The sequence below is a fragment of the Cervus elaphus genome, chromosome 5 (genome assembly GCF_910594005.1).
Source record: "Cervus elaphus chromosome 5, mCerEla1.1, whole genome shotgun sequence".
In the NCBI taxonomy this organism is placed as follows: Eukaryota; Metazoa; Chordata; class Mammalia; order Artiodactyla; family Cervidae; genus Cervus; species Cervus elaphus.
The window spans coordinates 113,370,342-113,498,957 of NC_057819.1; the positions used below are offsets into that span (position 1 = coordinate 113,370,342).

At 40.3% G+C, this 128,616-nt stretch overlaps 10 protein-coding genes and 1 pseudogene across 11 annotated transcripts; 1 reads left to right on the top strand and 10 right to left on the bottom strand.

The window, feature by feature from the left end:
• Positions 1–10,494: 10,494 nt before the first annotated feature.
• On the bottom strand, positions 10,495–20,808 carry LOC122695056 (keratin-associated protein 4-3-like). The gene is made up of 2 exons (XM_043904534.1): positions 20,140–20,808; positions 10,495–11,333 (listed from the first exon to the last, which is right to left on the bottom strand). Exons 1-2 carry the CDS (start codon positions 20,757–20,759, stop codon positions 10,970–10,972), a joined length of 984 nt encoding a protein of 327 aa, XP_043760469.1. The 5' UTR covers positions 20,760–20,808; the 3' UTR covers positions 10,495–10,969.
• Positions 20,809–25,359: 4,551 nt separating this feature from the next.
• LOC122695042 (keratin-associated protein 4-8-like) lies at positions 25,360–26,659 on the bottom strand. Its single transcript, XM_043904519.1, has one exon. It carries the CDS (start codon positions 26,603–26,605, stop codon positions 25,769–25,771), a length of 837 nt encoding a protein of 278 aa, XP_043760454.1. The 5' UTR covers positions 26,606–26,659; the 3' UTR covers positions 25,360–25,768.
• A 4,604-nt stretch (positions 26,660–31,263) lies between these two features.
• Positions 31,264–32,245, bottom strand: LOC122695050 (keratin-associated protein 4-7-like). Its single transcript, XM_043904527.1, has one exon. The coding sequence runs from the start codon at positions 32,198–32,200 to the stop codon at positions 31,598–31,600; it is 603 nt and encodes a 200-aa protein (XP_043760462.1). The 5' UTR covers positions 32,201–32,245; the 3' UTR covers positions 31,264–31,597.
• A 6,551-nt stretch (positions 32,246–38,796) lies between these two features.
• LOC122695048 (keratin-associated protein 4-7-like) lies at positions 38,797–39,869 on the bottom strand. The gene has a single exon (XM_043904526.1). The coding sequence runs from the start codon at positions 39,824–39,826 to the stop codon at positions 39,212–39,214; it is 615 nt and encodes a 204-aa protein (XP_043760461.1). The 5' UTR covers positions 39,827–39,869; the 3' UTR covers positions 38,797–39,211.
• Positions 39,870–44,078: 4,209 nt separating this feature from the next.
• LOC122695047 (keratin-associated protein 4-7-like) lies at positions 44,079–45,138 on the bottom strand. Its single transcript, XM_043904525.1, has one exon. The coding sequence runs from the start codon at positions 45,064–45,066 to the stop codon at positions 44,452–44,454; it is 615 nt and encodes a 204-aa protein (XP_043760460.1). The 5' UTR covers positions 45,067–45,138; the 3' UTR covers positions 44,079–44,451.
• Positions 45,139–49,827: 4,689 nt separating this feature from the next.
• Positions 49,828–50,855, bottom strand: LOC122695046 (keratin-associated protein 4-7-like). Its single transcript, XM_043904524.1, has one exon. It carries the CDS (start codon positions 50,821–50,823, stop codon positions 50,209–50,211), a length of 615 nt encoding a protein of 204 aa, XP_043760459.1. The 5' UTR covers positions 50,824–50,855; the 3' UTR covers positions 49,828–50,208.
• A 14,379-nt stretch (positions 50,856–65,234) lies between these two features.
• On the bottom strand, positions 65,235–66,419 carry LOC122695045 (keratin-associated protein 4-7-like). The gene has a single exon (XM_043904523.1). It carries the CDS (start codon positions 66,358–66,360, stop codon positions 65,701–65,703), a length of 660 nt encoding a protein of 219 aa, XP_043760458.1. The 5' UTR covers positions 66,361–66,419; the 3' UTR covers positions 65,235–65,700.
• A 7,849-nt stretch (positions 66,420–74,268) lies between these two features.
• On the bottom strand, positions 74,269–84,271 carry LOC122695044 (keratin-associated protein 4-7-like). 2 transcript variants are annotated; one of them, XM_043904522.1, is made up of 2 exons: positions 83,665–84,271; positions 74,269–74,628 (listed from the first exon to the last, which is right to left on the bottom strand). In XM_043904522.1, the coding sequence occupies exons 1-2, from the start codon at positions 84,204–84,206 to the stop codon at positions 74,556–74,558; spliced, it is 615 nt and encodes a 204-aa protein (XP_043760457.1). In that variant the 5' UTR covers positions 84,207–84,271; the 3' UTR covers positions 74,269–74,555. The 2 variants fall into 2 exon arrangements, with proteins under 2 accessions (XP_043760457.1, XP_043760456.1); XM_043904521.1 differs by lacking the exon at positions 83,665–84,271 and having other exon boundaries at positions 74,269–75,346.
• A 7,515-nt stretch (positions 84,272–91,786) lies between these two features.
• On the bottom strand, positions 91,787–94,971 carry LOC122695052 (annotated as a pseudogene).
• A 14,965-nt stretch (positions 94,972–109,936) lies between these two features.
• On the bottom strand, positions 109,937–110,753 carry LOC122695054 (keratin-associated protein 4-1-like). Its single transcript, XM_043904531.1, has one exon. It carries the CDS (start codon positions 110,704–110,706, stop codon positions 110,254–110,256), a length of 453 nt encoding a protein of 150 aa, XP_043760466.1. The 5' UTR covers positions 110,707–110,753; the 3' UTR covers positions 109,937–110,253.
• Positions 110,754–116,388: 5,635 nt separating this feature from the next.
• LOC122695043 (keratin-associated protein 9-3-like) lies at positions 116,389–117,707 on the top strand. Its single transcript, XM_043904520.1, has one exon. The coding sequence runs from the start codon at positions 116,425–116,427 to the stop codon at positions 117,226–117,228; it is 804 nt and encodes a 267-aa protein (XP_043760455.1). The 5' UTR covers positions 116,389–116,424; the 3' UTR covers positions 117,229–117,707.
• Positions 117,708–128,616: the final 10,909 nt, after the last annotated feature.

The following is a 128,616-nucleotide window of genomic DNA, read 5'->3' on the forward strand; positions in this document are numbered from 1 at the left end:
TTGCTTACAAATAACATTTTTATTTACGACTAACATTCTGTGGACATTTTTGGCCTCAATAGTCCTTTGAACTAATATATCACTGCTTTACGAAGAATTTCTTAACTAGGCCCTTACTGGAAGCTTATACCCATTTTCCCCTAAGAACAGTTTATAATAGTTCACTCTGGATGAATTGTTTTGTTTGCTGATGCTCTCAGCACTCATTTTTCTTCTCAGTATGTAAGAGCTTTAAGTTACTATATATATCGAGTACTAGGAGACACAGAAGAGGTGTGTTTGATCCCTGGTTCAGGAAAATCCCCTGGAGTGGGAAATGGCAACCCACTCCAGTATTCTTGCATGGAAAACTCCTTGGACAGCAGAGCCTGGTGGACTAAGTCAATGGGTTTTCAAAAAGTCAGACACGACTGAGCATGTGCATGCACACACACATGCACACACATATACATTCCAGGGACTATAGTAGGTATCTTTACCTATCTTATTAGTCATCATAGCAATCAAATGAGTTACATATTATTACCTCTGTAGAAAAAGAATTGAACCTCAGCATGTTTAACTAGTTTGCCCAAGGTTATACAGTTCTTAAATAATTGGAATAACACAGCTGTCAAGAGTCTGGGTTCATCCCAAGTATGTCTGACCCTTAAACTTATGTTTTAACAAACATGCTTACAAAATCCAATGGGATTTTTCTTTAATTTAAGATGAATAATTTCACTTTTTACTATTCTTAAGAGCTTTTAAAAATATTTTCACTTATTTTTAAATAAACTATTGAGATATCTTGCATGTCCTTCAACTTCAGTCTCATGAACAAAGTGGTCTGTGATGGTCCTGTTCCTGAAAGCACTGTGTCTATCAGGGACTAGTGGGGGTTACCATGACCTGGGGAGAAGCACATCCTAACATTTCAAAATAAAATTAGGGGTAGGGGATTAAGGGGCTTCCCTGGTAGCTCAGACAGTAAAGAATCTGCCTACAATAAAGGAGACCTGGGTTCGATTCCTGGGTTGGGAAGATCCCTGGAGAAGGAAATGGCAACCCACTCCCAGTATTCTTGCCTAGGAAATCCCATGGAGGGAGGAGCCTGGTGGGCTTACAGTCCATAGAATCGCAAAGAGTCAGACACGACTGAGCTACTAACACTTTCCCTTTCAGGGGATTAAGAGATATGAACTGTTTTATATAAAATAGATAAGCAACAAGGATATATCATACAACACAGAGGACCATAACCACTAGCTTGCAACAACCTGTAATGGAGTATTATCTATAAAAATATTGAATCTCCATGCCGATCACCCAAAACCAATATAATATTGCAAATCAACTAAACTTCAATAAAAGATAAACAAAATTTCAAAATAAAGACTGCATCTCATATGGCAAATCATAAATGTCTTAAAGCTTATTTTGCAGGGTTTTTCTTTTTTTTCAGGCACTATACACCCAGTCCATTAGGTAGTCAAGATCCCTTTTCAACTGTGAGACTTGGTACTTTTCATGTTCTTCAGAAAGAAGGACAGATCAAACCTGTGCTCCTGAAATTGGCTTGGGGTTGAAGATGCTCTGTGGATTGTGTTTAGACTCTCCACAGCTATGGAAGGAAAACCTGTCCTCACAAGTGCATGCTGAGGGAAACGAATATCTGGCTCTGCTTACACATTAGCATGTGCTTTTCCCGCTACACAAACTGCATGTTCTCCATAAAGTAAGACTGGGTCTGTGGTGCCAAAGATGAACCAAAGTTGGGCCCACTCCTCTTTGCTCCATGTGCTGGGGTGATGGTTGGTCTCCAGGGGGTTATCCTGACTCTCCACCTCTGTCTGGTCAGCAGCCTTTCCTTGCAGTCCATGTTGGGGCTGTTGTGCTGGAGTTTTGTGGGCAGGAACTTTCTCTTGTTGACTGGGTCCCCCAAAGCCTGCTCCCTAGCTCTTCTCGTCTGGGCCATGGAGCAATCATGTGCAGCACTGCTGGTCCTGGAGTGTCTCCTGGGGAGGTAGGGTGTGCCCGTGGCTCTCCCTGGTTATTATGGGGATGCCAGTAGTGGAACTCTCAAGCAGTGTTCAGCCACACGAACTCTCAAAGAGGCAGACATCCTGCCTGGGCCATCAGCAACAAATCATAAGAACTTAATTTTATCTATAAACCTAGAGATTATTATTAACCTAGTCTTCCAGAAAGTTTGAGATAAAATCAAGTCCAGCAAAACACTTGGGCACTCCCCTATTGTTATTTTATTTATGGAAAACTATCTGGTTAATCTTTTCATATCAATTGATATATTTACTAGTTTCTCATTGCGACCACAGTTGAATTAGTCAACTCTTGCTGCGTAACAAATAACCACGAACTCTTATAACATACAGTAGCAAGTATTTATTTCTTGGCCACTTGTCTGCAGTTCAGTTGAGTTTGGCTGATTTTTAAGACTGGTCTTGGCTTCTGGCCATGGGTTAGTTTTGGACTTCCTTCTGAATTCATGTTTCCAGAGTCAGCAAATAAAAATACACATCCCTCAGTTAAATTTGAATTTCATATAAGCAACAAATAATATTTTAGTGTAAGTATATAATATTTTAATGTATGTATGTGCAAGTATGCACAGGGCCTCCTTACATAAAAAATTATTTGTTGTTTATCTGAAATTCCAGTTTAATGAGGCATCCTGCATTTTACCTGGTAACCCTATTCCTGACAGCACAAGGAAGCAATTCCCATCATGCAAACACATTCCGAATCTTGGCTAGGGTTGTGTCTTCTAATACCCCATTGGCCAAAGCAAATCACATGGTGAAGTCCAAATCATGAATGGGAAACGGGGAGAGGACACTTCTCCCAGAGAGGTAGGAGAGGCAGACAATAAATATTAGTGAAGAGTGATCTAATCTGCCAGAGTGCAAATTAGCTACTTCATAACCTTTGTTATGAAGCTTGGATAAAGACTTTTAGAAAGTCCAATTGGAATTCATCCTCTGGATCTCCATTCATATGTGTAACTTTCGTTTTACTTACTCTTTTCATCCTGAGCAACCAAGAAATGTCATTGATTAAACAGGGGCTTCCTTGTTTCTCCAAAAGAAATTCATGTTATCTGTCTCCTAATAGTTTGTCTTTGATCAGGTGTTCAACATGGAAAAGCCTAGGAATGGCACTGACTTTATGAAAGCAGCTATTGATTTAATCAAATATTTCATTAGAAATCATATTTCATTGTGTACTCTACCAGTTATTTCAATGACTAGCAGACAAAATTTTCTGTTAGGAAAGTTAATTGAAGGACTTCAGCAACATGGATACCAAACTGATATGAAATCTCCCCTCTGACTATATATATGCATATATATGGATTTTGGATATAATGTTTTTGTTTTATTTATTTATTTGTTGACCATACTGTGTGGCTTGCAGGATCGAACCTAAGTCCATGGCAGTGAAAGCATTGAGTCCTAATCACTGGACTGCAAAAGAATTCCCATTCTCCACATCACTTTTATTTTTTGGCTGTGCCATGGCATGCAGGATCTTAGTTTCCCAACCAGGGATTGAACTTGTGTCCTGCAGTGGAAGCTCAGAGTCTTAAACTGCAGTGGAAGTTCAGAGTCTTAAACTGAACCACCAAGGAAGTCCCTGGATATGATTTTTAAAATAATAAATTTCTTGCATTGTTTTGGGAATGTAAACTGATACAGCCACTATGGAGAACAGTATGGATATTCCTTAGAAAACTAGAAATAAAACTACCATATGACCCAACAATCCCACCATTAGGCATATACTCTGAGGAAATTATAATTCAAAAAGACACATGTACTCCAATATTCACTGCAGCACTATTTACAAAAGCTAGGACATGGAATCAACCTAGATACCCATTGATAGGACATGGAATCAACCTAGATACCCACTGATAGAAGAATGGATAAAGAAGTTGTGGTACATATATACAATGGAATATTACTCAATCATAAAAAGAACACATTTGAGTCAGTTTTAATGAGGTGGATGAACCTATAGCTTATTACACAGAGTGAAGTGAGTCAAAGAGAAAAACAAATATCATGTATTAACACATATATATGGAAAGACGGTATTCATGAACGTATTTGCAGGGTAGCGGTGGAAATGCAGACACAGATAACAGACTTATGGACTCAGTGGGGGGAGGAAAGGGTGGGATGAATAGAGAGAACAGCACTGAAACATATACACTGCCATATATAAAAGAGATAGTTGATGAAAATTTGCTGTATGATGCAGGGAGCTCAAACCCAGTGCTCTGTGACTACCTAGAGGGGTGGGATAGGGTGGGAAGTGAGAGGGGGTTTCAAGAGGGAGGGGACATTTGTATGCCTATGGCTGACTTGTGCTGATATATGGCAGAAACCAACACAATAAATTGTAAAGAAATTTTGAAAATGTTAGTTGTTCAGTTGTAAAAAGTCTGTAAACTGTAAAGTTTACAGAAGTTAAGTAAGTAAAGTAAGTCCAACTTTTTTTTTTTAATTTTTATTTTTTATTAGTTGGAGGCTAATTACTTTACAACATTTCAGTGGGTTTTGTCATACATTGACATGAATCAGCCATAGAGTTACATGTATTCCCCATCCTGATCCCCCCTCCCACCTCCCTCTCCACCCGATTCCTCTGGGTCTTCCCAGTGAACCAGGCCCGAGCATACAACTTTTTACCTCCAATTAAAAATATAGAAATTAATAAAAATTAAAAAAGAAAGAAAACAAAAATTTCCAGAATGAAGCAGGAACTTAAGACCAAATTTTTAAATCTGTGAACTTATGCTGAAGCTTCTTCTGGATATGAACCAATGACTCTGGGCTAGGGTTTTAACTCCCTTACTGGGCCCAAAAGATTACAAAAGAGTCTGGAAGGATCTCTCATCTGAGATAGCCAGAACTGGAAATTCTTAGCAAGAGGAGCCCAGTGAATCTTCTTCTTTTGTGAATGTCGATGGAAGAAAAACAAAAGTTATATGTAGAACTGCTTACAATATAAATGAGTTTAAAATCCAATTTTAGTCTTTGCTATGGTGTAGGGATTTCAGGCTGAGAAAATCATCTGTCTTGGGCCAGAGAAATCCCTGGGACTCCCAGCAATAGGAAGGTCTAAACCATTATGAGGGTGAACCAGTGGAGGTCCATTTCCTCTTGTGATGTGTCATTATTTATCATTAGTTAATGCTCGAACTTGGAGAAGGCAATGGCACCCCACTCCAGTACTCTTGCCTGGAAAATCCCATGGACATGGACGGAGGAGCCTGGTAGGCTGCAGTCCATGGGGTCGCAAAGAGTCGGACATGACTGAGCGACTTCACTTTCACTTTTCACTTTCATGCATTGGAGAAGGAAATGGCAATGCGCTCTAGTGTTCTTGCCTGGAGAATCCCAGGGACAGGGGTAGCCTGGTGGGCTGCTGTCTATGGGGTCGCACAGAGTTGGACACGACTGAAGCGACTTAGCAGCAGCAGCAGCAATGCTCGAACTAACGCACAATTGCACTCATCTCACATGCTAGTAAAGTAATGCTCAAAATTCTCCAAGCCTGGCTTCAGCAATACATGAACCTCGAACTTCCAAATGTCCAAACTGGTTTTAGGAAAGGCAGAGGAACCAGAGATCAAATTGCCAACCTTCGCTGGATCATCGAAAAAGCAAAAGAGTCCCAGAAAAACATCTATTTCTGCTTTATTTATATATTTATAAATATATATATATATATATATATATATATATATACACCAGACCAGCTGACTTGCCTCTTGAGAAACCTGTATGCAGGTCAGGAAGCAACAGTTAGAACTGGACACGGAACAACAGACTGGTTCCAAATGGGAAAAGGAGTACGCCAAGGCTATGTATTGTCACCCTGCTGTTTAACTTATATGCAGAGTATATCATGAGAAACGCTGGTCTGGATGAAGCACAAGCTGGAATCAAGATTGCCAGGAGGAATATCAATAACCTCAGATATGCAGATGACACCACCCTTATGGCAGAGAGTGAAGAGGAACTGAAAAGCCTCTTGATGAAAGTGAAGGAGGAGAATGAAAAAGTTGGCTTAAAGCTCAACATTCAGAAAACTAAGATCATGGCATCTGGTCCCATCACTTCATTGCAAATAGATGGGGAAACAGTGGAAACAGTGTCAGGATTTATTTTTTGGGCTCCAAAATCACTGCAGGTGGTGATTGCAGCCATGAAAATAAAAGACACTTACTCCTTGGAAGGAAAGTTATGACCAACCTAGATAGCATATTTAAAAGCAAAGACATTACTTTGCCAACAAAGGTCCATCTGGTCAAGGCTATGGTTTTTCCAGTAGTCATGTATGGATGTGAGAGTTGGATGGTGAAGAAGGCTGAGCAATGAAGAACTGACGCTTTTGAACTGTGGTGTTGAAGACTCTTGAGAGTCCCTTGGACTGCAAGGAGATCCAACCAGTCCATCTTAAAGGAGATCAGTCCTGGGCATTCATTGGAAGGACTAATGTTGAAGCTGAAACTCCAGTACTTTGGCCACCTCATGCGAAGAACTGACTCATTGGAAAAGACCCTAAAGCTGGGAAGGATTGGAGGCAGGAGGAGAAGGGGACAACAGAGGATGAGATGGTTGGATGGCATCACCGACTTGATGGACATGGGTTTGGGTAGACTCCGGGAGTTGGTAATGGGCAGGGAGGCCTGGCGTGCTGCAATTCATGGAGTCGCCAAGAGTCAGACACGACTGAGCGACTGAACTGACTGACTGACTGACTGACTGACTGAATGTTCTTCAGAAATTGTTTTTGCCTTGGAACTTTCATGTTCCTTGAGTGTGGAAGCGCTCTATGACTTTATTTTTTATTTACTAATCAACTATTGGTCTTGGTTGCCCTGAATAGTGGGGGTTCTGCTCTTGTTAGTTTGATGTTATGATGACAAATAATACTTTCCTCCACTCCTTCAACCATGTGGTTACCTAACACGAGAAACCACAGAGTTCATCTGGATAATGATGAAAATGGTGACTCCCAAAGTCTTAGTGACTTTCGTTTGGTGAAATTGCTTTTTTTAGCTGGGGTAGGGGATGGAGGGCACTGGAGAGTAAATATTCCATCAATCCATAGTAAATATTAGCTTTAACTGCCATAACTCCTCCTAAATCAGAGAGATGTTCTGGGTTCTCTGTCTTTTGAAATCAAGCCAATAACACTGAACTCTTTAGCTTCAGAGTCTCTTTCCATGTCTTCTGCAAAGCTTCAATAGTCTTAGTCTCTTGATAAAAGATGTGAAAGAGATGGCACTCTCTGCCACTTGACATTTATTTTTTGACTGGTAGTTTGTAGTTCTGTTAGTTATTATTATTTTTATTGGACTATAATTGCTATACAGTGTTGTGTCCATTTCTGCTGTACAACAAAATGAGTCAGCTATATGTATACATATATCCTACCCCTCCGGAATCTCCCTTCCCACCACCTCAACCCTCTAGGTCATCACAGAACACTGAGCTGAGTTCTCTGTGCTATGCAGCAGCTTCCCACTAACTACCTATTTTACACATGGCAGTATATATATGCCAATGCTACTGTCTCTTTGCAGAGAAGGAATAGAGACACAGACATAGAGAATGGACTTGTGGACACAGTGGGGGAAAGAGAAGGTGGGACAGATTGTGAGAGTAGCATTGCCTCTTTTTTTTTCTTTTTTTCTTTTCATTTATTTTTATTAGTTGGAGGCTAATTACTTTACAATATTGTAGTGGTTTTTGCCATACGTTGACATGAATCAGCAGATGTAGCATTGCTTCTTGACATTTGTACTTTTGCTTTTTTAAGTAAAAAATCTCTTTTGGCTTTTTTCATCATATCAAGTCTCAAGTGTGTAGGGATCATACAGTCTCTTTTGTTACTGCTGCTGCTAAGTTGCTTCAGTCGTGTCTGACTCTGTGCAACCCCATAGACAGCAGCCCACCAGGCTCCCCCATCCCTGGGATTCTCAAGGCAAGAACACTGGAGTGGGTTGCCATTTCCTTCTCCAATGTGTGAAAGTGAAATCGCTCAGACGTGTCCGACTTGTAGCGACCCCATGGACTGCAGCCCACCAGGCTCCTCTGTCCATGGAATCCTCCAGGCTAGAGTACTTTTGTTACTAGGAGGTAACAAATTTTCACAACCCGTGAGAAGCTAATGTCAGGTGCACACATGGGACCATTCTGCAGTCTGGAAGTTCTCATTTTCCTTATTTCTCTTCACTTAAATATGAAGAGCTGCCATTACATGGAGCCCCACCTCTGCCAAAACTTCCTCATTGTAATTCAGAGGTGGGAATCCATATCACCTTTCAGGAATCAATGTTTTTACTTTATATTCAAATAAGTGGAAGACAGGAAGGAAGGGATCCTCAGGACTGTCATTGACATAGTAGAGCTTCCGAATTCTGCCTCAGTCCTGAACTGGCCAGCATGTCTTGCAATTCTTCCCATCAAGAGGTAAATTCTGTTTCCTTACTCTTTGTGTCTGGTTTGGCCTTATGACTTGCTTTGATCAATAGCACAGCAGTGGAAATAGTGTTATATGAGTTCTGGAATCTAAGCCTTAACAAGTCTTCAAGCATCTTCCTTTCCTTCCTGGAAGAGTCAACTAACAGACATGTAAATCTTGGAACTTTGAGTCCCAGTTAAATTTTGAGATCAGCACAGTGGTATGAGTGAGGACAGAGAAGATCGTCAGAATGCCCAGTTAATGCACAGGATTGTGAGACTTAATATACTAAAACAGTTGCTGTGTTTGGCTAATAAGCTTTGGCATGGATTGTAATGTAGCAATTGGCAACTGAGACAATCTTTATATATTCAGTTTATTGCTACATGTGATAATTACCCTTGTGGAGAAGGTGGTCCATGTGTTTCCTTCAGATGAGCTCCCCTTATTTTCCTCATCCTGGAAGTAGCCAGCCTAGAAAGTGTTTTAGTAGTTGAGAATGTTTGATGCTATAATGCTGCTTTACCTTTTAGTTCAATTTTTAAATATTTTTATAGACAAGTCATGGAACTTTATTTTGGAAAGTAATTTCTGACAGTATCCAAAAGTGAAAGTGAAAGTCATTTAGTCGTGTCCGACTCTTTGCAACTCCATGGACTGTGAATTCTCCAGGCCACCACACTGGAGTGGGGGGCTGTTCCCTTCTCCAGGGGATCTTCCCAACCCAGTGATCAAACCCAGGTCTCCCACGTTGCAGGCGAGTTCTTTACCAGCTGAGCCACAAGGGAACCCAAAAATACTGGAGTGGACACTATCCAAAGGTGTTGCTATTTCAATTTCTAAATCAGGGGTTAGGAAATCTTGCCATTACTTACTCATTGGGTAGGTTTCAATCTTCTTTGTAGAATTCAGTATTAATGTGCACCCCCGCCCCGAGTCAGTGTGTACCCCAACTGAGAACTACTCAAAACTACAAATTAGCTTCAATTAAAAGAATCTTTTTAAAAAGTGAACTCTGAAATTCCAACCTCCTAGGAGGAGACATTTAAGTTATGTTAAGTGAGTGAGGAGGAGGAGACATTTGAGTTGTTCAGTGAGGAGACATTTGTTAAGTGAGGAGATATTTGAATTATGAGGAAAACTTTGAGAGATATACTCAGAAACATAACACACCATCCAGATCCGGCATATTTTCTTAAAAATACAGTAATATATAACTCATTGAGTTGTATTCACTAAATATATATAACTTTTTAATACATCAATCAGACCTTAATAAAGTGTTTTTTTTAAAATACAATGAAACATGGTATCTCCTCAACTGAACTCAATGGGACATATAACCCATCTATGATTATAACTTGGAAACGTTGTATATTAAGTGAAAGGAATTGAGTACATTAAATTCTTTACAGGCAATTTTTTGGCATGTACTCCACGCTTAGAAATTTTATCCTTTTTTCCAAAAGGGAGCTAGTGGTATTAAAGGGTATAAAGTGTTTTAATTAACTCTGTCCTAATTCATTGGAAGGACTGATGCTAAAGCTGAAACTCCAATACTTTGGCCACCTCATTCGAGGAGTTGACTCATTGGAAAAGACCCTGATGCTGGGAGGGATTGGGGGCAGGAGGAGAAGGGGACGACAGAGGATGAGACGGCTGGATGGTATCACCGACTCGATGGACATGAGTTTGAGTAAACTCAGGGAGTTGGTGGTGGACAGGGAGGCCTGGCGTGCTGCGATTCATGGGGTCTCAAAGAGTCGGACACGACTGAGCGACTGAATTGACTGAACTGAACTGAATTTAGTATATTAAGTCACATGCACATGCACATATACATACATGCCAGTTTTGTTCTAAAATCTTAAATCATCTATATCTGATGTAGCATCTATTGTCAAAGTGAATTTAACATGGGTTATTCTTCCTGTATCTTCATATACAATATAAATTGCCTAGTTAGTAAGTAAAATGATCATGAAAACAATAGGAAAAAATGCCAGTGAGTTTCTATATGCAGAGAAGTTTATTAGAAAGCAGAGAAGTGACAAAACAAAAGAAATTCACACAAGGAGAAAATAAAGGGTAAATTGGGCTCCCCCACCCCCGATCTCAGGGTGTCAACTCAGTGCCAGTCAGCAGCTGCAGATAATGGCCACCTTGTAGACCACCTGCAGATCATGACCAAAATATCAGGAAGAATGAAAAATTTAGAGGACTGAGATAATTTCTGATCTGATGGATTGCAAATTAATTTTTATCTGTTGCTGATATAGAAAGGAAAATATAGCAAGGGAGAATTATAAACGAGCCAGAATATGCTCACAGAGTCAGCAGAACAGTGGTGGGCCCACTGGAATCATGAGATTCAACTAACTGAATGATGTCAGCTAGACTCCATGGGTCCTAAGGGTCAGCGTGAAAAAGGATCTACATATGTAGGACAGAGGTAAGTGGAGACAGTGGTCACAGGGCAGCGGGCTCAGCAGCAAGAAGAGGGACAGCACACGGGGCGGGGGTAGGTGGAGATGACACAGGTGGGCCGATAGCAAGTGGTGTGGCAGGAGACCCGGCCACACACTGGGCGCAGGCAGCAGCTCGGGCGGCAGCAGCTGGAGATGCGGGAGCAGGTGGGCTGGCAGCACACAGACTGGCAACAGCGGGGCCTGCAGCAGCTGGAGATGCAGCAGGAGGGGCGGCAGCAGCTGGAACCATAGCTGGACCCACAGCAAGAGGGGCGGCAGCAGCTAGAGATGTAGCAGGTGGGACGAGGACAGGTGGGCTGGCAGCAGACAGGCTGGCAGCACTGGGGCCTGCAGCAGCTGGAGATGCAGCAAGTAGGCCTGCAGCAGCTGGAACCACAGCTGGACCCACAGCAGGAGGGGCGGCAGCAGCTAGAGATGCGGCAGGTGGGCTGGCAGCAGACGGGGCTGCAGCAGCTGGACACACCACAGCTGGGGCGGTAGCAGGTGGTCCTGCAGCAGGTGGTCTGGCAGCAGCTGGGGCGGCAGCAGGTCTCCAGGCAGAGACTTCGGCCACAGCTCTGGTCAGAGCAGATGGAGCCACAACAGGAGCTGACCATGGTGTTAGAGGGTGGAGGTTCTGGGTGTGTTTCCAGGAAAGTGAGTTTCTTGAGTCTGAGAGTCTCCTTGGCCCACAGCCCCCTTTATATCCTGCTGAAAAGCTGCTATCATTACATCAGTATTTCCTTGTTATTGTTTACCCTCCTAGGAAAATTGATCATTTAATTACATAATTGTGTGTTTCTCATTCAGTAGTTCAAAATGGGGAAAATAACACTATTCCTTTTCCTGGTATGCTCCTGTGTGTACAACTGAAAGCCCTGTCCCAGTTCTTCCTTAGTAGGTTTCACCTTTGCTCCTGGTGTGTTCAATGTCTTACAAAACATTAGTTATATGATGCTAACTTTTTTTTTTTGAATGTGTTATTCTCTCCTATCACTGCTTTTTGAACATCAGAGAGAAAATATTTCTTATACGGCTCATGTATATTTTGTTGTCAAGGGTGAGGGGAAAATGGCTTGTCAGATGAAACACTGAAAAGGAATTAGACAGAAAGCTGTTTGGGGGAAGGATGTCCGACAAATACTATGGATGAATGTGATCCTATGTGGGCATCTTGGATGGTCAGGAAGATAGTTAGACCACAAGGAAGTTTCAAATTCTGTGTCTGATTTCACTCCACTGTCTCAAGCACTTAGCAATACTCATAGCTTTTAAATAGAAGAAACACATTTTTGCTGTATGTCTCCCAGGTTAGGCAACCAGATGGATGTTGTGATTTATCTTTTAGTTGTCAAACTTATACACAGCATATTTCATTATAAAAGCATTCATTATATATAAACATGTTTGGAATGATTAAGCCTTCAAAAATATGGATCCAAGACATTCTGTTGGGTAGTAAGAGAACTTGACAGATAACCCCTCATCTTTTTCCTGTAGATACTTGACTAAGACACATGCATAAGAAACAGTTTCAATCAGTTCAGTCACTCAGTCATGTCTGACTCTTTGTGACCCCATGGACTGCAGCATGCCAGGCCTCCCTGACTATCACCAACTCCTGAAGCTTACTCAAACTCATGTCCAAAAAAAAGAAAAAAGAAAAAATCATGTCCATTGAGTCGGTGATGCCATCCAACCATCTCATCCTCTGTTATCCCCTTCTCCTCCTGCCTTCAACCTTTCCCAGCATCATGGTCTTTTCAAATGAGTCAGTTCTTTGCATCAGGAGACCAAAGTATTGGAGTTTCAGCTTCAGCATCAGTCCTTTCAAAGAATATTTAGGACTGATTTCCTATAGGATGGACTGGTTGGATCTCCTTGCTGTCCAAGGGACTCTCAAGGGTCTTCCCCAACACCATAGTTCAAAAGCATCAATTCTTTGGCACTCAGCAGCTCCAGCAAGACCATAGGCCCTGGAGCAGTGGCTGTGTGGTGGTGAGGTGACTATGAGGAGATACCCCACATCCAATGGCAGAGAAGCCCCAGCAAGATGGTAGCTGACGCTGGAGTGGTGGCTGTGTGGTGTTGGAGCAACTTTAAGGAGATACCTCATGTAAAGGCAAGATGGTAGAAGGGGCAAAATCATATTTAGAATCAAAGTCCATATGTGCTAGAGATGCTTAGAGGGCTCAAACATACCTTGTGCACACCAGGACCTAAAGACCCCACAGAGACTGAGACAGAACTATGTTGGAGTACCCCCTGAGGAGTTATGCTTCAGCAGCAGACTGCTGAAGGGGCAGGGACTCTGGGTGCAGTAGACTTGGGTATGGCATAAGCCCCCTTGGAGGAAGTCGCCATTAACCCCACCAGGGGTTTACACAGGACTGGGGAAAGAGACTCTTGGAGGACACAAACAAAACCTTGGGTGCACCAAGACCCAGGAGAAACAAGCAGTGACCCTACAAGAGACTGACCCAGACTTGCCTGGGAATGTCCAGGAGTCTCCAGCAGAGGCGTGGGTTGGCAGTGGCCTGCTGCAGAGTTGGGGGCATTGAGTGTAACAGTGCATGCATGGGACCTTTTGAAGGAGGAAGCCATTATATTCATTACCTCCGTCATAGTTTGGCCCCTGGTAAATAGCAGAGAGGGAACACAGCTTTGCCCTTCAATAGAAAATTGATAAATATTTACTTGAAGAAAGTGGAGAAAATCACTAGACCATTCAGGTATGACCTAAATCAAATCCCTTATGACTATACAGTGGAAGTGAGAAATACATTTAAGGGACTAGACTTGATAGACAGAGTGCCTGATGAACTATGGATGGAGGTTCATGACATTGTACAGGAGACAGGAGTCAAGATCATCCCCAAGAAAAAGAAATGCAAAAAAGCAAAATGGCTGTCTGAGGAGGCCTTACAAATAGCTGTGAAAAGAAGGGAAGCAAAAAGCAAAGAAGAGGAAAGATATACCCAATTGAATGCAGAGTTCCAAAGAATAGCAAGGAGAGATAAGAAAGCCTTCCTCAGTGATCAGTGCAAAGAAATAGGGGAAAACAATAGAATGGGAAAGACTAGAGATCTCTTCAAGAAAATTAGAGATAGCAAGGGAATATTTCATGCAAAGATGGGCTCAATAAAGGACAGAAATGGTATGGACCTAACAGAAGCAGAAGATATTAAGAAGAGGTGGCAAGAATACACAGAAGAACTGTACAAAAAGGATCTTCATGACCCAGATAATCACCATGGTGTGATCACTCACCTAGAGCCAGACATCCTGGAACGTAAAGTCAAGTGGGCCTTTGGAAGCATCACTATGAACAAAGCTAGGGGAGGTGATGAAATTCCATTTGAGCTATTTCAAATCTTGAAAGATGATGCTGTGAAAGTGCTGCTCTCAATATGCCAGCAAATTTGGAAGAGTCAGCAGCGGCCATGGGACTGGAAAAGGTCTGTTTTCATTCCAATCCCAAAGAAAGGCAATGCCAAAGAATGCTCAAACTACCACACAATTGCACTCATCTCACACGCTAGTAAAGTAATGCTTGAAATTCTCCATGCCAGGTTTCAGCAATACATGAACTGTGAACTTCCAGGTGTTCAAGCTGGTTTTAGAAAAGGCAGAGGAACCAGAGATCAAATTGCCAACATCCGCTGGATCATCAGAAAAGCAAGAGAGTCCCATAAAAACATCTATTTTTGCCTTATTGACTATGCCAAAGCTTTTGACTGTGTGGATCACAATAAACTGTGGAAAATTCTGAAAGAGATGGGAATACCAGACCACCTGACCTGCCTCTTAAGAAACCTGTATGCAGGTCAGGAAGCAACAGTTAGAACTGGACATGGAACAACAGACTGGTTCCAAATAGGAAAAGGAGTACGCCAAGGCTGTGTATTGTCACCCTGCTTATTTAACTTATATGCAGAGTACATCATGAGAAACGCTGGGCTGGATGAAGCACAAGCTGGAATCAAGATTGCCAGGAGGAATATCAATAACCTCAGATATGCAGATGACACCACCCTTATGGCAGAGAGTGAAGAGGAACTAAAAAGCCTCTTGATGAAAGTGAAAGAGGAGAGTGAAAAAGTTGGCTTAAAGCCCAACATGCAGAAAACTAAGATCATGACATCCAGTCCCATCTCTTCATGGCAAATAGATGGGGAAACAATGGAATCAGTGTCAGGATTTTATTTTTGGGGGCTCCAAAATCACTGCAGATGGTGACTGCAGCCATGAAATTAAAAGATGCTTTCTCCTTGAAAGGAAAGTTATGACCAAACTAGACAGCATGTTAAAAAGCAAAGACATCACTTTGTCCACAAAGGTCTGTCCAGTTAAGGCTATGGTTTTTCTAGTAGTCATGTATGGATGTGAGATTTGGACTATAAAGAAGGCTGAGTGCTGAAGAATTGATGCTTTTGAACTGAGGTGTTGGAGAAGACTCTTGAGAGTCCCTTGGACTGCAAGGAGATCCAACCAGTCCATCCTAAAGGAGATTCCTCCTGGGTGTTCATTGGAGGGACTGATGTTGAAGCTGAATCTCCAATACTTTGACCATCTGATGAGAAGAACTGACTCATTTGAAAAGACTCTGATGATGGGAAAGACTGAGGGCAGGAGGAGATGAGGATGACAGAGGATGAGATGGTTGGATGGCATCACCGACTCGATGGACGTGGGTTTGGGTGGACTCCGGGAGTTGGTGATGGACAGGGAGGCCTGGCGTGCTGCAGTTCATGGGGTCGCAAAGAATTGGACTTGACTGAGCAACTGAACTGAACTATTGAGCATGGCCCCACCCACTCAGAACAAGAGCCAGTTTTCCCCTCAGTCAGTCTTTCCCATCAGGAAGCTTCTATAAGCCTCTTATCTTTCTCCATCATAAGGCAGACAGACTGAAAACCAAACACAGAAAACTAACCAATCTCATCACAGGGACCACAGCCTTGTCTAACTCATTGAAACTATGAGCCATGCTGTGTAGGGCCACCTAAGACAGACAGGTAATGGTAGAGAGTTCTGACAAAGCTTGGTCCACTGGAGAAGTGAATGGCAAATCACTTCAGTATTCTTACCTTGAGAACTCCATGAACAGTATGAAAACAGTTTGGCAATAGCTAAAAGAAGGGCTTCCCTGATAGCTCAGCTGGTAAAGAATCTGCCTGCAGTGTGGGAGACGTGGGTTTGATCCCTGGGTTGGGAAGTTCCCCTGGAGAAGGGAATGGCTACCCATTCCAGTATTCTAAACTGGAGAATTCCATGGACTGTATAGTCCATGGGATCACAAAGAGCTGGACACAACTGAATGACTTTCATTTTCAAAAGAATGGCAGTTATTTATTTTAAGTCTTTATTTTTTAATTGGAAGATAATTCCTTTACAAGGTTGTGTAGGTTCCTGCAGTACAACAATGTGATTGAGCCATAATTATATATATGTCCCCTCCCTTTGAGCTGCCATCCCACCCCAATCCCATCCCACCCCTCTAGGCTGTCATAGAGCACTGAACTGAGCTTCGTATGTTATTTTAAGTGAAGAACTGAGATCAACATATATAGTATGTGGATAAGTTCCATACATTGTCAATAAAAGGTAAGGAATGATGACATTTATCATTTGTACTCACTATTCATTATGCTAAGTTCACTAGGCATTATGCTGTATTCACTAAGCATTGTGCTGAATATCTTATATTTGTTTTGAATCTTTAATGCAGTATATAATATAGTGTGTATTCTTACTACTTCTTTAAGCAATAAGCCAAAGAAGCATAGAAAGGTTAAGAGGAAAAAGAGAAAGCTTGTGTGTAAGATTAAACAGAAGTTAAGCTGTATTAGGACACCTGAGAAGGGGTGAAAAATAAAGCTTGCAAGCCTTTGCTCAAGCTGCTTCATCTTCCTGGAATGTTTCGTCTTTCTCATTATCTCTGCAAAGTCCTATTCCTCTGTCAAAACCCTAGCTTTCCTCTGAATGCTTCCTCCCAATGATTAACTACCCTGTTCAAATACAATTTGTCCCTGCATTGTGCTCCGAATTTTGCACTTTCTGCGATGCAGACACCCTGAGGGCATGAACTATAAAATTTAATTTTGTTACTGGGACAGAGGACATTAGTAACAAATGTTTGTTGAGTGAATGAAGGCTTTTGGATAAATTAAGGGTATGTAATGGTCCTTTAAAAAATTTGTCTGTTTTGCCTGCTAATGAAAAGTGGGAGAAACATTCCAAACAAAGGGATCATGGTTACACTTGAGGAAAACCACATTTGTTTACATGGTAAGCAACGTGTCACCTGATAAAACACATTTGTGGAAATTCAAATTTGACCTATAGAATGGAACTTATTTACAGGTAACCATGGATAAAGATACTGTATTAACGCAGAAACAGATACGATAGGAAGGAGGTGAATACAAATGTTGACACTGGTTCTCTTCACTTCCAGACATCCCAATTTAGCTCTCTTTTGTGAGAAATAACCACCATCACTGGTCTAATGTCAATCAGCTAAAAATATTTGTTAAACATCTATTGTCTTTGTTTGAATTGCACCCAAAGTAGATATTGAAACAAAGATATGAGTGCAAGTAGTTCACCTGGGGATGCAATTCTTGGAAGTGCACATGAGGAAGTGGGAAAGGAAGACAGAAAAGAAAGAAAAAGCCAAAAGTCTGGGTTAATAATGCAGTTGCCACTGTGGGTAACTGAGGAATGAATCTGGGGCATACCTGAGGCTGGGAGCTATTAGCTGCCATGGTGATATGCCTAGAAAATCCCACAGAATTCACTGAATATTATTGTTAACAGTGAAGCTGGCTGTCTTAGAAAACTGATAGATGCCTTATGCACTTTTATATTTCTTCATAAAATGTAATGGCAAAAATGTGAATTCACAGATCTGAGCAATAAATATAAAAAGATATGTAAACAAAACTGTCAAATAATATACTTATCTGGTATTGGAGAAATGTATTAACATTGCCTGAAGACCAAAAAATAATATTTGAATAAACATCAGAAAAAAAATGTACAAGTAAAGGTGAGTTTGTGAATAAAGACATAAATGTCATACAAAAGGATTCAATAAGAATTTATCTCCATTTGTAAAAATTGGTTTTGAATGGGATTGGCAAAGACAAATGATGGGCAACTCACTTTTGATCACATTCTTTAGTGTTATTCAAATTTTTTTAAAAAAAGCATGTGTTTGTGTATAAGTGACATAAAATCCTTAGAGAAGAATATAAGTACTTCAGATAAAATTCACAGTTCTGTCTACAAATTCAGTTCCATAAGTTTTCTATGTTTATGTTTAAGCTTGTACTTATTATATACTATCGCTCAGTCGTGTCTGACTCTTTGTGACCCCATGGACTGTAGCCTACCTGGGTCCTCCATCCATGGGATTTTCCAGGCAAGAATATTGCAGTGGGTTGCCATTTCCTTCTCCAGGAGATCTTCCTGAACCAGGGATTAAACCCGGGTCTCCCACATTGTAGACAGACGATTTACCATCTGAGCCAACAGGGAAGTCTTATTATGTACTAAAAGATGATAACTACATTGCAGTCAGTCTTTCCAGATCTCAAATTAACTGTTGTGAATTACAAATTGCTTTTTGGGACTGTTTGAATTCCCTAGGAAGCAGACCCAGAGATGAAAATTAGCAAACAGGGTGTTTATTGAGATGTGATCTTGGAATTAGTACTGCTAGGAGGAAAGGGAAAGGAAGTGAGCAGAAAAGGACAGTTGGAGAAGTCAAGCTAGGATAGAGTTTCAGTGGACATCTAAGCATGGCACTGGAAAGCTCCCTTTTTACTCTTGGACATAAAATCAGTCACCAGCAATATCTAAGAACTGTCACCAAGTCTGTTTCATTGCTTTATATCAGCTGCCTGGCACTGAAGGTAGCCCCACTATAAGGCAGAATAAACTGAATACTCTGAATAGTAATAATGGTAATAAACCAAATCTACTGAAGCTCTGGCTACCAGAATAAAGCAGAACTCCACTGTATGTATAGGGGCTTCCATGGTGGTTCAGAAGATAAAGAAACTGCCAGCAATGCAGGAGACCTGGGTTTGATCCCTGGGGCAGAAAGATCCCCTGGAAAATGGAATGGCAACCCACTCCAGTATTCTTACCTACAGAATCCCTAGACAGAGGAGCCTCCTGGAATACAATCCACAGGGTCACAGAGAGTTGGATGCGGCTGAGTGACTAACATTTCAACTGTGTACGTGGATGAAGGACTCATTTTATGTGACCCGAAGCAGAAAATACATAAACTTAACTAAGCTATCTATGTGATGCTTTTATAAGTGAAAAAACCCTGAAAGGTGGTGTTGTTAAAAACCATGAATTTTGTTCAATCTTTCTAAATCTTTTCTCATGTTATTATCTTCATAGATGCTCTATCACTTCAATTTCACCCCCTTTCCCCATAAAGACTAGAAAATGATTAATTTTCTATTTTTCAGACATAACTAGGCAGTGATCAATGTCATTTGACCTCTCTTGAAGGTTGATTAATTTGTGTTGTTTGGCAGGTGCAGGCAAAATTCAATTACTTTGGATCAAAACGTAAATCCTTTAAAAAAACAAAGAAAGTAACAATCAGATTCAAATTTCAGTGCCAATAGGAGGACGTTTATTTAGGTTCATGGAAATAAAAAGATGTAAGAAAATCTTTACCAAAGATTACACCAAAAAATCTTCATTGGATTTCCATATCAGAGAGATAGAAATCGGTGGCCCCACAAGTGATAGAGACAAATTCCTTAAGCATAAAAAACAGATGTCCTAAAGAAATAGGAACGAGTGTTGGGAGAATGTAATCTAGGATATTCTGAGTGTTCTCATTTGGAAGGGAGGGAGTTTGGAGAGAAATTAGAACACGGGCTCAGTATGTCTGGTGTTTGCTTATGAAATTCAATGGACCAGTTCTCTTGAACCCTCCACATTTTAAAAAGAAGCTCTGCAACTGTGGGGAGGGAGGGAATGAGGAAGCAGTGTGTTCAAAGCAGAGATTCAGCAGCAAGAGGAGGGACAGCACACGGGGCGGGGGCAGGTGGAGATGACACAGGTGGGCCGATAGCAAGTGGTGTGGCAGGAGACCCGGCCGCACACTGGGCGCAGGCAGCAGCTCGGGCGGCAGCAGCTGGAGATGCGGGAGCAGGTGGGCTGGCAGCACACAGACTGGCAACAGCGGGGCCTGCAGCAGCTGGAGATGCAGCAGGTAGGCCTGCAGCAGCTGGAACCACAGCTGGACCCACAGCAGGAGGGGCGGCAGCAGCTAGAGATGCAGCAGGTGGGGCGAGAGCAGGTGGGCTGGCAGCAGACAGGCTGGCAGCACTGGGGCCTGCAGCAGCTGGAGATGCAGCAAGTAGGCCTGCAGCAGCTGGAACCACAGCTGGAAACACAGCAGGAGGGGCGGCAGCAGCTAGAGATGCAGCAGGTGGGGCGAGGGCAGGTGGGCTGGCAGCACACAGGCTGGAAGCACTGGGGCCTGCAGCAGCTGGAGATGCAGCAAGTAGGCCTGCAGCAGCTGGAACCACAGCTGGAAACACAGCAGGAGGGGCGGCAGCAGCTAGAGATGCAGCAGGTGGGGCGAGGGCAGGTGGGCTGGCAGCAGACTGGGCGGCAGCAGCTGGACACACCACAGCTGGGGCGGCAGCAGGTGGTCCTGCAGCAGGTGGGCTGGCAGCAGCTGGGGCGGCAGCAGGTCTCCAGGCAGAGACTTCGGCCACAGCTCTGGTCAGAGCAGACGGAGCCACAACAGGAGCTGACCATGGTGTCAGAGGGTAGAGGTTCTGGACTTTCCAGGAAAGTGAGTTTCTTGAGTCTGAGAGTCTTCTCGGCCCGCAGCCCCCTTATATACTGTTGAAGAGCTGCTACCATTATATCATTATTTCCTTGTTATTATTTATCCCCCAAAGGAAAATTGATCATTTAATTACGTAATTGTGTGTTTCTCATGCATCATTCCAAAATGGAGACAACAATACATTTCCTTTTCCTGGTAAGTGCCTGTGTGTCCAATTAGAAAGATGGTAATGATAACCCTACATGCAAAACAGAAAAAGAGACACAGATGTACAGAACATACTTTTGGGTTCTGTGGGAGAAGGCGAGGGTGGGGTGTTTCGAGAGAACAGCATCGAAACATGTATATTATCTAGGGTGAAACAAATCACCAGCCTTGGTTGGATGCATGAGACAAGTGCTCGGGCCTGGTGCACTGGGAAGACCCAGAGGGATCGGGTAGAGAGGGAGGTGAGAGGGGGGATTGGGATGGGGAATGCGTATAAATCCATGGCTGATTCATGTCAATGTATGACAAAACCCACTGCAATATTGTAAAGTAATTACCCTCCAACTAATAAAAACAAATGAAAAAAAAAAGGAAAGAAAGTCCTGTCCTAGTTCTTCCTTTTGGGTGTCACCTTTTTTACTGGTTGGTTCAATGTCTTATAAAGCTTTTATCATATGACTCTAGCATCTTTTTTTTATGTGATATTCTCTCCTATCACTGCTCTCTGAACTTCAGAGAGAAAAATTTCTTATATGGCTCATGTATATTTTGTTGTCAAGGGTGAGGGGAACAAGTGCTGGTCAGGTGAAACACTGGAAAGGAATTAGAAAGATGTTTGGGGGAGGATGTCCCACAAATAATATGGATGACTGTGATCCTAAGTGGGCATCTTGGATGGTCAGGAGGATAAGTAGACCACAAGGAAGTTTCAAATTCTGTGTCTGATTTCACTCCACTGTCTCAAGCACTTAGCAGTACTCACCGCTTTTAAATAGAAGAAACAGGTTTTTGCTGTATGTCTCCCAGGCTAGGCAACCAGAATGGAATGTTGTGATTTATCTTTTAGTTGTCAAACTTGTACACAAGATATTTCATTATAAAAGCATTTGTTATATATAAACGTGTTTGGAATGATTAAGCCTTCAAAAATATGGATCCAAGAATTCTGTTAGGTAGTAAGAAAACTTGACAGATAACTCCTCATCCTTTTCCTGTAGATACTTGAATGAGACACATGCATAAAAAACAGCGTGGCAATAGTTAAAAAAAGAAAGGGCTTCCCTGGTAAGTCAGCTGGTAAAGAATCTGCTTGCAATGTGGGATACCTTGGTTCGATCTCTGGGTTGGTAAGATCCCCTGGAGAAGGGAACGACTACCCACTCCAGTATTCTGACCTGGAGAATTCCATGGACTGTATAGTCTATGGGGTCACAAAGAGCTGGACATGACTGAACGACTTTCATTTTCAAAAGAATGGCAGTTATTTATTTTAAGTCTTTATTTTTTAATTGGAGGATAGTTCCTTTACAAGTTTGTGTAGCTTTCTGCAGTACAACAATGTGATTCAGCCCTAAGTATATATATGTCTCCTCCCTCTGATCCACCCTCCCATCCCAATCCCACCCCACCCCTCTAGGTTGTCATAGAGCACCAGACTGAGCTTCCTATGCTATTTTTAAATGAAGAACTAAAATCAACATATATCCATACATCTTCAATAAAGGTGAGGAATAATGATATTTATCATTTGTAGAGTATTTACTATGCATTATGCTAAATTTACCAGACACTGTGCTGAGTTCACTGAGAACTGTGCTGAATATCTTATATTTGTTTTGAATCTTTAACGCAGTATATAATATAGTGTGTATCCTTACTACTTCTTCAAGCAATAGGCCAAAGAAACATAGAAATGTTAAGAGAAAAAAAAATTTGTGTAAGATTAAACAAATGTTAAGCTGTTTAGGACAGCTAATGAAGAGGTGAAAAATAAAGCTTGCAAGCCTTTTCTGAAGCCATGTAATCTGCCTGGAATGTTTCATCTTTGTCGTTATCTTTGCAAACTCCTATTCCTCTCTCAAAACCCCAGGTTTATCCTTCTTGCTTCCTTGCAATGATTAACTACCCCGTTCAAATACAATTTGTCCCTGCGTTGTGCTCTGTTTTTTGCACTCTCTGCTGTACCAGTTACTTTCTGTCATATCCACTATTGTGATGGGGATACCCTGAAGGCGTGACCTATAAAATTTATTTTTGTTACTGGAACAGAGCACATCAGTGACAAATGTTCGTCGGGTGAATGAAGGCTTTTGGATGACTTAAGGGTATGTCATGTTCCTTTAAAAAATATGTCTTTTTTGCCTGGTGGAGAAAAGTGGGAGAAATATTCCAGTCAAAGGGATCATGGTTACACTTGAGGAAAACCACATTTGCTCATGTGGCAAGCAACATGTCACCTGATAAAACACGTTTGTGGAAGTTCAACTTTGATCCATAGAATCATACATACTTATAGGACACCATGGATACATATACTGTATTAACACAGAAACAGATATGATAGAAAGGAGGAGAACATAAGTGTTGACACTGATTCTCTTCTCTTGCAGACATCCCAATTTAGCTCTCTTTTGTGAGAAGTAACCACCACCACTGGTTTAATATCAATCAGCTAAAAATATTTGCTGAGCATCTATTGTCTTTGTTTCATTTGCACCCAAAATAGATATTGAAACATAAATGTGAGTGCAAGTAGTTCACTTGGCAGGGGGGTGGGGGGGTGGAGGGGTGAATTCTGGGACATACACATGAGGAAAAGAGAAAGTAAGGCAGGAATGAAAGAAAGACCCGTAAGTCTGGGTTAATAACACGGTTACCACTGTGAGTAACTGAGGAATGAATCCGGGGACATACCTGAGGCTGCGGGCTATTCACCACCATGATTATATGTCTAGAAAATCTGAAAGAATCACCTGAATATTATTTTTAACAGTGAAGTTGGCTGGCTTAGAACACTGATAGATTTCCTATGCACTTAGCAATATTTCTTCATTCGGTCTAATGGGAAACATGTATTCACAGTTCTCAACAATAAATATAAAATATATGTAAACAAATCTGTCAAATAATATACTTACCAGGTACTGGAGGAATGTATTAACATTACCTGAAGGCCAAAAAAATAATATTTGAATAAACATCAGAACAAAAAAATGTACAAGTAAAGCTGGGTTTCTAAATAAAGACGTAAATGTCATACAAATGCATTCAATAAGAATGTATCTCCATTATAAAACTTGGTTTTGAATGGGATTGGCAAAGACAAATGATGGGCAACTATTTTGATCATTCTTTTGTGTTATTCAAAATTTTTAAAAAAGCATGTGTGTGTATAGGTGACATAAAATCCTTAGAAAAAATAAAAGTACTTTAGATAAAATTCACAGTTCTAAGGATTCATTTCCATAAGTTTTCTCAGATTATGATTAAGCTTCTACTTACTAGACACTAAAAGATGAAAACTACATTTCAGTCAGTCTTTTCAGCTCTCAAATTAACTGTTGTGAATTATAAATTGTTTTTCGTGACTGTTTGAGTTCCCTAGGAGGCAGAGGTGAAAATTAGCAAACAGGATATTTATCGAGAAGTGCTCTTAGGACTAGGACTTCTAGGAGGAAAGAGGAGGGAAGTGAGCAGAAGTGGACAGTTGGAGAAATCAAGCTGGGATAGAGTTTCAGTGGACATCTAAGCATGACACTGAAAAGGTCCCGTTTTTTGTCTTGGACATAAAATCACAGTCACCAGCAATACCAAGGAACTGTCACAACGTCTGTTTCATTCATTTATATCACCTGCCTGGCAATGAAGGTAGCCCCACTATAAGTCAGAATAAACTGAATACTCTGAATAGTAATAATAATAATAAACCAAATCTACTGAAGCTCTGCCTACCAGAATAAAGCAGAATCCACTGTATGTGTTGGGGCTTCCATGGTGGCTCAGAAGATTAAGAATCTGCCCGCAGTGCAGGAGACCTGGGTTTCACCCCTGGGGCAGAAAGATCCCCTGGAGAATGGAATGGTAATCCACTCCAGTATTCTTGCCTGCAGAATTTCGTGGACAGAGGAGCCTGCTGGGCTACAATACATGGAGTCACATAGAGTTGGACACGGCTGAGTGACTAACATTTTCACTGTGTATGTGGACGAAGGTCTCTTTGTATGTGACCCAAAGTAGAAAATACATAGACTTTGCTAAACTATCCATCCACTGCTTTTATAGGTGAAAAAACCCTGAAAGGTGGTGTTCTTAAAATCATGAACTGTGTTCAATATTTTCAAAACTTTCTTCATGTTATATTCATAGAAGCTCTTATCACTTCAGTATCACCCTTTTGCCCCATAAAGACTAGAAAATGATTATTTATCTATTTTCTAGGCATAACTAATAGTGATCAGTGTTATTTGACCTCTCTTGAAGGTTGATTAATTTGTGTTGTTTGGCAGGTGCAGGCAAAATACAATTACTTTGGATCGAAATATAAATCCTTAAAAAAAAAGAAACAGAGTAACATTCAAATTCAATTTTCAGTGTCACTAGGAGGACGTTTATTTAGGTTCATGGAAATAACAAGACATAGAAAATCTTTACCAAAGAGTACAACAAAAAATCTTCATTGGATTTCCATATCAGAGAGATAAAAATCTGTGGCCCCACAAGTGATGGAGACAAATCTCTTAAGCATGAAAAACAGATGTCCTAAGAAATAGGGAGGCATATTGGGAGAATGTAATTTCCTGGGAGATTCTGAGTGATCTCATTTAGAAGGGGAGGAGTTTGGACAGAAGTTAGAACGTGGGCTCCGATGTCTGGTGTTTGCTTATGAAATTCAAGGGACCAGTCCTCTTGAACCCTCCCCATTTTAAAAAGAAGCTCTGCAACTGTGGGGAGGGAGGAAATGAGGAAGCAGTGTGTTCAAAGCAGAGATTCAGCAGCAAGAGGAGGGACAGCACACGGGGCGGGGGCAGGTGGAGATGACACAGGTGGGCTGATAGCAAGTGGTGTGGCAGGAGACCCGGCCGCACACTGGGCGCAGGCAGCAGCTCGGGCGGCAGCAGCTGGAGATGCGGGAGCAGGTGGGCTGGCAGCACACAGACTGGCAACAGCGGGGCCTGCAGCAGCTGGAGATGCAGCAGGTAGGCCTGCAGCAGCTGGAACCACAGCTGGACCCACAGCAGGAGGGGCGGCAGCAGCTAGAGATGTAGCAGGTGGGATGAGGGCAGGTGGGCTGGCAGCACACAGGCTGGCAACAGCGGGGCCTGCAGCAGCTGGAGATGCAGCAAGTAGGCCTGCAGCAGCTGGAACCACAGCTGGACCCACAGCAGGAGGGGCGGCAGCAGCTAGAGATGCAGCAGGTGGGACGAGGGCAGGTGGGCTGGCAGCACACAGGCTGGTAGCACTGGGGCCTGCAGCAGCTGGAGATGCAGCAAGTAGGCCTGCAGCAGCTGGAACCACAGCTGGACCCACAGCAGGAGGGGCGGCAGCAGCTAGAGATGTAGCAGGTGGGACGAGGGCAGGTGGGCTGGCAGCACACAGGCTGGCAGCACTGGGGCCTGCAGCAGCTGGAGATGCAGCAGGTGGGGCGAGGGCAGGTGGGCTGGCAGCAGACTGGGCGGCAGCAGCTGGACACACCACAGCTGGGGCGGCAGCAGGTGGTCCTGCAGCAGGTGGTCTGGCAGCAGCTGGGGCGGCAGCAGGTCTCCTGGCAGAGACTTCGGCCACAGCTCTGGTCAGAGCAGACGGAGCCACAACAGGAGCTGACCATGGTGTCAGAGGGTAGAGGTTCTGGGTGAGTTTCCAGGAAATTGTGTTTCTTGAGTCTGAGAGTCTTCTCGGTCTGCAGCCCCCTTTATATCCTGCTGAATAGTTGCTACTATTACATCATTATTTCCTTGTTATTGTTTAACCCCCCTTGGAAATTGATCATTTAATTACATAATTGTGTGTTTCTCATGCAGTATTCCAAAATGGAGTAAAGAATAACTTTCCTTTTCCTGGTAAGTGCCTGTCTGTTCAATTGGAAGCCCTGTCCCAGTTCTTCCTTTTGGGTGTCACTTTTTCTACTGATTGGTTCAATGACTTACAAAGCTTTTATCATATGACTCTATCATCTTTTTTTTTAAATGTGATATTCTCTCCTATCCCTGCTCTCTGAACTTCAGAGAGAAAAAGTATTTTTTACAGCTCATGTGTATTTTGTTGTCAAGGGTGAGGGGAACAAGTGCTGGTCAGGTGAAACACTGGAAAGGAATTAGAAAGAAAGATGTTTGGGGGAAGGATGTCCTACAAATAATATGGATGAATGTGATCCTAAATAGGCATCTTGGATGGTCAGGAAGATAGGTAGACCATAAGGAAGTTTCAAATTCTGTGTCTGATTTCACTCCAGTGTCTCAAGCACTTAGCAGTACTCACAGCTTTTAAATAGAAGAAATACATTTTTGCTGCATGTCTCCCAGGCTAGGCAACCAGAATGGATTGTTTTGATTTATCCTTTAGTTGTCAAACTTGTACACAGATATTTCATTACACAAGCATTCGTTATATATAAACGTGTTTGGAATGAATAAGCCTTCAAAAATATGGATCCAAGAATTCTGTTGGATCGTAAGAGAACTTGACTATAAGTCCTCCTCTTTTCCTGTATATGCTTGTATGAGACACATGCCTAAGAAACAGTTTGGCAATAGTTAAAAGAAGGGCTTCCCCGATAGCTCAGCTGGGAAAGAATCTGCCTGCAATGTGGGAGACCTGGGTTTGAGCCCTGGGTTGGGAAGATCCCCTGGAGAAGAGAAAGCCCCCCCATTCCTGTATTCTGACCTGGAGAATTCCATGGACTGTATAGTCCATGGGGTCACAAAGAGCTGGACTTAACTGAGCGACTTTCATTTTCAAAAGAATGACAGTTATTTTTTAAAAGTCTTTATTTTTTAAATGGAGGATAATTCCTTTACAAGGTTGAGTAGGTTTCTGCAGTACAACAATGTGATTCAGCCCTAAGTATATATATGTCCCTTCCTTCTGATCCGCCCTCCCACCCCAATCCCTTCCCACCCTCTAGGTTGTCGTAGAGTACCGGAATGAGCTTCCTATGTTAATTTTAAATGAAGAACTAAAATCAACATATATAGTATGTGGATAAGTTTCATACATCTTCAATAAAAGGTGAGAAATAATGATATTTATCATTTGTAGAGTATTTACTATGCATTATGTTAAATTTACCAGGCATTGTGCTGAGTCACTGAGCATTTTGCTGAATATCTTATATTTGTTTTGAATCTTTACTACAGCATATAATACAGTGTGTATTCTTACTCTTTCTTTAAGCAATAGTCCAAAGAAGCATAGAAACATTAAGAAGACCAAAAATAAAATCTATAAGATTAAATAGAATTTAAGCTGTTTTAGCACAGCTGAGGAAGAGGTGGAAAATAAACCTTTCATGCCTTTGCTGAACTGTCTTTGTCATTATCTTTGCAAACTACTATTCCTCTGTCAATATCCCAGGTTTCCCCTGAATGCTTCCTCTCAATGATTTACTACCCTGTACCAATACAATTTGTCCCTGCGTTGTGCTCCGAATTTTGTACTCTCTGCCTTACCACAGGTACTTTCTGTCATTCCACTATTTCGATGTAGACACCCTGAAGGCATGAACTATGAAATTTAATTTTGTTACTGGGACAGAGCACATTAGTGACAAATGTTTGTCGAGTGAATGAAGGCTTTTGGATGACTTATGGGTAGGTAATGGACCTTTAAAATTATGAGTCGTTTGGTAGTGAAAAGTGAGAGAAACAATCCAAACAAAGGGGTCATGGTTACACTTGAGGAAAACCACATTTGTTTATGTGGCAAACAGCGTATCACCTGGTAAAACACATATATGGAAGTTCAAATTTGATCCGTAAAATGGAACTTATGTATAGGACACCATGGATACATATACTGTTAACACTGAAACAGATATGCTAGGAAGGAGGTGAACACAAATGTTGAAACTGGTTCTCTTCACTTCCAGACCTCCCAATTTAGCTCTCTTTTGTGAGAATACATCTTCAATAAAAGGTGAGGAATAATGACATTTATCATTTGTATTTGCTATGCATTATGCTAAATTTACCAGGCATTGTTCACTGAGCATTTTGCTGAATATCTTATATTTGATTTGAATCTTTACTACAACATATAATACAGTGTGTATTCTTACTCTGGTTTAATATCACCACTGGTTTAATATCAATCAACTAAAAATATTTGCTGGACATCTACTGTCTTTGTTTCAATTGCACCCAAAATAGATATTGAAACATATATGTGAGTGCAGTAGTTCACTTGGGGAGCGTGATGGGGATTCTGGGAAGTATGCATGAGGAAATGAGAAAGCAAGGCAGGAATGAAAGAAAAAGCCATGAGTCTGAGTCAATAATGTGGTTACCACTGTGGGTAACTGAGGAATGAATCTAGAGACATACCTGAGGCTGGGGGCTATTAGCCGCCATGATTATATGTCTAGAAAATCCCAAAGAATCACCTGAATATTATTGTTAACAGTGCAGTTGGCTGGCTTAGAACATTAATAGATTTCTTATGCAGATAGCAATATTTCTTTATAAAATCTAATGGGAAAAATGTATTCACAGTTCTCAACAATAAATATAAAAAATATGTGAACGAATCTGTCAAGTAATATACTTACCAGGTATTGGAGGAATATATTAACATTGCCTAAAGGCAAAAAAATGATATTTGAATAAACATCAGAAAAAAAATGTACAACCAAAGCTGGGTTTGTGAATAGAGACATAGATGTTATACAAATGCATTCAATAAGAATGTATCTCCATTTGGGTGGAGAGGGAGGTGGGAGGGGGGATCGGAATGGGGAATACATGTAAATCCATGGCTGATTCATCTCAGTGTATGACAAAAACCACTACAATATTGTAAAGTAATTAGCCTCCAACTAATAAAAATAAATGGGGAAAAAAATTAAACAAAACAAAACAAAACAAAAAGAATGTATCTCCATTTGTAAAAATTGGTTTTGAATGGGATTGGCAAAGACTAATGATGGGCAACTCACTTTTGATCACATTCTTTTGTGTTATTAAAATTTTTAAAAAAAAATGTGTTTATGTATAAGTGACATAAAATCTGTAGAAAAGAATAAATGTATTTTAGATAAAATTCACAGTTCTCTCTACAGGGTCAGTTCCATAAGTTTTCTCAGATTATGATTAAGCTTCTACTTACTATACACTAAAAGATGAAAACTGCATTTCAGTCAGTCTTTTCAGCTCTCAGATTAACTATTGTGAGTTACACATTGCTTTTGGGGACTGTTTGAGTTCCCTAGGAAGCAGACACAGAGACGAAAATTACCAAACAGGATATTTATCGAGAAGTGTATTTGGGATGAGTACTGCTAGGAGGAAAGGGAAGGGAAGTGAGCTGAAGTGGACAGTTGGAGAAATCAACTGCGATAGAGTTTCAGTGGACATCTAAGCATGGCACTGGAACGGTCCCTTTTTACTGTTGGACATAAAATCACAGTCACCAGCAAAACCTAGGAACTGTTACCAGGTCTGTTTCATTCATTTATATTACTTGCCTGGCACTGAAGGTAGCCCCACTATAAGTCAGAATAAACTGAATACTCTGAATAGTAATAATAATAATAAACCAAATCTACTGAAGCTCTGCCTACCAGAATAAAGCAGAACTCCACTGTATGTGTCGGGGCTTCCATGGTGGCTCAGAAGATTAAGAATCTGCCCGCAGTGCAGGAGACCTGAGTTTGATCCCTGGGGCAGAAAGATCCTCTGGAGAACAGAATGGCAACCCACTCCAGTATTCTTACCTGCAGAATTCCGTGGACAGAGCAGCTTGCTGGGCTACAATCCACGGAGTCGCATAGAGTTGGACACGGCTGAGTGACTAACATTTTCACTGTGTATGTGGATGAAGGACTCATTGCATGTGACCCGAAGTAGAAAATGCATGGACTTTACTAACCTGTCTATGTGATACTTTTATAGGTGAAAAAACCCTGAAAGCTGGTGTCGTTAAAAATTGTGATTTGCGTTCAATCTTTCCAAATCTTTCTTCCTGTTATTATATTCATAGATGCTCTATCATTTCAGTTTCACCCCTTTTCCCCATAAACTAGAAAATGATCAATATACCTATTTCCTTAACATTACTAGGCAGTGTTCAATGTCATTTGACCACTCTTGAAGGTTGATTATTTATGGTGTTTGGCAGGTGCAGGCAAAATTGAATTACTTTGGATCAATATGTAAAACCTTCAAAAAAAGAAAGAGAGTAACAATCAGATTCAATTTTCAGTACCAGTAGGAAGACGTTTATTTAGGTTCATGGAAATAACAAGACATAACAAAATCTTTACCAAAGGGCACAGCAAAAAATATCTTCATTGGATTTCCATATCAGAGAGATAAAAATCAAGTGGTCTCACTAGTGATGGAGACAAATTCCTTAAGCATGAAAAACCGATGTCCTGAAGAAGTAGGGAAGAGTGTTGGGAGATTGTAACTTTTGGGTAGATTCTGAGTGATTTCATTTAGAAGAGAGGGAGTTTGGAGAGAAGTTAGATTGAGGGCTCAGTGTGTCTGGTGTTTGCTTATGAAATTCAATGGACCGGTTCTCTTGAACCCTCCCCATTTTAAAAAGAAGCTCTGCAACTGTGGGGAGGGAGGAAATGAGGAAGCAGTGTGTTCAAAGCAGAGATTCAGCAGCAAGAGGAGGGACAGCACACGGGGCGGGGGCAAGTGGAGATGACACAGGTGGGCCGATAGCAAGTGGTGTGGCAGGAGACCCGGCCACACACTGGGCGCAGGCAGCAGCTCGGGCGGCAGCAGCTGGAGATGCGGGAGCAGGTGGGCTGGCAGCACACAGACTGGCAACAGCGGGGCCTGCAGCAGCTGGAGATGCAGCAGGTAGGCCTGCAGCAGCTGGAACCACAGCTGGACCCACAGCAGGAGGGGCGGCAGCAGCTAGAGATGCAGCAGGTGGGGCGAGAGCAGGTGGGCTGGCAGCAGACAGGCTGGCAGCACTGGGGCCTGCAGCAGCTGGAGATGCAGCAGGTGGGGCGAGGGCAGGTGGGCTGGCAGCACACAGGCTGGCAGCACTGGGGCCTGCAGCAGCTAGAGATGTAGCAGGTGGGGCGAGGGCAGGTGGGCTGGCAGCAGAGCGGCCGGCAGCAGCTGGACACACCACAGCTGGGGCGGCAGCAGGTGGTCTGGCAGCAGCTGGGCTGGCAGCAGGTCTCCTGGCAGAGACTTCGGCCACAGCTCTGGTCAGAGCAGACAGAGCCACAACAGGAGCTGACCATGGTGTCAGAGGGTAGAGGTCTGGGTGAGTTTCTAGGAATGTGAGCTTCTTGAGTCTGACAGTCTTCTCGGCCCCCAGCCCCCTTTATACCCTGCTGAAGAGCTGCTATCATTACATCATTATTTCCTTGTTATTGTTTACCCTGTTAGGAAAATTGATCATTTAATTACATAATTGTGTGTTTCTCATTCAGTATTAGAAAATGGAGGAAATAATACCTTTCCTTTTCCTGATAAGCGCCTGTGTGTCCAATTGAAAACCCTGTCCCAGTTCTTCCCTTGTGGATGTCACCTTTGCTCCTGGTGGGTTCCAATGTCTTACAAAGCATTAGTCATATGACCTAACACTTATTTTTTGAATGTGATATTCTCTCCTATCACTGCTCTCTGATCTTCAGAGAGAAAATTTTCTTATATGGCTCATGTGTATTTTGTTGTCAAGGTGAGGGGAACAAGTGCTGGTGAGGTTAAACACTGGAAATGAGTTTTAAAACAAGATGTTTGGCGGGAAGTGATGTCCCACAAATAATATGGATGAATGTGATCCTATGTTGGCCTCTTGGATGGTCAGGAAGATAGACCACGAGGAAGTTACAAATTCTGTGTCTGATTTCACTCCAGTGTCTCAAGCACTTAGCTGTACTCACGGCTTTGAAATAGAAGAAACACATTTTTGCTCTATGCCTCCCAGGCTAGGCAATACGAATGGTATATTTTGATTTATCTTTTAGTTTCAGAATAGTACATAGGATATTTCATTAGAAAAGCATTTGTTATATATAAAAATGTTTGAAATTAATAAGGGTTCAACTGAGCGAAGGCATTCTGTTGGGTAGTAAGAGAACTTGACATATAACTCCTCATCTTCCTGTAGATGCTTGAATGAGACACATGCCTAAGAAATAGTTTGGTAATAATTAAAAGAAGGGCTTCCCCGATAGCTCAGCTGGGAAAGAATCCACCTGCCATGTGGGAGACCTGGGTTTGATCTCTGGGTTGGGAAGGTCCCTTGGAGAAGGGAACGGACCCCCATTCCAGTATTCTGACCTGGAGAATTCCATGGACTGTATAGCCCGTTGGCTTGCAAAACCTGGACATGAATGAGCAACTTTCTTTTTTTTTTTCCATTTATTTTTATTAGTTGAAGACTAATTACCTTACAATATTATAGTGGTTTTTGCCATACATTGACATGAATCAGCCATGGATTTACATGTGTTCCCCTTCCCGATCCCCCCTTCCGCCTCCCTCTCCATCCCATCCCTCTGGGTCTTCCCAGTGCACCAGCCCTGAGCACTTGTCTCATGCATCCAAGCTGGACTGGTGATGGCAGTTATTTTTAAGTCTAACTATATATATCCCCTCTCTCTGATCTGCCTTCCCACCCCAATCCCATCTCACCCCTCTAGGTTGTCTTAGAGCACTGGACTGAGCTTCCTATGCTATTTTTAAATGAAGAACTAAAATCAACATATATAATATGTGGATAAGTTTCATGCATCTTCAGTAAAAGGCAAAGAATAATGACATATGTCATTTCTAGAGTATTTACTAGCACTATGCTAAATTTACCAGGCATTGTGCTGAGTTGACTGAGCATTGTGGTGAATATCTTGTATTTGTATTGAATCTTTAGTGCAGCATATAATATAGTGTGTATTCTTACTACTTCTTTAAGCAATAGGCCAAGAAGCATAGAAACATTAAGAGGGAAAAAAATTCTGTAAGATTAAACAGAAGTTAAGCTGTTTTAGGACAGCTGAGGAAGAGGCGGAAAATAAAGCTGCAAGCCTTTGCTAAAGCCGTTTCATCTTCCTGGAATGTTTCCTCTTTGTCATTATCTCTGCATACTCCTCTTCCTCTGTCAAAACCCCAGTGCTTCCTCGAAATGATTAACTACCCTGTTCAAATATAATTTGTCCCTGCTTTGTGCTCCGAATTTTGCACTCTCTGCAATGTAGACACCCTGAGGGCATGAACTATAAAATTTAATTTTGTTACTGGGACAGAGGACATTAGTGACAAATGTTTGTCGAGTGAATGAAGGCTTTTGATGACTTAAGGTTATGTCATGTTCCTTTAAAGAATATGTATGTTTGACTAGTAGAGAAAAGTGGGAGAAACATTCCAAACAAGGATCATGGTTACACTTGAGGAAAACCACATTTGTTTATGTGAAAAGTAACATGTCACTTGATAAAACACACTTGTGGAAGTTCAAATTTGATTCATAGAATGGAACTTACTTATAGGATACCATGGATACATGTGGTATAGTAACACAGAAACAGATATGATAGAGAGAAGGTGAACACAAGTGTTGACACTGGTTCTCTGCACTTCCAGATATCACAATTTAGATCTCTTTTGTGAGAATTAACCACCATCACTGGTTTAATATCAATCAGCTAAAAATATTTGCTGAACATCTATTGTCTTTGAATTTCACCCAAAGTTGATATTGAGACAAAAACGTGAGTGCAAGTAGTTCACTTTGCAGAGCGATTTTGGGAAGTACAGATGAAGAAGTGGAAACGAAGGCAGGAAAGAAAGAAAAACCTAAACATCTAAGTTAATAATGTGGTTACCACTGTGGGTAACTGGGGAATGAATCTGAGGACATCCTGAGGCTGGGGCTCTTAGTCGCCATGATTGTATGTCAGGAAATCCTGCAGAATCACCTGAATATTATTGTTAACAGTGTATTTGGCTGACATAGATAACTGGTGGATTTCCTATGCACTTAGAAAGATTTCTTCATAAAATGTAATGGGAAAAATGAATTCACAGATCTGATAAATAAATATAAAAAATATGTAAACAAATCTGTGAAATAATATACTTATCTGGTATATATATATATACCTATTGGAGGAATGTATTCACATTTCAAGAAGGTTAAAAAATAATATTTGAATAAACATCAGAACAAAAAAATGTACAGCTAAAGCTGGGTTAATGAATAGAGACATAAATGTCATACAAATGCATTCAGTAAGAATGATTCTCTGTGAAAATAGGTTTTGAATGGGATTGGCAAAGACTAATAACAGGAAACTCACTTCTGAACACATTCTTTTGTGTTATTTAAAATTTTAACTAAAGAAGATATTGGTGTATAAGTGACATAAAATCCTTAGAAAAGAATAAACATACTTTAGATAAAATTCACAGTTCTCTATACAGATTCAATTCCATAAGTTTACCACGTTTGTGTTTAAGCTCCTACTTATTATACACTAAAAGATGAAAACTACATTTCAGTCAGTCTTTCCAGCTCTCAGATTAACTGTTGTGAATTACATATTGCTTTTGGGGACTGTTTGAGATGAAAATTAGCAAACAGGATGTTTATTGAGAAGTGTTCTTGGATTAGCACTTCTAGAAGGAAAGGGAAGAAAAGTGAGCAGAAGTGGACAGTTGGAGAAATCAAGCTGGGATAGAGTTTCAGTGGACATCTAAGCATGGCACTGGAAACCTCCTTTTTACTGTTGGACATAAAATCACAGTCACCAGCAAAACCTAGGAACTGTTACCAGGTCTGTTTCATTGCTTTATATCACCTGCCTGGCACTGAAGGTAGCCCCACTATAAGGCAGAATAAACTGAATATTCTGAAGAATAATAACAAACCAAATCTACTGAAGCTCTGGCTACAAGAAGAAAGCAGAACTCCAGTGAATATGTAGGGGCTTCCATGGGGGCTCAGAAGATAAAGAATCTGCCTGCAGTGCAGGAGACGTGGGTTTGGTCCTTGGGGCAGAAAATCCCCGGAGAACAGAATGACAACCCACTCCAGTATTCTTGCCGGCAGAATTTCGTGGACAGAGGAACATGGTAGGCTACAATCTATGGGGTCACAAAGAGTTGGATATGGTTGAGTGACTAACATTTTCACTGTGTATGTGGATGGAGGACTCATTGCATGTGACCCTAAGTAGAAAATGCATCAGTTCAGTTCAGTCGCTCAGTCGTGTCTGACTCTTTGCGACCCCATGAATCGCAGCACGCCAGGCCTCCCTGTCCATCACCAACTCCCTGAGTTTACTCAGACTCATGTCCATTGAGTCAGTGATGCCATCTAGCTATCTCATCCTCTGTCATCCCCTTCTCCTCCTGCCCCCAATCCCAGACTCCAGCATCAGGGTCTTTTCCAATGAATCAACTCTTCACAAGAGGTGGCCAAAGTACTGGAGTTTCAGCTTCAGCATCAGTCCTTCCAATGAACACCCAGGACTGATCTCCTTTAGGATGGACTGGTTGGATCTCCTTGCAGTCCAAGGGACTCTCAAGAGTGTTCTTCAGCACCATTTTTCAAAAGAATCAATTTTTCAGCGCTCAGCTTTCTTCACAGTCCAACTCTCACATCCATACATGACCACTGGAAAAACCATAGCCTTGACCAGATGGACCTTTGTTGGCAAAGTAATGTCTCTGCTTTTTAATATGCTATCCAGGTTGGTCATAACTTTCCTTCCAAGGAGTAAGCGTCTTTTAATTTCGTGGCTGCAATCACCATCTGCAGTGATTTTGGAGCCCCAAAAAATAAAGTCTGACACTGTTTCCACTGTTTCCCCATCTATTTGCAATGAAGTGATGGGACCAGATGCCATGATCTTAGTTTTCTGAATGTTGAGCTTTAAGCCAACTTTTTCACTCTCTTTCACTTTCATCAAGAGCCTTTTTAGTTCCTCTTCACTCTCTGCCATAAGGGTGGTGTCATCTGCATATCTGAGGTTATTGATATTCCTTCTGGCAATCTTGATTCCAGCTTGTGCCTCATCCAGCCCAGCATTTCTCTTGATGTACTCTGCATATAAGTTAAATAAGCAGGGTGACAATATACAGCCTTGACGTACTCCTTTTCCTATTTGGAACCAGTCTGTTGTTCCATGTCCAGTTCTAACTGTTGCTTCCTGACCTGCATATAGGTTTCTCAAGAGGCAGGTAAGGTGGTCTGGTATTCCCATCTCTTTCAGAATTTTCCAGAGTTTATTGTGATCCACACAGTAGAAGGTTTTCAAGTAGTCAATAAAGCAGAAATAGATGTTTTTCTGGAACTCTCTTGCTTTTTTGATGATCCAGTGGATATTGGCAATTTGATCTCTGGTTCTTCTGCCTTTCCTAAAACCAGCTTGAACATCTGGAAGTTCACAGTTCATGTATTGCTGAAGCCTGGCTTGGAGAATTTTGAGCACTACTTTACTAGCGTGTGAGATGAGTGCAATTGTGCCGTAGTTTGAGCATTCTTTGGGATTGCCTTTCTTAGGGGTTGGAATGAAAACAGACCTTTTCCAGTCCTGTGGCCACTGCTGAGTTTTCCAAATTTGCTGGCATATTGAATGCAGCGCTTTCACAGCATCATCTTTCAGAATTTGAAATAGCTCAACTGGAATTCCATCACCTCCACTAGCTTTGTTCGTTGTGATGCTTTCTAAGGCCCACTTGACTTCACATTCCAGGATGTCTGGCTCTAGGTGAGTGATCACACCATTGTGATTTTCTGGGTCGTGAAGATCCTTTTTGTACAGTTCTTGTGTGTATTCTTGCCACCTCTTCTTAATATCTTCTGCTTCTGTTAGGTCCATACCATTTCTGTCCTTTATCGAACCCATCTTTGGGTGAAATGTTCCCTTGGTATTTCTAATTTTCTTGAAGAGATCTCTGGTCTTTCCCATTTTGTTGTTTTCCTCTATTTCTTTGCATTGATAGCTGAGGAAGGCTTTCTTATCTCTCCTTGCTATTCTTTGGAACTCCGCATTCAAATGGGAATATCTTTCCTTTTCTCCTTTGCTTTTCGGTTCTCTTCAATTCACAGCTATTTGTAAGGCCTCCTTAGACGACCATTTTGCCTTTTTGCATTTCTTTTCCATGGGATGGTCTTGATCCCTGTATCCTGTACAATGTCACGAACCTCCATCCATAGTTCACCAGGCTCTCTGTCTATCAGATCTAGTCCCTTAAATCTATTTCTCACTTCCACTGTATAGTCATAAGGGATTTGATTTATGTCATACCTGAATGGTCTAGTGATTATCCTTACTTTCTTCAGTTTAACTCTAAATTTGGCAATAAGGAGTTCATGATCTGAGCCACAGTCAGCTCCCAGTCTTGTTTTGGCTGACTGTATAGAACTTCTCCATCTTTGGCTGCAAAGAATATAATCAATCTGATTTTGGTGTTGACCATCTGATGTCCATGTGTAGAGTCTGCTGTTGCGTTGTTGGAAGAGAGTGTTTGCTATGACCAGTGCATTCTCTTGGCAAGACTTTACTAAACTATGTGATGATTTTATAGGTGAAAAAAACCCTGAAAGCTGGTGTTGTTAAAAATTATGATTTGTGTTAAATCTTTCCAAATCTTTTCTCCTGTTATTATATTCATAGATGCCCTATCATTTCAGTTTCACCCTTTTCCCCCATAAAGACTAGAAAATGACTAATTTATCTGTTTTCTAGACATGACTAGGCAGTGATCAATGTCTTCTATCTCTCTTGAAGGTCGATTAATGTGTGCTGTTTGGCAGGTGCATGTAAAATTGAATTACTTTGGATCAATATGTAAATCCTTTAAAAAAAGAAAGAGAGTAACAATCAGATTCAATTTTCAGTGCCAGTAGGAAGACGTTTATTTAGGTTCATGGAAATAACGAGACATAACAAAATCTTTACCAAAGAGTACAGCCAAAGAAATCTTCATTGGATTTCCATATCAGAGAGATAAAAATCAAGTGGTCTCACTAGTGATGGAGACAAATTCCTTAAGCATGAAAAACCGATGTCCTGAAGAAGTAGGGAAGAGTGTTGGGAGATTGTAATTTTTGGGTAGATTCTGAGTGATTTCATTTAGAAGAGAGGGAGTTTGGAGAGAAGTTAGATTGAGGGCTCAGTGTGTCTGGTGTTTGCTTATGAAATTCAATGGACCGGTTCTCTTGAACCCTCCCCATTTTAAAAAGAAGCTCTGCAACTGTGGGGAGGGAGGGAATGAGGAAGCAGTGTGTTCAAAGCAGAGATTCAGCAGCAAGAGGAGGGATAGCACACAGGGCGGGGGCAGGTGGAGATGACACAGGTGGGCCGATAGCAAGTGGTGTGGCAGGAGACCCGGCCACACACTGGGCGCAGGTAGCAGCTCGGGCGGCAGCAGCTGGAGATGCGGGAACAGGTGGGCTGGCAGCACACAGACTGGCAACAGCGGGGCCTGCAGCAGCTGGAGATGCAGCAGGTAGGCCTGCAGCAGCTGGAACCACAGCTGGACCCACAGCAGGAGGGGCGGTAGCAGCTAGAGATGCAGCAGGTGGGGCGAGGGCAGGTGGGCTGGCAGCAGACAGGCTGGCAGCACTGGGGCCTGCAGCAGCTGGAGATGCAGCAAGTAGGCCTGCAGCAGCTGGAACCACAGCTGGAAACACAGCAGGAGGGGCGGCAGCAGCTAGAGATGTAGCAGGTGGGACGAGGGCAGGTGGGCTGGCAGCAGACCGGCCGGCAGCAGCTGGACACACCACAGCTGGGGCGGCAGCAGGTGGTCCTGCAGCAGGTGGTCTGGCAGCAGCTGGGCTGGCAGCAGGTCTCCAGGCAGAGACTTCGGCCACAGCTCTGGTCAGAGCAGACAGAGCCACAACAGGAGCTGACCATGGTGTCAGAGGGTAGAGGTCTGGGTGAGTTTCTAGGAATGTGAGCTTCTTGAATCTGAGAGTCTTCTCAGCCCACAGTCCCCTTTATACCCTGCTGAAGGGCTGCTATCATTACATCATTACTTCCTTGTTATTGTTTACCCTGTTAGGAAAATTGATCATTTAATTACATAATTGTGTGTTTATCGTTCAGTATTTGAAAGTGGAGAAAATTCTTTTCCTTTTCCTGGTATGCTCCTGTGCGTCCAATTGAAAGTCCTGTCTCCATTCTTCCATAGTGGGAGTCACTGTCGCTCCTGGTGGGTTCAATGTGTTACAAAGCATTAGGCATATGACTCTAACTCTTTTTTTTTAGAATGTGATATTCTCTCCTCTCACTGCTCTCTGAACTACAGAGAGAAAAATTTCTTATACGGCTCATGTATATTTTCTTGTCAAGGGTGAGGGTAACAAGTGGTGGTCAGGTGAACACTGGAAACAAATTAGAAAGAAAGATGTTTGAAGGGGTGATGTCCCACAAATAATATGGATTATTGATATCCTATGTGGGCATTTTGGATGGTCAGGAAGATAAGTAGACCACAAGGAACTTTCAAATTCTGTGCTTGATTTAACTCCACTGTCTCAAGCACTTAGCAATACTCACAACCTTTAAATAGAAGAAATGTATTTTTGCTGTATGTCTCCCAGGCTAGGCAACAAGAATGGGATATTTTGATTAATCTTTTAGTTGTCAAACTTGTACACAGGATATTTCATTACAAAAGCATTCATTAATTACAAACATGTTTGAAGTTATTAAGCCCTCAATAATATGGATCCAAGACATTCTGTTGGGTAGCAAGGAAACTTGACAGATAACTCCTCATTCTTTTCCTGTAGATACTTGAATGAGACACATGCATAGGAAACAGTTTGGCAAAAGCTAAAAGAAGGGCTTCCCTGATAGCTCAGCTGGAAAAGAATCCGCCTGCAATGTGGAAGACCTGGGTTCGATCTCGGTTGGGAAGATTCCCTGGAGAAGGAAACGGCTACCCATTCCAGTATTCTGACCTGGAGAATTCCATGGACTGTATAGTCTATGGGGTCACAAAGAGCTGGACTCGACTGAGCGACTTTCATTTTCAAAAGAATGACAGTTATTTTTTTAAGTCTTAATTTTTAAATGGAGAATAATTCCTTTTCAAGGTTGTGTAGGTTTCTGCAGTACAACAATGTGATTGAGCCATAATTATATATATGTCCCCACCTTCTGATCTGCCCTCTCACCCCAATTCCATCCCACCCCTCTAGGTTGTCATAGAGCACCAGACTGAGCTTCCTATGTTATTTTTAACTGAAGAACTGAAATCAACATATACAGTATGTGGACAAGCTCCATACGTCTTCAATAAAAGTGAGGGATAATGATATTTATCATTCGTAGAGTATTTACTGTGCATTATGCTAAATTTACTAGGCACTGTGCTGAGTTCACTAAGCATTGTGCTGAATATCTTATATTTGTTTTGAATCTTTAATACAGCATATAACATAGTTTGTATTCTTACTAGTTCTTTAAGCAATAGGGAAAGAAGCATAGAAAGGTTAAGAGGAAAAAGAAAGAAGACTTGTGTAAGATTAAACATAAGTTAAGCTCTTTTGGGACAGCTGAGGAAGACGTGAAAAAATGAAGCTTGCATGCCTTGCTGAAGCTGTTTCATCTTCCTGGAATGTTTCGTCTTTGTCGTTATCCCTGCAAACTCCTATTGCTCTGTCAATGGGAAACCCCAGGTTTTCCATGAATGCTTCCCCACAGTGATTAACTCCCCTGTACCAATACAATCTGTCCCTGCGTTGTGCTCTGAATTTTGCACTCTCTGCTATACCACAGTTCCTTTCTGTCATTCCACTACTGTGATGCAGACACCATGAAGGTGTGAACTATACAGTTTAATTTTGTTACTGAGACAGAGCACATTAGTGACAAATGTTTGTTAAGTGAATGAAGACTCTTGGATGACTTATGGGTATGTAATGGTCCTTTAAAAAATATGTCAGTTTTGCCTGGTGGAGAAAAGTGGGAGAAACATTCCACACAAAAGGATCATGGTTACGCTTGAGGAAAACCACATTTGTTTATGTGGCAAGCAACATGTCACCTGATATAACACATTTGTGGAAGTTCAAATTTGATGCATAGAATAGAGTTTACTTATAGGATGCCATGGACACATTTACATTATAAACATAGAAATAGATATGATAGAAAAGAGGTGAACAGAAGTGTGAGACTGGTTCTCTTCATTTCTGGACATCCCAAGTTAGCTCTCTTTTGTGAGAAGTAACCACCATCACTGGTTTAATGTTAATCAGCTAAAAATATTGGCTGAACATCCATTCTCTTTGTTTGAATTGCACCCAAAGTAGATATTGAGACAAAGATGTGAGTGCAAATAGTTCACTTTGGAGGGGGCGGTATTCTGGGAAGTACACATGAGGAAGTTGGAAAACAAGGCAGCAATGAAAGAAAAACCCTAAAGTCTGAGTTAATTATGCAGTTACTACCTGAGTATCTGAGGAATGAATATGGGGACATACTTGAGGCTGGGCGATATTAGCCACCATGATTGTATGTCTAGAAAATCCACAGAATCAACTGAATATTATTGTTAACTGTGAAGTTGGCTGGCTTAGAAAACTGATGGATTTCCTATGCACTTAGCAATATTTCTTCATAAAATGTAATGGGAAACATGTATTCACAGTCCTTAACAAGAAATAGAAAAAATACATAAACAAATCTGTCAAATAATATACTTACCTGATATTGGAGGAATGTATTAACATTGCCTGAAAGCCAAAAATTATTATTTGAATAAACATCAGGACAAAATAATGCTCAACAAAAGCTGGTTTAGTGAATAAACACATAAATATCACACAAATGCACTCAGTAAGAATGTATCTCTGTAAAAATAGGTTTTGAATGGGACTGGCAAAGACTATTGATAGGAAGCTCACTTTTGACCACATTCTTTTGTGTTATTTAGATTTTTAAAAAAAGCATGTGTTTGTGTATAAGTGACATAAAATCCTTAGAAAAGAATAAAAGTACTTTATATAAAATTCACAGTTCTCTCTACAGATTCATTTCCATAAGTTTTCTACATTTATGTTTAAGTTCCTACTTATTTTACACTAAAAGATGAAAACTACATTATAGGCAGTCTTTCCAGGTCTCAGATTAACTGTTGTGATTTACAAATTGCTTTTGGGGACTGTTTGAGTTCCCTAGGAAGCAGACCCAGAGTTGAAAATTAGCAAACAGGATGTTTATTGAGAAGTGCTCTTGGCATTAGTACATCTAGAAGGAAAGGGAAAGGAAGTGAGCAGAAGTGGACAGTTGGAGAAATCAAGCTAGGATAGAGTTTCAGTGGACATCTAAACATGGCACTAGAAAGGTCCCTTTTTGTCTTGAACATAAAATCACAGTCTCTAGGAATACTTAGGAACTGTCACAGGTCTGTTTCAATCATTTATATCACCTGCCTGGCACTGAAGGTAGCCCCTCTATAAGACAGAATAAACTGAATATTCTGAAGAATAATAATATTAAACGAAATGTACTGAAACTCTGTCTGCCAGAATAAAGCAGAAGTTCACTGTATATGTAGGGGCTTCGATGGTGACTCAGAAGATCAAGAATCTGCCCACAATGCAGGAGACCTGGGTTTGGTCCTTTGGGCGGAAGATCCCTGGAGAATGGAATGGCAACCCACTCCAGTATTCTTGCCTGCAGAATTCCATGGACAGAGCAACCTGGTGGGCTACAATCCATGGGGTCGCAAAGAGTTGGACATAGCTGAGTGACTAACATTTTCACTGTGTATGTGGACGAAGGACTCATGGCATGTGACCTGAAGCAGAAAATACATACACTTTGCTAAACTATCTATCCACTGCTTTTATAGGTGAAGAAACCCTGAAAGGTGGTGGTTTTAAAAATCATGAATTGTGTTAAATATTTTCAAAACTTTCCTCCTGTTATTATATTAATAGATGCTCTATCACTTCAGTTTCACTCCTTTCCCCAGTAACAACTAGAAAATGATTAATTTATCTGTTTTCTAGACACAAGTATTCAGTGATCAATGTCATGTGACCTCTCTTTAAGGTTGATTAATTAGTGCTGTTTGGCAGGTGCAGGTAAAATACAATTACTTGATCGAAATGTAAATCCTTAAAAAAACAAGAGTAACAATCAGATTCAATTCTCAGTGCAAGTAGGAGGACATTTATTTTGGTTCAAGGAAATAAGAAGACATAAGAAAATCTTTAACAAAGAGTACTCAAAAAGTCTTCACTGGAATTCTATGTCAGAGAGATAAAAATCAGTGACCCCAGAAGTGATGCGCTGAAGAAAAAGGGAGGGGTGTTGGGAGAATGTAATTTCCTGGGAGATTCTGAGTGATCTCATTTAGAAGGGAGGGAGTTTGGAGAGAAGTTAGAACGTGGGTTCGGATGTCTGGTGTTTGCTTATGAAATGCAAGAGACCAGTTCTCTTGAACCCTCCACATGTTAAAAAGTAACTCTCCAACTGTGGGGAGGGAGGAAATGAGGAAGCAGTGTGTTCAAAGCAGAGATTCAGCAGCAAGAGGAGGGACAGCACACGGGGCGGGGGCAGGTGGAGATGACACAGGTGGGCCGATAGCAAGTGGTGTGGCAGGAGACCCGGCCACACACTGGGCGCAGGCAGCAGCTCGGGCGGCAGCAGCTGGAGATGTGGGAGCAGGTGGGCTGGCAGCACACAGACTGGCAACAGCGGGGCCTGCAGCAGCTGGAGATGCAGCAGGTAGGCCTGCAGCAGCTGGAACCACAGCTGGACCCACAGCAGGAGGGGCGGCAGCAGCTAGAGATGCAGCAAGTGGGGCGAGGGCAGGTGGGCTGGCAGCAGACAGGCTGGCAGCACTGGGGCCTGCAGCAGCTGGAGATGCAGCAGGTAGGCCTGCAGCAGCTGGAACCACAGCTGGAAACACAGCAGGAGGGGCGGCAGCAGCTAGAGATGCAGCAGGTGGGACGAGGGCAGGTGGGCTGGCAGCAGACTGGGCGGCAGCAGCTGGACACACCACAGCTGGGGCGGCAGCAGGTGGTCCTGCAGCAGGTGGTCTGGCAGCAGCTGGGCTGGCAGCAGGTCTCCTGGCAGAGACTTTGGCCACAGCTCTGGTCAGAGCAGACAGAGCCACAACAGGAGCTGACCATGGTGTCAGAGGGTGGAGGTTCTCGGTGAGTTTCCAGGAAAGTGAGCTTCTTGACTTTGATTGTCTCCTTGGCCTACAGCCCCCTTTATACCCTGCTGAAGGGCTGCTATTATTACATCGTTATTTCCTTGTTATTGTTTACCCTCTTAGGATAATTGATCATTTAATTACATAATTTTGTGTTTATCATGCAATATTACAAATTGGAGAAAATAACACTTTTCCTTTTCCTGATATGCTCGTGTGTGTCCAATTGATAGCCATATCCCAATTCTTCTTTCGTGGGTGTCACTTTTGCTCCTGGTGTGTTCAATGTCTTAACAAAGCATTAATCATATGACTCTAACATTTTTTTTGAATGTGATATTCTCTCCTATCACTGCTATCTAAACATCAGAGAGAAAAAGTTTCTTATACGGCTCATGTATATTTTGGTGTCAAGGGTGAGGGGAAAGTGTGCTGATAAGGTGAAGCACTGGCAAGGAAATAGAAAGAAAGATGTTTGTGGGGAGGTTGTCCCACAAATAATATGGATGATTGTGATACTTTGTAGGCATCTTGATGGTCAGGAAGATTGTTAAACCACAAGGAAGTTTCAAATTCTGTGTCTGTCTGGCTCTACTGTCAGAAGCACTTAACAATAGTCACAGCTTTTAAGTGGAAGAAACACATTTTTCCTGTGTTCATCCCAACATGAATGGGATGTTTTGATTTATCTTTGTCAGACTTGAACACAGGATATTTCATTACAAAAGCATTCATTATATATAAACATGTTTGGAATTATTAAGTTTTCAAAAATATGGATCCAAGACATTCTGTTGGGTAGTAAGAGAACTTGACAGATAACTCCTCTTCTTTTTCCTGTAGATACTTTAATGAGACACATGCATAAGAAACAGTTTGACAATAGCTAAAAGAAGGGCTTCCCTGATAGCTCAGCTGGTAAAGAATCTGCCTACAATGTTGGAGACCTGGGATCGATCCCTGGTTTGGGAAGATCCCCTGAAAAAGGGAACCGCTACCCATTCCAGTATTCTGACCTAGAGTGTATAGTCCATGGGGTTGCAAAGAGCTGAACATGAGTGAACGACTTTGATTTTCAAGAGAATGACAGTTATTTTTTTAAGTCTTAATTTTTTAATTGGAGGATAATTCCCTTACAAGGTTGTATAACTTTCTGCAGTTCAACAATATGATTCAGCCATAAGTATATGTATGTGCCCTCCATCTGATCTGCCCTCCACCTGATCTGCCCTCCACCCCAATCCCATCCCACCCCTCTAGGTTGTCATAGAGCACTAGACTGAGCTTCATATGTTATTTTTAACTAAATAACTAGAATCAGCATATATAGTGCATGGATATGTTCCACACATCTTCAATAAAAGGTGAGGAATAATGATATTTTTCATTTGTAGTATTTACTATGCATTATGCTAAATTCACTAGTCACTGTGCTGAGTTCATTGAGCATTGTGCTGAATATCTTATATTTGTTTTCAGTCTTTAATACAGCATATAATACAGTGTATATTCTTAATACTTCTTTAAGCAATAGGCCAAAGAAGCATAGAACTGTTGAGGAAAGAAGAAAAAAAAACTTGTGTAAGATTAAACATAAGTTAAGCTGTTTTAGGACAGCTGAGGAAGAGGTGGAAAATAAAGCTTGCATGCCTTTGCTGAAGCTGTTTCATCTTCCTGGAATGTTTCATCTTTATCGTTATCTTTGCAAACTACTATTCCTCTGTCAATACCCCAGGTTTCCCCTGAATGCTTCCCCCCAATGATTAACTACCCTGTTCAAATACAATTTGTCCCTGCTTTGTGCTCTGAATTCTGCACTCTCTGCTGTATCACAGTTACTTTCTGTCATTCCATACTGCGATGCAGACACTATGAAGGCATGAAGTATAGAATTTAATTTTGTTACTGAGACAGAGCACATTAGTGACAAATGTTTGTTGAGTGAATGAAGGCTCTTGGATGACTAATGGGTATGTAATGGTCCTTTAAAAATATGTCTGTTTTGTCTGTTGGAGAAAAGTGGGAGAAACATTCCAAACAGAGGGATCATGGTTACACTTGAGGAAAACCACATTTGTTTATGTGGCAAGGAACGTGTCAGCTGATAAAACACATTTGTGGAAGTTCAAATTTGATCCATAGAATGGAACTTACCTATAGGACACCATGGATACATATGCTGTATTAAGACAGAAACAGATATGATAGAAAGGAGGTGAACACATAGGCTGACACTGGTTCTCTTCACTTCCAGACATCCCAGTTTAGCTCTCTTTTGTGAGAAGTAACCACTATCTCTGGTTTAATATCAATCAACTAAAAATATTTGCTGGACATCTATTGTTGTTGTTTGAATTGCACCCGAAGTAGATACTGAGACAAAGATGTGAGTGCAAGTAGCTCACTTGGGGGTGGGGGGAAATTCTGGGAGGTATACATGAGGAAGCGGGAAAGAAGGCAGGAACGAAAGAAAAACCCATGAGTTTGGGTTAATAATGCGGTTACCACCTGGGTAACTGGGGAATGAATCTGGGGCATACCTGAGGCTGGGGGCTATTCTCAGCCATGATTATATGTCTAGAAAATCCCACAGAATCACCTGAGTTTTATTGTTAACAGTGAGGTTGGCTGACTTAGAAAACTGATAAATTTCTTATGCACTTAGCAAGATTTCTTCATAAAATCTAATGGGAAACATGTATTTACAATTCTCAACAATAAATATAAAACATATGTAAACAAATCTGTCAAATAATATACCTTACCTGGTATTGAAGGAATGTATTAACATTCCCTGAAGGCCAAAGAATAATATTTGAATAGACATCAGAACAAAAAAATATACAACTAAAGCTGGGTTTGTGAGTAAAGACAAATGTGATACAAATGCATTCAATAAGAGTGTATCTCTGTTTGTAAAAATAGGTTTTCAATGGGATTGGGAAAGATTAATAATAGGAAACTCACTTCTGAACACATTCTTTTGTGTTATTTAAATTTTTAACTAAAGGAGATGTTTGTATATAAGTGACATAAAATCCTTAGCAAAGAATAAATGTACTTTAGATAAAATTCACAGTTCTCTCTACAGATTCATTTCCAGAAGTTTTCTTCGTTTATGTTTAAGCTCCTACTTATTATACACTAAAGATGAAAACTACATTTCAGTCAGTCTTTCCGACTCTCAGATTAACTGTTGTGAATTACAAATAGCTTTTCAGGACTGTTTGAGTCCCCTAGCAAGCAGACCCAGAGATAAAAATTAGCAAACAGGATGTTTATTGAGAAGTGTTCTTGAGATTAGCACTGCTAGAAGGAAAGGGAAGGGACATGAGCAGAAGTGGCGCTGGTAAGGTCCCATTTTTTGTCTTGAACATAAAACCACAGTCTCCAGGAATACCTAGGGACTGTTATCAGGTCTGTTCCATTGCTTTATATCACCTCCCTGGCACTGAAGGTAGCCCCTCTATAAGGCAGAGTAAACTGAATATTCTGAAAAATAATAATAAATCAAATGTACTGAAACTCCAGCTACTCGAATAAAGCAGAACTCCACTGTATATGTACGGGCTTCCATGATAGCTCAGAAGATAAAAATCTGCCCGTGATGCAGGAGACCTGGGTTTGATCCCTGGGGCAGAAAGATCCCCTGGAGAATGGAATTGCAATCTACTCCAGTATTACGACAGACTGGTTCCAAATAGGAAAAGGAGTCCGTCAAGGCTGTATATTGACACCCTGTTTATTTAACTTATATGCAGAGTACATCATGAGAAACGCTGGACTGGAAGAAGCACAACCTGGAATCAAGATTTCCGGGAGAAATATCAATAACCTCAGATATACAGATGACTCCACCCTTATGGCAGAAAGTGAAGAAGAGCTAAAGAGCCTCTTGATGAAAGTGAAAGTGGAGAATGAAAGAGTTGGCTTAAAACTCAACATTCAGAAAACCAAGATCATGGCATCCAGTTCTTTCACTTCATGGCAAATAGATGGGGAAACAGTGGAAACGGTGGCAGACTTTATTTTGGGGGGCTTCAAAATCACTGCAGATGGTGATTGCAGCCATGAAATTAAAAGACGCTTAGTCCTTGGAAGGATAGTTATGACCAACCTAGACAGCATATTAAAAAGCAGAAAATTACTTTCTCAACAAAAGTGCACCTAGTCAAAGCTATGGTTTTACCAGTAGTCATGTATGGATGTGAGAGTTGGACTATAAAGAAAGCTGAGTGCCAAAGAATTGATGTTTCTGAACTGTGGTGTTGGAGAAGGCTTTTGAGAGTCCCTTGGACTGCAAGGAGATCTAAGCAGTCCATCCTAAAGGAAATCATTCCTGAATATTCATAGGAAGGACTGATGTTGAAGTTGAAATTCCAGTCCTTTGGCCACCTGATGCAAAGAACTGACTGACTCATTTGAAAAGACACTGATGCTGAGAGAGATTGAGGGTGGGAGGAGAAGGGGACGACAGAGGATGAGATGGTTGGATGGCATCACCGACTCAATGGACATGAGTTTGAGTAAACCCTGGGAGTTGGTGATGGGTAGGGAGGCGTGGTGTGCTGCAGTCCATGGTGTCACAAAGTTTCGGACACGACTGAGTGACTGAACTGAACTGAACTGAACTGAAGGTTGATTACTTTCTGCTCTTTCGCAGGTGCAGACAAAATACAATTGCTTTGGATCAAAATGTAAATACTTAAAACAAAGAAAGAGAGTAACAATCAGATTCAATTTTCAGTGCCAGTAGGAGGACATTTATTTAGGTTCATGGAAATAACAAGACATAAGAAAATCACCAAAAAACATGTCAGAGAGATAAATTCAATGGCCTCACAAGTGATTTAGACAAGTTCCTTAAGCATGAAAAATAGATGTGCTGAAGAAAAAGGGAGGAGTGTTGGGAGAATATAATTTCCTGGGAGAGTCTGAGTGATTACATTCAGAAGTGGGGGAGTTTGGAGAGAAGTTAGAACGTGGGCTCAGTATGCCTAGTGTTTGCTTATGAAATTCAAGAAACCAGCTCTCTTGAACCCTCCACAAGTTAAAAAGAAGCTCTGCAACTGTGGGGAGGGAGGAAATGAGGAAGCAGTGTGTTCAAAGCAGAGATTCAGCAGCAAGAGGAGGGACAGCACACGGGGCGGGGGCAGGTGGAGATGACACAGGTGGGCCGATAGCAAGTGGTGTGGCAGGAGACCCGGCCACACACTGGGCGCAGGCAGCAGCTCGGGCGGCAGCAGCTGGAGATGCGGGAGCAGGTGGGCTGGCAGCACACAGACTGGCAACAGCGGGGCCTGCAGCAGCTGGAGATGCAGCAGGTAGGCCTGCAGCAGCTGGAACCACAGCTGGACCCACAGCAGGAGGGGCGGCAGCAGCTAGAGATGCAGCAAGTGGGGCGAGGGCAGGTGGGCTGGCAGCAGACAGGCTGGCAGCACTGGGGCCTGCAGCAGCTGGAGATGCAGCAGGTAGGCCTGCAGCAGCTGGAACCACAGCTGGACCCACAGCAGGAGGGGCGGCAGCAGCTAGAGATGCAGCAGGTGGGACGAGGGCAGGTGGGCTGGCAGCAGACTGGGCGGCAGCAGCTGGACACACCACAGCTGGGGCGGCAGCAGGTGGTCCTGCAGCAGGTGGTCTGGCAGCAGCTGGGCTGGCAGCAGGTCTCCAGGCAGAGACTTTGGCCACAGCTCTGGTCAGAGCAGACGGAGCCACAACAGGAGCTGACCATGGTGTCAGAGGGTGAAGGTTCTGTTGTTAATAGGCGAGTGAGGTTCTTGAGTATGATCTCTCCTTGCCATCTGTCACTTTTATACCCTGCTGAGGACTTCTTTGAGCATGTGCAGGATTATTGTTGTTGTTTTTATCTCAATAGAAAATCAGTTCGTTTTAGCAAATTATATAATTGTGTTTATCTGGTAAATATTCCCATATTTAGAAATGGCACATTTCCTTTTCCTCTTATATTCTGAGCTATCTAATTTGGTTAAAGTCAAGTAAATCAGCACTCATATTTCTTCCTTATCTGATGTATCCTTCAAGTAGACTCATTATAAGACATTGCTTTGCTGGATTTCACAAGTTTTTATTTATGTATTTAACTCCAGGATAATATGTTGAGAGTGGATTTTATGGGGACTAAATCTCCTCTGCTGTCAAAGAGGTTAAGAGCAATCATATGAAAGGCTGGTAGGAAAATAGGATTAAAGACCCATCTTAGATTAGAGAGAGAACCACTCGTGTACAATGAAGAATACTCTGATTCCTTTGGACTACCGGATGTTCATTAAGGTGTAAAAGATCCCAAAGGAAGTGCCCGTTTTCTTTATTGTGCTGTGTGTGCTAAGTCGCTTCATTCATGTCTGACTCTTTGAGACCCTATGGACTTTAGCCTGCCAGGCTCCTCTGTCCATGAGACTCTCTAGGCAAGAAGAGGAGTGGGTTGCCCTGCCCTCCTCCAGGGTATCTTCCCGATCCAGAAATTGAACCCATGTTTCTTACATCTCCTGCACTGGCAAGCATGTTCTTTACCACTGGTTCCACCACGTGTTTTCTTTATTGGTTCTGTCTATAAAGTGTTTTCTTTATTGGTTCTGTCTATAAAATGTTTTTTTTATTGGATCTATTCAATTTGAAAGAGTTATATTGCAGTGATTCACTACTTCTAAATAGTAAAAACACCTTGGCATGATGGGTCCTTTTTAACATTAATAAATTATTATTGACATGTTCTTCAGAGATTACATATTATAAGTTTTTTAAATCTATATTTTAGTAGGTCAACATACCCAATGGAATATGTATAACTGAGTATTATTGAAATATATTTTCTCGTATTATGAGGTGTTGTCCCTTAGCAAGATATATTTGAGATTTTTGCTTGATATAAATGAAAGATTAAGGGATTAAGTCTTAATTTCTGTCCCACAGGCACTTGAATAAGACAAATAAGACACACACATGAGGTCTGCAGCTATTTAGAGTGTGATTACTAAACAAAATACCAATTATATATTTAAATCCATATACTTTTTATAAAATATAACACTAATAGTTACTATTTTTGAGTGCCTACTGTGTGTTAGGAAGTTTCTGAGTCTTCTATAATTGTTATCTTGTTTATACTTCACAAGCACTCTGTGAGGTAAACACAATTTTCTTAATTCTTCTGACATGAAGTAATTATGGCTCAGATAGACTGAAGTCACACAGTAAGCAGGGAAGGTGGTTCTCCCATAGAACATTCAAAGAAGTTATGAATATTATACTCCTAAGTCATTTTCTTGCTGTCTCATTTGTGTAAATATGCTTTCTCCCTTGTCAACTCAGCAAACTCTTGCTTGTACTTAAATGTCCAGCCAAGACACAAAATCATCTCTAATGTCTTTCTTGGTTTCTACCACATTCAAAATGAGTCCTTCCCTCCTTTTGTTTTAAGATATGCCTGTGATCTCGAGTATCACACTTGATTGTAACTGGTTTGTATGTCTATGTCCAGTCCTTCTGTTTGCCCCTATGAGGTCAGGCACTGTCTTTATTCAGTTTTATAGATATGATACCCAGCAAATGCCCTGAGTGAATGTTAGTTGAATGATCATGGGATTTATTGAAAACACAGGGCATTTACTTATCCTTTAACATGCTACAGATGATCTAGATGGATGGAGAAGAGCAGAGCAGACAATGGGGACATTATTGAATAAGGGCATAGGTTGACTTTTGAGGAAGTAAATGACTTGTCTGGATGGTAGTGTAGAAGAGTAGAGAAAAAATAATGTTCACTAATAGAATGAGAGAATTTAAAGATAATCTTGAATTTATACAAAGGAAAGTAGATAGCATCATACAGTTGGGAGAAAGTTGTGAATCAATATCTCAGCTTTGTAAATATTACTTAGCTAGAGGTGAGTGGAGTGACAGGAAGTGGAAAGACAGGTGGTGGTTGCAGTCTAGGGGTGAGAGGTGAATGCCTTTCTAGGTTGGTTACAATGAGTGTGGTAAGGAAGATACTTATGCAATAGATATTTCTAAGAGAGTCAACTAGGACCACTTACAAGATAAGAATAGAAGTACTAGAAGATCTCATCATTAAAGAGGACTTAGTTTAATAATTTTCAATTATATACACATACATTTGGCAGTTAAGTTCTAATAGTGAGAAGACAATCATTTGTAATGAAAAAGAAATACATAGGAATCCCCCATAAACAAAGTAAAAAAAAAAAAAAAGATTCATGTCAATGTATGACAAAACCCACTGCAATGTTGTGAAGTAATTAGCCTCCAACTAATAAAAAAAAAAAAATAAACTGATGAACTGAAAATAAAATTACTTGCAATGTATAGCAAAGACAGAGTTAATGGCTTTAATATATAAAGCACTCATAAAATTAGATTCAATTAGATAAAAGGCCAAAAATCTGATGGAAAATAAAATGCAACTATTTCTTCAACATATAAAGATGCCCAATTTCACACATAATAATAGGAATGAAATTATACAGGATACCACTTCTCACCTGTGAGACTGTCAAAAATTCAAGATCTGACAACATTCTCTGATCATAAGACTATGGAAATAAGTTTGCTCATGGTTTTCTTGTGATGGTTTGATAATAAGTAGCAGCATTATTCTTTGATTCAGCTATTCCAAGTCTATAAATTATCCAAAAAGTACTCAGAAAAAATGTGAAAGCATACAAGATTATTCATAGCAGTGCTATTTGTAAAAACAAAGCAATGATAAATCTGATGTCCTTCAATATGGTACTGGTGAAAAAACTATAGTGTGTTCCCATCATGGAATAATATTAAGGTTGGTGCAAAAGTAATTGCGGTTTTGCACTGTTGAAATTTTCTGTTTGATATTGGAATACATTCTTAAATAAGTGTGGTTATGTTAGGCATAATTTTAATGCACATTTATCACTTTGATTTTTGCTAATGACATTACTTGTTGTTTGTTTTGTATTTATTTTAGACTATAGAAATGATGTTAGACAAAAAATACATTCAAACGATATTTTTATTCGAGTTTAAATGGGCTGTAAAACAGCAGAGACACCTCACAACATCCACAATGCATTTGGCTCAGGAACTGCTAACAAACGTACAGTGCAGGGGTGATTCAAGAAGTTCTGCAAAGGGGATGAGAGCCTTGAAGATGCAGAACATAGTTGCCGGCCATCAGAAGGGTGAAACAGATCACCAGCCCAGGTTGGATGCATGAGACAAGTGTTTGGGCCTGGTGCACTGGGAAGACCCAGAGGGATCAGGTAGAGAGGGAGGTGGGAGCGGGGATCGGGATGGGGAACACATGTAAATCCATGGCTGATTCATGTCAATGTATGACAAAAACCACTACAATGTTGTAAAGTAATCAGCCTCCAACTAATAAAAATAAATGGAAAAAAAAAAGAAGTTGACAACAACCAACTGAGAGCAATCATTGAAGCTGATCCCCTTACAACTACACAAGAAATTGCCAAGGAACTCAACATTAACCATTCTACGGTCATTTGGCATTTGAAACAAATTGTAAAGATGAGAAAGCTCCTTAAGTGGGTACCTCATGAGCTGACTGAAAATCAAAAAAATCATTTTGTCTTCTCTTACTGTACACAACAACAATGAACATTCCCAATCAGATTTTGACATGTGATGAAAAATTGACTTTATATGACAACCACTGATGACCAGCTCAGTGGTTGGACTGAGAAGTTCCAATGCACTTCCCAAAGCAAAATTTGCAACCAAAAAAGGTCATGGTCACTCTTTGGTGGTCTGCTGCCCAACTGATCCACTACATTTTTCTGAATCCTGGCGAAACCATTACATCTGAGAAGTATACTCAGCAAATCAATAAGGTACACTGAAAACTACAATGCCTGCAGCCAGTATTGGTTAACAGAGAGGGCCCAATTCTCCAAGACAATTCCTGACTGCACATCACACAGCCAAGACTTTAAAAGATGGACAAATTGGACTATGAGGTTTTGCCTCATCTGCCATATTCATCTGATCTCTAGCCAACCAACTATCACTTCAAGCGTCTCAACAACTTTTTGCAGGGAAAATGCTTCCACAACTGCCAGGAGGCAGAAAATGCTTTCCCAGAATTCATTGAACCCTGAAACATGGATTTTTTTTTCCCCTTTATTTATTTATTTATTTATTTTTTCAGTGGGTTTTGTCATACATTGATATGAATCAGCCATAGATCTACACGTATTCCCCATCCTGATCCCCCCTCCCACCTCCCTCTCCACCCGATTCCTCTGGGTCTTCCCAGTGCACCAGGCCCGAGCACTTGTCTCATGCATCCCACCTGGGCTGGTGATCTGTTTCACCATAGATAATATACATGAAGCATGGATTTTTATGCTACAGGAATAAACAGACTTTTCTCATTGGCAAAAATGAGTTGATTGTAATGGTTCCTAATGCATTTGAGTCTAGTTATAATGATTTAAAATTCACAGAAACTGTAATTACTTTTGAACCAACCTAATATTCAGTGGTAAAAAATGATAAGGAGAATCTGTATATGCTACTATGAAGTAATGTCTAGGATATATTGCTAAGATATGATCAAGCCAATGGATAAAATATCTGTAGTGTTCTACAATATTTCTAAAATTTCTAAAAGAAAACAAATATAGAAAACATTTGCTTACATTATTTTATAAAATAATGGAAGAATAAAGAAAGAGGAGATGAGAAAACAAGAAAGAGGGACTTACACTTCCAGCTAAGAGGGAGTAATGGGGATTGGCTTGTCAATTGAGGCAGAACACTGGTGCCTTAGAGAGGGGAAACAACCAAGGTGATCCTAGGACTGCCCCAGTTTATTTCTTGAAGAGAGTTTCTGGGATGCAGCTCCAAGAGGGAGAATCAGGTAGAGCCTAGTAATTATGCTGACTTGAGATGGAGCTGGGATGAAGGAGGAAAGACAGCTAGAATTTGCAGGGCAGGATACTAGAGAGGAGAGAGCTGCATAGAGAACCCCAGAGATCTGCAGAAAGTCCACCTGGAGTGTTGAGCTAATTACTGAGCAGTGCATGCATGTGAAGAAACTAGTCAAGGGCAGAGAACCCCACCCCTAGTCATCCCAGTAAAAGGCAGAGGGAGCAATCCTTAGAGCTGACACTGGGCCAAAAATAGTCTATGTTTTCATGAGTCAGTGAAGAGCCTCATAAATCATGGTTAGAATACTCTGAAAGGTATTGCCTCAAGAGTGGGGCAAATTTTTCCCTGGAGTAAAGGTGCTCTAGTACTATTTCACACAGCTTACAAGTAAGTCTTGAGAGGATCAAACTTAAATAACTTAATTTCATCCCAGAACAATCAATTAATTGGACTCCATCAAAATGAAAATTTTTTTCTCTTCAAAGGATACTGTTTGGGCAATAAAAGGGTAAGCCACATACTTGGAGAAAATACAGAACATAATCTAACAAATAATTCGTTTATAGAATATATAAAGAACTCGAACTCTTACCATTCAATAATAATAAAATGAATAACCCTCTACCTCCAAGTGAACAAAAGATTTGAAATTCACCAATGAAAATACACAGAAGGCAAAGAAACCCTGGAAAAGATGTTCAACAACATTAACCATTAGGAAAAGTGAAGTCCCTCAGTCGTATCCGACTTTTTGCGACCCCGTGGACTGTAGCACACCAGGCTCCTCCGTCCATGGGATTCTCCAGGCAAGAATACTGGAGTGGGTTGCCATTTCCTTCTTCATTAGGAAAATAGAAGTTAAAATCACAGTAACACTATACACACTCTGCGTACTAAGTCGCTTCAGTCATGTTCAACTGTTTGTAACCCTAAAGACTGTAGCCCACTAGGTTCCTCTGTCCATGGAATTTTCCAGGCAAGAATACTGGAGTGGGTTGCCATGCCCTCCTCCAGGGGATCTTCGCTACCCAGGCATTGAACCCTCTTCTCTTCTGTCTCCTGCATTGACAGGTGGGCTCTTTACTAGTACCATCTGGGAAGCCCACACACACCTACAATGGTTAAAATGAACAAGACTAACCTTAGCAAACATTGATGTTAATGTGAAGTTATTGACGCTGTTGTACAACAAAGGGACATAAAATGGCACAATCACTTTGTGAAACAGTTTGATGCTTTCTTAAAGAGTTAAAGATACACCCACAGTATGATCTAACCCTTCCACTTCAAAGTATTTGCCCAAGAGAAATTTAAAGTATAGATCTCTACAAAGACTTGTTCACAAACATTCATGGTGACTTTATTTGCGATAGAAGAAATAATCCAGAAATAACCCAAGAATCCATCAATAAGTGAGTGGATAAAAAATTGTTGCAAGTCCACATTTCTCAGCAATAAAGAGAAATGAACTAGTAATACAGGCAACCACATGAATCTCAGTCTAATTGGGCTGAGTGAACAGCCCGGCAAGATAGAGTACACAGTGAAGAATTCTATTTATAGGAAATTCCAGAAAATGCAAATAAATTTATAGTGACCAGAATGGCAGTTGCCTGTGGGCAGGGAATGGGATAGAAGTACAAAAGGGGGTGATGGGTGTGCTTTATCTTGATGGTAGTGTTGATTTCATGAGTATGCACATATAAAACATCAAATTGTATATTTTAAGTATATGCAGGTTTTGTATGTCAGTTGTATGTTACCAAGGCTGAAAGAAGTAATGGCAGTATTACTCATAATTTTTAAAAATCTTGACCATAAAGGGTGGAGAGAATAGGATAGAGAAGACAAAGGATAAAAGCTAAATCTTGTTGAATATACCCTGTTCCGTAGCTTTGACTTTGAACCTATGCAAATATTTTGCAAAATTATAAAAAAAATTTTTTCAAAAATTTCTCAAAATTGTTAAAATAACAACAACAGCAACAAAGGAACCTAACTATATATCGAGGTATAACTTCAGAGACAGGAACAGTTCCAAGATTGTTTTAAAAGCTAAAAAGCAATCTTGAATTTATTTTCAGTAACTATATTTTTTTTAATGTTGGTGATATTATTCTGAACTGGTATGCAAACACTGAGGAATAAACAAAATGAGTTATTGCACTTGTGACACTGATAACTGGTATTTGGGGCATTGGTAGAAATGAGATTTGTAGGTAAGGTATCTGAAGTTAAGTAAAAACCCTGTAGTTCTCAGTAGAAACTCATGACATGGTCTGCCCTTTATATATATGTCTTGTAGTTGTAAACATTGAAAAGGCTGATAGAAAATGCTTTAGGAGTAATGAGCATTCTCATATTTCAATTTGTGGTCTCAAATAGTGTTTTCCTCTGAAAGAAATAGGGACTCCTTGGAGAAAGGAGTGATTAGAAGTCTGGGAAAAGAAATATACAAATGAGTCTGGAATATCTTTTTATATTAAAAAGCAAGGAAGTCCTTGAGGACTACCAGATTCATTCACAAAAACCCCAAGGCCAATTTGAAGTTGCTTATTTGAACATCACTTGGCATGTGAACTGGAATGGATTGATACACTGTGAAGTATATTGAAATCCATAAGTTCATATTGATGGAAATTTTGAAAAACTCTTTGGTTGCTTTTGAAGGAGGTACCCTGGTAAATAAAGAGAAAGACTCAAGCATTTATTTTGCCTTTTGTGCAGATACTATTCCTCAAGATAACCAAACATTGATGAGGGGAATTTTCTCTTTATGGAATTATTCTAGGTAATACATGGCAGAGGAATAATAGAACTGCAAAATGATGTTTTTGCTGTGGCAAATGAAGCAGGGGTTCTAGACAATAATCACCCACAGCATCTAATATCACAAAAAGAAAAACAACCAGACAATATGTGCTTCCTGATGGATAAAGAACACTGCTAACTATGAAGCAGTTGGAGTCCTGCAGATCTTTTGGGAATATAGTCTCTCATTAGCAAGTTCAGACATTTTCTGGGCAAATCATGTGTAGCAACTCTAGTCATACTGTTTATGGGGTTCTCAAGGCAAGAATACTGAAGAGGTTTGCCATTCCCTTCTCCAGTGGACCACGTTCTGTCAGACCTCTCCACCATGACCCATCCATCTTGGGTGGCCCCACATGACATGGCTTAGTTTCACTGAGTTAGACAAGGCTGTGGTCCATGTGATCAGATTAGCTAGTTTTCTGTGATAGTGATTTCAGTCTGTCTACCCTCTGTCTGCTTATTTAACTTATCTGCAGAGTACATCATGAGACACGCTGGGCTGGATGAAGAACAAACTGGAATCAAGATTGCCAGGAGAAATATCAATAACCTCAGATATGCAGATGACACCAGCCGTATGGCAGAAAGTGAAGAAGAACTAAAGAGCCTCTTGATGAAAGTGAAAGAGGAGAGTGAAAAAGTTGGCTTAAAGCTCAGCATTCAGAAAATTAAGATCATGGCATCTGGTCCCATTACTTCATGGCAAATAGAGGGGGAGACAGTGGAAACAGTGGCTGACTTTGTTTTTCTGGGCTCCAAAATCACTGCAGATGGTGACTGCAGCCATGAAATTAAAAGACACTTACTCCTTGGAAGGAAGGTTATGACCAACCTAGACAGCATATTAAAAAGCAGAGACATTACTTTGTCAACAAAAGTCCATCTAGTCAAGGCTATGGTTTTTCCAGTGGTCATGTATGGATGTGAGAGTTGGACTATAAAGAAAGCTGAGTGCAGAAGAATTGATGCTTTTGAACTGTGGTGTTGGAGAACACTCTTGAGAGTCCCTTGCACTGCAAGGAGATCCAACCAGTTCATCCTAAAGGAGATCAGTCCTGGGTGTTCACTGGAAGGACTGATGTTGAAGCTGAAACTCCAATACTTTGGCCACCTGATGCGAAGAGCTGACTCACTTGAAAAGACCCTGATGCAGGGAAAGATTGATGGCAGGAGGAGAAGGGGATGACAGAGGATGAGATGGTTGGATGGCAACACCGACTCAATGGACATGAGTTTGTGTAAACTCTGGGAGTTGGTGATGGACAGGGAGGCCTGGTGTGCTGCAGTTCATGGGGTCGCAAAGAGTTGGACATGACTGAGTGACTGAACTGAACTCTAGTCATTGGTCTGCAACAAAGAAAGGTGGGAGAAGTTAGTGAGGGAGCTTGTGCTCTATTTCAAGACTGAAGCTTCTGAATCATCTTCAAGAATGGAGGTAACTAAATATTGGCCGAAAAACGAACACTTCTGCAAGCCCAGAGGGATCAGGGAAGTTTGGGAACTCTGGATCTTCAAGAGTTCATCAACCCAGATGCCCCCATCCCACATCTCAGGGTCCCATTCTCCCCCACTTAGGGCTCTGATGTTGGCATGGCAGAACTGCCAAGGGTGAGAGAACAGCCACGTATGGAGTTCCGCGACTCTTAGGATTGAGTTCTACTACTGTAGGCAAGAATCCCTTAGAAGAAATGGAGTAGCCATCTTAGTCAACAAAATGCAGTACTTGGATGCAATCTCAAAAACGACAGAATGATCTCTGTTCATTTCCAAGGCAAACCATTCAATATCACAGTAATCCAACTCTATGCCCTGACCAGTAATGCTGAAGAAGCTGAAGTTGAATGGTTCTATTAAGACTTACAAGACCTTCTAGAAATGACACCCCCCAAAAAATGTCCTTTTCATTATAGGGGATTGGAATGCAAAAGTAGGAAGTCAAGAAACACCTGGAGTAACAGGCAAATTTGGCCTTGGAGTACAAAACAAAGCAGGTCAGAGGCTAACAGAGTTTTGCCAAGAGAATGCACTGGTCATAGCAAACACCCTCTTCCAACAACACAACAGAAGACTCTACACATGGACATCACCAGATGGCCAACCCAAATTTCAGATTGATTATATTCTATGCAGCCAAAGATGGAGAAGCTCTATATAGTGAGCAAAAACAAGACTGGGAGCTGACTGTGGCTCAGATCATGAACTCCTTATTGCCAAATTCAGACTTACAGTGAAAAAAGTAGGGAAAACCACTAGACCATTCAGTTCAGTTCAGTCACTCAGTTGTGTCGGACTCTCAGTGACCCCATAAACTGCAGCACACCAGGACTCAATGTCCGTCACCAACTCCCGGAGTCCACCCAAACCCATGTCCACTGAGTCGGTGATGCCATCCAACCATCTTATCCTCTGTCGTCCCCTTTTCCTCCTGCCCTCAATCTTTCCCAGCATCAGGGTCTTTTCCGATGAGTCAGCTCTTCATATCAGGTGGCCAAAGTATTGGGAGTTTCAGCTTCAACACCAGTTCTTCCAAATAAACACCGAGGACTGATCTCCTTTAGGATGAACTGGTTGGATCTCCTTGCAGTGCAAGGGACTCTCAAGAGTGTTCTCCAATACCACAATTCAAAAGCATCAATTCTTCTGCACTCAGCTTTCTTTATAGTCCAACTCTCACATCCATACATGACCACTGGAAAAACAATAGCCTTGAATAGGTGGACCTTTGTTGACAAAGTAATGTCTCTGCTTTTTAATATGCTGTCTAGGTTGGTCATAACCTTCATTCCAAGGAGTAAGTGTCTTTTAATTTCATGGCTGCAATCACCATCTGCAGTGATTTTGGAGCCCAGAAAACTAAAGTCAGCCACTGTTTCCACTGTTTCCCCATCTATCTGCCATGAAGTGATGGGACCAGATGCCATGATCTTAGTTTTAATTTTCTGAATGCTGAGCTTTAAGCCAACTTTTTCACTCTCCTCTTCCACTTTCATCAGAGGCTCTTTAGTTCTTCGTTTTCTGCCATACGGCTGGTGTCATCTGCATATCTGAGGTTATTAATATTTCTCCTGGCAATCTTGATTCCAGCTTGTGCTTCATCCAGACCAGCGTTTCTCATGATGTACTCTGCATATAAGTTAAATAAGCAAGGTGACAATATACACCCTGACATCCTCCTTTTCCTATTTGGAACCAGTCTGTTGTTCCATGTCCAGTTCTAACTGTTGCTTCCTGACCTGCATAGTGGTTTCTCAAGAGGCAGGTCAGGTGGTCTGGTATTCCCATCTCTTTCAGAATTTTCCACAGTTAATTGTGATCCACACAGTCAAAGGCTTTGGCATAGTCAATAATGCAGAAATAGATGTTTTTCTGGAACTCTCTTGCTTTTTTGATGATCCAGCGGATGTTGGCAATTTGATCTCTGGTTCCTCTGCCTTTTCTAAAGCCAGCTTGAACATCTGGAAGTTCATGGTTCATGTATTGCTGAAGCCTGGCTTGGAGAATTTTAAGTATCACTTTACTAGCGTGTAAGATGAGTGCATTTGTGTGGTAGTTTGAGCATTCTTTGGCATTGTTTTTCTTTTCGATTGGAATGAAAACTGACCTCTTCCAGTTCTGTGGCCACTTCTGAGTTTTCCAAATTTGCTGTCATATTGAGTGCAGCACTTTCACAGCATCATCTCCCAGGATTTGAAATAGCTCAACTGGAATTCCATCACCTCCCCTAACTTTGTTTGTAGTGACGCTTTCTAAGGCCCACTTGACTTCGCATTCCAAGATGTCTGGCTCTAAGTGAGTGATCACACCATTGTGATTATCTGGGTTGTGAAGATCTTTTTTGTATAGTTCCTCTGTGTATTCTTGACACCTCTTCTTAATATCTTCTTCTGTTAGGTCCCTGACATTTCTGTCCTCGAGACCATTCAGGTGTGACCTAAATCAAATCCCTTAAGATTATACAGTGAAAGTGACAGATTCAAGGGATTAGATCTGATAGAGTGCCTGAAGAACTATGGATGGAGGTTCATGACATTGTACAGGAGGCAGTGATCAAGACCATCCCTAAGAAAGCAAAATGCAAAAAGGCAAAAGGACTGTCTGAGGAGGCATTACAAATAGCTGAGAAAAGAAAAGACATGAAAGGCAAAGGAGAAGAGGAAAGATATACCCATTTAAATGCAGAGTTCCAAAGAATAGCAAGGAGAGATAGTAAAGCCTTCCAGTGACCAATGCAAAGAAATGGAGGAAAATAATAGAATGGGAAAGACTAGAGATCTCTTCAAGAAAATCAGAGATACCAAGGGAACATTTCAATTAAAGATGGGCACAATAAAGGACAGAAACAGTATGGACCTAACAGAAGCAGAAGATATAAAGAAGAGGTAGCAAGAATACACAGAAGAGCTATACAAAAAAAGATCTTCATGCCCCAGATAACCACAATGGTGTGATCACTCACCTCGAGCCAGACATCCTGGAATGCAAAGTCAAGTGAGTCTTAGGAAGGGTCACTACGAACAAAGCTAGTGGAGGTGATGGAATTCCACAAACTACCACACAAATGCACTCATCTCACACGCTGGCAAAGAAATGCTCAAAATTCTCCAAGACAGGCTTCAACAGTACAAGAACTGTGAACTTCCAGGTGTTCAAGCTGGCTTTAGAAAAGGCAGAGGAACCAGAGATCAAATTGCCAACATCTGTTGGATCATCGAAAACACAAGAGAGTTTCAGAAAAACGTCTATTTCTGCATTATTGACTATGCCAAAGCCTTTGACTGTGTGGATTACAACAAACTGTGGAAAATTCAAGAGATAGGAATACCAGACCACCTGACCTGACTCCTAAGAAATCTGTATGCAGGTCAAGAAGCAACTGTTAGAACCAGACATGAAACAACAGACTGGTTCAAAATCGGGAAAGGAGTATGTCAAGGCTATATATTGTCACCTTGCTTATTTAACTTATATGCAGAGTACATCATGAGAAATGCTGGGCTGGATGAAGCACAAGCTGGAATCAAGATTGCCAGGAGAAATATCAATAACCTCAGATATGCAGATGACACCACACTTATGGCAGAAAATGAAGAACTAAAGAGCCTCTGATGAAAGTGAAAGAGGAGAGTGAAAAAGTTGGCTTAAAGCTCAACATTCAGAAAACTAAGATCATGGTATCTGGTCCCTTCACTTTGTGATAGATAGATAGATAGGGAAACAATGGAAACAGTGACAGTTTCCATTTTGTTTTTGAGCTTCAAAATCACTGCAAAGGGTGACTGCAGCCATGAAATTAAATGATGCTTGCTTCTTGGAAGAAATGTTATGACCAACCTAGACAGCATATTAAAAAGCTGAGACATTTCTTTGCCAACGAAGGCCCATCTTGTCAAGACTATGGTTTTTCCAGTGCTACAGGAGATCCAACCAGTCCGTCCTAAAGGAAATCAGTCCTGAATTTTCATTGGAAAGACTGATGCTGAAGTTGAAACTCCAATACTTTGGCCACCTGACACGAAGAACTGACTCATCTGAAAAGACCCTGGTGCTGGGAAAGACTGAAAGCAGAAGAAGGGGATGACAGAGGATGAGATGGTTGGATGGCATCACCAACTCGATGGACATGAGTTTGAGTAAGCTCCAGAGTTGGTGATGGGACAGGGAAGACTGGTGTACTGCAATCCATGGGGTCGCAAAGAATTGGGCATGACTGAGAGACAGAACTGAACTGAACTAGGCTTGATCCTCAGCTTGATCTACCCTCTAGCTGCAGAAGATGAGAGTCAATTTCATTTGCTGCCAATGAAAGTTTCCTTTGGGCTTCCCTTGTGGTTCAGGTGGTAAAGAATCTGCCAGCAATGCAGGAGACTAGGTTTCAATCACTGGGTCAGTGATCCCCTGGAGAAGGGAATGGCAACCCATTCCAGTATTCTTGCCTGGAGAATTCCACGGACTAAGAGAAGGTAGGCAGGCTACAGTCCATGGGATTGCAGTGACAGACACGACTTAGCAACTAACACTTTGACTTTGACTTTAATGAAACTTCTTTTAATTTCTAACATATCACCTTTAACCTTTCGTTGTGTTTTCTCCCAGCTACAAACATTCAGTTCCATTATTCTTACAATTATTAACTGATTTCACAGGTAGACAATATGAAAAAGAGGTCCCATAGAGCATTAATTATTTCCAGATTTTGCAGAAGGTATCATTTCTTTGATTTTTATTCATGAATTCCTGAGAATATCTATTTTGTCTAAGAACTAAGGAGACTTAAAATGAAACCTGAGCTGTGACTAGGGAGCTTAACCTCTGTTGTGAAATTAACAAAGCCATGTTATCTATCCTACAAGTGTAGGTAAAATACAGTTCTCCAGAATGCATAAAAGGTCTCAAAGAAGAGTATCATGAGACTACATTTTTCATATAGGAAAGTGATAGTTTATTTTTGTCATAGAGTTACAACTTAGGAAAATTTGGGGAATAAAAATGATAAAGGAGAATTTTCACTGGAGCCATTAAGAGAGCAACTATAAATATTCATAATGCAGAAATATTGTAATTGAACTTTAGCTGCTTGATGACTTGAAGGCCAAAGTTAAGAAGGAGAATTTGAAGAGAATTGATCAACACAAGAGTTGGTATGTTACTGATACAAGCAAATTCACACTTGGATGAAGGGGAGAGGTCCAGACAAGTAGAATTTAGACTGATGCCAGAATGTGCTCACAGAGATAGTGGACCTGTGGTGGGCTCATTAAAATCATGAGACCCAAATCAGTTCAGCAACATCAGCCCCAGCCCAGGTGTCCTCATGATCAGCACAAAAGAAGGGTCTGCATTAGTGGGGACAGAGGTAAACAGAGACAGTGGTCACAGGGCGGCAGGCTCAGCAGCAAGAGGAGGGACAGCACACGGGGCGGGGGCAGGTGGAGATGACACAGGTGGGCCGATAGCAAGTGGTGTGACAGGAGACCCGGCCACACACTGGGCGCAGGCAGCAGCTCGGGCGGCAGCAGCTGGAGATGCGGGAGCAGGTGGGCTGGCAGCACACAGACTGGCAACAGCGGGGCCTGCAGCAGCTGGAGATGCAGCAGGAGGGGCGGCAGCAGCTGGAACCATAGCTGGACCCACAGCAGTAGGGGCGGCAGCAGCTAGAGATGCAGCAGGTAGGACGAGGGCAGGTGGGCTGGCAGCAGACAGGCTGGCAGCACTGGGGCCTGCAGCAGCTGGACCCACAGCAGGAGGGGCGGCAGCAGCTAGAGATGCAGCAGGTGGGACGAGGGCAGGTGGGCTGGCAGCAGACAGGCTGGCAGCACTGGGGCCTGCAGCAGCTGGAGATGCAGCAGGTAGGCCTGCAGCAGCTGGAACCACAGCTGGAAACACAGCAGGAGGGGCGGCAGCAGCTAGAGATGCAGCAGGTGGGGCGAGGGCAGGTGGTCCTGCAGCAGGTGGTCTGGCAGCAGCTGGGCTGGCAGCAAGTCTCCTGGCAGAGACTTTGGCCATAGCTCTGGTCAGAGCAGACGGAGCCACAGCAGGAGCTGACCATGGTGTCAATGGAAGGAGTGGAGTTCCACGAGTGGGCTTGCAAGAGGGTGGTTTCTTGTTTTTGACTGTTTCCTTACCCGTGTCTCTTTTTATACTCTGCTTTTAGCTGGTCTTACCATGAGCAATGCTTTTTCCTTGTTATTTTTCCTACTGGATAATCAGTTAACAATACTACTAAGTTCATAATTGTGCTTATGAAGTTAATTATGCCAATATCTAAGCATCAGTATCTAAAGCATCATTTCCTTTTCTATTGTTATGTTCACTGAATCTTGTTAAACCATGTGTAACCACTTTGTTTTTCTCCTCTAATGTGTCTTCTAGGAAATATCATGTGATATTTTATTATTGAGTTTTTATGTATTACTTTTTTCCTTCTTTGTGTATAACTCCATGATAATACTTTGAGAATGGCCATGTCTCTTTTCATGTCAAAGTGGAAATAATGCATGCTACTGATAGGCAGAGTGCTGATAAGGAAATAAGAGAAAAGACTCTTGTTGGGATTTTGTGTACAGTGTGGGGAGACTAGTGGGGAGGTAAGCTTGTTGACACGCTTTTGTACAATGAGAGAAGACTAGGATGTGTTTCCTGGCTAATTAGAGAGTCGGGGGTTACAAAAGACTTCCAGTCTCATTGTAATGACTACCCCAAGAGTTAGCTTTTAATTTTTCCTTTTCAGTGGTAAGAACCGTTTACAAAGATGAACTTTCCCTATAGTGTGCTAAAAGTGAGTACGTTTGACCTATCTTCATAAGCCAACATATGCAATGAATTCTGCATTATTCAGAAGGTTTCATTTAAGGCGTTTTGTTGGATTTTTTTTGTACTCTTTCAAAAATTTGAATTCAGGTCATTCTGAATAAAGAGGCTATAAACAGGCAAGCCTTGCTTTTTATCCTCCTGCTCAAGCTTAGTCGCTCAGTCATGTTTAACTCTTTGTGACCCTTCAGACTGTAGCCCTCCAGGCTCCTCTGTCCATAGGATTTTTCAGGAAAGAATACTGGAGTAGGTTGCCATTTTCTTCTCCATGCTCATTATCCTACAAATAGTCAAATATATTAAAAAGCAAGATTTTGACAAGTAGTCAAAACACCCAAAGCATGAGTTTCCAAAACAAGCATTATGTGTTTAAAACAAGGATAAATTGGGAAATTGGGATTGTTATATATACACTACTATATATAGATAACTAACATAAAGAGTACCTACTGAATAGCACAGGAAACTTTACTCAATACTCTGTAGTACCTGTAAGGAAACAGCATCTGAAAAAGAGTGGATATACATGTATGTGTGGGCTTCCCTGATAGCTCAGTTGGTAAGGAATCTGCCTGCAATGCAGGAGGCTCTGGTTCGATACCTGGGTCAGGAAGATTCGTTGGAGAAGAGACAAGCTACCCACTCCAATATCCTTGGTCTTCCCTACTGGCTCAGCTGGTAAAGATCCACCTGCAATGCAGGAGACATGGGTTTGATCCCTGGGTTGGGAAGATCCCTTGGGGAAGGGAATGGCTTCCCACTCCAGTATTCTGGCCTGGAGAATTCCATGGATTATAAAGTACAAGGGGTTGCAAAGAGTTGGACATGACTGAGTGAATTTTGCTTTCACTTTCATATGTGTATGTGTAATTGGCTTACTTTGCTGTACAACAGAAGCTAACACAACGTAAATCAACTATACTCCAATAAAATATTATGATAAAAAATATCCTGGGAAAACCTTCCACCCAATATATTGGAACTAATATTTCTTTTTCATAATAGTTATAGATCCTTGGCCTTAGCTTAAACAGTTTTCTCTGATTACTCTTAAATCTTAAAGTGCTCAGGGCTGGTGCACTGGGAAGACCCAGAGGGATGGGATGGGGAGGGAGGTGGGAAGGGGGATCGGGATGAGGAACATATGTAAATCCATGGCTGATTCATGTCAATGTGTGGCAAAAATCACTACAATATTGTAAAGTAATTAGCCTCCAACTAATAAAAATAAATGAAAAAAATTTTTAAAAATCTTAAAATGCTATTTGTGCCTTAAAATTATATATTTTATATTTGTTATTTCTTTCTTTCCAATAATATATCATCTATTAAAAGGCCAGAAAAATTCCAAAAATAAATAAAACAAGCATTACATACCTTCAATGCAAAATGAGATAATAGAGATGGCTACTATTTGTAAGTGCTTGCCATGTGCCCAATATTCTGCTGAATGCTTTGTAATTATTATCTTGATTTTTCTTCTCAAAGAACCCATGAGGTACTTGCTATTCTCTAAGAGTCCACATAAGAATGAATTAAGGTTGCAAATCCTGTAGTATTAATAGTCTATAAAGTATGTGTATGTGTGCATGAGCACTCAGTCTTGTCCAGCTCTTTGTGACCCCATGGACTGTAGCCCACCAGGCTCCTCTGTTCATGGGATCCTTCAGGCGAGAATACTGGAGTGGGTTGCCATTTCCTTCTCCAGGGGATCTTCCTGATCAGGGACTGAACTACATCTCTTGTGTCTCCTGCATTGGCAGGCAGTTTCTTTACCAGTTGAGACACCGTGGAAGCCTGTCTATGAAGTATAAATAGCACTAATTTCACACCTTTGATCATGCTGTTATATCTCCTTCAAATGTTCCTTTTCCTTTAACAACTCAGTACTTTTTTAATTTTTCCTTTGAGTTTCAGCTTAGAAGTCTCTTCTTATGGTTTTCTTTGACATATTTAAAGAAAAATCATCTGCTCCTCCATGCTACTTGATTACATTTGCAACACTAGAATTTTGCACATCAGACTATACCTAAATGTCTGTCTCCAGCTGGACGGTAAATACCTGAGGTGAACACTTGGACCATACATCATCACCAACACGCATGGAATGGAGCACATCACCAGTGTTTTCTTTGTATTTCTAGGACTCTCTTTCTAAGTTTGTTTGTATAATTACATAAAGTGTGTGTGGCACCAAAGTAAATTCTACAAAGTCAGGCTTATCCAAGGAAGTTATTCCTAATCCCTCTATGAATTCCCTTGCTCCCCAGAGATAGTCATTTTTATAATTTAAAGTTTTCCTTCCTATTGCTATTTCAAAACCATTTTTGCATATCTGTATCTCTTTTGTTTCTTAGATAAATGGTTATATAATATACACACTTGACTCCAAGTTGCTTTTTCTCATTTAACCATTTATCCCAAAGATTATATTAGTATGTTCAGATATTCTTCATTCCATCCTCAGCCACAAAGTAACCCATTCTCTGGGCATAATGTGGCTTATTTAGCATGTTACATGTATTGATATCATCAATTGATCAATTTGTTGGCTTTAATCAAGTAGTTTTTACTATATATATAATATATATAGTGACACATAATGTATAATATATATAAAATACACTGACATCTTCATGGATCACAGCCTTGTCATGGTGAAGTGGCTTGCATAACTGAATGAAGCTATGAGCCATGTCATGCAGGGCCACCCAAGATGGACGGGCCATAGTGAAGAGTTATGACAAAATATGGTCTGCCAGAGGAGGAAATGGCAAACCACTCCATTATTCTTGTTATGAGAAGAACCCCACAAAGAGTATGAAAAGGCAGAAAGATATGACACGGGAAGATAAGACCCCAAGTGGGAAGGTATCCAGTATGCCACTGGGGAAGAGAAGAGGGCAATCACTAATATCTCCAGAAAGATGAAGCAGCTGGACCAAAGTGGAAATGACACTCAGTTGAGGATGTGACTATTGGTGAAAGTAAAGTCTGATGCTGTACAGAACAATATTGCATAGGTACCTGGAAAGTTAGGTCCATGAATCAAAATAAATTGAATGTGATCAAGCAGGAGATGGCAAGGGTGAACATCCACATCTTAGGAATCAGTGAGTGAACTAAAATGGATGGGAATGGGTGAATTTAATTCAGATGACCATCATATGTACTCCTGTGGGCAAGAATCCCTTAGAAGAAATGAAGCAGCCCTCATAGTCAACAAAAGAGTCTGAAATGCAGTACGTGGGCATGATCTCAAAAATGACAGAGTGATCTTGGTTCATTTCCAAGCGAACCACTCAACAGTAATCCAAGGCTTTGCCCCAACCACTGATGCCAAGGAAGCTGAAGTTGACTGGTTCTGTGAAGACCTACAAGACCTTCTAGAACTGACACCAAAAAGAAAAAGAAAAGATGTCCTTTTCATTGTAGGGGATTGGAATGCAAAAGTAGAATGTCAAGAGATACCTGTAGTAAGTTTGACCTTGGAGTACAAAATGAAGAAGGAAAAAGGCTAACAGGGTTTTGTCAAGAGAACACATAGCACACTGGTCATAGCAAACACCCTTTCCAACAACCCAAGAGATGACTCTACACATGGACGTCATCAAATGATCAATACCAGAATCAGATTGATTATATTCTTTGCAGCTGAAAATGGAAAAGCTCTATATAGTCAGCAAAAATAAGACCTGGAGCCTGACTGTGGCTGAGATCATCAGTTCCTTATTGTAAAATTCAAGCTTAAATGGAAGAAAGTAGGGAAAACCACTAGGCCATTCAGGTATGACCTAAATCAAATCCGTTATGATTATACAGTAGAGGTGATAAATAAATTCAAGGGATTAGATCCAGTAGACAGAGTGCCTGAAGAACTATGAACTGAGGTTTGTAACATTGTACAGGATGCAATGACCAAAACCATTCCAAAGGAAAAGAAATGCAAGAAGGCAAAGTGGTTGTCTGAGGAGGCTTTGCAAATAGCTGAGGAAAGAAGAGAAGTGAAAGGCAAGGGAGAAAGGGAAAGATATACCCAACTGAGTGCAGAGTTCCAGAGAATAGCAAGGAGAGATAAGAAGGTCTTCTTAAGTGAACATTACCGAAAATACACAAAAACAATAGAAGGGGAAAGACTAGAGATCTCTTCAAGAAAACTGGAGATATCAAGGAAACATTTCATGCAAGGATGGACATGATAAAGAGAGAAACAGTAAGGACCTAACAGAAGCAGAAGAGACTCAGGAAGAGGGGGCAAGAAAACACAGAACTGTATGTAAAAGGTCTTAATGACACAGATAACCATGATGGTGTGGTCACTCACTCAGAGTCAGACCTCCTGGAGTGTGAAGTCAAGTGGGCCTTAGGAATATGTACTATGAATAAAACTAGTGGAGGTGATGGAATTTCAGCTGAGCTATTTCAAATCTTAAAAGATGATGCTGTTAAAGTGCTGCACTTAATATGCCAGAAAATTTGGAAAAAGCAGTGGCCACAAGACTGGAAAAGTTCCATTTTCATTCCAACCTCAAAGAAAGGCAATGCCAAAGATTGTTCCAACTACTGTACAATTGTGTTCATTTCACATGCTAGCAAGATTATGCTCAAAATCCTTTAAGCTAGGCTTCAGCAGTTAGTGAACTCAGAACTTCCAGATGTACAAGCTGGATTTAGAAAAGGCAGAGGAATCAGAGATCAAGTTGCCAACATTTGTGGATCACAGAAATAGCAAGGGAATTCCAGAAAAGCATCTACTTCTTGCTACACTGACTACACTGAAGCCTTTGTGTGGATCACAATAAACTGTTGAAAATTCTTAAAGAGGTGAGAAAAACATACCACATTACCTATCTCTGGAGAAACCTGTATAAGGGTCAGGAAGCAACAATTAGAACTGGACATGGAACAACAGACTAGTTCAAAATCGGGAAAAGAGTATGTCAAGGCTGTATATTGTCACTCTGCTTATATAACTTATATGCAAAGTACATCATGCAAATTTCCAGGCTGGATGAATCACAGGCTGGAATCAAGATTGCAGGAAGAAATAACAACCTCAGATATACAGATGATACCACTTTAATGACAGAAGATGAAAGCAACCAAAGAGCCTCTTGATGAGGGTGAAAGAGGAGAGTGAAAAAGCTGACTTAAAACTCAACATTAAAAAAAAAAACTTAACATTATAAAAATCAAGATCATGGCATTTGGTCCCATCACTTCATGTCAAATAGAAGGGGGGAAAGTGGAACAGTCATAGCTTTTATTTTCTTGGGCTCCAGCATCACTGTGGATGGTGACTGAAGCCATGAAATTAAAAGACGTTTGCTCATTGGAAGGAAAATTATGACAAACCTAGAGAGTGTATTATTAATAAATAGTACAGCCATCACTTTGCTGACAGAGGTCCATATAGTGAAAACAATGATTTTTCCAATATGTGAAAGTTGGACCATAAAGAGGGCTGAGTACCGAAGAATTAATGCTTTTGAATTGTGGTGGTGGAGAAGACTCTTGAGAGTCCCTTGAACTGCAAGGAGATTCAACCAGTCAATCCTAAAGATAATCAATCCTGAATATTCATTGGAAGGACTAATGCTGAAGTTGAAGTTCCCCTACTTTGGCCACTGGTTAAGAAGAACTGACTCATTGGAAAAAAGTCATCTGATGCTGGGAAATATTGAAGGGAAAAAGAGAAGAGTGTGGCAGAGGATGAGATGTTTAGATAACATCGCTGAGTCAATGGGCATGAATCTGACCAAACCCCCTGGGATAGTGAAGGACAGGGGAGCCTGGAGTGCTGAGTCTATGGGGACACAAAGAGTCAAATGCAGCATAGCAACTGAACAACAACAAAATATATAATGAATGGTGATGTATAATGTATGGTGAATTATATATATATATTTAATGTATATATTAATACATATATCTCTTTCTGTATATTTATATATAATCTTTCATTATTTGTTTTATTTTCTTTCTCTCTTAGTATGTCTTTTGATATTTAGGAAAGTTTGTATTTTGCACAGACAATTGCCTTTATATAAATATCTTTATATAATATTCTATGAGCCCAATTTATAGGCTACTGTCAATTGATTCTCTACTTTCAGAAAAATTTTTAAAATCTTTGAAAAGGGGACTCTGTTCCCATTTGTAACACTAATACCTGCATCTAAAGAATGGCTCCAAAGCTCATCTTATTTGTATAAGTAAAAGCATAGAGAAAAAAAAAACTGTGCATAAACCTGAGTGGATAAATGTATAGAGAAAATATTTACAAGTAAACACATCAAACAGTGCTTTTTGCTGAGAAAGTCCACTTCAATGTCACTCCATTAGTGCAGAGAGTTTGTTCTATATTGTTTTCCCCAGATACTTCAGTGCCTTTAACCGTGTCTCACATTTAATAAATATTCAATAATGATTGAAAGAAGAGAATGGCATCTGGAAGGAACCACTGAAAGCAGACTCACTTTTCAGTGAAAATATTGGCTCCCATTTTCCTACAGAAACAATTGACAGGAGCTCAACGCTACTCTCAGATGTGGTCATGCAGACTGCAATTTGCCAGTTTCCACCAAACATGTTGTCTTATCAAAGACCTACTTCATTTGTCTAGGTCATCTATCTGTCCTTTGAGTGCATGTGGATTTGAAACTTCCTTCAAAAAAAAAAAAAAAAAAAAGAATCACAAATGAGGTCCTATTGTAAATAGGGGAGAATCAGCGCACACTTGGTTTGCTACATGGATGACACCTAGCGCTTAGTACATGTCTGAATATAAACTTGCAGGCTGTGTTAAATAGCATATTGTGTAGCTATCATAGCTGATGTGATGCGTGAACCATATACTGTGTTCTTTTTGCTTTTGTATACGAGAAGCTCTCCAAACTACTTTTCACTTTTCTGTTCTGTTCTTAATGTTAGGGTTAGGATTTATAGTGTTAGCTGATTTGCTCATGAAATCAGCAGGCACCTCGACTGAGCGACTGAACTGGACTGAGGAAAGAATTGGATGGTGAATAATGGAACTTCTCACTGAGAAGTGGCAAGGCCCTGCTGTGTGCCCTGCAGGTATAGTTTAAATACACTTGTCTAGCAACCAAAGACAAAATCTTAAAGGAGGAAAAATCACAGTGAATTTTTAATGCAAGAAAGTATCACTTTATTTTGGTACAGAAATAGACCAGGTTAAAGAAAAGTCTTAGGAAAAGAAGTTAGAAGAATGAGTTTACCAATTGTCAGGTGAAAGGGGAAAATCTGTTACTGGAGAAGTGCTCCATGCCATATCCGTCCCCTTCAACAGCATGGTCTGGTTCCTCACTGGAATCATGAAGCCCAGTTTAGCTGAGCAACATCAACCCCAAAGGAGGGTCTGCATTAGTGGGGACAGAGGTAAACGGAGACAGTGGTCACAGGGCAGTGGGCTCAGCAGCAAGAGGAGGGACAGCACACGGGGCGGGGGCAGGTGGAGATGACACAGGTGGGCCGATAGCAAGTGGTGTGGCAGGAGACCCGGCCACACACTGGGCGCAGGCAGCAGCTCGGGCGGCAGCAGCTGGAGATGCGGGAGCAGGTGGGCTGGCAGCACACAGACTGGCAACAGCGGGGCCTGCAGCAGCTGGAGATGCAGCAGGTAGGCCTGCAGCAGCTGGAACCACAGCTGGACCCACAGCAGGAGGGGCGGTAGCAGCTAGAGATGCAGCAGGTGGGGCGAGGGCAGGTGGGCTGGCAGCACACAGACTGGCAACAGCGGGGCCTGCAGCAGCTGGAGATGCAGCAGGTAGGCCTGCAGCAGCTGGAACCACAGCTGGACCCACAGCAAGAGGGGCGGTAGCAGCTAGAGATGCAGCAGGTGGGGCGAGAGCAGGTGGGCTGGCAGCAGACAGGCTGGCAGCACTGGGGCCTGCAGCAGCTGGAGATGCAGCAAGTAGGCCTGCAGCAGCTGGACCCACAGTAGGAGGGGCGGCAGCAGCTAGAGATGCAGCAGGTGGGGCGAGGGCAGGTGGGCTGGCAGCAGACCGGGCGGCAGCAGCTGGACACACCACAGCTGGGGCGGCAGCAGGTGGTCCTGCAGCAGGTGGTCTGGCAGCAGCTGGGCTGGCAGCAGGTCTCCAGGCAGAGACTTTGGCCACAGCTCTGGTCAGAGCAGATGGAGCCACAACAGGAGCTGACCATGGTGTCAGAGGGTAGAGGATCTGATGTTAATAGGAAAGTGAACTTAGTGATTTGAAGTATCTCTGTTGCTTGTCCTCTTTTATACCCCACTGAGACTGCTGTGTTCATGTCCTAGACTGTTTCCTAGTTCATTTTCCTGAAGAAACATTAGTCATTATGTTGGATCATCATGTTTTTCTGGTTAACTATTTTAAAATGAAGAATAATAAGATTTCCTTTTCCCAGTTTGTTAAAATTTTCCAGTCCAGCCCTTCTTACAGAATAGATTTTATTATTTCCCTGTTTGTCATGGACTCCATCACGGGAATTTACCTGTGATCTGTGTATGACTCCACGATGTTGTTTGGATGGATTGTCCTCATGATGCCAAGATCTCTTTGATGTCAAAAGAGAAGCAGAATTATTGTAGGCAAATAGAGAGAAAAATGGTCATCCTTGTGAGTTACCTGTATGCCATGAGGAAGACAGATCCAATCCGTGAGTCATGAATGCTGACTAGATAGTGGACTGTCTCTGGTGCTTCAAAGGATGTGTCAGGTACTACTTCCTGCATCCAATTTGAAACTGTTACCAATGACTCATTTTTTTTAAGTATTAAAAAGTATTTGGAGCCACCTTGAAGGGACTCTCACTGACCCAATAAAGAGCAACTTGAACAACACAATGAATAAATGGCAATAAAGGATTTTAACCCATTAAATACAAATCCATGAGTCCATACTGAGGCCCATTCTGTAAAAAAATAAGAGAAAGTTATCCATGACAGTAGAATGTCAACTAATAAATATAGAAAGAAAAAGGGAATTAAAAATCACTGTCTACCATCCTCATAGTAAAACTTGATTCATGTAGCCCTAATCCTAACCCTAAGTCTATCTTTATCTAAATCATATTATAATCTACCTATCTATCTATATCTACCTATCATCTATTTACCTACCTACCTATATCCATCTATGAGAGAAAAAAATGTGGCATGATTTTGAATATAGGTAAAAACTATATGGTATAAAGAAGTTCTTTGTATTACTGTTTGAACTATTCTGTAAATTTGAAATATTTTTAAAAATAAAAAGTAGACTTTTTGATAGCAGTCATTCCAACCGGCCTGAGACGGTACCTCATTGTGGTTTCAATCTGCGTTTTGGGGAGGGAGGCATGAGGGGGGTTCGGGATGGGGGACACATATACATGTGTGGCTGATTCATGTCAATGTATGGCAAAAACCACCACAATATTGTTTGTTTGTTTTTTTTTTACCTTTTCATTGTGAATTTTATTTTATTTTATTTTTAAAATTTTTTTTAATTTTTATTAGTTGGAGGCTAATTACTTCACAACACTGCAGTGGGTTTTGTCATACATTGACATGAATCAGCCATGGAATTACATGTATTCCCCATCCAGATTCCCCCTCCCACCTCCCTCTCCACCTGATTCCTCTGGGTCTTCCCAGTGCACCAGGCTCGAACACTTATCTCACGCATCCCACCTGGGCTGGTGATCTGCTTCACTATAGATAATATACATGCTGTTCTCTCGAAACATCCCACCCTCGCCTTCTCCCATAGAGTCCAAAAGTCTGTTCTGTACATCTGTGTCTCTTTTTCTGTTTTGCATATAGGGTTATCATTACCATCTTTCTAAATTCCATATATATGTGTTAGTATGCTGTAATGTTCTTTATCTTTCTGGCTTATTTCACTCTGTATAATGGGCTCCAGTTTCATCCATCTCATTAGAACTGGTTCAAATGAATTCTTTTTAATGGCTGAGTAATATTCCATGGTGTACATGTACCACAGCTTCCTTTTCCATTCGTCTGCTGATGGGCATCTTGGTTGCTTCCATGTCCTGGCTATTATAAACAATGCTGCGATGAACATTGGGGTGCATGTGTCTCTTTCAGATCTGGTTTCCTGTGTGTGTATGCCCAGGAGTGGTATTGCTGGGTCATATGGCAGTTCTATTTCCAGTTTTTTAAGAAATCTCCACACTGTTTTCCATAGTGGCTGTACTAGTTTGCATTCCCACCAACAGTGTAAGAGGGTTCCCTTTTCTCCACACCCTCTCAAGCATTTATTGTTTGTAGACTTTTGGATAGCAGCCATCCTGACTGGCGTGTAATGGTACCTCATTGAGGTTTTGATTTGCATTTCTCTGATAGTGAGTGATGTTGAGCATCTTTTCATGTGTTTGTTAGCCATCTGTATGTCTTCTTTGGAGAAATGTCTGTTTAGTTCTTTGGCCCATTTTTTGATTGGGTCATTTATTTTTCTGGAATTGAGCTGCAGGAGTTGCTTGTATATTTTTGAGATTAATCCTTTGTCTGTTTCTTCATTTGCTATTATTTTCTCCCAATCTGAGGGCTGTCTTTTCACCTTACTTATAGTTTCCTTTGTAGTGCAAAAGCTTTTAAGTTTCATTAGGTCCCATTTGTTTAGTTTTGCTTTTATTTCCAATATTCTGGGAGGTGGGTCATAGAGGATCCTGCTGTGATTCATGTCGGAGAGTGTTTTGCCTATGTTCTCCTCTAGGAGTTTTATAGTTTCTGGTCTTACATTTAGATCTTTAATCCATTTTGAGTTTATTTTTGTGTATGGTGTTAGAAAGTGTCCTAGTTTCATTCTTTTATAAGTGGTTGACCAGTTTTCCCAGCACCACTTGTTGAAGAGGTTGTCTTTTTTCCATTGTATATCCTTGCCTCCTTTGTCAAAGATAAGGTGTCCATAGGTTCATGGATTTATCTCTGGGCTTTCTATTCTGTTCCATTGATCTATATTTCTGTCTTTGTGCCAGTACCATACTGTCTTGATGACTGTGGCTTTGTAGTAGAGCCTGAAGTCAGGCAGGTTGATTCCTCCAGTTCCCTTCTTCTTTCTCAAGATTACTTTGGCTATTCGAGGTTTTTTGTATTTCCATACAAATTGTGAAATTATTTGTTCTAGTTCTGTGAAAAATACCGTTGGTAGCTTGATAGGGATTGCATTGAATCTATAGATTGCTTTGGGTAGAATAGCCATTTTGACAATATTGATTCTTCCAATCCATGAACACAGTATGTTTCTCCATCTGTTTGTGTCCTCTTTGATTTCTTTCATCAGTGTTTTATAGTTTTCTATGTATAGGCTTTTGTTTCTTTAGGTAGATGTACTCCTAAGTATTTTATTCTTTTTGTTGCAATGGTGAATGGTATTGTTTCCTTAATTTCTCTTTCTGTTTTTTCATTGTTAGTGTATAGGAATGTAAGGGATTTCTGTGTGTTAATTTTATATCCTGCAACTTTACTATATTCATTGATTAGCTCTAGTAATTTTCTGGAAGAGTCTTTAGGGTTTTCTATGTAGAGGATCATGTTATCTGCGAACAGCGAGAGTTTCACTTCTTCTTTTCCTATCTGGATTCCTTTTACTTCTTTTTCTGCTCTGATTGCTGCGGCCAAAACTTCCAACACTATGTTGAATAGTAGTGGTGAGAGTGGGCACCCTTGTCTTATTCCTGATTTCAGGGGAAATGCTTTCAATTTTTCGCCATTGAGGGTGATGCTTGCTGTGGGTTTGTCATATATGGCTTTTATTATGTTGAGGTATGTTCCTTCTATTCCTGCTTTCTGGAGAGTTTTAATCATAAATGAGTGTTGAATTTTGTCAAAGGCTTTCTCTGTATCTATTGAGATACTCACATGGTTTTTATCTTTCAATTCGTTAATGTGGTGTATTACGTTGATTGATTTGTGGATATTAAAGAATCCTTGCATTCCTGGGATAAAGCCCACTTGGTCATGGTGTATGATTTTTTTAATATGTTGTTGGATTCTGTTTGCTAGAATTTTGTTAAGGATTTTTGCATCCATGTTCATCAGTGATATTAGCCTGTAGTTTTCCTTTTTTGTGGCATCTTTGTCTGAAAAACCACCACAATATTGTAAAGTAATTAGCCTCCAACTAAAATAAATAAATTAATTAAAAGAAAAAGAATATATGACAAAATAATCCAACATCCTTCATAAATAAGCAAATGCCTATTTAAATGATAACAAATAAACAGAGGTAGGTGAAAAAAAATAAAAAGTAAAAAAATATTTAAATGAATTAATATTAAAAATCTTTCCCCATGGTGTTAGTATATTAAAAGGAAGTAGTTTGTGTCTTTGGGGGGAAATATTAAAGTATATGATAAATCTTACTTAATAGGAGCTTCTACTATAAGAAGCCTTTCTTGTATCTCTAACTAATGTCATAATCTTTTTAATCTTCTTGGGTCCCTGAAAATATGGGACTTTTAACAACATGGCAGGATCGAGTTGATGCTAACAGACCCACCTTCTAGATCAAGCAAATAGAAACGCTTGAGAAATATTTTTAAAATATTTCTATTACATAGCCAAACTTAAAGGGAAAGAAAAATTCTCATTTTCCAGAAAGAAAAAGAGAACGCCAACGGCGTATGATAGCTGATGTCCAGGATTGTGAAGGTTTGGTATCTAGTTATAAGCTTTCAAAATGGGAGGCTGGTAGTTGAAACCCAAGTAGGTGCAAGAAATGACTTTAAACTTTCACAAGACAAGGTCTTGGAAGGGAGAGTTCTATCCACAGTTTGCATTCTTAAAGTGGCACCTAGTAATACGGGGACAAGAAAACCTTATCTCCCCACTAGGAATTGTAAGTGGTAATCAAAGTGCCTATGAACATGTAAACCACAGCAGTATCACCAAGCTTTCCAATTCACACTAAATGAATAGGGGAGGAATCTCAAGTTGAGAAACTCTAACAAAACAGTGAATATCCTTGGAAACATCAGAGACAAAAGCAGAAATTATAGCACAGAGAAATAATCCCTTAAAAAACAAAATAAAATAACGTTAACTGTGAGGAGAAATAAACTTCTAAGACTACTCATAGACTTCATGAGTTGCCCAAAAGGGAAAATGTTACAAAATATTCCCCACAAAAAATCTTTGAGTCTATTTCTGTCGCCTTTTCCTTATTTTTAATAATTTGGTCCTTTGATTCTTATATACCTGGTAATTATTTTTATTGAATGCCAAACATATATGAAAAGCTGTAGAGGCTTGAGGTGATTTTTATCTTCTACCTGGAACAGATTTAATTTTCTTCTTGGACTGTGGGTTCTCAATACTACCTGCATGAGTGCATAAGTCAACTCCCAAGATTGTTGTTGTTCAGTCACTAAGTCATACCCCACCCCTCTCTTTATGACCCCATGGACTGCAGCATGCCAGGCTCCTCTATCCCCCACCAGAACTTGCTCAAATGCATGTCCTTGACTCGGTAATGCTATCTAACTGTCTCATCCTTTGCTACCCCCTTCTCCTTTTGCCTCAATCTTTCCCAACACCAGGCTCTTTTCCAGTGAGTCAGCTCTTTGCATCAGGTGGCCAACGTATTGGAGCTTCAGCTTCAGCACCAGTCCTTCCAATGAATAATCAGAGTTGATCTCCTCTAGGATTGACTGGTTTGATCTTCTCCAGCACCACAATTCAAAAGTATCAATTCTTCGGCCCTCAGCCTTCTTTATGATCCAGCTCTCACAACTGTACATGACTATTTTCTTAACTTTATCCGTTTCTCACAGCCATTCTTACCGAGAAGTTTGGTCTTGTATCTGCTTTGTCATAGCTGGAAGTTACATTCTGTCCTTTAATTTTTCAAGAAGCCACTCTTTTTTGGACCCTGCAGTCTACTAGCTGTCTTTTTACCTCTCTGTTTATCCCTTTCCATTCTCTTGTGGTTGCTGTTGGTCCTCTTTCAACTTACAAATGTTGGAGTTTTCCATTAGCTTGGGCCATATGTATCCTCTCTTTAGACATCTAACTTCCTATGACCCAAGAAAACACCTAAAGGCCCATGGCATCAAAAATCATTTTAGATTTGTTAGTGCCTCACTTGCAGACTGTGGTAGGAGGACACTAAGATGACTCTCAAGGATCCCACCTCCTCTGACTCATGTCCTATGTAATGCCTTCCCATTGAGTGTAAGCTGTACATAGTGAATCACTTCAAATGAATGGAATACAGCAGTAATGAGGACATAGGGCTTTCCAGACTAGGTTATTGTAAGATTTGGGTTTTCTTTCTGTTTCTTGATCTTTCTTAGGTTGCTCACTCTGGAGGAAGCCAGCCACCTTGAGTGATCAGTCCATGTGGTGAAGAACTGAGTCTTCCTGCCAACAGCCATGTGAGTGAGCTTGGAAGTGGATTTTCCTCTCTTCATAAGAGTGCAGTCCTGGCCAACCGCTTGCCTGCAACCTCATGAGAGATCCTGACATGCCACTTCCAGATTTCTAACCCTCAGAAAGTCCATGAGATAATAAATGTTTTGGGGGGGGGATAACTCATTAACCAACATTAGGTAACTAATACACATACCAATTCCTGGTCTGTGAAAGTCTACTACATTTTCCATGAAGATAATCATATTATTTGCAAATAATGATAGATTTATTGGTTTATTTTCTTTCCAGCTCTTCACATACTCTATTTCTGGGAGAAAAATTCAAGAGGGATGAGACATATGTATACCTATGGCTGATTCATGTTGATGTATGGCAGAAACCAACACAACATTATAAAGCAATTATCCTCTAATTAAAAATAAATTAACAAAAATAATTAAATAAGCAAATCTTTCTTTATTGTGAAGAAAAGTACTGAAAGAACCCCTCACTCCAGAGAAACATAAAACAAAAAATTTTTCTTATGCTGAGACCAAGAGAAGGTGCAACCAATTCTCATCTACCATCTCAGATCCATTCGGAATTCTGTGCTTTGAGTAAGAATGAGGAATAATGCCCCTATACAACTTAAATTATTATCTCGTTATTTATGTGTAGAATTTATGGAAGTCAAACACATTCATGATTCATTACCATTGAATTACTTATTTACCCTATAACTCTTAGAATATGCATATACAAAACTTTCCATATATTTCTCCTACTTCCACTAGCATAAATTCATCAGGAATTTGCTTTTATCCTTTTTTCCTAGGATAGACTTCATAGGAATTTGGGAGGATTCTGAGTTAACCTAAGATAAAAATTGGTCCGTTAATTGGATTCCCTACTAGTTTCCACATTTCTCATAGGATTTGTTGACAAGGTACCCAAGACCCATGCTGTCAAATACACATCCTAGAAAAGTCAAGATAAGAAAATACTAAAATTTGAATATTTTCAATAGTCTGTTAGCCCTCAACTTCTCAGGAAGGTTGATTTGCCCAAAACAATTATTTTGTTGTCAGTGGATGGAGAGGAAATAAGAAATCTGAAAGTGTAATAAATTGGGTTACATGTGGGATAGATAAACCCAAGGGAAGACTCTGGTTTTCCAAGGAGAAGAGCAAGGGCAGAGCAGTATATTTGGAGAGAGGGAAGGAAAAAAAGGAAGAAGGGAAAATGGGGGGATGAGACAACTAAGAGAGGAGTGGAATTTTAGGGAAATATATGCTTTAAAATGGAGAAGGAAATGACAACCCACTCCAGTATTCTTGCCTGGAGAATCCCATGGACAGAGGAGCCTGGTGGGCTACAGTCCATGGGGTCGAAAAGAGTCGGACACGACTGAGCACACAGCACATGCTTTAAAAATATTTAAGAAAGGTTTGCTGTGGGGTATAATCCGTCTCTTCCCTAAACTTAAATTTTTCAAAAAAATTATTATTTTTCAATTCTCTTGGAGATATTGTGTTATGTATTGTGTTATTTCTGGGATTGTTTGTTTTCTTCTATGTCGCTGCATGTTGGATTTGTCCTAAAGATTAGAGCAGAAATTGGTAAGCTTGATAAAGTTGTATTAATATGTTGAATACCATTTCCCAGGAAATGAGGACAATCATTATAAAGCAGCAAACACAAGAACATTGTATGCGCCAGGAAAGTGGAGCTTTATTCAGAAGCAGCAACAAGACACAGAAACATCCCTGTAAAAGACTTATAGGATGTAGCCCCCAGACTTTCAGATCTGAGGCTGTGACATCAGGGTCCCTATAGGCCCTGTAGGAATTTTCATGTTTGGGACTGGAAGACCCAGTACCCTCAAATCAAAAGGTCAATTATAGAACTGGGGCAACTCTGCTAATTTCTTTCTATAAATACCACCTAGTTTCATTTGCTAGCAAGGAAAAGGCCAACGAAGGAGAGAGTCTGGCCTGAGGCCAGTATGTGGACACACAGACTATGGGAATGGCCTCTCCTCTGGTGTCTATATGGAGTCTGCTTCTGTGATAAGATGGATGAAGAGGAGAGGGTGGGTTCAGAGAGGTGGCTCAGCAGCAAGAGGAGGGACAGCACACGGGGCGGGGGCAGGTGGAGATGACACAGGTGGGCCGATAGCAAGTGGTGTGGCAGGAGACCCGGCCACACACTGGGCGCAGGCAGCAGCTCGGGCGGCAGCAGCTGGAGATGCGGGAGCAGGTGGGCTGGCAGCACACAGACTGGCAACAGCGGGGCCTGCAGCAGCTGGAGATGCAGCAGGTAGGCCTGCAGCAGCTGGAACCACAGCTGGACCCACAGCAGGAGGGGCGGTAGCAGCTAGAGATGCAGCAGGTGGGGCGAGGGCAGGTGGGCTGGCAGCACACAGACTGGCAACAGCGGGGCCTGCAGCAGCTGGAGATGCAGCAGGTAGGCCTGCAGCAGCTGGAACCACAGCTGGACCCACAGCAGGAGGGGCGGTAGCAGCTAGAGATGCAGCAGGTGGGACGAGGGCAGGTGGGCTGGCAGCAGACCGGGCGGCAGCAGCTGGACACACCACAGCTGGGGCGGCAGCAGGTGGTCCTGCAGCAGGTGGTCTGACAGCAACTGGGGCTGCAGCAGGTCTCCTGGCAGAGACTTTGGCCACAGCTCTGGTCAGAGCAGATGGAGCCACAACAGGAGTTGACCATGGTGTCAGAAGGTGGAGGTTCTGGGTGAGTTTCTAGGAGAGTGAGTTTCTCAAATTTGGAAGTTTCCCTTCCACGTGTCCTCTTTTATACTCAGCTGAGGGACTTCTGTGATTATGAAGAGAGTAGTTCCTTCTTTTTGTTTATATGACTAAAATACAATTAGTAAGTCATATGTGTTTTTCTAGTAAAATTTGGCAATATATAGAAAATAATCATTTCCCTTTTCTCAAGTTCCCCAGTCTTTTCACATGAATCACCTGTTCTGTTTCTTCTTTAGTTTGTAAGGTTATAAGACTTCAGTCCCTGGGTATCATGTGACATTGGTGGGCCTCTGTTCCTTGTTTATTTCTCACCTTGATATGACTTTGGGAGAGTTTCTGATGAGATTAGGATCTCTAGTGGAAATTTCACATTTCAGTCAGATGGAATGTTTGTCAAGAAAATGGAAGTAAGCTTCGCTTTTTGAATGTGAGAAAACTTATGATTCATTGTGTGTATTCTGGGTGGTCACTGAGCTAATGACATTCCAAACTGTGTTATTTCTCATCGCCTTGATGAACTTTGAAACAGTTAGCTGTGACTTGGTGTTTTTAAGCAGCAAACAGTCATCTGAGATTAATCAGAAATGTCTTTGATCTTTAGACGTGTCTTCCAGGCTAGGGTACAGTAATTGACACAATAGTTTTGAATCAAAATATGTCATATTTATGCTTTGTGGACATTTTATTAAAATCTTTTTCAAATATGCTGAACTAAAATGCCTAGCAGTTTTTGTAGTATTACTTATGATTAAGATATTCTTAGATGCATTAAGGGGAATATAAATAACATTCACTATCTTACCTGTACTTACACAAAAATTGCATCCATAAAGAGCTTTATAACCAAAACCAGATATGATTAGGCTGCTAAATTAGAGGTCTTTTTAGTGCCAAAGGCATTTAGAGAAAAACAACATTCTAGGAAAGAGAAGGTAATCTTCCTGATATTCCCTCTTCATGCAAAATCTTGTGAGTTCAGCATTCTCCTAGTGATCTTTTACCAGTGAGTTCAACTGCCATCTTCCTCCAAAATCTTCTTTGATGCCACGAAGTCAAGTCCTTCCTCTGCTACACTTCTGCTGTGCTTTGAGTATTCGTGGGCTCTACCGAATATTCTCTACCAGAGATGCACTTATGTATCTGGCTCACTCTAGAATATAAATTCCATTTGTACAAAGACTATGATTTACTCATCTTCATATCTTCAGGGACTGAAATGAGATGAGTTTTTGATAAAGGAGATGTCTGTGTAATGAGTGAAGGTTTTGTCTAGGCCATCAAAGAAGACACACTGACCTTGAGAACACGTGTTATTCATATAGATGGGCAGAAGGGGGATTTAAAAGAGGGAGCTATATTTGAGATTGGGCATAACCCTGGTTTGTGATGGTGAAAGAAGTATGTCTGGAAAGTCTATTTTAAGAAGAAATGAGAGAAGTTGAGATTCCTGGTATGTGGGAGAGGTCTTGTGTAGCCCTGAATTCTAGAAAAAAAAAGTAGTAGATCTATTAAAAGTCTTTGGGTGGGAAGATAATAAAATATATACACTATATATGAATTATCTTAATTTTTGATCTGCCTTTAGAAATGCAAAAATGAGGGAGACATTGCTTAAAAGGTTGAACTGGGGCAGGGTGAGAGGTGAGCTCATAGAATCAGGTAATGGCAATAAGCATCATAGAGTTATTACAAAGAAAGTATCAGCAGATACTTTGACCAAACTGAAAATAGAGCTATAAGGAGGGATCTTCATAAGAGTTATAAAAGATATCTCAGTTTAACCTTTTATACACTTTATGTATATATATATAATATATAAATATATAATATACACACATATAAATATATAAATACATATAAATATATATTTATATATAATATACATAAATATATAAAATATATAACTATACATGTATAATATATATACACACACACACACGCATATCCCAGATGGCACTAGTGGTAAACAATTCACCTGCCAATGCAGCAGACATGAGATGTGGGTTCAATCCCTGGATTGGAAAGATCTTCTAGAGGAAGGAATGGCAACCCACTCCAGTATTCTTGCTTGGGGAATTCCATGGACAGAGGAACCTGGTGGGCTACCGTCCATTAGGGCTGCAAAGAGTCAGACACTGAACACACACACACACACACACATTCACACACACACACACATTCACACACACACACACACACACATATCTATCTTAAGCTTCCTACCTCCTGCTGCTGCTGCTTCTAAGTCACTCCAGTCGTGCCTGACTCTGTGCAACCCATGGACAGCAGCCCACCCGGCCCCTCCGTCCACGGGATTCTCCAGGCAAGAATACCAGAGTGGGTTGCCATTTCCTTCTCCATTCTACCTCCTAGGGGATATTAATCTAAAAATTTAAAGGATAGGCTAACAGAAATGGTAAGTTGTGTTAAAAAAAGAAGAAGAAGAGGAACTGAAATCACTTGGAGATATGGAAAAGACGTATGCACCAAAAAATTAGAATGGAATATTTGGCACGGTTATGCACTTGTTGCACAGTTGGCACAGTTTGGCACAATATATGCCTATGTGCTGCATGCTAAGTTGCTTCAGTTATGTCCGCTCTTTGTGACCTCATGGACTGCAGCCTGCCAGCCTCCTCTGTCCACGGGATTCTCCAGGCAAGAACACTGGAGTGGGTTCCCATTTCCTTCTCCAGGGGATCTTACCAGCCCAGGAATTGAACCCAGGTCTCTGGCATGCAGGAAGATCTATAGATACTCCTGTAGACATATATTTGTATATATAGGCATCTATTTATGTATGTATTTTGGTCAACATGATGGTAGGTGAAAAGGTTTCTCCATGCGATTTTAATTTGCATTACTCTTATTGTAAAGGAGATTAGACAATTCTTCATATGTTAAAGAGTTCATATGTTTAAGAGCTATTGGAATTTTTCCTTTTCTACAAGGAAAATTATAGGAAAAAATTCCCTAATATCTATAATTATGCTTTTGGTTTTTCACTGTGTTTAGCCTTTATACAGTGATTTTTGCAGGAGCTCTTTGTATATTTTCAAAATTAGCCTTTTTATTTAATGTGAATTTCAAATTTTTTCCTAGTTTGTCTTTGTTCTTTAATTTTGCTTCTGTGTTTTTACCACATAGATGTTTATTTTTTTAATTAATTCATTCATTTATTTTGATTGGAGGCTAACTATACAATATTGTGGTGGTTTGTGCCATACATCGACATGAATCAGCCATGGGTGTACATGTGTCTCACCATCCTGAAATGGTCTCACCACCTGCCTTCCACCTCCCTCCCAACCCTATCCCTCTGGGTTGTCCCAGAGCACCAGCTCTGGGTGCCCTGCTTCATGCACTGAATTTACACTCAAATTTATTAATCTTTTCTTTTATGGCTCCCAGGGCAAGCGTCGCACTTTGAAAGATCTATCCAGTTGTAAATTTGCATAAACATTGTCCCATAGTTTCTTTTGTGAAGTTCAAATTTTCATGTTTTATATTTTCAAATATTGTTCTCAGTTCAGTTCAGTTGCTCAGTCATGTCTGACTCTTTGTGACCCCATGGACTGCAGCATGCCAGGCTTCCCTGTCCATCACCAACTCCCAGAGCTTGCTCAAACTCATGTACATCGAGTTGGTGATGCCATCCAACCATCTCATCCTCTGTCGTCCCCTTCTCCTCCTGCCTTCAATCTTTCCCAGCATCAGGGTCTTTCCCAATGAGTCAGTTCTTCACATCAGGTGGCCAAATTATTGGAGTTTCAGCTTCAGCATCAGTCCTTCCAATGAATATTCAGGACTCATTTCCTTAAGGATTGACTGGTTTGATCTTGCAGTCCAAGGTACTCTCAAGAGTCTTCTCCAGCCCAACAGTCCAAAAAGTATCAATTCTTCAGCACTCAGCTTTCTTTATGGTCCAATTCTCACATCCATACATGACTACTGGAAAAGCCACAGCTTTGACTAGACAGGTCTTTGTTGGCAAAGTAATATATCTGCTTTTTAATATGCTATCTAGGTTGGTCATAGCTTTTCTTCCAAGGAGCAAGCGTCTTTTAATTTCATGGCTACAATCACCATCTGCAGTAATTTTGGAGCCTAAGAAAATGAAGTCTCTCACTGTTTCCACTGTTTCCCAATCTACTTGTCATGAAGTGATGGGACCAGATGCCATGATTTTTGTTTTTTGAATGTTGACTCTTAAGCCAGCTTTTACAGTCTCCTCTTTCACTTTCATCAAGAGGCTGTTTAGTTCTTCTTTGCTTTCTGCCATAAGGATGGTTTTATCTGCATATCTGAGGTTATTGATCTCCCAGCAATCTTGATTCCAGCTTGTGCTTATATGATGCTTAAGATTGCTTAAGATTCCAGCTGATGTATTCTGCATGTAAGTTTAATAAACAGGGTGACAATATACAGCCTTGATGTACTCCTTTCCCAATTTGGAGCCATTGTTTCATGTCCGGTTCTAACTGTTGCTTCTTGATCTGCATATAGATTTCTCAGGAGGCAGGTCAGGTGGTCTGGTATTCCTATCTCTTTAAGAATTTTCCACAGTTTGTTGTGATCCATGCAGTCAAAGGCTTTCGTGTAGTCAATAAAGCAGAAGTAGGTGTTTTTCTGGAACTCTGTTGCTTTTTCTATGATCCAACAAATGTTGGTAATTTGCTCTCTGGTTCCTCTGCCTTCTCTAAATCTGTCCTGAACATCTGGACCTTCTTGGTTCATGTTCTGTTGAAGCCTGGCTTGGAGAATTTTGAGCATTACTTTGCTAGCGCGTGAGATAAGTGAAATTGTGCAGGAGTTTGAACATTCTTTGGCATGGCCTTTCTTTGGAATTGGAATGAAAACTGACCTTTTCCAGTCCTGTGGCCACTGCTGAGTTTTCCAAATTTGCTGACATGTTGAGTACAGTTCCTTCACAGCATCATCTTTTAGAATTTGAAATACCTCAACTGGTCTATTAGGTATTTATACAGTTATAGAATATGCAGTTTAAACATTTTTGAATCTGATATGAACATAACCCAACACCATTTATTAAGTAATATATTCCCCCCCCATATTGAAAATAGTACTATCACTATTATATACTAAATTCTCTTCTGTATTTGTGTCTAGTTTTAGACTTGTTTTTTAAAATTCGTTAATGATTTTTCAATGCACTAGGGTATTAATATATATAATATTAACTTGATCTTAGTAACTACAAGCTCAAGTCCAAAATTGTGGTAATATGCTAGTTAACTCAAATATCTGTATGAGGCACAACAGTAAATGTATACTGGGTTCCCTGCCATGAGAAAATAAATTGCACCTGGCTGGACTCTGGGGCTGGTATTTTAAAGAAGACACTATCCACGTCTGTGATGACACATTAGTCTTGTTAGACTTGTGCTTCCCGTAAATTCTTGTATATTAATTGCATATGAACAGTTGAAAGGAATGGTCTTGTTTTATCCCTGAAAGTCTACTGTTAATTTCTGAGAACTGTCTTCCCACATACTAACCAGTCAGGACTATTAAAAGGAGCTTGTGGGAATTATGATTTTGCTTTAGCTATTCCTGAAGCAGAGCTTGTTGCAGGAATTGTTACTCTTCTGAAATTATTTATTGCTTACTATTTTCCATCTAGAAGGGCTTGAACAATTCCAAACATAGAGTATTATCATGGCCAAATGAAACTGGGTGAAGGGTACACTTAGTGGATGCTCTATTCACTTAAAATCCATCCTAAGGTAAAGTTGATTGGACCACAGAATAATCACTCCAGCCACACTTTCTGATTCATAATTTTATCTCATGGTTTTTACTTCTACAATATCTTCTGTGTCACTTTTGGATCTTTTAAAGCACTATAACTCTCCCTGGTGGTAATTATTGTATGTTAAGTGCGTGTATAGAACAACCCTAAGAAGTCTCGCATGCCACCCTTGGGTTACTTCACCCAAGTCATTGCATAGGATGAGGGGTAGCTGTTCCTTGCTATTATGAGCCCTGGGTAGTGAGTTATTCTGTGCTGCTTTCCCTAAACTCTATCGTGCCTTTGTAAATAGTCCTTTTATTATCTAGATACAGGGACCATCTCATTCCCATTGTGACCCAGTTCTTGTTGTAAAAACAGGAAATTATAAGCCTCAAATATTTTAATACTGAAAAAGACGTATACACCTCCATTCTTTGATTTAGCACTAGCTAATAAAGCATAATGTTAAAGTCATGGTCTGTATCCTTTAATTAGCAGTTGTCAAAGAAAAACACATAGGACGGTAAAACATTTGTTAATTCTAGTGTATGAAAAGAGAGGGCTATATTCTGCAAAACATTTCAGAGTAAGTTGAAAAAGGTGAATCTGAAAATGTGTATAAGACATTTCTATGGTAGACTAAGAATATAGCTCCCAATCTACACTGAGGTGAAACCCACATGATGTCTGTCAGCTTCTATCCATTTTGTCTGTTAACATCTTAATGTTTTCTAGAAATAATAATAGACTCTTTGTTATGTTCACTATTTAGAAATATAGCACAGCTAATATAAACAAATTTTGAGTTTAAAATGCTTTTAATATACTCCTGATTATGAAACAAAACATATAGACTCTTACAGTTGTATAGAAATAGTACTATTGCATATATTCTGATACATTTTCACAGCTAAGAAGGATCATGCTTACTTGAGTTTTGGTGATGAGAAAATTGAGTCTCAGAGACTCGTGTACTCTTAAGTGCCCATGCACTCTTAAGTAAGACCAAGTAAGGTGATGAAAGCTTAAAATGGAAGAATAAAACCAACAAGAAGATGGAGAAATCTGAGAAATATGAGAGACTAAAATTATGAAGAGGTTTCAGTCTGGAAATACTTAAGTTTTGAGCATCTAATACTAGAAAGTTTTGAATTTTTATGGAAAAATTGCCATGATCTTCATTAATTCCCAGAAATCTGGATTTAGAAGGTATACTTAGTATTCTGAAAAAGCCTTATGTATAGAGAGGAAGACAGGAGAGAAAAAAGGAAGGAAGGAGCAAAGGGGAGAGGGAGGAAAGGAAGAAAGGAAAGAAGAGGGAAAAAAAGGACTTAAGGTAGGTTGAGGAGGACTCCTAACATAAGTAACTGTTCCTGAACATACTCTCCTGCGTTTGAAACAAGATGATCCTTGATGTAAAGTGATAGATATATACACATACACACAAGCACACACACACATTGTATCTTTACCAAATCAGAAGATTTCAGCATTAGGGAAATGGGTGTTTATTAAGAACACATAAAAACAATATCATATGAGATCATCACAATCAGTGTATACTTCAGATGAAGACATTACTGGTCTAAGAATAGATGTATTTGAGCCTGAGTTAAAATCATGACAAATGTGTTTTCATCTGTCACTCCCTACAACTGAGCACCAACTCTGAAGGCCAAATCAGGAGTTGGCCACTGTGCCCATTCCCCAGTTACTGGCTGGCTCCAACACATTTTATGTTTTTTGAGGACATATTTAGTATGACAAAAATCATGGGCAGAGATTCAGCAACGGGAAGAAGCACAGCACACGGGGCGGGGGCAGGTGGAGATGACACAGGTGGGCCGATAGCAAGTGGTGTGGCAGGAGACCCGGCCACACACTGGGCGCAGGCAGCAGCTCGGGCGGCAGCAGCTGGAGATGCGGGAGCAGGTTGGCTGGCAGCACACAGACTGGCAACAGCGGGGCCTGCAGCAGCTGGAGATGCAGCAGGTAGGCCTGCAGCAGCTGGAATCACAGCTGGACCCACAGCAGGAGGGATGGAAACAGCTAGAAGTGTAGTGTTTTCTTGGATGTTTCAAACTTCGGATCATGTTTGATATTCTAAAACCCTGGCAGATAATTTATGGTTCTGCTACTGCCAGGTCACATTGTTGATTAAGTTGTTATTTTTTTTTTTCATTTATTTTTATTAGTTGGAGGCTAATTACTTTACAATATTGTAGTGGTTTTTGCCATACATTGACATGAATCAGCCATGGATTTACATGTGTTCCCCATCCTGAACCCCTCCCACCTCCCTCCCCATTCCATCCCTCTGGGTCATTCCAGTGCACCAGCCCCAAGCACTTGTCTCATGCATCCAGCCTGGATTGGTGATCTGTTTCACACTTGACAATATACATGTTTCGATGCTGTTCTCTCAGATCATCCCACCCTCGCCTTCTCCCATAGAGTCCAAAAGTCTGTTCTATAAATCTGTGTCTTTTTTTCTGTTTTGCATATAGGGTTATCGTTACCATCTTTCTAAATTCCATATATATGCGTTAGTATACTGTATTGGTCTCTATCTTTCTGGCTTACTTCACTCTGTATAATGGGCTCCAGTTTCATCCATCTCATTAGAACTGATTCAAATGAATTCTTTTTAATGGCTGAGTAATATTCCATGGTGTACATGTACCACAGCTTCCTTTTCCATTCGTCTGCTGATGGGCATCTTGGTTGCTTCCATGTCCTGGCTATTATAAACAGTGCTGCAATGAACATTGGGGTACACGTGTCTCTTTCAGATCTGGTTTCCTGTGTGTGTATGCCCAGGAGTGGGATTGCTGGGTCATATGGCAGTTCTATTTCTAGTTTTTTAAGGAATCTCCACACTATTCTCCATAGTGGCTGTACTGGTTTGCATTGCCACCAACAGTGTAAGAGGGTTTCCTTTTCTCCACACCCTCTCAAGCATTTATTGTTTGTAGACTTTTGGATAGCAGCCATTCTCACTGGCATGTAATGGTACCTCATTGAGGTTTTGATTTGCATTTCTCTGATAGTGAGTGATGTTGAGCATCTTTTCATGTGTTTGTTAGCCATCTGTATGTCTTCTTTGGAGACATGTCTGTTTAGATCTTTGTTTAGATTTTTGATTGGGTCGTTTATTTTTCTAGAATTGAGCTGCAGGAGCTGCTTGTATATTTTTGAGATTAGTGCTTTGTCTGTTTCTTCATTTGCTATTATTTTCTCCCATTCTGAGGGCTGTCTTTTCACCTTACTTATAGTTCCCTTCAATGTGCAAAAGCTTTTAAGTTTCATTAGGTCCCATTTGTTTATTTTTGCTTTTATTTCCAATATTTTGGGAGGTGGGTCATAGAGGATCCTGCTGTGATTCATGTCGGAGAGTGTTTTGCCTATGTTCTCCTCTAGGAGTTTTATAGTTTCTGGTCTTACATTTAGATCTTTAATCCATTTTGAGTTTATTTTTGTGTATGGTGTTAGAAAGTGTTCTAGTTTCATTCTTTTCCAAGTGGTTGACCAGTTTTCCCAGCACCACTTGTTAAAGAGGTTGTCTTTTTTCCATTGTATATCCTTGCCTCCTTTGTCAAAGATAAGGTGTCCATAGGTTCGTGGATTTATCTCTGGGCTTTCTATTCCGTTCCATTGATCTATATTTCTTCTTTGTGCCAGTACCATACTGTCTTGATCACTGTGGCTTTGTAGTAGAGCCTGAAGTCAGGCAGGTTGATTCTTCCAGTTCCCTTCTTCTTTCTCAAGATTGCTTTGGCTATTCGAGGTTTTTTGTATTTCCATACAAATTGTGAAATTATTTGTTCTAGTTCTGTGAAAAATACTGTTGGAAGCAACCTAGATGCCCATCAGCAGACGAATGGATAAGGAAGCTATGGTACATATACACAATGGAATATTACTCAGCCATTACAAAGAATTCATTTGAATCAGTTCTAATGAGATGGATGAAACTGGAGCCCATCATACAGAGTGAAGTAAGCCAGAAAGGTAAACACCAATACAGTATACTAACGCATATATATGGAATTTAGAAAGATGGTAACGATAACCCTATATGCAAAACAGAAAAAAAGACACAGATGTACAGAACAGACTTTTGGACTCTGTGGGAGAAAGCGAGGGTGGGATGTTCTGAGAGAACAGCATTGAAACAAGTATACTATCAAGGGTGAAAGAGATCACCAGCCCAGGTTGGAAGCATGAGACAAGTGCTCAGGGCTGGTGCACTGGGAAGACCCAGAGGGATGGGATGGGGAGGGAGGTGGGAGCGGGGATCGGGATGGGGAACAAATGTAAATCCATGGCTGATTCATGTCACTGTATGGCAAAAACCACTACAATATTGTAAAGTAATTAGCCTCCAACTAATAAAAATAAATGGAAAAAAAGAAAAAAGAAAATTTGGTGGGAAACAAATATATCATTGGAATGTATTGGTTGACAGATTTCAGAGAAAATTGATACTTTGTGTTGTTTAGCAGAGAGAAAGTATCATGGTGGAGAGGGGGCAATATATTTGGAGGCCAAATTCAGTATAAGAATCTGTTAGAACTGGGGTTTGGCAGTTGGCCTCTCATGGTTCAGCTAATATTTGGACATCAAGTTGGTTGATGGTGCAGGACAGGGTGTTCAGCAGCAAGAACCCTTAAAGCAGACTGGGTAGCAGCAGGTGGTCTTGCAGCATCTGGGGCGGTAGCAGCTAGAGATACAGCATGTGGGCCTGCAGCAGCTGGAGATACAGCAGCTGGGGTGACAGCAGGTGGTCCTGCAGCAGGTGGGGTGGCAGCAGACAGGGTGGCAGCAGCTGGATACACCACAGCGGGGGCAGCAGGTGGTTGTGAAGCAGGTGGTCTGGCAGCAGCTCGGGGGAGCAGCAGGTTTCCTGGCAGAGACCTTGGCCACAGCTCTGGTCAGAGCAGATGGAGCCCCAGTGAGAGTTGACCATGGGGTCAGAGGGTAGAGGTTCTGGGATGGTTTTCAGAAGAGTATATTTCTTGAATCTGAATGCCTTCTTGCTCCAGGTCCCGTTTTATACTCTGCTGAAGGAGCTCTTTTCTTGTTATTGTTTATCCTAATAAGTGAGCAATTATTAAATTAAGCAATTATGTTTTCCAAATTGGATGGGAAACAGTTTCTTATTTCTGATGGATTAATATTTACCTCCAATACTTTGGCCACCTCATGCGAAGAGTTGACTCATTGGAAAAGACCCTGATGCTGGGAGGGATTGGGGGCAGGAGGAGAAGGGGACGACAGAGGATGAGGCGGCTGAATGGCATCACCAACTCGATGGGCATGGGTCTGAGTAAACTCCGGGAGTTTGTGATGGACAGGGAGGACTGGCATGCTGCAATTCATGGGGTCGCAAAGAGTTGGACACGACTGAGTGACTGAACTGAACTGAACTGACTGAATATTTACCTCAGTGACCCTTCCTGCATCATATTTGGTTGTCTTCCTTTGCACAGATACTGGGTAAACATTCTAAGCTGAATATGCTGACTTTCACCTATCTGCTTTTTGCTCCTGAATTATTATCCTGTCATTCCTTCCTTGCAGGGATCATCTATGTTTACAGATACTGTAGTTCCTTCCACAAAGCACTGTCATATGAACTTTCACCTGGAGTAGTCCAGGTATCACCCTTCCACATCTGTGGATCTCACCATGCTCACAACTTTTGTAGCATTCCTTATGGGGAGAAAAAAGATTCAGTTGTACATTCAGTTCAAAAGGAAATCTCAGAAGATGGAATCTTAAGATGAGTTTCCCTGGTGGCTCAGATGGTAAAGAATCCACCTGCAATGTGGAAGACCTCAGTTCAATCACTAGGTTCAATCGCTGGGTGGGTTGGGAAGATCCCCTGGAGAAGGGAAAGATTACTCCAGTATTCTTGCCTAGAGAATTCCATGGACAGAGGAGCCTGGCGGACTACAGTTCATGGGGTCACAAAGAGTCAGACATGACTGAGCAACTTGTAGGTAAGATGAGAAGTTAGGGTAAAACTTTTATCAGTGTGGTCAGTTCTAAGCAAAATTGGTCAGTGTATAGATAGGAGAAACCCAGGACACACAAACTGTGTTCTCATCTCATTTCCTGGACTTAAAATGTTGGCAGATTTTTTTTGTTTGTTTTCAAAGAACAACATATATAAATATCATATGGTATTGCTTATATATGGAATCTTAAAAAGAGTACAAATGAACTTATCTTCAAAACATAGAGTCACAGATGTAGAAAATAAACTTAGGGTTACCCAGGGGTAGGGGTGGATAGATTAGGAGATGGGGGTTGACATATTCACACTGTTATATATAAAATTGATAGCTAATAACAGTACAGTTCCCTGTACTGTATAGCACAGGGAACTCTGCTCATTATTCTGTAAAGACATATATAGAAAAGAATCTTAAAAAGAGTGGATATATGTGTATGTATAACTGATTCACTTTGCTGCACATCTGAAATTAATACAACATTGTAAATAAACTTTAATAAAAAATTTAAAAACAGAACATTATATCTGCAATGGGACATAGCCCATCTGGAATCACTACTGGAGTGGGAAACAGTGCTTATGTTATTTAAAAAATTATATTTATGTATAAAGTAGAATTGAAACTGGTTCAAAATTGGGAAAGGAGTACGTCAAGGCTGTACGTTGTCACCATGTTTATTTAAGTTATATACAGAGTACATCATGTGAAATGCCAGGCTGGATGAAGCACAAGATGGACTCAAGATTGCAGGGAGAAATATCAATAACCTCGGATATGCAGATAACACCACCCTTATGACAGAAACTGAAGAAGAATTAAAGAGCTTCTTGATGAAGGTGAAAAGGGAGCATGAAAAAACTACCTTAAAACTCAACATTCAAAAAACAAAGATCATGGCATCCAGTCCCATCATTTCATGGCAAATAGATGGGGAAAGAATGGAAACAGTGACAGACTTCATTTGGGGGGGCTCCAAAATCACTGCAGATGGTGACTGCAGCCATGAAATTAAAAGATGCTTGCTCCTTGGAAGAAAATCAATGACAAACCTAGACAGTGTATTAAAAAGCAATGACATTACTTTGCCATTATACATTCAAAGCTATGGCTTTTCCAGTAGTTGTGTATGGCTGTAAGAGCTAGACAGTAAAAAAGGCTGAGCGCCAAAAAATTGATGCCTTTGAACTGTGATGCTGGGAATGACTCTTGAGAGTCCCTTGGACTGCAAGGAGATCAAACTAGTCAATCCTAAAGGACATCAACCGTGAATATTCATTGGAAGGACTGATGCTGAAGTTGAAGCTCCAATACTTTGGCTACCTGTTGTGTAGTGCTGACTCTCTGGAAAGGATCCTGATGCTGGGAAAGACTGAAGGCAGGAGGAGAAGGGGAAGACAGAAGATGAGATGGCTGGATGGCATCACCAACTCAATGAACATGAGTTTGAGCAAACTCCGGGAGATGGTGAAGGACAGGGAAGCCTGGCGTGCTTCAGTCCATGGAGTCACAAAGAGTCAGACACAACTGAGCTGAGCAACTGAACAACAACAACATCAAAATAGAATATACAGAGTAACCTGAATTGTGAAAAAAAAAATTGTATATAGGGTTATCGTTACCATCTTTAAATTCCATATATATGCGTTAGTATACTGTATTGGTCTTTATCTTTCTGGCTTACTTCACTCTGTATAATGGGCTCCAGTTTCATCCATCTCATTAGAACTGATTCAAATGAATTCTTTTTAATGGCTGAGTAATATTCCATGGTGTATATGTACCACAGCTTCCTTATCCATTCGTCTGCTGATGGGCATCTAGGTTGCTTCCATGTCCTGGCTATTATAAATAGTGCTGCGATGAACATTGGGGTGCACGTGTCTCTTTCAGATCTGGTTTCCTCAGTGTGTATGCCCAGAAGTGGGATAGCTGGGTCATATGATCGGGATGGGGAATACATGTAAATCCATGGCTGGTTCATGTCAATGTATGACAAAAACCACTACAATATTGTAAAGTAATTAGCCTCCAACTAATAAAAATAAATGAAAAAATGTATATATAGAAAGATGGTAACGATGACCCTATATGTGAGACAGCAAAAGAGACACAGATGTAAAGAACAGACTGTTGGACTCTGTGGGAGAAGGTGAGGGTGGGATGATTTGAGAGAATAGCATTGAAACATGTATATTATCATATGTGAAATAGATCACCAATCCAGGTTTGATGCATGAGGCTGGGTGCTCAGGACTGGTGCACTGGGATGACCCTGAGGGATGGCATGGGGAAGGAGGTGGGAGGAAGGGTCCAGATGGGGAACACATGTACACCCGTGGCTGATTCATGTGAATGTATGGCAAAAACTACCACAATATTGTAAATTAATTAGCCTCCAATTAAAATAAATAAATAAATAAAAAGAAAAATATTGACACTGTTACCAGAAATGTGCGTAGTAATTATCACTAGTTGATAGACTTACGGAAGCTTAATTTTCTTCTTAATAGTTTTTCTTTGATTTTTCTTTAATGACTTGTTTTTCTTTTCTAAACAGAAAGAATTTTCAAGAAAACTGTCATGCCATTACATTGAGATCTCCACTGTGAACCACTGGGGCTGGGTATTGGGGGAGTTCCAGGCTAGCATGGTGCTCAGAGGGTAGCACCAGTTCAGCTGCACTGGCTGTTATGATGTTCTGTTGGTAAAAAAAGAAACAATGCCCTGAGCTCCCAGAGTGCCCCTGTTGTGATGCATCCTTGTGATCCAGTAAGAAAGAAAGTCAAGAATGTGAGAAGGGTTCCTCTTCTAGGGCTAAGCCTTATGTCTATTCTGATTGTTTGGTGACTTTGAACTACTGGTTTATAAATAATTTGAATCTCATTCTTGCCCTGGAATGCCAATTCACAAATGTGCACTCAACAAAAAGTGTACATTTAAACTGCTTAGTAGGCAGGAAACCAAAGCTCCACCAGAGGAAAGAGGCTTGTTATGAACCAGAAATGTTCATATGGTGCTGGATAGGAGGTGCAGCACTAGGCATGATTCTCAGTACACTTCCATATAGTTTGACTCATATGGTCTGGGAGAAGCATCTCTCTATTCATTATAGAGGCAATTCCAATGCATGGCTAGAGCTTCAAGCACCCAGAATGAGATGCCAGATTTGGACCTGGCGCTGCAGCAACTGGGCAACTTAAAGAAGCAGAGGTATATGTGGAACTATCAGAATGGAGCATGCTGTGAATTAGATCGAGAGAGCATTTCAGGGGAGGAAAAATAATGTTCCCTCTACCATTCGAGAGGGAAACCTTTCTAGAGAGAACCTACTTTTCTAGGTTCTTGGCTGAGACCCACCTGTAATAAAATAGATTAATAGGCAAAAACCAAACAGAAATTTAATTATATGTATACCCCGGGCTGTGAAGAAAGCTGAGCGCTGAAAAATTGATGCTTTTGAACTGTGGCATTGGAGAAGACTCTTGAGAGTCCCTTGGACTGCAAGGAGCTCCAACCAGTCCATCCTAAAGGAGATCAGTCCTGGCTGTTCATTGGAAGGACTGATGCTGAAGCTGAAACTCCAGTACTTTGACCACCTGATGCAAAGAGTTGACACATTGGAAAAGACCCTGATGCTGGGAGGGATTGGGGGCAGGAGGAGAAGGGGACGACAGAGGATGAGATGGCTGGATGGCATCACCGACTCGATGGACATGAGTTTGAGTAAACTTGGGAGTTGGTGATGGACAGGGAGGCCTGGCGTGCTGCGATTCATGGGGTTGCAAAGAGTCAGACGCGACTGAGCGACTGAACTGAAATGAACTGAACCGATACCTCTATGTACATGGGAGATACCCAGGAAAACTAAGGAGCTCCTCAAAATGAGCCAGGCAACCACCTTAAATATCATCCCTGCTGCTGCTGCTAAGTCGCTTCAGTCATGTCCAACTCTGAGTGACCCCATAGATGGCAGCCCACTAGGCTCCTCTGTCCCTGGGATTCTCCAGGCAAGAATACTGGAGTGGGTTGCCATTTCCTTCTCCAAATATCATCTCTAGCTAAATGCAAAAGATTTTGGAAACAGGAGAGGCTAGTTATGGGAGTTAACCAGGAAAAACACAGTAAACAGTGGTAAGGTTGTTTTGCAGATTTAAGTTATTTGCCTTGTCCAGTAATAAGAGTTTCTAGAAATTTAGAATCACCTTTTTCTTCCTAGTATAGAGAAGGAGACACCCTTACAAATGTAGACTTCCGTTATAAATATAAATGCCTCTTACAAAAGGGTGATTCTACTAGTGTCTCCCATATCTACTGTCCCAAGAATAATCAGCCTAAAATAGTATTTATGCCAAAGAGGCATATTTTGGGGTGGCACACTCTGCTCCCCCTCTGGATAATAGAGGCATGTAGCTAATAGACATAAGAAAAGCTATTTAATTTGTCATTAAGAAAATACAACTTAAAAAAACAAATCCTATTTTGGATTGATTATAACCAGGGTTGGTGGCAATGCATAGAAACTGGAAGGCTTATAGAATGTAAGGTGAGAGTGTAAATTGATGACGCTCTTTGGAGGATGAGTTGGCAATCATTATTAAAATTATAAAGACAATTCTGTGTCCCTGTTATCCCACACTAAAATTCTAAAGGTTGTCCTTTTAAATCTTCCTTGCTGTAGTTTCCCTTCTCTTAACCTTGAAATGGTGAGATACCCCCATGGCTCTGATTTTAGCTCCTTTTATTTATCTTCTGTTTGCCTACGTATCTTCCTTGTTTGATTTCACCCAACTCCATAGAACACCAAGAACACCACATTTTTTTTAAGTGGGTTTAGTCTCAATTTAGTCGTTTTTTTTTTTTCATTTATTTTTATAAGTTGGAGGCTAATTACTTTACAATATTGTAGTGGTTTTTGCCATACATTGACATGAATCAGCCATGGATTTACATGTGTTCCCCATCCCGATACCCCTACCACCTCCCTCCCCATCCCATCCCTCTGGGTCTTCCCAGTGCATCAGCCCTGAGCACTTGTCTCATGCATCCAACCTGGGCTGGTGGTCTGTTTTACCCTTGATAGTATACTTGTTTCAATGCTATTCTCTCAGAACATCCCACCCTCGCCTTCTCCCACAGAGTCCAAAAGTCTGTTCTGTACATCTGTGTCTCTTTTTCTGTTTTGCATATTGGGTTATCATTACCATCTTTTTAAATTCCATATATATGCATTAGTATACTGTATTGGTCTCTATCTTTCTGGCTTACTTCACTCTGTATAATGGGCTCCAGTTTCATCCATCTCATTAGAACTGATTCAAATGAATTCTTTTTAATGGCTGAGTAATATTCCATGGTGTACATGTACCACAGCTTCCTTATCCATTTATCTGCTGATGGGCATTTTGGTTGCTTCCATGTCCTGACAGTTATAAACAGTACTGCAATGAACATTGGGATGCACGTGCCTCTTTCAGATCTAGTTTCCTCGGTGTGTATGCCCAGGAGTGGGATTGCTGGGTCATATGGCAGTTCTATTTCCAGTTTTTTAAGGAATCTCCACACTGTTCTCCATAGTGGCTGTACTAGTTTGCATTCCCACCAACAGTGTAAGAGGGTTCCCTTTTCTCCACACCCTCTCCAGCATTTATTGTTTGTAGACTTTTGGATAGCAGCCATCCTGACTGGCGTGTAATGGTACCTCATTGTGGTTTTGATTTGCATTTCTCTGATAGTGAGTGATGTGGAGCATCTTTTCATGTGTTTGTTAGCCATCTGTATGTCTTCTTTGGAGAAATGTCTGTTTAGTTCTTTGGCCCATTTTTTGATTGGGTCATTTATTTTTCTGGAATTGAGCTGCAGGAGCTGCTTGTATATTTTTGAGATTAGTCTTTTGTCTGTTGCTTCGTTTGCTATTATTTTCTCCCAATCTGAGGGCTGTATTTTCACCTTGCTTATAGTTTCCTTTGTAGTGCAAAAACTTTTAAGTTTCATTAGGTCCCATTTGTTTATTTTTGCTTTTATTTCCAATATTCTGGGAGATGGGTCATGGAGGATCCTGCTGTGATTTATGTCGGAGAGTGTTTTGCCTATGTTCTCCTCTAGGAGTTTTATAGTTTCTGGTCTTACATTTAGATCTTTAATCCATTTTGAGTTTATTTTTGTGTATGGTGTTAGAAAGTGTTCTAGTTTCATTCTTTTCCAAGTGGTTGACCAGTTTTCCCAGCACCACTTGTTAAAGAGGTTGTCTTTTTTCCATTGGATATCCTTGCCTCCCTTGTTGAAGATAAGGTGTCCATAGGTACATGGATTTATCTCTGGGCTTTCTATTCTGTTCCATTGATCTATATTTCTGTCTTTGTGCCAGTACCATACTGTCTTGATGACTGTGGCTTTGTAGTAGAACCTGAAGTCAGGCAGGTTGATTCCTCCAGTTCCATTCTTCTTTCTCAAGATTACTTTGGCTATTTGAGGTTTTTTGTATTTCCATACAAATTATGAAATTATTTGTTCTAGTTCTGTGAAAAATACCGTTGGTAGCTTGATAGGGATTGCATTGAATCTATAGATTGCTTTGCCTAGCATACTCATTTTCACTATATTGATTCTTCCAATCCATGAACTCGGTATATTTCTCCATCTATTTGTGTCCTCTTTGATTTCTTTCATCAGTGTTTTATAGTTTTCTATATATAGGTTTTTTGCTTCTTTAGGTAGATATACTCCTAAGTATTTTATTCTTTTTGTTGCAATGGTGAATGGTATTGTTTCCTTAAATTCTCTTTCTGTTTTCTCATTGTTAGCATATAGGAATTCAAGGGTTTTTCTTTTCTTTTTTTTTTTTTTAGCATTTTATTTTATTTTATTTTTTTTAATTTTTTTATTAGTTGGAGGCTAATTACTTCACAACATTTCAGTGGGTTTTGTCATACATTGATATGAATCAGCCATAGATTTACACTTATTCCCCATCCCGATCCCCCCTCCCATCTCCCTCTCCACCCGATTCCTCTGGGTCTTCCCAGTGCACCAGGCCGGAGCACTTGTCTCATGCATCCCACCTGGGCTGGTGATCTGTTTCACCATAGATAGTATACATGCTGTTCTTTTGAAACATCCCACCCTCACCTTCTCCCACAGAGTTCAAAAGTCTGTTCTGTATTTCTGTGTCTCTTTTTCTGTTTTGCATATAGGGTTATCGTTACCATCTTTCTAAATTCCATATATATGTGTTAGTATGCTGTAATGTTCTTTATCTTTCTGGCTTACTTCACTCTGTATAAGGGGCTCCAGTTTCATCCATCTCATTAGGACTGGTTCAAATGAATTCTTTTTGATGGCTGAGTAAAATTCCATGGTGTATATGTACCACAGCTTCCTTATCCATTCATCTGCTGATGGGCATCTAGGTTGCTTCCATGTCCTGGCTATTATAAACAGTGATGCGATGAACATTGGGGTGCATGTGTCTCTTTCAGATCTGGTTTCCTCAGTGTGTATGCCCAGAAGTGGGATTGCTGGGTCATATGGCAGTTCTATTTCCAGTTTTTTAAGGAATCTCCACACTGTTTTCCATAGTGGCTGTACTAGTTTGCATTCCCACCAACAGTGTAAGAGGGTTCCCTTTTCTCCACACCCTCTCCAGCATTTATTGCTTGTAGACTTTTGGATAGCAGCCATCCTGACTGGCGTGTAATGGTACCTCATTGTGGTTTTGATTTGCATTTCTCTAATAATGAGTGATGTTGAGCATCTTTTCATGTGTTTGTTAGCCATCTGTATGTCTTCTTTGGAGAAATGTCTGTTTAGTTCTTTGGCCCATTTTTTGATTGGGTCATTTATTTTTCTGGAATTGAGCTGCAGGAGTTGCTTGTATATTTTTGAGATTAATCCTTTGTCTGTTTCTTCATTTGCTATTATTTTCTCCCAATCTGACGGCTGTCTTTTCACCTTACTTATAGTTTCTTTTGTAGTGCAAAAGCTTTTAAGTTTCATTAGATCCCATTTGTTTAGTTTTGCTTTTATTTCCAATATTCTGGGAGGTGGGTCATAGAGGATCTTGCTGTGATTTATGTCGGAGAGTGTTTTGCCTATGTTCTCCTCTAGGAGTTTTATAGTTTCTGGTCTTACATTTAGATCTTTAATCCATTTTGAGTTTATTTTTGTGTATGGTGTTAGAAAGTGTTCTAGTTTCATTCTTTTCCAAGTGGTTGACCAGTTTTCCCAGCACCACTTGTTAAAGAGGTTGTCTTTTTTCCATTGGATATCCTTGCCTCCCTTGTTGAAGATAAGGTGTCCATAGGTACATGGATTTATCTCTGGGCTTTCTATTCTGTTCCATTGATCTATATTTCTGTCTTTGTGCCAGTACCATACTGTCTTGATGACTGTGGCTTTGTAGTAGAACCTGAAGTCAGGCAGGTTGATTCCTCCAGTTCCATTCTTCTTTCTCAAGATTACTTTGGCTATTTGAGGTTTTTTGTATTTCCATACAAATTATGAAATTATTTGTTCTAGTTCTGTGAAAAATACCGTTGGTAGCTTGATAGGGATTGCATTGAATCTATAGATTGCTTTGCCTAGCATACTCATTTTCACTATATTGATTCTTCCAATCCATGAACTCGGTATATTTCTCCATCTATTTGTGTCCTCTTTGATTTCTTTCATCAGTGTTTTATAGTTTTCTATATATAGGTTTTTTGCTTCTTTAGGTAGATATACTCCTAAGTATTTTATTCTTTTTGTTGCAATGGTGAATGGTATTGTTTCCTTAAATTCTCTTTCTGTTTTCTCATTGTTAGCATATAGGAATTCAAGGGTTTTTCTGTGTGTTAATTTTATATCCTGCAACATTACTGTATTCATTGATTAGCTGTAGTAATTTTCTGGTAGAGTCTTTAGGGTTTTCCATGTAGAGGATCATGTTGTCTGCAAACAGTGAGAGTTTTACTTCTTCTTTTCTTATCTGGATTCCTTTTATTTCTTTTTCTGCCAACACTTCCAACACTATGTTGAATAGTAGTGGTGAGAGTGGGCACCCTTGTCTTGTTCCTGACTTTAAGGGAAATGCTTTCAATTTTTCACCATTGAGGGTGATGCTTGCTGTGGGTTTGTCATATATAGCTTTTATTATGTTGAGGTATGTTCCTTCTATGCCTGCTTTCTGGAGAGTTTTTATCATAAATGGATGTTGGATTTTATCAAAGGTTTTTTCTGCATCTATTGAGATAATCATATGGTTTTTATCTTTTAATTTGTTAATGTGGTGAATACCACATTTTTAACTCAATCCCTGACTTTTCCACTGAGCTGAAGACTCCCTAGTTAATAGTTTCATTTGGGTGAATAATATTAATCTCCAATTTGACATAGTCAAAACAGAACTCTTGGTCCATTTCTTCCTCCAAGTTTATTTTTCTCTCAGTCTTCATATCAGTAAATGGCACTACAGATGGTCCCTGTCTTACAGTGGTTCAACTTAAGATTTTTTGACTCTACAATGGTGCATAAGTGATACTCATTCAGCAGAAATTTTATTTGAATTAAAATTTGATCTTTTCTCAGGTTAGTGATATACTGTATGATACTCCAGGCAGCAGCAATGGGCCAAGCTCCTAGTCACAAGGGCAAACAACCAATACACTACAACCACTCTGTGCTCATGTTGTACCCATCCTCATTCTGTTTTTCATTTCAGTACAATATTAAATAAATTATATGAGATATTCAGCATGTTATCTTAAAATAGGTTTTGTGTCAAATGATTTTGCCCTACTGTAGGCAAGAGTAAGTACTCCAAGTATATTTAAGGTAATCTAGGGTAAGCTGTGACAGTCAGTGTGAGTGTGTGCTCAGTCACTCAGTTGTGTCTGACTCTTTATGATCCCATGGATTGTAGCCTGCCAGTCTCCTCTATCCATGGAATTTTCCAAGCAAGTGGAGTGGACTGCCACTTCCTACTCCAGGAGATCTTCCCAACCCAAGGATCAAACCCACATCTCCTGTGTCTCCTGCATTGGCAGGCAGACTCTTTACCACGGTGCTATCATATTCATTAGGTTAAGTGTATTAAATGCATTTTTAACTTATGATATTTCAAATTACAATTGGCTTATCAGGATATAACCTCATTATATAATCCTAAAATTTGTATAGGACCACAAAAACTTGGAATAGCCAAAGCAATCTTGAGAAAGAAGAGCAAAGCTGAAGTTATCACTCTCCATGACTTTGAACTATTCCACAAAGCTATAGTAATCAAATCAGTATGATACTGGTACAAAAACAGATACATAAATGGAACAGAATAGAGAGCCCCCAAATAAATCCATACATATATGCTCAATTAAACTATGACAAAAGGGGAAAAAATTTACAATGAGGAAAAGTGGGGAGAGACAGTCTCTTAAATAATTGGTGATGGGAAAACTGGACGGCTACATGGAAGAACATAAAACTAGATTTTTTTTCCACACCATATACAAAAATAGACTCAAAATAGATTAAAGACTTAAACTTAAGACCAGAAAGTATAAAACTCCTAGAAGAAATAGAGACAGTACTCTCCTTGACTTTGGTCTTCGCAATTTTTTTTTTTTTTTGGATCTTTCTCTTTAAGCAAGGGAAACAAAAGCAAAAAAAAATTAAAAGTGAGATGACATTAAACTAAAAAGTCTTTGTACAGTGAAGGAAACCTTAACAAAATGAGAAGGTAACCTAGTGAATGAAAGAAAATATTTACAAATGATAGGGCCAATAAAGGATTAACATCCAAACTATGTAAAGAACTCATACAAATGAAAGTCAAAGTGTTAGCCACTCAGTTGTGTTCGACTCTTTGCAACCCCATGGATTGTAGCCCACCAGACTTCTCTGTCAATGGTTTTTCTCAGGCTGGAGTGGGTTGTCATTCCCTTTTCCAGGGATCTTTCTGGTCCAGGGATCAAATCTGGGTCTCCCATACTGCAGACAGATTCTTTATTGTCTGAACCACCAGGGAAGCCAAAGAACTCATATAGTTCAATATCAAAAGAACAAGAAAATATAATTTTAGAATAGACAGAGGTCCTAAATAGGCATTTTCCCACTATATATATATACATATATGTGTATACATATATACACACATACATATATGGTCTGTGGGCACATGAAAACATATTCAATATCACTAATGCAATCAAAACCACATTGAGATTCACCTGATACCTGTCAGAATGGCTATCATTAAAAAGACACAAAATAATAATTCTTGGCAAAGATATACAGAAAAGGTAACTGTTGTGCACTGTTGGTACACTGTAAATTGGTAACATTTACATTAAGGAAAACAGTATGGAGTTTCCTCAAAAAATTAAAAATAGGACTACCATACAATTTAGGAATTCCACTCCTGGTATTTGCCCCCAAGAAAAGGAAAACACTAACTCAAAGAGATACATACACTTAAGTGTTCATTGCAACATTATTTCCAGTAGTCATAATATGGGAAATAATTTATGTGTCCATTGACATGTAAATGGATGAAGAATGTATAAGTGGAATATTACTCAACTATAAAAAATGAGGAAATCTTACCACATGCAGTAGCATGAATGGACATAGAGAGTATCATCTAAGTGAAATAAGCCAGACAGAGAAAGACAAATACTGTATGTTTTCACATATATGTGGAATCTGAAAAACAAAGCAAACAAATGTAACAAAATAGAAACAGACTCATAGATACAGAAAACAAACGAGTGATTGCCAGAAAGAAAGGAGGTTTGGGGAGAGCAAAATAGGTGAAGGAAATTAAGAGGTACAAACTATGAGTTATAAAATAAATGTCACTGAGATGCAATATATAGCACTGATAATATAGTCAATAATGTTGTAACTTTGCATAATGTATAGTTATAGAAATATCAAAACTCTATGCTGTACATTGAAACTAATATAATATTGTAAGTCAACTATGCTTCAATTTTTCAAAAAGGCAAACTTGTCAAATTTGATTAGCTAGAACTTTAAAAATATATATCTTTTACCTCCTTTCCAGTACATTTAAAGCATAATTGAGAATCATAGCTAAAGAAAGCTTCTAAGTGATAAGTCAAGGCTTAGATAGAGAATGATATGATTCATTCCTAATTAGTGCTGAGTAGGTCCACATTGAGTTAAATATATCTTCTGTAATTATATTTACTTTAATTTGCCTTACAAACAATCATTTTATGGAAGAAGCCAAATTTTATAGAAATGCAGGTCAGGAAAAATAAGCTACACATGTCCAAAGTGGGATGTGCCCAAATTAACTAGATTTTATTGCGTGAATATCAAAGGAAGAGACTTAAAGAACGTCGGAGACATTCAGGACATTGTCCTAATCCTTTCTTAATGATTCAGGTACTACGTCAGTCAAGTGATGGATTATTGCACTGACCTATAACACTCCCAGGAATGTATAATACCCTTAGCAAGGAATTACTTTCCTGAGAGTGAAAGTGAGTCACTGACCCCACAGTTTTCAGTGTTCAGAATGTACACAGGGTCATGTAAGGATTAGGTTGAGGTCTAAAAAAGCCCCAAGTGACTCATACTTGGAATTACAACATCAGGCCCATGTTTGCAAGATCTTGGGTATAAATGTACCCCTTGAAAGGTCTCTTTTGGATTTGATAGAATTATAAACCTGGAGTCCCATATTGCTGTAGATTGTCACTCATCTATTCAACAAACAGTGGTTGAGAGCCCCCTATTTTGTTCTAGGCATTATGCATGAACCACCATCCTATTTCTTCTTTAAGACTTAGTTGTCATTATCTCCTCCAATAAACCCTTCAAGATACTCTCCACCCAAATCACTGTTCCCTAGTCCTCTTCTAATATTCAAGGAGTATGCTCCTCATGTGTTTCACATTGCTTTATTATCACTTTTCCAGAACTTGCTATGAAGATACTAATAGGTCTTTATTATAATCCCCATGCTTTGTTCACAGCATGGCCAAGAGCTGGCTCTATATACATGTCTGTTGAATAACTCATAGAATCCTTGCCTTTGAGAAACTCAGTGTGTGTAGTGAAAGAGATAAACAAACAAATAGTTACAGCACAAAGAATAATTCTATATAGAAAATCAAGTGCTATGGACCTCCATATGGTAGGAGAAGTAACTAACTGTCTAAAACTGATGCACAAAAGTGATGTTAGACATGGACCTTGAATAACAAGAAGGAGACAGTTTGAGAGTGAACTTGAGCCAGAAATGCTGACATGTACAAAGGCAGAGACAGGTTTAAGGAGTGGTAAGTGATTTTGGAGAGCTAGAGTTTTAACAGAGATTCTCTAACATTGGTGTACTTAATAATTACCTTAGAAATTTGATAATAATGCTGAGAGATTGAGAAGATCCCCTGGAGAAGGAAATGACAACACCCTCCAGAATTCTTGCCTGGAGAATCCCATGGACAGAGGAGCCTGGTGGGTTGCAACCCATGGGGTCTCACATAGTCAGATACACCTGAAGCAGCTTAGCATGTACACATACAGACAGAAATTCCCCCTTCTCATGAATATTACCCAACAAATTCTACCTACCTGGGTGGGTCCTCTTAACTCCAGTATTGGATTGTGAGCTCCTGATAGGAAGCAACCATGCTTCACACATGTTGGAAAGATCTCCAGAGCCCAGCAGTGCAAGAGCATGCCCAGGAATGGATCATTTTACTGACTGGGTACGAAAATTATTGCTTGTTAGGTAGGATGGCTTATCTTGTTTTGAAAAATACATAAAGTCCTTTCTATTATATAATACAGGCATTAGGCGATATTTGAAAAACGAGTTTTCTTTCCTGGCCATAGAAACCCACACTTTTATTCATCTTGAGAAAAAGAATGCTGGAAAATAAATAGAAAACCAACTCTCAGAAATAACTAAAGAAGAATACACTGATTTATTATATCAAGATACTGTTATTTAGAAATAGTTAACATGATAAAGAAGGTCAAGGCAAGTATAATAGTCAGATATTTGGAGGTTTAGTTCAAGTGCGTCATGCACATGAGGTTAGATGCAGGGAAGAGATCTGTGGGGAACAAGAATGGTCCTGAATGCAGAATGGGGGCCCTTTTGCTTGTGGCTTAGTGGCACCACAGGGTACTAAAGCTGGTGGTCTTTTAAAACAAGGAAAATTTAAAATGAATGACATGTCCACACTAATGTGATAGTGACTGGTTCATGGTTGATTTCAGCAAAAGGATCCACCACAGCTGGGGCGACAGCAAGTTGTGCGGCAGCAGGTGGTCTGGCAGCAGACGGGGCGGCAGCAGCTGGACACGCCGCAGCTGGGGCGGCAGGTGGTCTGGCAGCAGACGGGGCGGCAGCAGCTGGACACGCGGCAGGTGCGGCGGCAGGTGGTCTGGCAGCAGACGGGGCGGCAGCAGCTGGACACGCCGCAGCTGGGGCGGCAGGTGGTCTGGCAACAGACGGGGCGGCAGCAGCTGGACACGCCACAGCTGGGGCGGCAGGTGGGCTGGCAGCAGACGGGGCGGCAGCAGCTGGACACGCCGCAGCTGGGGCGGCAGTAGGTGGTCCTGCTGCAGCTGGGCTGGCAGCAGCTGGGCTGGCAGCAGGTCTCCTGGCAGAGACTTTGGCCACAGCTCTGGTCAGAGCAGATGGAGCCACAACAGGAGCTGACCATGGTGTCAGAGGGTGGAGGTTCTAGGTGGGTTAGAGAGCGAGATTCTTGAGTTTGGAAGTCTCATTGCAACATGTCCCCTTTTATACCTACCTGAGTGACTGCTGTCACTATGTTAAGGGCTATTTCCTTGTTATTGTTTACCTTAATAGATAGGCAATTATCAAGTTAGTTATTTGTTGAGTAGAATGCATTTTTCCTTTCTCTGTGTTGTGGTTCATCCAATCTAGTCTTTCCTCTTGACTCACATTTCATTTTCTTTCTTATATGTATCATCTGATTTCAAAGACTCCTCAGCTTCTTCATCTAATTTGTTGTCATATAATACATCATTTAAATGTCAACACTCTGCATCATCCTTAAAGCTGTGTCTCATACCAGCCCTCAAATGGGGCTTGTTCTCTAAAAACAGTTTGAGAAAAATAAACTGTGAACATACTGGAGTACTTGGAGGCATTTTTCTTTAAAAAGTGGAGAGGCTATTCTAAGACAGAAAACTTACTAACAATAAAGGAAAAGATTAAAAAATTTTAGAGCAGAAAAATCTTAATGTCTTATTAGTCATTTTAAAGCTTTAAACAAAACCAAAAGACTACAAAAGAGCAAGCTGAAGTAAATAACAAATGGGTTAACCAATATGACCCAAAAGACCTAATTTTCTTAATGCATGCATAGTAAGAAAAAAAAGGCTAACAAGCAAATAGAAAGTTGAGGGAAGGATATTAACAGTCATTTCACTGAAAAAGAAATATGAATGCCTTTTAAGGTTTTAAAAGATTTTCAGTCTCATTTATAATTTTGAAATTTTTTTTTTAAATTTTTTTTTAATTTTTTTATTTTTATTTTTATTTTTTTATTTTTTGTTATACATTGATATGAATCAGCCATAGATTTACACGTATTCCCCATCCCGATCCCCCCTCCCACTGCCCTCTCCACCCGATTCCTCTGGGTCTTCCTGGTGCACCAGGCCGGAGCACTTGTCTCATGCATCCCACCTGGGCTGGTGATCTGTTTCACCATAGATAGTATACATGCTGTTCTTTTGAAATATCCCACCCCCAAATTTTTGATTGAACAATTTATCCATTTGTAAACCAAATATTGAACACTTATTATGTCCCAGGTCCTGCTCTAGGCTCTGGGAATAACAACAGTGAATAGTTTGAAATGACAAATATAAAGCATCTAATTTTTTAAACTCTAATAAGTTGGAGAGCTTAAAAGGAAACAGATATTTTCATATCTTAGGTGTCTAAGCTGGAGTAAATTCTTTATAAAGTAATTCAGCAGTAACTATAAGATTTGATTGAGCAATTTCACTTATAGAAACATATTCAACAGATACACATAAGCAGGAGCTCCAGGATATAAACTCAAAATGGTCTTTGCAGCATTGTTGGTAAGAATGAAAGTCTGAAATTGAACTGTATTGTGACCATGGAGCAGAATGTCTCTGATGTAGAAAATACACACCAGGGTCCATGTTACAGAGCATCATTTTGTCACAAAGAACACTTATTGAGCTATTCTTGCAACTTTTCTATAATTTTTACATTATTTTAATAAGGAAAATGAAGTACACTTTTACAGCAAAACAGACCATCCCTTTTCCATATAGACACACCTTGTTTTTTAGACAAAATTTCAGCAAGGAGGGAAGAAGGTAAAAAAGAAAGCAAAGCTATATGATCATGTTTGGTTGTGTTGTTTTTCAGTTATTTAAGTCTAATTTCATTGCATTTGGGTAAGAGAGAGAAGTTTGTATTATTCTGCCAAAAGAGTTTTGTTTGTAGTCTATATGTTTGTGAACATACTGGAGATATATAGATAAATATATATATATGAAAATTATGAAAATTTGCCAGGCATGCATGCTCAGTCATGTCTAACTCCTTTGATCCCATGGACTATAGCCTGGCAGGCTTCTCTGTCCGTGTCATTTCTCAGACAAGAATACTGCAAGAATATTTCCTTCTCCAAGGGATCTTTCAGACCCAGGGATTGAACCTACATCTCCTGTGGCTCCTGTTTCAGCAGGCAGATACTTTGCCACTGAGTCACCTGAGAAAGAGCATATAAATATCAATTATATCTAAATTGGTAATGATTCTACTCACATTCTCTATTTCCTTGTTTATTTTTCTCCTTCAAATGACCATTCTAAAATAAGGTGTTAAAGTCTCTGCTATAATTGTGGTTTTATAAATTTTCACTAGGTATAATAGTTTTTTTGCACTTAGTTTCAACATAGCTTGAAAGCATTTATGATAGCAAGAAAGTTACAATTTATATAGACATAAATTCGTATATCAGTAAGAAGTCACAAAGTGAAGACAAGAACAGGTGTTAGAGATTTTGATCTAATTGGGCCACAGTTCTACAGTCATTTGTTTGTTTGGAGATGGTTGGTGTTCTGTCTGAAGGCAGGAAGACAGCTAGGAAATATCCCTCCTACTTAGAATGATTATAATGTGTTTTGAGGGAGTAGTTTTAAAGTAATAATCACATTATAAGAATATAAACACTCTGCTTTCTTCTGATTCACTCCTTCACTTTGTCTTATGTGGTTGTAAACTGTACACTATTCCTTAAACTTTCATACATGACACATTTTATTTCTAAGAATCCATCTTTATACATTACCTGTCTCCAACAGAATGATTTCTCTTTCTCTCCAATATCACCAATACACTCTGCCTGACATGTGTCTTCCTATTGAATCCAAGATTTCATTGTGAGTTACATTGGGATGGGAATTGGGTCACATTTGACTTAGTGCTTCCCCAAAGGACCTTGCAGGGTGGTCCATAATTCAACTGTAGTAAGAAGGAAGCTCTTGTTTTCTCTCAATAAACTTGCAGGCAAGGAGGACAATCTACTTTTGGGGGGAAAGTCATTGTTTAGCATTTTCTCTGATACAGGATTTGATTGATATGTAAAATCAGTTTTCTTTGTTCACATGACAGAAATACAAGTTTATCTCCAGTTCATAATCAACACTAAATAAAATAAAAGGCCAAAAATATTTCTGATACCAAGTGTTTATGGATATGTAGTTGTTCCATCACACAGAACTCACTGCAAAGGCCAGGTCATGCACAGCAGTCATGAGATAAGGAGCCTGTCCCCATGAACTAGAGTAGACATTTGATCGTCTGCCTGAATGTCAAGGTAACAGGCACAGAACCTGGAGAGTCTCCGTGGTACTCAGTTTAAACCGCTTCTTTTAAAACAGTTTCTTGGTGGCATGATCGATGGGATGGACAAACACAGTGACAGATCAGAGCCAGTCCAGATGCTGTGGACAAAAGAAATGGAAAAAAAAAAAAAAAAGATGAATACACTGGAATACTGGTGGTTAACTCAGGGCTGGGGTGAGGAATGAAGTTCAACAACAAGAAAATCTGTAATGCTGGGAGACACCAGGTAGTCTGGCAGCAGACTGGGCAGCAGCAACTAGACACTCCACAGCTGGGGACACAGCAACTGGAACTGTAGCCACAGGGGGTAGCAACAACTAGAGACTCAGCAGCTGGATGCAGGACAGCTGGGGTGACAGCAGGCAGTCTGGCAGCAGCTGGGCTGGCAGCAGTTCTCCTGGCAGACCTTGGCCACAGCCCTGGTCAGAGTAGATGGTCAGAGTAGATGGAGCCACAACAGGAGCTGACCATGGTGTTAGAGGGTGCAGGTTCTGGGTTTCCAGGAGAGTGAGGTTCTTAAATGGAAGTCTTCTCCCAAATCCTTTTGTATACCCTGATGAGGAGATGTCATCATCATGTCCAAGATTATTTTCTAGCTGCTGTTTATCATGTTTAAAGGGAGATTATCAGACATTCTGATGCGGCATCTGGTTAGCTTTGGTATTTAAAGAGTATGCTTACATACCTTTATTTAATCATTTATCCCTAAAAAGGAGCATTTGCCTTTCTTTTCTTATTTCATCTTCATCTCATCTACTCCCTCTTATACTTTCCAAAATGTGTTATTTGATACTCTGAACATTATCATTCTTTAGTCTTAAAGACATTTAACTTCTTGTACCCAAAACAGACACACAACCACAATTCTTGCTATTTGGACAATACTTAAATCCAAACATGAATAAACTAATAAACGAAAACTATAGCAAAGTGGCTGGTGGCAAAATCAGCATATAACACACTCATAACTTATGAAGAAGCTAAGCAATATAACTGGATTTAAGGCACATGACTTCAGGTTGTTCAAAATAGAGGTGGTCACTTTTCCAAACCAACATCCCAACATCCCAATTACTCAGCCCTATTACAAATTACTTATAGTTCAAGTTTCAAGCTAGTAAACTTGGAGTTCTCCTTTATTCAAGTGAATCCATGTTGATTCCCACCCTCTAAGAGCCATTCTCAGGACAGAGGCACAGAAGGGAAAGATGATATTCAACCCATTCCACTTCTGCTACGATTCCATTCTGACTCAATGAACAGCAGCAGATTATTAGACCAGATGAACTGGTAATGCTATTACCCATTTACTGGATCTACTAACAGGGGGTTTATACAACTTCACCACCAAGGTCAGGAAGCCCAGCAGCAGAGGCATCAGAAATCCATATCTGCAGTTAAGTCAGAGCAAATGAAGTATCAGGGGCCACAGTGTTAATCAGTGAAATAAATATGCTGTTTCTTTCAAAAGGTTACAAATATGGAAATTGCTAAGTATCCAAAATATTATGCTTTGCTCCAATGAGTCATTGGTGTCCCTTTTGTTCCTGCATGTTAATAATTTATTGACATTTGTATATTTTTATTGGCTTATAACATTGAGTTTTGCTTGTACCATATTCTATTTAGATTTCTGTATACACTACCAAATGATCATCATCAAAGGTATGGTTTCTTTCGCCATATATTTGCCCATCTTTACCCACTTTGCTGTCCTCCATAGCCTTTCTTTTAAGCAGCAATTGAAAGAAAAATATTTTAGTTGTCAAATTAACTGCTTTGAGACTCTTCCTTTTGCCATGAAATAAAGGGAATAAGGAAATAATAAAGATAGCATCCCCAGAGCAAGTTTGTTATCAGGTCTGTCAGCAGATTTGAAGTTGAGCATGGAAAGATAATGTTTAATATAGTGAGTTCAGTCCCTTGTTTTTTGGAAATGAGATACCAAGTGGAAAAGCTTCCTACTCATAGATTTATCTATCATTGAATTTTGTGTGGCATAGATGAAAGACTTGTTAAAAAGTAACTTTAATTCAGAATGTGTTAAAATATGAGCTGAATCCATCACTTTTGTTTCACCTATCTTGAGGGGTGAATCCCAAAATAAGTAGCTCCAAGAGGAAAATGTAGGTGGGGACAATGGCTCTGAAATCTTCTACAAATTATCTTGAACTGATAGGTGACAAAAGGATGAATTCTGTCTTGAGAAATGATGATTCATACTTAAATAAGGGTATGGATGTTGATAGTGTCTCCCGTTTCTGGAAATAAGTTCCTATGGTTTAATATTAACTAGGAAAATAATCCTGTTTTCAGAAGATTCATAATACTCAGGGAACACTTCCTCCTTAGGCAATTTCCCATGGATCATGAAAAATGTTATAAATAATAACAAGGAAAATTCTGTTCATTGGTCCTAAATTTGGGAACCAGAGTATAAAAGGTCTAGTAGAGAAGAGGTATTCAGATTCTGAGAAATTTGTCTCTGCTCAGAAGCCACCCCTCCACACCTGACACTATGACCCATTCCTGCTGCTCCCCTTGCTGTCAACCTACCTGCTGCCGGCCCACCTGCTGCAGGACCACCTGCTGCCGGCCCACCTGCTGTGAGCCCAGCTGCTGTCAGTCCTGCTGCCCCCCAACTTGCTCTCAAACCACCTGTTGCAGGACCATCTGCTGCAAACCTACTTGTGTGACCACCTGCTGTCAGCCCACCTGCTGTGAGCCCAGCTGCTGCCGGCCTTGCTGCCCCCCAACTTGCTATCAGACTAGTGAAAACACCTGCTGTAGGACCACCTGCTGCAAACCCACCTGTGTGACCACCTGCTGTCAGCCCACCTGCGGTGGGTCCAGCTGCTGCCAGCCTTGCTGCCTCCCTGCCTGCTGTCAGACCACCTGCTGCAGGACCACCTGCCTCAAGCCTACTTGTGTGACCACCTGCTGCCAGCCCACCTGCTGTGGGTCCAGCAGCTGTGGACAAACCTGCAGTGGGTCCAGGTGCTGTCAGTCTTGCTACCAGCCAGCTTCCTGTGCACCTGTGTACTGCCATAGAACCTGCTACCACCCCACATGCTGCTGCCTGCCTGGGTGCCAAGACCAGAGCTGTGGATCCAGCTGCTGCCAGCCTTGCAGCCACCCTGTCTGCTGTCAGACCACCTGCTGCAGGAGCACCTGCTGCCAACCTACTTGTGTGACCACCTGCTGTCAGCCCACGTGCTGTGGGTCCAGCAGTTGTGGACAAACCTGCAGCAGATCCAGCTGCTGCCAGCCTTGCTGCCACCCCAGCTGTGTGTCCACCTGCTGCCAGCCTTCCTGCTGCTGAAAACCTCACCAAAGAACCACCATCTCACAAATCAACCTTGCTGTTCCCAGGACAAATTCACTTCCAAGTGATGCTGAAAGCCAGCAGTCTATTACCAATTTTTTTTGTTATTCATCTACCTATATAAAAGCTTCTGAATCAGCCTGATGGAATGTAGAGGACTTCACCCTGATTCTCCCCTTCCTATCTGTGTAGGTCATGTGCCAGCTTCCTGCATCATTATAATGGAGCAACTTGGCTTTGACTTTGAAATCTAGATCTTCACCTTCTTGATACATGTATTTTAGGGAAAAAAGCCTCAAGACTTTTTCTTTAGTTTCGAATACTTATCTGCATAATAGTCTTCATAATCATGTATCTTTTCAATATACCAATTATTTTTGCATCTTACTTTCTTCTTTTCATAATCACTTTGAGTTGTCTCTCTAGGTGCAGGGAATTTTACCTGGATTTCTAAATAAATCTTGTGCCACTATTCATCCCATACTATGTTTTTTGTTATTATACAGCATCTGGAGAAAGAAACACCAACTTACTCCAGTAGTTTTGCCTGGGAAATCCCATGGACAGAGGAACCTGGAGGGTTATAGTCCATGGAGTCGCAAAAGGGTCAGACATGACTTAGCTACTAAACAACAACAGTATTCATGATGTAAGGATTTATACACATGTGCATTTGATATGTATTATTCATTCTGAGCTCATACAAGCCCCCACAAATTATTTTTTCCATTTCTCATGTGAGAAAATCTCCAATTTGATAAACTATCTCAAAGCGAACACATGTCACTATTATCAGGTTAAGAAATAAAACTTAACCCCATCCCTTTCAAATATAACTCTCAATACTACCGAATTGGTCACTTTCCCTTTATATTATGATTGTCACACTCATCCCTGTCATTTTCGGGTAGTTCATTCATTCTCCTTGCTGTATAATCTTTCAGTGGTTGAATATGATACATTTTATTTATTTACTATTGATACATATGTTGATTGGTTGCAGTTTGGGGATAATAAAAGTAATGTTGTTATGAACAGGTCCTTTGCTGCACATATATAAACATTTCTGTTCGATAAATATCTACAAGTAGAACTGCTTGGTCAAAATGTTTATACTGTTCTCTGTAGAGGTCTTTCCCATTTTTATTATATTTCTTTCTAATTACTTGACAGTTTATGCTACTATAGGGTACAACTTAAAATTTTAATTTCTCAATATTTCTGACATATATAAAAGTAATTAATTTATGTGTGTTGATATTATAACCAAGCGTCCTAATTATTTCTAAACGTTTATCAATAGATGGGCTTAAAAAAATTTTTTTTTGCACACATAGTCATATCAACTGCAGTTGACAGGATTTCCCCTCTAAAGTTGAATTTACAGACATAAATAGGACTAGACATAAATAGGACTAGTTAATACAAAGACACTTTAGAGAGAAAATGTGATATCAAGACTAGCAGAATTTCTTCAAGTTTGAAGAGGATTTGGAAAATGAATGTGTGTTTCTTAAATGGGGATGGGATAGTTGGCCATGGAAGTTCAGAGTCAGGAGAGGCACACACACATACAAGGTTTGGCAGTGCACAGGCGTGAGGGGCCCTGCCCCTGAGTTTTCCAGTCCCTTAGGAAAGACCACGTGTTTGACATGAGTGCATGGGATACTACTCAACATTTTGTTGTTCCTAATACTTATTTTGATTCTTTGCTCTCACAAAATAAACTTCCAGTTACTATTTGACTTTCCTTTCAGATATTCCTGCACAGAGAAATGACCGATCTAATAGACTGTCAAAACTATAGTTATTATAGTTTTAATTATGATTAATGTGTGTGTGCGCACATGTGTGCTCAGTTGTGTCCAACTCTCTGCAACCCCATGGACTATAGCCTTCTAGCTCCTCTGCCCACGGCATTTTCCAGGCAAGAACACTGGAGTAAATTGCCATTTTCTTCTCCATGGGATCTTCCTGACCCAGGGATTGAACCCATGTCTCTTGTGTCTCCTGCACTGGCAGGAGGGTTCTTTACCAGTTGAGCCACCAGGGAAGCCCAATTGTGGTTAATAAATTGGCATATTAGTTTATGGAATAGGTAAAATTATTATGCCTCAAAGAGAGGGGTATGTGAATCAGAGCAGATTTCTGAGTATGCAAGAATCAGTTCAGAGACTTCTTTGGTGCATAATATATTTTGCAGGAAGTTACTTAATTCTTTCTACTCGGTCATCACATTCTCAGGTCAAAGAACATCTCTTTAGATGATATTCTTTCTCACACGGGATGCTTACAAATATTTGATGAAGATGAATGCATGAGTGGCTGGACAACACCTAAGGACCCAAGAAAAATGCTCCCTGCATTCTAAATTTCAGCTATAAAATGCTTTCCATGCAAAAATATGATATATATATATATCTATATATATATATATCTCATATATCTATAGTTTGCAGTTTGAGACTATTGAAAAAGTAAAGATGTTAAACTAGTTTAACTAAAAACATTTCTGTATGTCTTTTGATAAATATGTAAATAAATATTACATATAAATATATATTTACTTACATAATTTTTATATATTTGCATTTTTGTTGGAAAACACTAATTATAGAATTGCTTATGGAATTTTGTGATCAAAATGTTTATGCTATTGGATAACCTAAATATATTAATATAATGCAAATATTTACAGACTTAATGAAGAAGCAGACAGGTATATGGTAATATGTCCACTTGAGGACATTAATTTCACCACTGGATAGATTATCCAGACCAAAAAATAAACAGGGGAATATTGGCCTTAAATGACACCATATATAAATCCATCTTAACAGACATATATAGAATATTGCTTTCAAGAGCAACATAATACATATTCTTCTCAAACACACATTTTACATTCTTCAGGATAGATCATATGTTGGCTCACTAAACAAACTCATAATAAGTTTTAAAAGATTGAAATTATATAAAGTATACTTGGAAACCATAGTAGTATCCAACATTAGAAAGAAAACTGGAAAATTCACGATGTGGAGATTAAATAAAATGCAACTGAACAACCAATGAATCAAAGAAGAAATCAAAAGAGAAATTTTAAAATACCTTGAGACAAATGATAATGGAATTACAGCATACCAGAATTTATGGGGGGCAGAAACAGAAGTTCTAAAAGAGAAGCTAATAGCAATGAATGATTGAGAAACAAAAAAATTTCAAATAAACTACCTAAGTTAATACTCAAGGAACTAGATAAAAAAGAACAAAGGAAGTCCAAAGTGAGTAGAAGCAAGGAAATAAAGATTATAGTGGAAATAAATGAAACAGAGACTAAAAAGGGGGGGGGGGGGAAACAAGAGAAAAGATCAACAAAACTAAAAGCTGTTTTTATTTAAAAAAAGATAAGCAAACTAAAAACTTTATCTAGGCTCACTAAGAAAAAGAGAAGACTCAAATTTAATAAAATCAGAAATGAAAGAACATTGCAAACTACAGTGTAAACACTGTAAACTATAATAATAATACACTGGTGAAAGAAATTGAAGAAAATACAAACAAATTTTTTGCTCAGGGGTTAGAATAATTAATATTGTTGAAATACCCTTACTACCTAAAGTAATTTACAGATTCACTGCAATCCCTATTAAAAATCCAATGGCATTTTCACCAAAATAAGAAAAAAAATTATAATATGTGTATGGAAGCATAGAAAACTTCAGATAACCAAAGCAATATTGATAAAGAACAAAGCTGGAGACATAATGCTCACTGATGGCAAAGTGTGTTACAAAACTATAGTAAATAACACTGTATGGTTTGGCATAAAAACACACATACATAATGGAACAAAATAGAGAGCCCAGACATAAATCCATACATTCTACAGCCAATTAATTTATAGCAAAGGAACCAGGAATATACAATGGTGAAAAGACAATCTTTTCAATACATGGTGTTGAAAAAACTGACAGCCACTTGCAAAAGAATAAAACTGAACTATTATCTTACACCATACACAAAAATTAACTCAAAATGGACTTCCCTGGTGGTCTGGTGGTCAAGAATCCACCTGCCACTGCAGGGAACATGGGTTTGATCCCTGGTCTGGGAATATTTCACATGCCTCAGAGCAAATATGCTCACCTGCCACATCTCCTGAAGCCCCTGCACTCTTGAGTCTGTGCTCTGCAAAAAGATGCCACCACAGTGAGAAGCCTGCACACCTCAACTAGAGAGTAGCTCTCACTTACCACAACTGGAGAAAATCTGCACACAGCAATGAAGACCAACACTGGCAAAAAGAAAATAAAACTCAAAATGGATTAAAGATGAATCTGAAACCATAAAATTTCTGGAGGAAACATAGACCTTAACATTGGTCTTGGTGCATTAAAAAAAAATTTAAAAAGACACTAAAAACAAAGGTAAAAAGTAAAGTGGGACTACATCAAACCAAAAAACGAGAATTCCCTGGTGGTCTACTGAGTGTGACTCTGTGCATTCACAGCCGGGGGCCTGGGTTTAATCCCTGGTCCAGGAATTAAGATTCCAAAAGCCACATGGCATGGCAAAAAGAAAAAAGCTTCCACACAGTGAAGTGAAGAGCGAACAAAATGAAAAGGCAGCCTACTGAGTGGGGGGAAATACTTGCAAATCATATACATGATAAGGATCGATATTAAAATATATAAAGAACTCACTTTACCCAATAGCAAAAAAAAAAAAAAAAAATCTGATTGAAAAAATGGGCAGACATTCAGAATAGACATTTTTTTTCTTATAAGACATACAGATGGCCAACAGGTACTAAAAAGGTGCTCAACATTACTAAACATCAGGGAAATGCAACTCAAAACTATGATGATTTATTACCTCATGGTTTTGCATGACTATAATCAGAAAGACGAGCTACATCAAGTCTTGGTGAGAATGTGGAGAAAATAAGAACATTTATGGGCTGTTTGTGGGAGCATAAATTGGTGCAGCCACTATGAGAAAGATTATGCCTGTTCCTCAAAAATTAAAAGAAGAACTACCATCCAATCCAGCAATTCCACTTCTGGGTATTTATCTGAAGAAAATAAAACACTAACTGGGAACAATAGAAGAACCCACATGTTCATTGCAGCATTATTTACAATAGGCAAGATATGGAAACAACCAAAGTGTCCATCAATGGATGAATGAAGAAAACATGTTATGTATTATGCAATGGAATACAGTTCAGCAGTAAAATATAAGCTGTTTTCCCATTTGTGACAATATAAATGTACCTGGAAGACTTTATGCTAAGTGAAACAAGTCAGACAGAGAAAGACAAATACTATATAATCTCACTTATATTTGGAATGAAAAAGAACCCCCCAAAACAAAAACCTGAACTCATAGATGGAGAGGACACATTAATGGTAGCCAAAGTTGGAGTGGGGTGGTGGAGGGTGGGCAAAATGGGTAAAGTGAGTCAAAAGTACACGCTTCCAGTTATAAATAAACTCATGAGGAAGGTAATGTACAGTGTAGTGACTATAGTTAATAACACTCTATTGCATATTTGAAAGTTGCTAAGAGAGTAAATATTAAAAGTTCCCATCACTCCAAAAAAAATTGTAACTGTAGTTGGTGATGGAGTTTAACTAGACTTATTGTGGTGATCATTGTGCAATATATACAAATACCAAATCATTATGATTTACACTTGAAACTAATATAATGTATTATGACAATTATACCTCAATTTATAAAAACAAGAGAGACACATACCAGTAGAATTCAGAAAGCTTATAATAGACAGGAAAGCATATAACTCTGCTGGTAGTGAAATGTTAAAATACTGTTTTATTCTTTTTTAATATTGTTGACTATATTCTTTCCCTCTGTGTGTGAATGTAGCTCAGTCTTGTCCAACTCTTTGTGATCCCATAGACAATACAGTCCATGGAATTCTCTAGGTCAGAATACTGGAGTGGGTAGCCTTTCCCTTCTCCAGGGATCTTCCCAACTCAGGGATTGAACCCAGGTCTCCTGCATTGCAGGCAGATTCTTTACCAGCTGAACCACAAGGGAAGCCTAAGAATACTGGAGTGGGCAGCATATCCCTTCTTCAGTGGATCTTCCCAACCCAGGAATTGAACCAGGGTCTCCTTCATTGCAGGCAGATTCTTTACCAACTGAGCTATCAGGGAAGCCCAAATTCTTTCCGTATGACATGACAATTACACTCCTACATTTGTAACTAGAGGAAGAGAGATGGAGAGAATTGCACAGGAAAAAATTTAAGAAATTATGTCTCATGCATTCAACATCTGTTAAAATATGTAAATTACCAAATTCAAATATACCTTGGCTATCATTATATTTGCATCAATTTAAAAAAATCTATGTATAAGTTGGAGGTCTCACCCCAGATCACTGACCCAGCTACAAGATGGGGATGGAATATTAATTGGTTGATGCTATCTGAATTCCAGTGTACTGTTTCTATGCCTGCTTCTAGTCTCCTGCTTTGGTGCTGATTTTCTCATAAAAAACATTGTGCAAACCATTCTATACCTAAATGTCTCTGATAAAACTGGGAAACATATTGAATAAGTTGTCCCAGATATGGACAGATGTGGAAGTCTTGAACACAAGTTTCTAGCGATCAGAGTAGGACTCAAGCAGGCTTCATTCATCACAGAATGCATCAGCATCCCAACCCTTTCGAGGCACATCCCAATCTAAGCAGAGCCAAAGGAGCAAAGCTGAGAAGGGAGAACAGTTCTGACCTTCGAAGAGCCAGCAGGAACTACTGAGTGACCAGATGGTGTCACAGGACCAGAAATGCTGCTGGTGATGATTCCTGACTTCTTCCTTTCTAGGAAAGATTCTTAAGTACTAGACCCAATTAAGGAAAAGATCAAATACTAATTTACAGAAGCCTCTCTATAAAACACTAAGAAAGCAACTTCCTCCATGACAATTACCCTAAACTATTACAATAACATAAAGAACAACCAGGAAAGTCCTGCTTATTGGTCCCAACATTAGTGGTGTGAGATGATACCTCATTGTAGATTTACTTTGCATTTCTCTAATAATGAACGATGTTGAGCATCTTTTCATGTGTTTATTAGCCATCTTTATGTCTTCTTTGGAGAAATGCTTGTGAGAGGGTAACAAGCAGGAAGGCCAGGGGTCTCCAAATGGAGGAAGTAGGCTGCAAATGTCAGACATTTTTTATCTCTCTCTGAAGTGGCAGGAGGAAACAAACAACAAGTGTTAAGATTTTTCCCCCCTTCTCTATACAAATAAGATTTTTCCCCACTTCTCTATACAAATTTAAAAAGAGATTTCTCTTAAAATTCTGTGTTGCCATGATGACACCTGATTCCACCTGAACTTAACTTTTCTCAAACCTTGAGCTAACCAAGACATTTTTCTTATGGAGATGTTTGTCTTAAGTTATGTTAATGTACTATGTATTTACTCTAGACACTGTCTTCAAGTTGGTTCCACCTAAGACTCAGAACCAACTTGACAAACCAGTGTGTTTTACTCATATATTGTTCTCCTAATCAATGTTAATGAAATTATATATTTGCTTGGAAAACTGCCTTTCTTCAAGATTCATGTCAATTGTTTTATGGCCCAGGATGACTCAACTGGTGCCAATGTTATCTCAAAATGCATGTTGTGGGTGAGGGGCCTGGTGCCATTCTCTGAGTTTTGAAACATTTCCTTTCTCTGATTAGCAGACTGTTAGTAGCTATATAATATCCAGCTAAAGACTAGCAGGGGGCATTCTCTCTGCTCCTTTCTGATGTCTAGGTCAGAAGCTTTCTCTTTCTCTTTTATACTTTAACAAAACTTTATGAAACAAAAGCTCTGAGTGATCAAACCTCGTCACCGGCCCCGGATTGAATTCTTCTCCAGAGGCCAAGAATCCTGTCGTCTTTCATGGTTTAGGAACAACATTTCACTTGTTTAGTCCTTCTGGTCGCTTTTTGATTGGGTTGTTTGTTTTTCTGGTATTGAGCTGCTTGGACATATGCCCTCAGGAAACCTTAATTGAAAAAAACATATCTGCCCCAATGTTCATTGCAGCACTAATTTACAATTGCAAGGACATGGAAGCAACCTAAATGTCTATCAACAGATGAATGGATAAAGAAATTGTTGTGAAGGAGGAAACAGACAGAACAGGCTCCATCTTGAAAGCAGGACTCCATCTTGGGCCGGCCTGTGGACTTTGAGCTCTATGCCCAGTATCTATAGAAATGACATACCAACTGGAAAACCAGGCCCCCTGGATGGAAGAGCCTCAGGGCTCGTACCTAGACACTCTGTTGCCTAGAAGAATACCATAATTATCTGTGTAACCAAATAGAATCATAAATTCTCTTATGTTTATTGGGGTATGACAACAGGCCTATTGATAATTGTCCACTGTTAACTACCTAGGCTTAAGGCATATGAATCACGGGTTAACTTTGATTGTATCTTTCTTTTCCTTTGTTCAGACTAGTTTCAGGGAATTTGGGGAGGTGGGTTTGGGCACATACACTTAGGGTATATAAGGTTTTCACAAAAACTGGTTAGGGTTCTTGGCTAAGAGGAGACTCTGCCTTGGGCCTGCCGGTGTAATAAACTGCACTCCGTTATCTGCATTGTCCTTCTGAGTGAGTTTGTTTCCCAGAACGCATGGCTACAACAGTGGTACATAATTGTGTACATTCCATACACAATGGAATATTACTCAGCTGTAGAAAGGAACACATTTGAATCCATTCTAATGCAGCAGATGAACTTAGAGCCTATTATACGAGTGAAGTAAGTCAGAAAGAGAAAGACAAATATTGCAAATTAATGTGTATGTATAGAATCTAGAAAGATGGTACTGATGATCCTATTTGCAGGGCAGCAAAGGAGATACAGACATAATGAACAGATGTATAGTCACAGTGCAGGAGGGAGAGCGTGGCATGACTCGAGAAAGTAGCATCGAAACATATACGTTACCATATATGAAATGAATGTGTGTATATGTGTGTGTGTGTGTGTTAGTCACTCTGCCATGTCTGACTCTTTGAGACCCCATGAACTGTAGCCTGCCAGGCTCTTCTGTTCATGGGATTCTATGGACACTGGAGTCATTCCCTTTTCAGGGGATCTTCCTACCCAGGGTTTGAAACCAGGTCTCTTGCATTGCAGGAAGATTCTTTACCATCTGAGCCACCAGGGAAGCCCATAAAGTGGATGCCAGTGGAAATTTGTGGTAAGATGCAGAACCCAAAGCTGGTGCTCTGTGATGACCTAGAGAGGTGGGATGGAGAAGGAGGTGGGAAGGTGGTTTAGGAGGAAGTGATGTTTGTGTTGTAGCCACACCTTCCTGGAAACAAACTCAGAAGGACAATGCAGATAGTGGAGTGCAGTTTATTACACCAGCGGGCCCAAGGTAGCGTCTCCTCTTAGCCAAGGACCCCGACCAGTTTTTGTTAAAACCATACATACCCTAAGTGTACATGCCCAAACCCACCTCCCCAGATTCCCTGAAACTAGTCTGAACAAAGGAAAAGAAAGAAACAGTCAAAGTTAACCTGTGATTCATATACCTTAAGCCTAGGTAGTTAACAGTGGACAATTATCAATAGGCCTGTTGTCATACCCCAATAAGCATAATAGAATTTATGATTCTATTTGGTTACACAGATAATTAGGGTGTTCTTTTATGCAACAGAGAGTCTAGGTATGAGCCCTGGGGCTCTTCCATTCAGGGGGCCTGGTTTTCCAGTTGGTATGTTGTTTCTATAGATACTGGTCATATAGCTCAAAGTCCACAGTCCGGCCCAAGATGGAGTCCTGCTTTCAAGATGGAGCCTGTTCTGTCTGTTTCCTCCTTCTTATATATACTTATGGTGGATTTATGTTGATGTATTGTGGAAACCATTGCAATATTGTAATTATATCTAATTAAAAATAATATTTAAAATAATTACATCCCAATTCCATTTGATTTCTACAAAATCAAATTGATCATAATATATGAGCATTCAATATCTTAAATTTCATCACCTGTTAACTTCAGTAGAAGCTTTTAAGCCAAATGGAGTATTTTGACTATGACAGATAACACTTCTGCTGTGCAAGGGTAGTGGAAAGAGAAAATACTCACAGTGAACAGTGAGTCAGTACACATGTCCATTATATATATATATATATATATTCTTGTTTTTGAGGAAATGTGCCCTGAGGAAATTATGCTTTTTGCCTATCTGCAAGTGGTAAAAGGACTGACTGATTGGATTGAGCCAAGGGAGAAGCAAGAGTGGAAAGTAAAGGGATTTGGAGAATTATTTAGATGGAGGTAGGTGTGAGGGCAGAAAGTGTTTCCCACTATGTCCCACATCAATGACCTCCAGAGTGTTTACCACAAAGGAGACACTGGACAGCTACAAGTTTGGGATATCTTATCCCATCTCGATCATTAGGTACATCGATACTTATACAAGAGAGCAGGAACAGACTCCATGGTGGCAGGGATGGAAGGTTTGTGTGGACCAACAGCACAGGCTTGCTCTGACCATGGCTGGCACTGCTGTATATGCTGCTGGTCAGAAGCAGAGAATAATATCCCTCAGGAAATCTAGCCATCTAACTTGAAAGCAAGTTAGTTTTCCTGTTAGACTACGTGTGCATGGAAAAGACAGCAATTCCTCTTTAATAAGATTCCATGTTATAAACATGGATTGTTGTTACTATCAGGAGTACTATTCACAAGCTTATAGTAATATTGTCATAGGATTCTGAATAGTAAAACTTAGGACCCACAGACCCACTTTTTAATGAACAAGATCAATAAGAGGCAAATGAACAAGGGATCTACTTGTTCTACCATACATCACATGACAGAGATGGCTGACCCATGGAAAATTAGAATCATCTTGTTCAGTTCAGTTCAGTCACTCAGTCATGTCCAACACTTTGTGACTGCATGGACTGCAGCACACCAGTCTTCCCTGTCCATCACCAATTCCTGGAGCTTACTCAAACTCATGTCCATTGAGTCAGTGATGCCATCCAACCATCTCATCCTCTGTCATCCCCTTCTCCTGCCTTCAATCTTTCCCAGCTTCAGGGACCATTCAAATGAGTCAGTTCTTCGCATCAGGTGGCCGAAGTATTGGAGTTTCAGCTTCAGCATCATTCCTTTCAATGAATAGTCAAGACTGATTTCCTTTAGGATGGATTGGTTGGATCTCCTTGCAGTCCAAGGGACTCTCAAGAGTCCACTCCAACACCACAGTTCAAAAGTGTCAGTTCTTCGGGGCTCAGCTTTCTTTATAGTCCAAATCTCACATCCATCCATGACTATTGGAAAAACCATAACTTTGACTAGATGAA

What these genes read in the sequence shown, in the direction of transcription:
- LOC122695056 (XM_043904534.1), bottom strand. Translation starts at nt 20,759, where the DNA reads ATGGTCAGCTCCTGTTGTGGCTCCGTCTGCTCTGACCAGAGCTGTGGC. An exon ending in TGCTGCCAGCCCACCTGCTC is followed by an intron (nt 11,334 to 20,139) that starts CCGCATCTCCAG and finishes TTCCAGCTGCTG; the next exon opens with CAGGCCTACTTGCTGCATCT.
- LOC122695042 (XM_043904519.1), bottom strand. Translation starts at nt 26,605, where the DNA reads ATGGTCAGCTCCTGTTGTGGCTCCGTCTGCTCTGACCAGAGCTGTGGC.
- LOC122695050 (XM_043904527.1), bottom strand. Translation starts at nt 32,200, where the DNA reads ATGGTCAGCTCCTGTTGTGGCTCTGTCTGCTCTGACCAGAGCTGTGGC.
- LOC122695048 (XM_043904526.1), bottom strand. Translation starts at nt 39,826, where the DNA reads ATGGTCAGCTCCTGTTGTGGCTCTGTCTGCTCTGACCAGAGCTGTGGC.
- LOC122695047 (XM_043904525.1), bottom strand. Translation starts at nt 45,066, where the DNA reads ATGGTCAGCTCCTGTTGTGGCTCTGTCTGCTCTGACCAGAGCTGTGGC.
- LOC122695046 (XM_043904524.1), bottom strand. Translation starts at nt 50,823, where the DNA reads ATGGTCAGCTCCTGTTGTGGCTCCGTCTGCTCTGACCAGAGCTGTGGC.
- LOC122695045 (XM_043904523.1), bottom strand. Translation starts at nt 66,360, where the DNA reads ATGGTCAGCTCCTGCTGTGGCTCCGTCTGCTCTGACCAGAGCTATGGC.
- LOC122695044 (XM_043904521.1), bottom strand. Translation starts at nt 75,305, where the DNA reads ATGGTCAGCTCCTGTTGTGGCTCCATCTGCTCTGACCAGAGCTGTGGC.
- LOC122695054 (XM_043904531.1), bottom strand. Translation starts at nt 110,706, where the DNA reads ATGGTCAGCTCCTGTTGTGGCTCCATCTGCTCTGACCAGAGCTGTGGC.
- LOC122695043 (XM_043904520.1), top strand. Translation starts at nt 116,425, where the DNA reads ATGACCCATTCCTGCTGCTCCCCTTGCTGTCAACCTACCTGCTGCCGG.